General features: G+C 38.7%; 1 protein-coding gene across 1 annotated transcript; it reads right to left on the bottom strand.

Moving 5' to 3' along the window:
• Nucleotides 1–1416: 1416 nt before the first annotated feature.
• On the bottom strand, nt 1417–104729 carry dchs1b (dachsous cadherin-related 1b). The gene is made up of 20 exons (XM_055208463.2): nt 102889–104729; nt 27374–27565; nt 26666–26897; nt 24578–24814; nt 22865–23911; nt 21268–21455; nt 20976–21072; nt 20640–20797; nt 16743–17592; nt 14431–14670; nt 13419–13544; nt 13119–13328; nt 10248–11114; nt 9967–10080; nt 9660–9871; nt 9425–9576; nt 7954–8084; nt 7422–7708; nt 5434–5575; nt 1417–5344 (listed from the first exon to the last, which is right to left on the bottom strand). The coding sequence occupies exons 1-20, from the start codon at nt 104677–104679 to the stop codon at nt 2736–2738; spliced, it is 9882 nt and encodes a 3293-aa protein (XP_055064438.2). The 5' UTR covers nt 104680–104729; the 3' UTR covers nt 1417–2735.
• Nucleotides 104730–144179: the final 39450 nt, after the last annotated feature.

Here is a 144179-nt window from a genome sequence, read left to right on the forward strand (position 1 = left end):
AAAAAGAAAATAGACTAATCCTTTAACTGTGTGGTTCTTTTGCATTCAGCAGAAAAAAAGATAGGTTAAAAACAACATTAGGTTGAGTAAATGATGGCATTTTTGGGTGACCTGTTCCTTTAAACGGCTAAGGTTTAATAATTTAACTTAAAAAGTTTAAAGGAATATGTTGTTTATTTCTTTCTTTGTTTAGTTGAGAAGAAATTAAGTTTTTTTTTTTTTTAGGAAAACAGGATTTTTCTCCACATAGTGGACTTTAATATACCTCAACAGTTTAAAATTGCAGTGTCAATGCAGCTTTAAAGGACTCTTCTCATCTTGCACTAGCCATGTGATGCACCAAAGTGACCTTACGTAATATGTAACAGGTCGAAAACTCGCGCCTCAGCTTCCGTGTTTACTTGTGTGGAGAAAGAGGACCGTTCCGACATTGTTGAATGTGGAATGATACTAATTAATGTCTTTGTGTAAGTTTATTGTTTAAAATGGTCTGCAAATGTGCATTCACATATGTAATGAGTGACCTTTCGACGTGATTACGAAATACGTAAGGTCATGCTGGGGTGTCACTAGAAGACAATAAAACAGTAAACTGTTGAGGTCCACTCAAGTCAACTTTATGGGATGACATGGGGTAAGTTATCAGAATTTTTTAATTAAAGTTGAGTATTCCTTTAACTAATAATTGTCATTTATTACAGTTATGTAATGATAAAATGTTTACATTACTGCTCATTTCAGTGTTTAAAAGACACACGCTGTGCAAGTGAATGGGAATACCTCAGATGGTGGTGTAAATCAGTAGACGTGCGGAGCAGAGATGGACAGAGAGCTGAATCCTAGCCAACAGCAACCTCGCAACAGGAGAGAGAATGTACAGCAAGTCGAATGTAAGGTGTTTTGTAGCACGATATTGTATTCTGCGTCCACTGCATCTGGAGTAACATATGCTTTGTATAAATCAGAAACAGGTTGATCTAATGACTAGATGTCATGCAATACGAAGCATGATATGTGACTATTTCCTGCATGCCTTAAACATACTGTACAGTATGCAAATCTAATCACTAACAGATCTGGTTCATTCATATGATGCATGATTATCTATATATATTGCGATGAAGAAATTCAATTTGTTTGCTTGCGTTTATCCACGTCTGCAATTGATTTAGGAATGAGCACACATTGTCTTTAGATATACTAAGCCTGAGGGCCTAAGTAGCTCCAGCACAGGTCTTTGGAAACATACTGTACGCTTTCAAATTGCTTTTTAATGAAGGACAAATTTGACTCTGACCCTATCATTTTCATTTCTCCAACAAGCCGGATGATTGGCCTTTAGCTACAGTTCAGTTGCTTTTCGAATCCCTAGCCAGGTTTCAATAAGCTTGGAGGAAACACAGGAGAAGACTCAGGTTTGACCAAAGAAACCAGTAGGAATTTAATATCGGATTTAAACATACGTACAGATGATTTAAACTGTATTGCTGCCAGATTGTAAGCAGCCATCTGCAAATTGATGCTTTCCAGACTGCGAGGCAACAAAATGTCAAGTTTTAATATTAATTGACTTTGAAAATGTCAGGTGCCTCATTTCCTTGCATCTGGGTGTTAAACACGGACCGGTTACACTTGAGGCAATGGTGGTATCAGGCATGCACCAGAGGTAGCAAAATAGCGCTGGTTTCGTCCAAATGCTCAAATCCACAGAGGCAGGGCACTTTAAAAGTTTTTTCTTTCAAAGTCCAGAGCAAAGGTTCCTGATGAATCAACCTGGAAGGTAACCTGGAGTCCGGATGATGAGAAAGTTCAGTTATGCGGACAATACAGCATTGTTTTATTACCATCATTGAAAGCAGCATAAAACAGTGTGAACGAGCTGCTCTGTCTTATTGGCATTTTGAAAGAAACTCAATCACAAACAAGTCTTTCAGGTTTCAATTTCTCAAGCAACCTCCATGAGCCTGAAACAGTCTGGCCCTTTCTATAATAAATTAGGGAAGATGCCGAAAAGCGTAGTTAAAAGGGCAGGCGGCGCGAAGACTTCAAAAGGTTTATAATACAAAATTGGAAAGATTCAATACTTTCAGGCTCTCTTTTTTATAAATAATCAAATACAACATTTTTCACTCATTCACAAGTGTCACAAATTTCACAATCGCACAGTATGGTGATCCTAGACACTATACAATGATAATACACATTGTGGCTATCATACATATAAATATACATATAAAAAATGTCACCTCTTCACTCATACACTGACAAAACAAATGGCATTTCCACAATCAGAAATTAAACCTGCATAAAAAATATATAAATGAAAGTATCATCGATTAAAAAAAAAGAAAACATCTCCCAGTCATATATCAAACATACATAATTACATCAGTTCTCAATGCTGTCCATAAAGTATGAGGATAGCAGCTATCTTGAATGGATTGAACGTAACACTGGAAAGATTTCAAGCTGTCGTCGGTATAAAAAGGAGCAGATATGTTTTGCCTTCCTGAGCCAGCCAGGTTGACAAAACAAAGCGACACAACAAGTCTTCACATCAACACTACGGTGGCTCTGATGAAGGGTAACGTCATAACTAAACCGCATAACGCTTTTACCCTTTCAGTTACCAGACACCTGCGTCACCATCATGGCTGAGCGACTGGTTTTCATGCTGCCGTTTTAAGTAATATGTCTTATCAAAAGACAAAAAATGGCCTCTATAAAATGAAGCATTAAATCCTCATCTCAGCTTCGTTACTGTTTTCCAGTGAGTGTTCGGTGGTGCTGATGATGGAAGCTGAGGGACCTTGAGTGACACCAAAGGGGGAAACTGCTGGAGATCTTGCTGCAAGTGGGGACAGTGAAGGGGAGAAACTAGGAGACATGGCTGCAGAGGAGATAGAGCCTTCGTGGCTAATGGGTGAACGTTTTAGGGATGCTAAGTGGTGGAACGTCCGTGACATAGCTGGTTTAGGCGGGACAGATTTGGCTCCCGGATGAGCCACTGAGGTTATGAGGGGTGGTGGGTCGATTCTTGGCTTGGGGTCTGTTTTAATTTTGGGTTGAAAGGGTCGACGTGGGTTGTTGGGCGGTAGGGTCTCATCCTTAAGTCTGGCAATCTCTGTAAAGACACTTGCTAAAGGTTGGAACTGAGGGCACCAGTTGAGAAGGTAGTCCCAGTTGTAGCTGCCTCGCAGTTCCTCATCACTTGCCACTATGGCTGTAAGGGAGCCATCAACTGATGGCTTGCCGTCCTCAGGGAAAGCATAGTCTTTTGGATGGGATATGTTCAACCCTCTACCTACTCCAAGGTAGCCTCCACCTTCATCTCTGTAGACTGGAAGCTGACCAGAAAGTAGGGTACCACTGAGACTTCCCAGTTTCTTACTTTTGAACCACTGGCTTGCATCAAGTGGCCCAGGTTCACAAGAGATGTCCGAGAGTTGATCTGCATCCTGTTGGATGCCTGAGTCAGGACCCCGGGCGGCGATATGTTCTTGCATTGAGGACGTGATGCTGGCCACTCTTGGGTATTCGTTGATCATGCGGATTTCATCGTCTTCTGCTGCTTCGGCAGATCCTCGTCCACTGGAGTGAGAGGGATCAAGGGAACCTCCTCGCATGTAAGTGCCACCTGTTCCTTCCTCCACACCTGCGTATCCAGGAAGGGTCTGATGATAGATCCGGTCTCCCCCTGTGGGTTTAGACTCATCCAATTTCTGCAAAGCTGTGTCTGAAGACTCAGTCCTATTTCCAGTGTCCTGGCCTTTCTTCTTGCGCCTTGCTCTTACTAGATAAAGAGTCACTGCAATTATCACTAATAAGACAATGACTCCAAGAGAGGCAGCAATTATGCTTACGAGTAGAATATTAAGGTCAGTCGCAAGACCAAATGATGTGTTGGTAATGTCAATGGTTAGTTGAGCAGTAGTGACTCTTGAGTTATCAAGAGGGCTGTGGGCATTAATGTCCATAGTCATTAGGCGGGTTTCTCTCTTTAAGCGACTTCCACCGCTTGAGCTGCTGGAGCCGTCCATCTTAAGGTAGATCACACCAGTGGTCTTATTCACATCAAAGTAAGGTGAGACATTGGGAAAGGAGTAGAGTACAATCCCATCCACCCCCTTATCCACATCACTGGCCTGAACTTCACCAATGCTCTGACCTTTTTTGGCTCCCTCTGGTACTTCAAAGGAGAAGTCTGAAGAGGTAAAAACTGGGTCATATTCATCTTCTCCTGTAACGTAAACTTGCACTGTGACGGTAGCCGAATTGTTGCCTGCATCCACAGCCGAAGCGATGAAGTTAAATGAGTTCGCATTCTCAAAATCAAAGGTCTGCCTGGTACGAACTTCTCCCGAGTTCTGATCGATTATGAAAAAATCTTTCTCCAGCCTAGAGTGGTCCAAAATATAATACTTAAGCTGTCCATAAACACCAGTGTCATAATCAATGGCGTGTAACACAGTCACAACAGAGTTGGGCGGCTGGTTCTCACGGATACTGGCAGTTAAAGTAGCAATAGGAAAAAAAGGTCTGTTGTCATTGATATCCTTCACCTCCACGCTAATAGGAGCCAGAGCAAAATGACCATGGCCATCTGAGGCTTGTACTATAACCACATGGGAAGTCCGACTTTCCCTGTCCAGCGGCCTTTGAAGCCTCAACGCCCCACTCCACTGATCAACCGAGAACAATTTCATCTCATCCCCAGAGCTAATGCTATACTGGACCGCTGCGTACGGAGCTGAATCAGGATCAGTTGCAGTCACACGTAATATTTCAGTACCAGCAGCTGCCCCTTCACTCAAAGCCACTGCGTACTCAGCTCTACCAAAGACAGGAGGATTGTCATTCACATCAGTGATTGTAATGATAGCCGGTACACTCGAACTGCGTTGGGGGACGCCGCGATCCGAAACTGCGATGGTGAGGTTATAGTGTGACAACGCCTCAAAATCCAGCCCCTCCGCCAGGATCAGGGTTCCAACCGTCTGAAAACCATGACCTTCTATAAAACGAACACTACTTTCAATCTGGAAAGCATTTCCGACATTCCCACTAGCGATTGCAAAATCAAACCCAGAGTTTTCCTGAGATAGGTCTCCATCTACTGCTTCCAAGGTTAGAATTGTGGCTCCAGGAAGCTGGTCCTCGGGTACCGTGGCTCTGTACTCCAGCTGGTGAAATATGGGGGCATTATCATTGACGTCTATAAGTTGGATCTGGACTGTAGCAGAAGATGACAAAGGTGGAGTCCCGGCATCATGAGCTTCGATAACTACACTCACAGATGGCTGCTCAGGGTCAAACTCTGCTTTTTGTCTAAGGAAAAGTGTACCTGTAACAACATAAAAAGTATAATTATTCAACTATAAAGTAAATAAAGTTTCACATATGAAAAGTTTAGCTTGAACATCAGCCGCATACCATTTTTAGGATCAACGTAAAACCCCTCCCTCGTTGATGACAGCATTCGGTAAGTGACCTTTCCGTTTTCTCCTGAATCTCGATCAGTGGCTGTTACTGTGATTACCGGACTGCCTGCTGGAGAATGTTCTGGAAGTGTTACCTGGAAAACAAAAATAAACCGGATTACATTTTCTCTATCCTCACCAAAGTCTGAGAAGTAAATTAATTTACACTTTATTCTGTGAATAAATGCATACACATGTATCCAGAGATTACTTAACAGTGGCGGCCGGTGACTTCTTTTTTCGAGGGCGCTCGATGCGAAGTTCACCACGACATGTATGTAGCCCGTCATGTGTGTGGTTCCTTAATTCAAAATATGTGTTCTGTGCATCGAGTGCATGTATGTGCATCATGTGTCTTGTCAAAATAAGTGCCTGCTGCGGATAAGCGTCTAAAGGGTTTATGATAAAAGAGACGCTCGCGTTTGCCAGATACTCGCATAATCTCATGCGTAATCAGAGTTTACTGTTTTACAAGGGAGTGTCTTGCGTGTATTTTGTGAACGTGAGCGTCTCTTTTATCATAAACGGTTTTGACGTGTGTGCAGCAGGCACTTATTTTGACAAAACACGTGATGCACATGATTTACAAGATGTAACAAACACATATTTTGAAAACACAAGCAACACACATGACACTCCGAACACTTATTTTGAATTAGCGCCCCTCGGATGAGCAGTTATTTAACCAAACTTAATCCAAGGTGGTAAAATCCTTACCCACACATACGACAAATTAAAGGAATAGTCTTCTCATTTTCAATATTAAAATATGTTATTACCTTAACTAAGAATTGTTGATACATCCCTCTATCATCTGTGTGCGTGCACGTAAGCGCTGGAGCGCGCTGCGACGCTTCAATAGCATTTAGCTTAGCCCCATTCTTTCAATGCTACCATTTAGAGATAAAGTTAGAAGTGACCAAACACATCAACGTTTTTCCTATTTAAGACGAGTAGTTATACGAGCAAGTTTGGTGGTACAAAATAAAACGTAGCGCTTTTCTAAGCGGATTTAAAAGAGGAAATATATTTTATGGCGTAATAGCACTTTTGGGAGTACTTCGACTCGCCTGAAAAGTCTGCTCCCCTTCTCACTCTCATAATGGGAGAGGGAGGGTGTTACTGTGCCCAGTCGAAGTACTCCCAAAAGTGCTATTACACCATAAAATATAGTTCCTCTTTTAATTCCGCTTAGAAAAGCGCTACGTTTTATTTTGTACCACCAAACTTGCTCGTATAACTACTCGTCTTAAATAGGAAAAACGTTGATGTGTTTGGTCACTTCTAACTTTATCTCTAAATGGTAGCATTGAAATAATGGGGCTAAGCTAAATGCTATCGAAGCCTCGCAGCGCGCTCCAGCGCTTACGTGCACGCACACAGATGATAGAGGGATGTATCAACAATTTTTAGTTAAGGTAATAACATATTTTAATATTGAAAATGAGTAGACTATTCCTTCAACACAAAGTTAAACTAATAGGAATAGTTCACCAAAAAAAATCTCATCATTTACATTAATTTCTTATTTCTTTTGAGCAATTTTGAGTAATGTTTGGAAAAAAAACATGTTTGAGCACCACTGACTTCCATAGTAGTATTTTTTCCTGCTATGGAAGTAAATGGTGCCTCTGTTTCCTGCTTCATTACAAACATCTTCCTTTGTGTTCAGCAGAACACAAATGTATACAGATTTGTAACAACATTATTTAGGATGAGTAAATGTTAACAAAATTTTCATTTTTGGTTAAACTATCCCTTTTAGAGCACACTGCAACCAATAAACCTTCATCCGTCCCTTTAAAATACAACACCGATGACATCACCCCCACTTCTGCCTCAAGTTTCCAGTGTTAAAGTTATAAAATGTATCATCAAAGCATACAGATAAGAATGTTTACACAGTTTAGACAGTTACAACGCTAGAAAAGTTAAAGTCACCTGGTACAGATCTTGTGTAAAAGTAGGTGCGTTGTCATTTATATCCCCCACCAGCACGGTTAGATTGGCTTCACTCTGGTGCTTTGAATCTGAAGCTCGAATAGTCAGCGTATACCACGTCCTCTCCTCAAAGTCCAGCGGTGCTATCAAAGAAACACGGCCGTTGTAGCGGTGGATATCGAATTTTCCTTGCGATGACGCATCCAACTTCAAAGAATAGGACAGCACTGGGCCAGAATCCACATCATTTCCAGTAACCAGTGTGATTTCAGTCCCGACAAGAGAGTCTGGAAAAGAGAAGGGAAAGGGAGACACAGCATTTAGTCGGTGAACAAAACAACAAGCAGAGCAAGAAAAGTGACTGACAGCTGTTCCAGACTGGTATAATACTGGCCATGGGTTCAAATCCCAACACATACAGTACAGTATATTGATAAAATACATTGTAAGTATCTGCCGAATGTATGCATTTTTTATTTTAATACATAAATGAATACAAGACTATGAGTTAAATGTCAAGTATATCACTCACTTTCTGGCACCCTAACTTCCCGTGGTATTGGGATAGTGGGACTGTTGTCATTGAGGTCCACAATGATCACTGTGATGGTGGCAGTGCCTACTAGCTTGGGGCTTCCACGATCTGTGGCTTTTATCACCAGCCTGGTGCAAATTGAGAAAAGATCTGAGGTCATAAAGTCAACATTTTCTCACATACGGGTGATTCTTGTGAAATTAGACTTATGAGGTGTCATGAAACATTTTGCTAAAAAAGTAAATGCAAAGAGTATCAAAATAAAAGCATACAGTTACAAACATCTCTTCATGTACTATTTTGCACATGATTTCAAATGACATCATACAAACCAATTTTGTTGTTTTTCCACATTTAAGGGGAAAATTTTCATTACAGCAACGTGTCCATGACTGGATTTTGGTTCTTTGACATGGAAATATTTATAATTAAAAAATCTAAAAAATAAAACGCTTCAGTGCATGTTGTACTATAAACATTTACAGTAAAGAAACATGTGGTATTTGATGATCATTGGTAAATGTAGAGACAATAATAAGGAATATAAATGTGTCCAAGACCAATTTTATCATCCTCCGCAACAATTTTCAATCATTGTCTAAGCCCTCAAGGAACTAACATTTTCAAAAAAAATTGTTGGAAGGGACGTAATTGACTGTGACACTCAAGATGGCTACCAGGTAAGCAGTTCTTATTTGTTCTCTCCAGATAAAAGTTGAAATTTTGTTTGTCATAGTACCTAGACAACTTTTTAGTTCTCATTACCGAAACATGAGTTTGTAAATGCATATATTTAATGTAATATCATGTTGCGGTAATGATACTTTTTGATAATGATAATCTAAAAAATGTAAATAATTCTATTGGAAAAAAATGTAAATCCTCTAAAAATAATGGTTATAGTAAGTTCAGACCTTAATCTTATATGTGCAACAAATAAAAATTAAAATTTGCTTCAAGGGCTTTTTAAAATATCTGATGTTGGACACCTTCTAAGTCTGGATTTCATGAGAATCACCCATACATCATGTGAGCAATTTTACTGTTGAGTGTCTTAGCAAATATGAAATCATCGTTCACTCAGACATTCTGCTCAACATCTTTTGTGTTTCAACGAAATAAAAACAGCGAATTGGAACAACATGAGGGTTTGCAAATTAAGACAGAATGTTCATTTTTTTCTTTTGAATGAACTGTCTCTTTAACCGTATTTGGTATGGAGAGCAAAAACATGTAATTTCTGATATAAAAAATGCACTCGTACAACCCCGAAAACACATACAGTCCTAAAAATGTAGTAAATTAAAAGCACACAGCATGAGAGAGTTCAGGGGAACCTTAACAGAATGCATACACGATCAAAGTAACACTAAGTCTGGAATGAAACGTTACATTCCACAAAACAGAGGAAATAAAAGACCTGCAGTGCGATGACATCACCTCTCAATACACACAGATCAACACTCACTTTGCCTGCGTCCAGATTTCTCGGTCCATGATGGCTGCTGTGGTGATGCTGCCGGTCACGGGGTCAATCTTAAACAGGCCGCTTTGACTCGAAGACTCGATGCTGTAGGTCACCTGACCGTTCTGACCCTGGTCAACATCCTCTGCCACAACCTAACAGATACAGAAATCTTAGCATGCGGCTGCAGAATGAGCAGATTTAAGCATATGCAAAGCATTCACAGCTAAGCCCTTGCCTGAATGATGGGAAAGTCGTAGCCTTGTGCTTCGTGCATATACGCCACGTAGTTTTGCAGCTGGAATCGTGGAAGGTTGTCATTGACGTCCAGAAGGATCAGATTGACGGCCGTGAAGGAACTCGAGGACGTAGTTTCGGCTTTCACCACCAGGCGGAGTCTCGGAGTATCCTCAAAGTCCAATCCGTTGGAGCTCTGCACCCAGATTTCACCTAATATGAAAGCACAGTGATGCGGTGAAGTAGGCTTGCAATGAATGCAATTCATGCATCTTGTCAAAATCAAACCATTTGTACTGGTTTCTAACCTGTACTGGAGCTGATCCTAAAGGACTGGTATTTGTTTCCACTGAAGATGCTGTAAGTGATGCCGTCCCGGCTGCCGTCGGGATGCTGCGCCTGGGCCTGAGCAACAGCTGTGCCTGTTTGGAAAAATCCGAACATGTCAGCCACACTTACTCAAGCTGATGGATTGACTTGTGTTGAAATGAAACACAGCACTATTTAATGTACAGTTGTTTGCAGCGCTTTGAAATAAAGAAGCCACAACATTTAAAAATATGTCTTTCTTATAATTGACTATTTTTACCTTTAGCTGCATTCTCCTGGATATTAACATCTCTGGCACTTCGAGAAAACCGAATACCATTGTATTCTTGCTCCCTCACATAGATGATCACCACCCCTAGGGAAGACTGTGGAGGGCTGCCCTGGTCCATAGCCTCCACTATGAGCGTACGTTGAGTTTGGGTCAACGTCTGCAGCTTCTCCGTGGTCTGGATCTCCCCTGTTAAGGAATTAATAGCAAATCCTCGAACCGGCATAGCAAATCGGTAGAACACCGACCCGTTTGCTCCAAAGTCCTTATCTTCTGCTCTCATGGTGGCCACCACCTGATGCGTGGACACACTTCCACTGGACACGTTAATGATAAGTGGGTCTTGTATGAAGAAGGGGGCATTATCGTTGATATCCAAGATGGTAGCAGTCACCTGGGCCGTAGCGTTTCGGGGGGAAGCAGGTGAAAGGTCGATGGCATAAACGAGAAAGGTGTATGAAGATCTTTTCTCTCTGTCCAAAGGTGATGTGGTAGTGATTCGTCCGTTGTCTGGGTCTATCGCGAACGCGCCTTTGGCTTCTTGGCTTAGGAAGAACAAAATCTGACCGTTCTCTCCTTCATCCGCATCTGTGGCCGTCACATCCAGCACCACCGATCCAACAGCAGCATCCTCAGAGACGTCGATGGTGTAGCCACTGGTGCTAAATTTGGGATTGTTGTCGTTTACGTCAAGGACAGCGATCTCCACAGTGGCTGTGCTGCTTAGAGAGGGGCTACCATGATCCTGGGCTACCACCTCCAGAATATAACTGCTCTTTCTTTCACGGTCCAGAGGTCTGGAGGTAGACAAAGCTCCAGAGGAGGCATCAAGCTGGAAGTCACCGTCTGGGTCCCCAGCTATAGATGAGAAGCACATAGAGACATTATATATTTGAAAAGCTCTGCATACTAAATGCCACATATGTCAAAAATGAGATAATGATATTAACTGAATGGTCTTGGCACGTATTATACTTTTATCAAATACGTTTGATTCAAATTCGCATAATCCAGGCCTCAGGTTACTGGCCTCAGAAATACTGGTTTGTTGGCAGTAAGTGTCTGATAAAAAATTGTGAATTTACAAGCAAACATGTCAGACGCACATAGAGATTTTGCATCTGAGCTCTTCATTTGTTAATAATGAAGTGGGAAGTACAATTTCAACCAGTCATTTGGCAAAGTTAGCAGTAAACAGTAATGTGTCTCCACAACAGATATTGGAAGTTAATAACTTAACCCTTTCAACGCCATTGATGAGTTATCTCGTCAATTAAGAGAAAACATTTGCATAAAAACGTGTTCCTGATGAATTTTTATGTTAATCTGCAATACCGTGATTATCCACTAGATTATCCACTAGATTATTTACTTACCCAATTTATTAAAAAATTGAAGCCAAAACTTTATTGACTAATTTTAAACTCTGTGTATGTTTTTATAATCGTTCTTAATCTGATCTCTAACAAAATTCCTTCACAAAAATGCAATTATTTCAGCTTTTTGCTAAAAAATAATTTTTAAAGAAAAATACCCATATTTAAAGGAACAGTATGTAAGGAATTTATATCAATTAATCATAAAATGTCCGTGATATGTCACTAGACATTAAGAAATCATTTTCATTTCAAATACTTATATCACTGACAACAGTGGTTTGGCCAGGATTTTGTCATTTAAAAAGTGGAGTTGCAGCCCTCAACTGATGTTTATGTTGTCATTTTGTGTATTGGCCACCAGTTGTATGATTGCAGTACCAGTTTTAGCCACTAGTTTTGTTATTGCAATACCAGTTTTGGCCACAATCCTACATACTGTTCCTTTAAGAGTTTATAAGCAGAGAAAAAAAATATAGAAAGTAAGAAACGTTTTTTTCCCCGTTTTGTTTGTTTGTTTGTTTGTTTATTGTTTGTTTGAAAGCATAGGGTCTTTTCTTTCATTTGATATATTTGTATGTTTATATATTTTTATATAAAAATTCCTGGAAGTCATTTTTTGATACTTTTGTGAAAATCACAAAAAATGCTGGCGGGCAACTTTTCAAAAACTGGCTGGCGGGGAATGAGTTAAAACTATGTATCTTTAAACTCTGTCCCAAATCAGACAGTTAAATAGTATTTTTACATTTTATTAAATTTAAATACATTTTCACTAAATAGTTTAACAAAATTGTAAAAATTGCCAAGTGTATTTAAAGGTGCAGTGTGTAAAATGTAGCGGCATCTAGTGGTGAGGTTGTGAATTACAACCAACGCTGAATCCACTGCTCACCTCTCATTTTTAAAACACATAAAGAAACTACGGTAGCCGCCACATCACAACCATGTCATCGTCGAAGACAACTTATTAAAAAATGTTGGGCTTCTGTAGAAACTTGGCGGCACAAAATGGCGACTTCCATTTAAGGGGACCATCGTGTATGTAGAAAAAAAAGTCTCCTTCTAAGGTAATAAACACATAACGGTTTATTATGAAAGGTCTTTATACACCCCTGATAATATAGTTTTGAATATTATTTTGCATTTCTGTCAAGAGATCCTTCTTAAAATTACACACTGCACCTTTAACTAAAATAATGTGAATATTATAGTTTGTTATTATAGATTATTATGTATAGTTGAATATTTTAAATCAGGCTCTTAACTCACACTTTAGGCAAATTTACTTCTGATAAAATTTTAAGAAAGGTAAAATAGTGTTGTTTTTTTTTTGTAAAGACATCAGTCATAACTTGCACACAATAAATATTGATGCAAAAATATTAAATTCTTATAATTATCTGTTTTCAAAATGTCAAAAAATGTAAATGTTTAAACAATAAATCAATGTGGAAGAAAAAGAAAAACAGACTAATAATCCCACCAGTGATCTTATATTCCAGTCTGCCCTTTTCTCCAGTATCCTGGTCAGTGGCTTTGAGGGCGAACAGCTCCACTGGCTCCTGGTTTTCGGGCACCTCTATACTGTAATGTTCCCTTCCAAAAGCAGGAGCGTTATCATTCTCATCCTGCACTGTAATGTGCACTTTAGCCTTGGCAAAGTTAGGAGGTATCCCAGCATCCTTTGCATACACTGACAAAAGGAAAGCCAGGTTTAGTATCTATTTTGATTACCTGTATTCACATCATAGTTTTCAGCCACAATCCTGCTGTGATTCGGTACCTGTTATAGTGTAATGGTCCTGGAGTTCCCTGTCCAGGACCTGAGTGACAGATATGACACCCGTCTCTGGATTAATTGTGAATCCGTCCTCGGTCACACCACCGTAGGTCACCAAACCATTAGTGCCTGCAAGAGTAAAAATAGAGAAATAAATGAAGAGCTCAAATGCAATTTTTTGTAAATGAGCATTTTTTAATCAGACTTATGCTTCAGTGATTTTATTTTAATTGCAATGAAAAGGTTATTAGGTTATGCTAAAAAGGGTCAATATCCTAATATATTTATATTTAATATATCTTGCACGGCGATGTACGCACGCCTTCATTCAATTGTTCTTTCACTTAAAGGACTTCTTGTGGCATTTAATGGATTCTGCCAACAAACTGATATTATCTCATATTATCTCATTTTTGTTTGAGGTGTCGTTTAGCAGCTTTTGCATCTGCGCTCTTACGTACGTAGTACGTAGTGTGTTAATAGCTATTCTGAACAATCCTATTTTCTGAATACTGAAACTGGTATTTATGAACAACCTGATTTTGTTTAAAACAGAAGACATGGTGCCATAAAACGGTTAAGATTCAAATCTTTTCATCTTGGATTTAACACCTGTTTCATTGTAGGCAACTCATCCGATTCAACAGCTGAGTCATGGTTTGCACAACTGTGGACCAAGGACATGCGGATGCCAGATTGCGTGCAAAGTCAGCGAGCTTTGGCATGAGCACCTGGGAACTCAATTAATGGTTCCTGGAGAATGACTTTACAATCTCTCTCTCATACTTTCTCACTCAGCCCAAAAGGCCAAGAATGAGTCCTATAAAGGTCCCTCCACAGGAAGTGTTAAAACCCTCACCATAACACAACATCGTTGCTTTATCCAGATGGCAAGGTTTTCAGACAAAGGTCATAAACATTGCATGTTTGAAATCCCCTGAAATGTAAACTATTTTTAGCAGTAAAAACACATTTAACATGTCAACTATTACATCAAATAATCAAAATCACTCACCGTGATCGCGGTCCGTGGCTGAAACCTTGAGTATGGATGTTCCCGCTGGTTGGTTCTCCCTGATTTTGGCTTCAAACTCACTGCTTTCAAAGTGTGGAGCTTCATCATTTACATCAATCACCTGGATAGACAGCACCTGAGTGGTTGAATGTTGGGGTATCCCATGATCCTCTGCAACAATGGTGAGATTGTAACTCTCCTGTTCCTCGCGATCCAGAGGCTTCAGGATGGAAAGAGAGCCTGAAAAAACAGAAGAGAAAACATCCGCTGCATGAGGAGTTCACAGCATGACCTTGTACTCAGCTGTGGCTGAAGATGTATGGCTGGGGTCACAGAGCTGTGCTATAGGAACTGTTTAAAAGTTTAACTGTGAAAAAATAATTAAAAAAAAAATATTTTCCCCCGGCTGTCAACTTTCAGAAAGTACAGCTTTGCACATAAAGAGGTCATATTAGTAACAAACAGTGGTGGCTGGTGACTGCTCTTCCGAGGGGCGCAAATTCAAAATATGTGTTCGGAGTGACGTCTGTTCCTCGTGTTTTTAAAATATTTGTTTGTTACAATATGTGAACCATGTGCATCACGTGTCTTGTCAAAATAAGTGCCTGCTGCACACGCGTCAAAACCGTTTATAATAAAAGAGACGCTCACGTTCACAAAATACACGCAAGACACTCCCTTAACAGTAAACTCTGATTACGCATGAGATTATGCGAGTATCTGGCAACTGCGAGCGTCTCTTTTATCATAAACCCTTTAGACGCATCTGCAGCAGGCACTTATTTTGACAAGACACGTGTTGCACATATGTTCACTTGAAACGCCGAACACATATTTTGAAATGACGAACCACACACATGACGGGCTACATACATGTTGTGACGAGCTTTGCATCGTGCGCCCTCGAAAAAAGAATTCACTGGCTGCCACTGCTACCAAATGTATTGTACTAATGGTACATATCAGGACCTTTTTAAGGGCCACCAGCTCGGATAGGGGTACACATTTTGACCATGTTGTAATAAATGTAATGAGTGACCAACTGTGCTATGAGATTAAATACTGTATGAGATGCTATTATTTTCACCGTGTCTCTTCAGAAAATGTGTTTCACAGATAAACAGTGTCTCAAGATCCCAAATGAATATGCATATTTATTCAAAGACAAAACAGTGTTATGGGAGTACCATGGTCACGGTATAAAATAGTAAGTACCCAAGTTTTACATCATGTTATGTGTATGGTTTAAACATACAGTACAAGGCTAATTCAACATTAGTGGTCCCCTGTTAATATGCAACTCCAAATGTGAAGATTTAACTTGTGCAACATACAATTCCAACACATTATCCAAAGCTCATGTTGTAATTCATGTTTGTTTTATTCCTTCTGTTTTCCTCTTTAGTTTAACTCAACCATTCTTTCTAGAAGATACATTTTGTTGATTGAATGTTATGATAATCCATTTTTGAACCTTTCCAGCTATACCCCTCTGCATTGCTGTCATAAACAGGAGCCAGACCGAGGGTCTGTCAGGATAAACACACCCCTGTGGTTGATACGGCATCTCAAATGCTTGCTAACTGCGAAACGGTGTGTTTGTGAGAAGTCCAAACTGTGTGTGCGGCCCCTTTTTATTTATAGTCCACCTAACACAGTAACTTTAAACACATCATTGAGATGTTTAAGGTTGCTTCTGTTTCAGACTACAGTAGCTCTGGTTTTGTGCTTTAACTGGTTGAGAGGTCTAAAGATGGATGTTATGACTTACTTTCCAGAGTCTGGATAGTATCATCACATTGCCGCATGCTGTGACATTAACTTGCGTTTTTTACCAAACTCAAGTGATGGAGTTACAAGAGGAACCACAGGTTTTTCCAAAGGAAGCTTTGAGGTTCTCCAAATGTGATCGGAGGAAACTCAAATCGTGCCTCTCAAGTATTTATGTATTTGTACAGTGTTTGATTTAAAACAGAAATTAAATCGTTAACCTACATCATAAACCCTTCGACAGTACTGGAAGAAAAGCCGTATGCAGCTGTTCAGTCAATTAGTAGCCTTTGTCTTTTAAATCTCATTTTGGTTGAGCCATACATTGTCATATTCTTGGATAATAGGGAAATTTCACGCTAATGCCTATTTCCAGCTTCAAATCAAAGAGGTTGTGGCCAAAATTAAATGGCGCTCCCATGAATAAAACCTTCAAGGGAATCAAGCGTTCCTGCTAAATTACTTTAGGCTTTAGACGAACAGCCTATAAAGCAACGTGGTGCGAGAAGATTTTACATAAAGAGCGAAGCAATGATTCTTACCACTGCTGGGACTGAGGCTGAATCGTCCCGCGGCATTGCCTGATTGGATCCTGTAGGACACTCGTCCATTTTCGCCCTGGTCTGCATCCCGGGCCATGACGTAGAGTAGCACAAAACCCACCGGCTGGTCCTCCATCACACTAACAGCTGTGGGGGAGCTGAAGATGGGAGCGTTGTCATTCTCATCGGTAACAAACACCCGTGCCGTCACAGATCCCCAGAGCCTTTGATTCGGGTCCACGGCTGAATCCGTGGCATGCACCACCAGGAAGAGGCTGGGGGTCACTTCATGATCCAGCTCTCGGCCCAACTTCAAGACTCCAGTGATAGGGTCAAGGCGAAAAAGATCTGGGTTATCCGGCCAACGTTGTTGGATAGAATAGCGTATTTCACTATTGGGACCACTGCCATCTTTATCAGTCGCTTGGAAGGTGTAAACAGAGGAACCTGCTCGTATGTTCTCAGGAATGACGATAGTGACCGGGTCTTCTGGAAAATGCGGTGCGTGGTCGTTACTATCCTGCACGTTGATTTCCAAATTCACCATGTGACTGCTCGGAAACGCCTTTGAGAAGTCATCTACCTCGATCTGCAAACTATACCGTGACCCCTTCTCATAATCCAGCTCTCTGGCCAAGTACACATCTCCTGTGAGACGGTCAACCATAAAAGTGCTATCATGGTCTGTCCCGCCCACAACCAGGTAGGTCACCTGATCACCGACAGTTACTTCACGTTGGTCGTGGGACCTTACTGAACCAATCACAGAGCCTGGCTTGGCTCCCTCCACTGAATTGAGGGTCATAGTTAGGGTGTTGGGTTTTGGAGGGGTCCTTGTGGAGCCAATAACCTGTAGATGTATACAAAGAAAGATTTTTATATTAAAAGAACATCCAGAATTATGATAAGTTTCTAAGTTAAGAACAGGGTTCCCACACCTTAGTTAACTTCAAATTCAAGGACCTTTCAGGGACTTTCCAGGTCCAACACCCTCAAATTCAAGGACTAAATGTGGGGACCTATTTCAAATAAGAGCAAGGTTACATCGTGTTACCTTTTAAGATGCATTGTTACAATTCCCTTTCAAGGGAACTCATGCTGCGTCACTGCGGTGACACTTTGGGGACGCCCCCATGGATAAGTGCGTCTTAATGTGTATATCAAATTCAACCAATGGTGAGGCTTAACGACAAAGACAGGGTGACGTGGGAGCCAGGAAGTATATCACTATCTGGAATATTGCCAAAGACGGCGTTACAGGGACGCAGGAAGTATGGCAAGGAAGACGCAGCATCTCGTTCCCTTCTCAGGGAACAACAGTTACATACTTAACCTGAGACGTTTTTTATCTGTCAAACACAACTGTGCAAAAAAGCATTTTGGTATGAATCAACATTCGCATACAGAAGATGTAAGCATTTAAAGCGAATAGTTTAGCACGTGTGCTTAAAAAGTCTAGAATTTTTTCCACCAGATTCACAAACTTTCAAGGATTTCAAAAACCTGTGGGAACCCTGTAAGAAACTTCCTAACCAAGTTTGTGTTCAATGTTGAATCAAATGTCTACAAATTAGAGACTTTACAGCCTGGATTTACAGACACAGTCACATTTTTTAAATATTCTGAGGGGACACATGGTAAACAAATGTGCCACAAAACCCAACACCAAGTACCAAAAACAGGAAAAAGAGTAAAAACAAACAAAAACATGGAATAAATACTAGGCTAAATCATTTATTAGTATCACTAACATTACAAATGACAGAATTTGGATCAAATATAATTTCAATGTCCTTGAAGTGGAGTTTTAAAATAATTTGTATTTGTCTTTTCATAGTGAAATTCCCATTAAAACAAACAACACAACACACTCATTCCGGGGAGTAGAAATGAAAACAACAGAGGGATTGCTGTTAATCCTTTTTTTAGGTCCCTGGACTTTTAAAGTGAGGCTGTTTTTACTTATATATCATCCTGATATTGTTATGGTGTGAGACTCTCTGATGTGAGAGTATCAGTTAGTGCTACTGTGTTATGGTACTGGCTTGCAGCGTTCCTTTTGATCATAGGGAACCACAGCTGGGTCTCATCAGAACCATCTGGGAACACTTGATTCAAAGGTGCATTTTCCTGCTCTCTCTCCCTTTCTCTCTCTCATCTTTCCTTTACAAAATCGAATTGCATACAAATGCTCTACAATTAGCATCCGACTCGCTTTTTGAAATCACATCTGTGAAACCACTAAAGATATTTCACTACCAAAAAAAAATCGGGTTTGCCAAATTCATTCTGTCGAGCTCAAACCATTTGGAATCATCTGGATACTACACTGGAAGGAAAAGGGAAGAACATTAACCTGTTGTCAAAAATATTAAGTGACATGTCTGATTCACGTCACACCCTACTCTGGGCTGGGATTGATAGGTGGTATTGAGTTACAAGAACGTTCTTTTGGAGCAGGAAGTGATCCTGGAAGTTTGGAGGTGCTTTGTTTAGATAGACATGAGCTGGCCTCCGGGTCACAACTCATTTCCCCGCTTGAATACTGAGACGACAGCTCATGGGACTGTAAGCTTGGTGGTGGTTTGACAGTGAAAGGTGGATTGTTCATTTGTCTAATAGCGATTTAAAGATGTGAAACTATTTCTGCAGGACTTTTTGACTGCGGCTGATCTAAAAAGAAAAAACGTTGCAGAGACGTAAAAGATTTTTCAAGGATAACCTTCAATTTAATGGTGCTTGCCAAGATGATATTTCTGTTGCACATTTTATTGCTCATACTTGATCTAAATCCCAACCATAAGAATCAAATTTTTTCCTCCACTTTTATAGACTTGAGTAGCTCAGTTGGTAGAGCAATGCGTTAGCAGCGCAAAAGGTTGTGAGATCGATCACACATACTGATAAAAATGTTTAGCTTGTAATGCACAGTAAGTCGCAATGGATAAAAGTGTCTGCCAAGGGCATAAATGTAATGTCATGACATGAATGCAACCTTAAATTGTGATCTTAATATATGTTAATACCTTTTTTATTAGATTAGACTATTATCTGGCAGAGAGCACTTGTTGCCCTGTTGTGTTGATTTTTTTTACTTACTGGTACTATAGACACTAATGGCGCTTTTCCATTGCATAGTACCCCACGGTTTGGTCTGGGTCAGCTCACCTCACTTTGACTTGGTTAGCTTTTCAATCGAGTTTAGTATCACTTCGGAGTGGGAGGAATTATAGGCGTGTCATTATATTTGCGCTGCCTACTGCTGTGACATCATACAAGTGAGAGCGTCGTTGTACATTCCCATACATTTATTTATTTCTCAGTCCGCCACAAAAATAAAATTTACAACCACAAATAGATGTTTGCACATCGCGTTTACCACTACCTCTGTCTCACATGGCAGTTTCTGTACAAACACCCGTGGCGTCGGTCGACGTGCTCCGCTGAGCCTCATTTAAGTTGCATTTTAGCATATACGAACGTGTGCATCGCGAATGTGCCGCCACAAACTGCAAGTCTGGAAAAAACTGTTATGGTGTTCCTGATTCATAAACTGTGGATGTCTTTTATCGCTAAAAGGGAGTTTGGGAAGTTACAGCAAAGCACAGATAACAACAGGTTTACTCGAGCATGAAGGTAAAGCTAATCTTTTACATTATAGCGATGACGCTGGTTGGAATGATTTTCTTAGACCAATCAGTGATCTACAGTGTTTTCACCAAGTTACGTTTATTTTTTAAAATAAATTAAAAGTTTTTTAATTTAGAGAGAGATTTTAAACCTGTATCAACTACATGAGAATCAAAGCTCAACACTGAATGGTAACCACTAAACCACAGCTCGGACAAACTTACCTTGCTTTCTGAAAGTGATTGCGATCATTTTGGACAGTCTCACCTGTATAACCAAAGCAGTAGAAGAGCTCTGAGATGGCGCTCCGCGGTCCGTGGCAGTCACGGTGAAGCTATATTCCGCCTTTTCCGCTCGTCTCAGGGGGGAAGAGGAGCGCAGCTCTCCAGTATTCGCGTTTAAGGAGAAACGTTCTGCTCTGGAGCCTAAACATGCAAGGACAAATGGAAGCATTAAAAGAGACAGATATAGTAGTATAGTTAACCGTACAATACATCACACTGGACACTGTAATAAGGTAAGGGCATCTATCTTTTACAGTCGCAATAACATCTTGCAATAATATGACCACAAAAGACATGTCTGACACATACTCTTGCATACCTGACAATGAGTAAAAAATAGTGCCGTTCTCTCCTTCATCAGGATCTTTGGCATGCAATGTTCCTATTACAGATCCTGCAGGAAGACCTTCTTGAACCTACAAAACATCAACCATGTGTCAAACACCAAAGTCTGCTGCAAACAGAGTTATGTAATTTTTATTTTTAAAGATAATACGTACAGACTTAATGACATTTTTATTATGTGTAAACTGCGCTTTAGTAAACCTACCGTACAAGCTGCTCACGCAAATGTTATGACATACTAATTTAAAGTTTTGATTAAAACTTGCCTGAATGAGGATCTCCCTGCCGGACTGTGTGTGACTGAACGCCGGAGCATTATCGTTCTCATCAAGCACTGTGATATGAGCTGTTCCTGTGGCACTACGTGGAGGTGTACCACCATCTTGAACCACTACGATGAGTTGATAACTGGACTGGTGCTCACGGTCCAGAGGTGTCCGGGTACTGATCTCACCTACAAACACAAAAAAGTGCAAAAGACATAGTTAAACATGCACTTTAGATAGACAAAGCAAAAGTCCTTATCGCAAATATTGCTGTAAAACAAGCGCTTTTGTCAATGTTTACGTTACATGTAAAGGCGGGATGCACAATTTTTAAAATACGCTTTGGAAAAGGGAATCGGCCGGAGTAGCAAAATGCACTTGTAGCCAATCAGCATTAAGGGGCGAGTCTTCTAACCAGCATCCAGATTCTATTGGGGTAGGGGCGTGTTTGTTTAGGTGATTTTAAATGTCAACATTGGTTTGGAGAGATTGTGTACCCTGCCTTTAAGTTGGCGATAATGTATAGGCAGCAGGTTGGTATTTCGCGATACCAACCGGCTGTCTGTACATTATCCCGCTTATTACATGGCTATTTACCTCATAAGTAAGGTAAGGAACATTAAATTATTATTTGAAATATTTTATTCACTGATTTTTAACGAATGCAGACCTACCATGAGGAAAACCTGTTTACTTTTGGTTTTAAGATAAGACGAGACGTTCAAATGTCATGAACACACTATTTGGTTTAATCGTTTGTAAATATAATGTCATGTATTGTCAGTAGCCCCTTATGGAATGGCTGAAATTCCACAAGGGGGCGTATTTGTTCCTCAGACGTTGCACAATAAACGTGACATCCGAATATATTAATTATAAATCATGAATGAAAAGTGAGATTCGAACGAATGTCCATTAGTGAACTAATTGTATACACTATTTATATCGTAATTCGGTCAGAAACGTCAAGATTGTGAGATGAACAAATCGTTTTGGATTAAAAGGCTTGGATATTCCATTTCCTTGGACTTTTGGGGATTTATGAACAATTTGTTTTGGAAAATTTCACCGAAGCGGATAAAGGGAAGATTTTGAAGGTAAGTAAATATCCTAAATCGGCGCCGCCCGGTTCAGGTAACTAAAAACTAGATTACAGTTTTATGACTGCTAAAAATCATATTATGCTTTGTGTGTGCGCTTAATGGAATCTCGAAAGTCTAAGCTTTACAACGATGTCCCGCATGACGGTATATTTTGAAGATTTAATGCTTCAAAGTTACAATGACGTAATGCAGCCTCACGTGCAAGGGAGGGGGTGTACCGTGTACGGCACAGTGTTCCTTATCAGGTTAAAAGAAAAATTTTTTGTGAAATAATAAACTGTACCTGTCAAAATTGTATGCAGCATCTGGGTTAACGTGTGTTATAAGTTTTAAGTGGTTGTTTTCTTGGAATAACATACCTTGGAATTGCACGACTGGCCAATCAGAATCTAGCATTTCAGAGTGCCATGTAATAAGTTGGGTCAAACCTAACCATTGGTTTAAAAAAAACCTAAACATTGTTTAATTTGTCGAGTGTTGTAAACTAGTCTCACCGGTCTGAGAGTTGATCTGGAAGTGACGGTCCGTATGGAGTAGCCTGTATGTAAGTCGGCTGTTAAGGCCAGCATCACGGTCAGTAGCCGACACTCTCCCAAAACCGGTTCCAGCAGGCAAGTTCTCTCTCACCGCCAAGAAGACTCTCTCCTGAGAGAAACGTGGCGAGTTGTCGTTCTCATCCGTCACTGAAACTCTTACCGTGGCGCTTCCTGTTTTACTCATCTGGCCACTTCCTGAGGTAGCAAGCACGGTTAACAGGTAAATATCTTTGGCTTCCCGATCCAAAGCACTCTTAACAAACAGCCAACCACTGTCGGAGGCGATTCCAAAACCGGCTGCATCCCCATCCGGACGGAGCCGGTATGCCAGCGGGGCAGATGGTGTGGAACCCTTGGAAGAGCCTCCGTTTCCGGTGGGATCTCTATTGAGAGCGCGGACCTGCAGGAACCGAGTGTTGAGTGGCGTGTTTTCCTTAAGTTCAACACGGTAGTTCACTGTGTCAAATGCAGGACCCTGGTCGTTTTCCGCCTGAATGTGGACCACAAGGGTGAAAGTAGCACTAAGCTGTGGTGCCCCACTGTCTTTTGCGATCACCTGGAGGTCATAGCGAGATACGCTCTCATATGACAAACTCCCAATTAGTCGTATCTCCCCACTGCTCCGTTCCACCCCAAAAGTGCGCTGTCCGCCGGTCGACATCAGGTCAAAGCTAAGCTGCCCGTTGGGGCCCGAATCACGGTCTTCTGCCTGCACGCGGTACACCACGGTTCCCATCTTTGTGGCTTCTGGTAGTAGCAGAGACTCAGAGGATGATGGGGAGAATACAGGGGCGTTGTCGTTCACATCGGCAATGGTGATCCGAACACGAGCTTCTCCAAAAGCTGGAGGGGAGCCGCTGCGTGCTTGAATCTCCAAATCGAAGAAATTCCGGGTCTCGTGGTCCAGAGGAAGGCTTGTTCTTAGTGCTCCGGTCTCTGAATCAACCATGAAATAACCATCTGGATCTCCCGCAGAGATTGTGTAGGTGACATCCTTAGATACTACTAAAAGAGAGATGGGAGAAGACAATGTAGTCATTTAGCAGATGATTTCATCCAATGCAACATACAGTACATCAGTCATTAAATTGACAGTGACCATCGAGTGACTGGTTAGAGGAATAATTCAGACAAAATTGAAAATTCTGTCATTTTCCATTTAGTTTGAACTATTAAAATGACTTTGCATTGATGATAGCTCATTAATCTTTTTTTGTGTGGGTTTTAAACCTTCTTCAACCTACTTTAGCTATTGAAGTACATTGAATAAGGAGGACACATGGCAGAACAGGCAGGTGCATCCTACAGAATTTCTCAATTATTTTCATTATGCATCCTGAAGAACTGCCTCGTCTGTCAGAAAATATACATCAACAAATAATTTCTAGCAACATGAGGACTGGAATCTGTGATAGATGTGACTGTTTAATGAAGTTCACGCAGCAGCTGCTTCTCTATTTGAACAACTGGCTCAACCAGAGTAAAAATATTCCCTATCAAGCTTTTCAGCACCCCTCTCTGGCCCACAGATGCAGATATGGTTCAGAAAGCCCACTGCAGTTAGGTTAGGAAAGCTTTATGAGAAAATGCTCCAGCACATGGCTACTTTTCACTGTGTTTTAGTTTATTTTTAGACATTCCATAAAGACATGGAAAACGATGTTTACAAACCGTTCCTGCTGCTGGCCCGCACTACGCCGACCTCGGTACCCCGAAGCACGTCCTCTGACACTGTAAAGTAGTACTGCGCTTGTTCGAACACCGGGGGCGCCACTGAGCCGGCCACAATGCTGATGTTCACCCTGGCATTGACAGGCGCAGTAAGGCCACCTCCATCCTGTGCTGTGATCACCATGGTGATGACAGAGTTGGCCTTTCCATGTAGGGAGCGTGACAGGGAAATCACGCCTAAAGGAAAAAATGCAAGGTGAAAATTATAAATGAAGATACAGATGAGACTGTTTGTAATCTGACAAATGTTTGGTTATTTGCAAGTGATACACCAAAAACATTTTAGCTAAGACCATGCACTCAGGCTAAATGCACTAAGCCTTCTTCTCATTTGTTAACTACAAACTATAACTTTTAATTTTATTAAAATTATTAAAACCCGTATAATTTTACATGCACCCATTCTTTAGAGTGTGTAATATTACTGAATACAAATTTTAACTAAACATTTTATTAAAATTATTTTTTTCTGTTTTTCCGTAAAGTCGCCATGAATATAAAATTAAAAACTGTCATTTGTTTTACAATATCGTGTTTTTTTTACAAATGACTTATCTGTGAGCTTTTTTATTTAAAAAAATGTATGTGCCCTCATAATCTTTAATTAAAAACGCAAATCTCCTTCACTTCTCAAAACAATCTCTCTTTACTTCCGGTCATATGGTATGGCAGGTGTGCGGGGTCCGGGAGAAGATCGCCGCGATTAGCAATTAGCAACACGACCCAACTTCAAACGATCCAATCGGATCTCGATGGACAAATTCAAATCCAGCCCTGCCTTATTTCATTTCAGAAGCCGATTTTGCTCGGATATATGTCACCACAGGGAAAATTAAAGGATTAGTCCATTTTCTTAAAAAAAATCCAGATAATTTACTCACCACCATGTCATCCAAAATGTTGATGTCTTTCTTTGTTCAATCGAGAAGAAATTATGTTTTTGAGGAAACATTCCAGGATTTTTTTCATTTAAATGGACTTTAATGGACCCCAACACTTCACAGTTTTAATGCATTTTAAAATTATAGTTTCAAAGGTCTCTAAACGATCTCAAACTAGGCATAAGGGTCTTATCTAGCGAAACGATTGTCATTTTTGGCAAGAAAAATACAATATATCGGGCGTAGTTTCGCATACGTCATCCGTGACCTCTTGACATGATGACGTTTTACGCGAGGTCGTGCTGGCCGTCAAATAAACAGAAGAAGACAAGAAGTTGTGGTTTAAAAGTGAATTTTTTTTCTTTCCAAAAATGACAATAATTTCGCTAGATAAGACCCTTATGCCTCGTTTGAGAGTGTTTAGAGTCCTTTAAAACTGCAATTTTAAACTGCATTAAAACTGTTAAGTGTTGGGGTCCATTAAAATTAGATAAATCCTCAAAAAACATAATTTCTTCTTAACTGAACAAAGAAAGACATCAACATTTTGGATGACATGGTGGTGAGTAAATTATCTGGATTTTTTTTAAAGAAATTTGACTAATCCTTTAAGCAATCGATACTTCCATTTCATGGCGACTTTAAAAATTACAGTCTTACAGAATTACCTCTTTTCCATTTATATACTGTATTAACAATCAACTGTAATATTTTTTCAACATGTAATATGATTAGCTAAAAAATGTAAATACAAATTTAATTAGAATATTTATATCTTAATATTTTCCCTTAAATTAGTGTCTGTGAAATATTCCCATTGATATACTATATTAACCCTTAAAACACCAAACAACTAAAGGTGAACCCTGTAAACTAAAGGTTTCACCAAGTAAGATTATTAACAACAAATCTGATTAAAATTGTATTAATTTTTATACATTTCCTTAAATTAGTGTCTCTAAAAAACCTCTTTCACATTCAGATACAGTATTAACCATCCAAACACCCAACAGCCAAAGTTGAACCCATATATTTTCACATACACATCATTTTTTACAATGTAATATATTTTGATATCAAATGTTACCAAACTCCTAATTTTGATGCACTCATACTGCATTTAAAATAAATAAATGTAGTGTAATACCCGTGTCCTTGTTGAGAGTGAAGAAATTGGATCCACCACCAGAGACAGTGTGAAACGTCACTTTACCATTCGCACCAGCATCTGGGTCGTGGGCTGTTACCCTGACAACGGAGGTCCCGGGCGCGCTCTGTGTGCTCAGGCTGACGGCATAGTTCACAGGGTAGAACGTAGGTCTGTTATCATTAATGTCCACCAATGACACCTTCACATGGGCAGATGAGGTAAGACCTCCCTGTATAGGAAAACATTATTCCAATGATTCCAATAATTCCCATCTCTTCTGTCACATCTATTCCGTTCATTTCTTGTGTGTAAATATTTCACAGCGGGACATTATTGCCCTGCCAGGTTATAAAAGGCCAGTCGGCAGGGGTATATGTACAGTAGATCTACTCAACCGACACTGGAGGAGTATTATGGCTGCATTAATAATTGAAATGGGAAGCAATGCGAACCGCTGCGAGCAGCTTATCATTGGAAATAAGCGTGTGTGTGTATAACAATGTGCCCATGGGACATTGAGTTTTATTGCCTTTTCATTTGCAGAACCCGTGACTGTTATTGCAGGCAGCTGAGAGAGAAAAAACTGAAATGTTTTAGGTGCTGTGTGACAGCACTAATGGTCTTTTGTATCAAACTATATGAATATAAAGCGTCATATGAGCTGCAATGTATTAAGAAATTAATTGAGAATAGACATTTTCTCACCCCATCAGAAGCAGTGACGGTAAAGTCGAAACTGTCCGATCCTTCATCTCGGTCCAGTGTCACACCGGTACAGATCTGTCCTGTCTCCTTATTAATGGTAAACTGGCTCGGTGGAGCACTACCAGGTCCTGAACCACCAAGAGAATATGTGATGGCACCAAATGATCCACCATCTCCATCATCAGCTTTCACCTGTTAAACACAACACAGAAAATAATGTTTGTTAGGTGACATCATAAATCTCAGTTTTCCATACTGCATGTAATAAAATGATAAATAGTTTCTGTCCCTCCTGTATGAGAGATGGTGAAATATGGGCTAATGATGTCAGAGGAAACTGGCTGGAACTACTGGCCACTAGCAGCTGGTGATGAAGGACAAAAATGCTTATACAGAGAGACAGAGAGACCAGTCTGTGAAAACCAAGCTAAAGTTATATTTTTTTTCTACATAAGATCATGCTACATAATGTAAAGAACATTCTGTGAAAATATAACCTTGATATCTTTAAAGGGGGGTCTGGCGGTACCACTTTTAGCATAGCTTAGCATAATCCGTTGAATCTGATTAGACCATTTAGCATGGCGCTAAAAAATCACCAACGAGTTTCGATATTTTTCCTATTTAAAACTTGACTCTTCTGTAGGTACATCGTGTACTAATACCGATGGAAAATTAAAAGTTTTGATTTTCTAGGCAGATATGGTTAGGAACTATACTCTCATTTTATGTAATAATCAAGGACCCCGCTGCCGCAACATGGCCGCAGCAATGATATTACGCAGTGCCGAAAATAGTCCCCTGCTTTTGAAAGTTACCAAGGGGACTATTTTCGGCTGCTGCGTTAAATCATTGCAGCCTGCATCCTGGAGCTGTTATTTTTTTGCGCGATGCTAATGGTCTAATCAGATTCAATGGATTGTGCTAAGCTATGCTAAAAAGTGCTAACGCCAGACCCAGAGATCGTCTGAATGGATTCCAAAATGCTAAAAATCTAATATTTAACAATAGGTGAGCTGGAAAATGAGAATATTTTCAAAAAAAGTGGAGTGTCCCTTTAAAATGTACTTAGTAAATTAAACATTGATGCTCAAAATTAGATTATACAACAGCTTGGATTTTACAGACAGGTCAACATAAGAACAGCTTTGGTCAACTTAGGCAACCTTAAAGTGGAATGCAGAAAAGCAGATGCCTAACATACATACAAACATGTCTGCATGTGAACTATTAGCATATACAGTATACTGCAAGCATGTATTAGTTATGGACAAATGTTGATATGAGAATCCATTGTGATTTTAACAGCAGTTACTAGAAAAGGTTTGTATATAGTAAGAGTCAAGGGAAAATGTCTTGGATTGCTCTGGTGTGTTTCCACAAATCATAAAAACATTTGTTTATCTGGGCACCCTGCCTTTCTCTATGCACTGCCATCTGTACAGTACCTCAATGATATGCTAGTGGTAGGACACACTTTAGGGTCGGAAAGCGAATTGGATAATGTGTAAGAGACATCACGGATCAAGAAAAGTGAATCTTTTCTCTTCCAAAAGAAGGGGTTTCTCACAGAGTGGACCTTAGATCTGAGTCTATAGGGAACATGACCTTAAAATAAGAAGAAACATTCAAAAGCCAACTGGCAAATGTTCACTAGCTATAAAGAAACCATGTATTTTTTTGGTTTCAGGTCAGTTGGAGTTCATACTAAATAGCGTTAAATGGACGTGTCAGAACAAATTTCTTTCAATTCAGGTTATCATCCGGGTTCAAGTTTTTTGACCCAATCTGCATCAGCAGTTCATACATTCAAATTATCCCTTATTATCACTTGAATGATAAGTCAGCAGGTCATTACTGCAAAATAAACACTGACACGCAAACAGGACCCTTTAGGGGTTTACTTTGCGATAATGACCAGCTGAGTATACATTATATTCCACTTAATAATTGTATTATTATGATATGAGGGATATTTATATCATTTTACAAAACTATGACTGCATAAGGCAAATAATGACATGAATCAAGTATGTGTGAAAAGCATGGAAAATGTTTCCTTAATAACCTATCTGTGACATCCAGGCTAAAGTCGTATAATCTTTTTTTATGACTTTAGGAGCATTCAAGTTTTTGATTTCACATTGATTTCAATCTTTGACATGGTCTTACTCAGTTAATATTAAAGACATCAAGGTAATATTTTCACAGAATGATCTTTACATTATGTTGTATGATATTATGTAGTAATAAATTGTAATCAGCCATTTACACACAAGCAAACAAGAACACATGTGATATAACCACAGATAACAGTATCTTCTCATGGTCGTATAACTACAGAGACACACAGATGCACAGCTGATTTTCATTACAGTCCTGTACTGAGCTAAAAAGTCATACAAAACTCAAAAACCTCAACAGGACTCCTGCTACCAGAAAAGTTGAGGTCACAACCCCTAAACTCTTGTTTTATGTGCTGATCCCTCTCCTACCACACAGCTCTCTGTAAACAAAATTACTCGGGTGGTCCATAAACCTTCTCATTCATCAATCCCATAAAGACCTGCAGACCTTTAGTGACAGTAACACAACAAAGTTTCCCTGCAAAACTTTAGCGGGAAATGACCTTTGACCCCAACCTTATAGCAAATATTTAATATGTTTGAGTCTGCAAGAGCTTTCATAAAGTTGCTTTGGTGCCATTTATACGAGCGTTGTTAAAACTGGACTTTATTGGAAGATCAAGTGTATGCATGGCTGCATTTCATTAAAGGTACAGTGTGGGTTTTTTAGAGGCATTGCAACCAACAGCTCAGTCCACAGCTACGGTAGCTGCCACAGGACAAACATGTCATCTTCTGAGACAACATAGGGTTTGCGTTTAGGGCTACTATAGAAATATGACGCCGACTTCCATGTAAGAGGACCCGCGGTGTATGTAGATAAAAACGGCTTAATTTAAGATAATAAAAACAATACAGTTATTATGTAAGGCAAAGTATGGCAAAGACTATATGCATTATAATCCATATCTGTATATATTAGGTATTATATTAAATATAATTAAGACTTATTATAATCATGATTATGTATAAAATGTGATTATTTTGTTCTGCTTAAAGGAACACGCCCACATTTTGGGAATTGAGCTTATTCACCATACCCCACAGAGTTAGATAAGTCTATACATACCTTTTACATCCCCGTGCATGCTGTAACTCTGTCTGACGCACGTCACGCACCCACCGCTAGCTTAGCTTAGCACAAAGACTGGAAGTAAATGGCTCCAGCTAGCATACTGCTCCATATAAGTGACAAAATAATGCCCAAATTTTCCTATTTATATGTTGTGATTTGTATAGACACACCGTGTACAAATAACAAGGTCATAAGAGACACAGACATTTTTTTACACCTTATACATATAAATAGGAAAATGTTTGCGTTATTTTGTCACTTATTGGGAGCAGTATGCTAGCTGGAGCCATTTACTTCTAGTCTTTGTGCTAAGCTAAGCTAGCGGGGGCTGTGTCAGACAGATTTACGGCACCCCGCGGGGATGAAAAAGGTATGTATGGACTTATCTAACTTTGGGGGATATGGCGAATAAGCTAAATTCCCAAAATGTGGGTGTGTTCCTTTAAAAGCCCAGCTCTTAAATGGGTTTCTGCAGAGCAACAAATGGCAATAATTAATGGCTTTAATAATAATAAAAGGTTTGTGCTTAAAAACATCAGTGACAGCAGCATTTCAATGACTGTATTTTGTACAAACAGCAAGCATAAAAGCTTCCTCAATCTGCATCAGTTTGTGCAAAACACCTAAATAAATGTTTGATACGGCTTGGAAAAGCTAGTCACTTAATCCAGAATCTTTAAATCAGATATGGGTCGGTCTCGTGATGCATTTTCAAATCAAAATGCAACCACATGCTAAAAGAATGTTGTCCAGATTTCCCAATGCCTTCCCATTAGCTCTTTATGTACCATCACGGAATTCTGCAGTGGTTTGCTGTGGTGTTCCGGCATGACAAAAATGTCGTAGGTGTGCTATGATTGGTGAATTTCCTTCATAACTTTTAGGCCCAAATGCCTAATGCCGGATCCCCGTCTCAGCCCAAATGAGACCACCAGTGCAGACTGCCAGCTCTGCATCGGTCACCTTTTTACAGCTGTCTTTATCGCCTTTATTTCCTGTTGGGATTGTGTGTGGTGAAACCCAATCTTTTTGACAAATCAAGACCCCGTGTTTGTTCATGTTATTGGGATGTTTTCGTAAAGAGAGGGATTAGGCACCTGCGATAATGATTCGTTTTGGGATCTTGTGGCAGCCCAGGCTTCGTTCTCAGACCGCTGATAGAATGACAAGTGCGAAACACCTGGTAAGCATGACCCCTACGTCCCCCCTTTTTTAACAAATAGCCTCAAGATCTGCAAAAATGTAGCATTTAAAATACTACGCGATGAAAAAGGAAAAGCAACATTGCATGGGAATTCATCACTGCAGGATTTAAGAAGAGATTTTGCTTATACTGTGAATGGTTTGATCAGGTGTAGGTGTAATGGTGCATGAAGGTCCAGAATGTGAGCATTGTTGAGAAGGCAGTCACACAGCGTGAACTGACCTGAGACCAGCGTTAAACATAGTGCAGGTGAGAAACGCATTAGGGGGCCCTGGGAGTGCTGAGAGGTCCATAGGGAAACACTCACAGGGGAAAGACAAACTGGACATCTATTCTCCATATGCTCCAAAATATAAAACACATGATGCACAGAAAAGCATGCAACTACATGAAAATTACAAGTTTGCTCTCTCATATAGACTATTCTCATTGTAAATAAAACATCTTAGAGAAAAATTTTTAAATTTTGAGCACATGACTACATTGTTAGAAAAAAAATGATCAAGAAATTGTCCTAGCTTTCGCTGGGGCGGTACCCTATAAAAGGTCCTAATATGTACCATTTACAGGTACAATATGTATACATTTGGTACCAATATGTGGTACTAATATGAACTCTTAAGGTGTAAATGTGTACTTTTTGAAAGGGTACCACCCAAGTGACAACTTGGGACCATTAATTTCTAAAAAAATATTTTAGTTTTTAATAAAATAAAAAATAAAATAGAAATAAATTAAACAAATAAAAAATATAATAAAAAATAAATTAAATTAACTTAAATTAAACAAAATAATAAAATAAAAATACATTAAGATATTTTACATGTATAATGTATTTATTTATATAAATCTATTTGAATCTAAAAAAAAAAAAAATTAAGGTTACATTGACATTACAAGTATTTACAAATATTTATTTATTTATTTATACATCTATTAATGTAATAAATAACTAAAATATTAAGACTTGAGGTTAAAGATTTAACTAAAGATTATTGGCTGTCCCATATGAAATGTCGTACAATGAGAGAGGTTCAAAGATGGCCGTTTTCCCGGACTTGCATCCAAAGATAGCCTACGATAGTTCTCTGACAGTGTCAGAAATTCGGCATGATCACCGCACATTGTGTTTGCTACAACGACCCGCGTACTGGTATTTGTTTACCACGAGCGCATGCTGGTGATGACGTTGTGCTAACGTGTGACGCAGCCGCTAAAGCTTCCGTGTAATCATCGTCTACATGCCTGTCGTACCCGAGTTTTAACTATCCATGTCGTACAGTTTGATAAGGTAATGATCTTATAGGAGGGCAAAAATCCTGCAATGTATTCCGGGCTTAAATTATTATGTGAAATTTGTTAAGTTTAAAAATAAATACAAAAAAACTCCTTGGAGATAATAGTGTCTGTAGTTTAAAAAACTATAAATAATGCAAATAAAGTAAAAAGTTTGTACACTTTAAAAGAGTGGCAAGGTGGTCATCAGAACACAGGCAGCCAGAAAGCAGGGCATCAACAATTCTGCACACACATCAATTCCAATGAAGTCTATAGCTGTATAGGATTTCTGCACACTTGCAAAGATCCATCTTCCACTTTGGCATCAATCAATTTGACAGTCCTGAAGAGAGGTAGAATTCCCCTCTGTATCACTCCATCTCTTTTTATTGATAAATTAAATGACCGACTGCCCAAATGGCTCTACGAAGCAAACCACCAACTCCATTTCTCTCACTGCAGATGTTTTCTTCAGTAGATCAATACTGTCAAAATCCATTTTCATCCCACAACAAGCTACTAGCATTTTCAAACACCATTTAGTCCTTTTGGTATTGCTGAACTCTCCAGATAAATTAGAGACTTGTGAAAGTTCTGCAATGTGGATGAAGCCCTGCTCTGCCATGGAGACTCATAAATTCCTCATTCAGAGCTACTCCTGGGAAAAACATCTAGAGAAAACAAGACTTAACAATATATTTTAGCGTTTTCCTGGGCTGCAGAGCTCTCAAAGGTTTGCATATCCAACCAGATGAACTTCAATTAAAGGGGGCAAAACCATAATTAAAGGTTGCTATACTAAATTATCAGGCACAGTGTGGTAGACTATCTGTTAAAACCACTGAGAAATTGGCAAAATAAATTATGAGTCATGAATGAGCAATTGAAGAGCTCACATGCAAAACCCGCTACATTAAGTGTTTCTGACATGTTTTCTTGTAAATTAGCTTTTATATCTTTAACTCTTATTGGATTGTGTCAACAAACTGGTATTTCTGAATGGCCTGTGAAAAAATCGATCATTGAAATTTGGCTCCCCTTGTGATGTCAGAAGAGGATAATATGGCCCCTTAATCTGCACTACTATTCAACCATGGCACTGCCATTCAATGCAGAGATCAGCTCATTTGGGTGATTCTGGCGAAATTAGACTTATGGGGTGTCATGAAACATTTTGATAAAAAAGTAAATGCAAAGTAAGAGTATCAAAATAAGAAGCATACAGTTACAAACATCTCTTCATGTACTATTTTGCACATGATTTCAAATGACATCATACAAACCAATTTTGTTGTTTTTTCCACATTTAAGAGGAAATTTTTCATTACCGCAACGTGTCCATGACTGGATTCTTTGACATGTAAATATTTATAATAAAAAAATCTAAAAAAACTTCAGTGCATGTTATACTATAAACATTTACGGTAAAGAAACATGTGGTATTTGGTGATCATTTGTAAATGTACAGACAATAATAAGGAATATAAATGTGTCCAAGAAAAAATTTCTCATCCTCCGCAACAATTTTCAATCATTGTTTTTAAGCCCTCAAGGAACTAACATTTTCAAACAAAAATTGTTGGAAGGGACATAATTGACTGTGACACTCAAGATGGCTACCAGCAGTTCTTAATTTTTCTCTCCAGATAAAAGTTGAAATTTTGTTTGTCATAGTACCTAGACAACTTTTTAGTTCTCATTACCAAAACAGAAGTTTGTATATGCATATATTTAATGTAATATCATGTTGCGGCAATGATAATTTTTTAAAATGATAATCTAAAAAAATTTAATAATTTTATAGGAAATATGTTTTAAATCCTCTAAAAATAATATAGTAAGTTCAGACCTTAATCTTATATTTGCAAAAAAAAGTTTTTTTTTAATTCTGATGCTGGACACGGATTTCGTGAGAATGGACACTGGATTTCGTTAGAATCACCCATTTGCATTTAAAAGGACCCACCCAAAACATTTTTGCTCACATCTACAAAGTGGCAATTTTAACATGTTATAATAAGTGATCTATATGGTATATTTAACTAGATCTTCACATACGTACTCTGGGGACACCAAAGATTTATTTGACAACTGAGAAAAGTCTTAATAGTAAAATGTCCCCTTTAAATTATCTTAATTATTAAGATCATAACAATTATTGATTTCTCATTTCAGTCCCTAAATAATCATCCTCTTGCAAGGTTAGTAAAAAGTAAACAAAGATCTCAGTTATTTCCAAATGCTCTTATGTACAAGACATAGTTCAAATTTAATATTAGATCGTCTTAGACCAGACCACTGATGATTTTTGGATCTCAGGCCAAACAGTGGGAACTTCATTTCTGGGTCTTTATACTGTACTGTATGTGAGTTTGTGCATTTGTAAGTCCCTTACTTTTTAAAATTAAAGATCCTAAAAGGTTATTGGTCAGACTGTAGGGGTCTATAAAACGTCTTTGACATCCACAAAACCTTTATAGGTTCTTTACAGCGAAATAATGTTTACAGACTATAACAAGACTACACAGACTAATATAAAGGTCTAACAAATATCATTTCATCAATCAGATCATGCTTTGGATATGGATTAGTTCTAAAATTTAAATATTATTAGTAGACCATTCCCTTGGCAACATGAATAATGGATCCTGGATCTCCAAAGATCAATAAAAGTCATAAATCATAACTCTTCGTACTTAATATATCACTAACCACCACAGAGGAAATATAAAACTAGACCAACGATCTTCTGCCTTATTTATTAAAAGGCTTTAACTGATGAATGGTGCTATGAATAAGAGACACAGGTATGTCAGACAGACCCAGAACATCCCACATTAAATATCATTCTGCCAACTGGCAGATCAAAGATGAAGTTGGTCTGGCGTTCATATGCTATTGGTAAAATATAAAAAGTCTGTCGTCAGAAGTGAAAGTTATGATTCAGCAAAATGTGTAGATCAGCTGATGTTTGATCTGGGCAGGAGTCTGCACACTAATAATGGTTCGGGCAACATTGATGGACTTTTAAAACCGCAAATGCTGTACTGTTAATAGACTAATAATTGATTTGTGCATGTGGACTACTGAGCAAACGTTTTCTGGAAAATTGCCACTTTTTGTAGGTGTAAGCAAAAATGTGTAGTTTTGGATGTGTCATTTTGAATGCAAATGAGCTGATATCTGCACTAAATGGCAGTGGCGTGGTTGGATAGTGCAGATTAAGGGGGAGGTATTATCCCCTTCTGACATCACAAGGGGAGCCAAATTTCAATGACGTATTTTTTCACATGCTTGCACAGAGTTGTTTACCAAAACTAAGTTACTGGATTGATCTTTTTCACATTTTCTAGGTTGATAGAAGCACTGGGGACCCAGTTATAGCACTTAAACATAAAAAAGTCAGATTTTGATGATATGTCCACTTTAATTCAAATTAAAAGTATTAGTTAACTCCAACAAGTTGTATAACAATAAAAAATTGTGGTGTTATCTAATTTTTTAGGTTGAATTCAAAATTTTACTGTGATAATAGTTTGTGAAACTATAAAAAAAATTCCATTTCAAATTCACCCAAAAAAGATATTAGGACTAAAGGAAACATATTTCACTCTACCATCATTCTGCCATTCAAAATGTCTTTTCCATGGTTTAAGAAAACATTAATTAACCAAGACAGTGAAGGACGAGGGATGGTCCAGAACGTTTCCTTTGAGGTACAGTAAACTGGCAGCAGATAACAGACAAGCGTTTTTTTTTTTCTTTCTCAATGGGCCTACAGTATGTCTTCACATCTGAAAACCACATTGGCTAACTCCACTCAACAGTGTTTGTTTAGTATGCTGCAACTTAAAAAAAAAATTATGGGCAAGAGCATCTCACACTGAGGCCTTGAGCTATGCATCACAAGAGAGAATATAAAAGGGTGCAGTTTAATGGTTTTTAACATGGAGGAAGGGTATACTGTGGTTGTTTTTCTTCCCGACTGCATTTGTAAAGATGCCACGTTTTTATTTCGCTTTTACAACTTCATGCGATTTGGCCTGTGACTCGAGATTTGAAGTGTTTGCAATAGTTGTCGGTTATTGCTTCCAGTTTGTATTTAATGGCAGACGTTCGAACACATAGAGGAAAAGCACAAACATGTTATGCATAATTCATTTCATTTCTCTACTCTGGCGAGTGAGGTTTGGAGAAGCCTGCATGCTCTGTTTAGAGGGGATGTGCTCAATGGGACATCACAGAAGATATGTGGACCTATTTATTTCCAAAAGCTGTCTCTTGTGAAAGGTAATGAAGGAAACAGAGTATGTCTGGCATAGTAAGGATGGATTTGAAGACTTGATTTTTTCTTCATACATTCAGTTTCCTACGGCAAGCGACTTCAGCAGTGTGATGTCTTGAGATGTGGTTGAGTATAGGGACCAATCTAGTAAAATGATGTCTGATTAGCATCCCTGTTAGGCCTCTAATGACTGCGAGAAAGGCAAGAACCTGAAGACCTTCACATTTGGCTCGCACTCAGCTCTGATCAGTTTTGGCCAGACACAAACGCACACACCCATCATCACATTCATCACAAATCAAGTCACAACAAAGAACAATTCATAACCAAATTGTCAAATTATAGTGCTGCTTCACTAAAACAAGTTAGAAAGTTAGGTAACTAGGAAAATTCTGAATTAATCACAGAATGTGTTTTTGTCCAAATACAAAATTTTTAATCAAAACAATTAATGCCTTCAGATATGAATTTTAAGGGCTGAAACAATATTGTTTTCAACCAGTCAGGATTGAAGCCAACAAAGAATATTCATTCAGGAACATGTCCTACTTCGGTAAAATAAGTTGTACCTATAGTAAAACAAGTCACTGTAATTGGTTGCCTCAGTACACAATAACAATCCAGGTAGGAAAATTATGCAAAGATATGATTTATGCCTAAAAATGCAACAATTAAAGGGACACTCCACTCTTTTTTTTTAAATATTCATTTTATAATTTTATCAATGTTATTTTCCAGCTCCCCTAGAGTAAAACATTTGATTTTTACCGTTTTGGAATCCATTCAGCTGATCGGGGTCTGGCGGTACCACTTTTAGCATAGCTTAGCACAATCCATTGAATCTGATTAGACCATTATCATTGCGCTCAAAAATAACCAAAGAATTTCGATATTTTTCCTACATCGTGTACTAAGACAGACGGAAAATTAAAATTTGGGATTTTCTAGGCCGATAAGTTTATTAACTATACTCTCATTCTGACGTAATAATCAAGGACTTTGCTGCCGTAACATGGCTGCAGCAGGCGTAGTGATATTAAGCACTGCCCGTTACGGCAGCAAAGTCCTTGATTATTACACCATAATGAGAGTATAGTTCCTAGCCATTTCTGCGTAGAAAATTGCAACTTTTAGTTTTTCGTCGGTCTTAGTACACAATGTTACTACAGAAAAGTAAAGTTTTAAATAGGAAAAATATCAAAACTTTTTGGTAATTTTTAGCGCGATGCTAATGGTCTAATCAGATTCAATGGATTATGCTAAGCTATGCTAAGAGTGCTATCGCCAGACCTGGAGATCAGCTAAATGGATTCCAAAACAGTAAAAAAATCAATGTTTAACTCTAAGGGAGCTGGACAATTAGCATATTTTCAAAAAGTGAAGTGTCCCTTTAATATATCCAGTTTTAACGTGAGGTTACCTTTGATTAAGTGGTCACTGTAAATACGAGTGTATATTGATTGCTGCCATTGTTTCCCCTTACTGGGGACAGAGGCACTCATGCTTTTATGGCACAAAATTTCACCTTTCTGGGTTTTGTCCTTTATAAAACCCATTATAATCCATAGCGCGCTCTTCCCTCCAGTTGGGCGTTACTCTACAGATGTGATGTCACATGAAAACTATAAATATTTGTAATGTTGGTGGTAAAAGCATATTATATTATATTTAAAAATATATATAAAATAAAATTTTAGTATTTTATAAACTCATCAAATTACATTTTACTAGTTACATGAAAGCATTTCTTAAACAAATTCAGATTATTGTAGCTATACAGTACATCTACAGTTCAATGCTAAATGTATTTTAACAATAATTGTCTCCTTTTCACCTAAGCAAATTTAGGAGAAACATCTTGATACTTCAATGAAACACAACTGAAAACTCCATCAAACCTCCCAAGCTATCTAAACAATAAAATTCTCCTTTGGGTTTACTGAAACATATGGCTGCACTATATTTTTGCAGTTTCTCTCATAAAATGAGCATAAGCTAATTGATTTATTGATATTATTTCAGTGACACTGACAAAGCACTGGGCAGAAACCAGAGGAAAGCCGCCTCCTCATACGTCCCCCAAACCCCCTGACCTTGTATGGCACAAACCTCGGGACTCAAGTGATCTCTGCTTTTAGTACAAAGGGGCAAAAGATGGAGGGATAACAAGAAAAAGGGTAAAAAAGCGCCATCCTGTCTTGACTTCCCTTTCTGTCAATTGCCCTCCTCTGTGACGATGTGGTCCTGATTATGTGACTGCCTAAAACCCAAACAACATTAGAGCAACGTAAACTGCCCATAATATATTACCCACAATGCCTTTGAGTGTAGTCGCCACGGCGACCGGAGAAACTCAGTCATATGAGTCTTGACGACTCTCCTGAGTGGGGGAGGATGGATAGAGTAATAAGGGAATGGAAAAAAAGAGGGTGGGGCTTCTCCGGTTTGGGGGAGCTCTGTGGATAAGCATGATCTGTCAAAGCCCCATAAACATCTGCAGACAAATGGCCCTGTTACCCCAGAAATATGGACCTGTCCTGTGCACCACATGATAACAGTCTGGGCTACAATAAATCCACACATATTATTGAAAAGAATAGAACTTTAAATCAAATGTTATGTCGATGTTTCCATCGAAAAATCTAGAAATACTACAACCCTTTCTAAAATAAGGTCAAAACAATGAAAGCTTAAAAAAAAGAAAAAGAAAATGTTTATTGTTTACAACCCTAACCGTAACCCTAACCCAAAATAAACGAATGATGTATTACACAAGATATACCGGCAATGCTCTAGTTGTGCTACAGGAGCGCTTCAACATCATCCTTATATTGTATGGTTTTTTTACAATCCTAAATTTGAGCTGTTTTGGGTGAACTACTCCTTTACAGATTTCGAAAGTGCTCTTAAAAAATAAAGGTGCTCCACAATGCCATAAAAGAACCATTTTTCGTTGAACGGTTTCATAAATAACCTATAACATCCAAAGACAAAAAGGTTTATAGCGAAAAAGGGTTCACTAGATTATAAAAATGTGCGAAAGAAACAGTTCTCCTAAGAAACTTCGACTGAAAGGTTATTTAAGAGAGCCAAAAACGCACCTTTTAAAGAGTACCTATTGTCCGATTCATGTTTTTACATTTTCTTTGGTGTTTAACTGTGTATTAGTACATGTTAACGATATGCAAAAGGTACAAACGCCAAAGTAAACGAAGAAGGGAGTTATCGTCTCCAACGTAAATCTATTTTCTTGGACTACAACAAACACATGCATTGTAGGCAACAGTTTACTTCCTGGGATTGGTGATGTAGACAAGACCGACTTTATCATAATTCCTCCCACCTGGACTTCGTTAACTCCTGTTAGCATTGCATTGTGAGCGAATCTGTCAAACATGGTAAGGAGCGTCACGTTTCCTGCTGACGTCAGAGGTATTCAGACCTATCACAATGTACATATTAGCTGGCCAATCAGGGACACAGAGCTTTTCAAATCAGTACATTTCAGGAAGAGAGTAAAATCTGGAGCTACAAAAATGTACGGTATGTGGAAAATAATGTTTTTTTAACCATAAACCACGCAAACACATTATAATATACCAAATACACTGAAATAATGTTGTTTTAGCAATGAAATAGGTGCACTTTAAGAACCTTCATCTTAAGAGTGTAATTTTATTAGGCTTGTTCATTTTTAAAGGGTTTGAAACCAAAATCTCAAATTTCTAATCTTGCAGTTTAGATATACCTGAACTATAAGAGATAGATTTGCGATTGCCATAAACTATTTATGCCATAGTATAAATACTCTTATGTTCTTCGATATTTATAGTGTAAATATCCTCCTTCATGGTGGGAGGCACACTTACAGTATTTAAATGATCAGCCTGTACAGTATACGGTACAAATCACAAACATTACAGTATACAGGCATCCATGAATCATAACACATGCTTTTATGTTTTTATTCGGAAAAGAAGGATGCAAGCAGTCATATTTGAACAGCAGTTGACCAGCAATTGTTTAGATTAAAACGGAAAAACATGTAAAAATGTTTTGTCAGTTTAGCAAAGTTGCACACTTTTGGGTTTAACATACCATAAATCTGTTTCTAATTCACCACACATTTGGACAGGATCTGAAATTGTGTTTTCCCCGTTGTGTTTAACACTAACTCTCCACCTGCATGAGCAAAAACCCTCTTGGCATGCTACGGGTTATGGTGCATGGAGTTTCGTGAATCAAGGTCACAGGTCAGCAATATGGCCCTTTTTCAGCCCAGCGTTGACCTCTGACCCCCACCCGCCAGGCTTTGAATGCAATCCTTTCACTATAGCTAAAATGAGCTGTTCATTGCACTGAAACACATGCCACATAGCCAGACAATGAAAGACCACCTGTTATCTTTAAATAAAGCACATGCGCAAACTCACGCACCCTCCACCCTTCTCATTTCACAGAGGCTGATAATTCGATTAGCATCGGGATATCCTGAGAAATGATGTCACTTGGTTTACTCAGCGGGTCACAGGCTCGGTGTAACTGAATTATACTGCGAAAAGCTGTTACACACCGGCTCAGTGTCCGTATATACAAACACACACTCTCTATTTATAAGTTTATAGTGATAGATCAAATCAATTGCAGGTCAATGGCTGTGAACTTTAACGGGGTCTGTATGAATCACAAAGGTCATGAGATTACGCTTCATTCGAGCATTACAAATGAAGACTGTTAAAAATTTAAATCGGAGAGTGACTGTGCGGCTCACATTCATTATGGGAGGATTATAGGAGCAGAATGACCGTGACAAATGCTTAAGCGTCTGATCTGAGCACAGAGCTTAATCACATGTGTGTTTCTTGGAAGTAAATTTGATATTCCTAAAAAAGCTTGTGTTTTCTTTTCAATTGTTGAATGTAACAGCATCCCTTCCCTTATCTTTGTAAAGTTTGTACTCAACCAGTGAAGTGTAACCTCAATATATTAAACAATGTGTTATGGTACAAATGTGTATATTCTAAGACAAATGTTTTGATTAAATGACAACCGTGAAACTCCAAAAGAACTAATACTTATAAAATATCACATTTCCTCAAAAAACTAATGAAAAACTACTGGAAATGTTTATTTCCCCCAAAACCAAAAAAATGCTGGACATATTAAAAGACATTTTCAAGGATGAAAATTCAACAAAAACTATTTCCTAATTATTTATAACTAAAAAGAAAAGCTCAATGAGAAAAAGTTCAAGGCCTGAAATCAATTACCCAAACCCAGAAAGCAACAGACCAAAGCACAGCGTAAGCAGGTCGGCTCTATATCATTTTCCTATCTCACTAATGATTCAGGTCTTATCACCATACATGATGGCGGCCCATAAAAGATGGAAAACATTTAAAACCACATCTCTTAACCTCGTCCCAAAATTTTTGCAAGACAAAAAATATCCAGAGTATTGGATAGCACTTCATTCCTGAAATTCTTTTTGGTTTTGTACTTCAGTACATTGACACAACTTTAGCTTTCCAAAGTCATGTGACCACATACAGTATGAGCTGACATAAGGGGTTGGTTATTATGTTATGAGTGTGTTTCAAAGCTTTGTGGGTTGTTTCTTTGCTCTTTGACTGTGACAGAAATTGGTTTAATAGGTGCAAACATGAGTCTTGGTATAATTTGACTCATTTTTGAGATGCTGTTTGATGTGGGCTTAGAACATGGTGGTCGTGCGGACAGTCCTAATAAAAAGGAATTACAAACCAGAACATATAACATTGTTTATAGTTGCAGTATGTTTTTAGATGCTGAATGAGTTGTTTTTTTGTGAATTTTTTTTAACATTTGTATTACATTTCAATTACACATATATAAAAACATTACAAAAAACAAACAATCAACATAAACAGTCTTGGGGAAATTAACAGAATTGGAGAAAATATGAAAGTTTAGATTTCATTTTCAAAAACGAGAATTGGAAAGAAAGAATGAAAGAAAGAAAAACAGGAGGAAGAGAGAAATGATAAAAAGTAAGAAAGATAAAGAAAAAAGATGGGAAGAAGAAAGAAAGGTAAATGATAAAAAATCAAGGCAGAAAGAAAGTCAAACAGAAAAAAGAACGAAAAATAAAAATTAGGAAAAATGAAAGAAAGCAAAAAAGAAAGAAAGAAAGAAAGAAAGAAAGAAAGAAAAAGAATGAAAAAGATAAAGAGGTAGAAAAAATGAAAGAAAGAAATACAGAGAAGGAAAGAAAAAGCGGGTGGGGAAATGATAAAAAGCAAGCAAGAAAGAAGGAAGGAAAGAAAGATAGAAAGAAAGACAGAAGGGAATAAGAAATGATAAAAAAAGAAAGAACGAAAGAAATGTGGAAGAAGGAAGAAATGAAAAAGTGTTATAAATTAAGGCAGAAAGAAAGAAGAAAGTAAGTCAGACAGAAAAAAGAAAGAAAGAAAGAAAAATGCTGAAAAGTTTTAAAAAGAAAGAGAGAGAGAAGGAGAGAGAGAGAGAGAGAGAGAGAGAGAGAGAGAGAGAGAGAGAGAGAGAGAGAGAGAAAGGTGGAAGAAGGAAGAAATGAAAAATTATTAAAAATTAAGGCAGAAAGAAAGAAGAAAGTAAGTCAGACAGAAAAAAAAGAAAGAAAAAGAAGAATGCAGAAAAAGTTTAAAAAGAAAGATAGAGAGAAAGAAAGAAAGGTAGAAGAAGGAAGAAATAAAAAATAAGAAAAAAAGAAAGAAAAAGAAGAATGCAGAATTTTTAAAAAAAGAAAGACAGAGAGAGAGAGAAGGAAAGAAGAAAAGAAAGAAAGAAAGAAAGAAAGAAAGAAAGAAAGAAAGAAAGAAAGAAAGAAAGAAAGAAAGAAAAAGATACAGGCAGAAAAATGAAAGACAAAAAGGAAAAAAACAGAAAAAGAAAGAAAAATGAAAGGGGAAATGATAAAAGGAAAAAGGAAAGAAAAAAGAAAGAAGCGAGGGAAAAATAAAAAAAGAAAGATTAAGAAAGAAAGAAAGATGTGAAGAAGGAAAGAATGAGAATTTATATAAAATCAAGGCAAAAAGAAAGTCAGAACAAAGAAAGACCAAAAAAGAAAAGGGCAGAAAAATAAAAAATAAAGAAATACAGAGAAAGAAGGAAAGAAAGAAAGACTCAGAAAGAAAGAAAAAAAGGATAAAAGATAAAGAGGCAGAAAAAAATGAATGAAAGTAATACAGAAAAGAACGAAAGACAGAAAAAGTAAGAAAAAGAATAAAGAAAGAAAGAAATTTAAAAGCAAGAAAGCAGGCAAGAACAACGAAAGAAAGAGTAATTGAATTACCTTCAGAATGATAAAGAAAGTTCAAATCAGAAGACAAAATGGGGGAAGGGAAAGAAAAATTCTGTCTCCCTTGAGTGAGTCCTGCTTACTGTTAAGGGCTTGAAAACGCTCCAGCTGAAGCCCTCCAATCTGTCTAATGGAAGCCATATTGAATTAGGCCTGAGTGAACACGCACGCTACATCCCAGATGAAGACCCCTGCACGCTTTTATGACCATAGAAATCACAATAAATGCCTTCCAATTGATAGCTGACAACTGTATAAGCCATCCAAATCCAAGGTTAGGGTGACATATTGCTCTCAGTCAAACAGTAACTAGATTTTGTATCGTAAGGGCGCTGTAACGTTCGCTAAACTCGATTTACCCCGTATTGACCGATCATCAGAGACCTTTATGTGTGTGCGGGGTGTGGAAACAAAAGAGCTGTTTGTTTATTCTGAAATGATCTAGGGGGAGCGTATTGATCACTGCATACTGTACAATACCACACCACACAATCTTAAAGATTTAAAGGGTAGAAAAAATCCCAGTCAGGGTCTCTATGGAGTGCTAAAGGAACAATAACCGGGCTGTTGAACTGGAATGGGTAGACAGACAGATTACAGTGAGAGATAGATGATGATGATACAGTACGTAAGGGTTAGTGAAACATCACACAATAAAAACCTACTTACGTCATTACAGAACCTCACGGGTTTGACCAAAGAAAAGCAACAGTTCTGTTTTCATGCATTACTCTGCTAGTGGAGGAGGTCATTATTTATTTGTATTATCTTGTAGCAGAAAGAGTTATGGAATTGGAGATGGTACGGAAAGAGAACTGTAGGTGCCGTTTATTCACAGCACATTCCAAGCAGGTCAAGGCCATTACGTTGGGTTTCCATCGTATATTCGCTTTCTTGCAAGAAAGCTTGTTGACCCTTCATTGAAAATCTATGTATGATTTACTGTCAATGTCCAGAAAGGTAATAAAAACATCATCAAAGTAGTCCATGTGACATCAGTGGGTCAGTTAGAATTTGTTGAAGCATCCAAATTACATTTTGGTCCAAAAATAACAAAAATTACGACTTTATTCAGCGTTGTCTTCTTTTCCGTGTCTGTTGTGAAGCACACGTGACTGCAGTGGCGCGGATGACATACAACGCGGCTGACGTATTATCTGGTGCGCCCCAGCTGTTTTTTTTTTGTTGTAGTTTTTTTATGCACCCGGGCTTCGTTTACAGTCTGAGGGAGATGCACGCTGTAAGTATGGAAAAAAAACTTTGCAAACATGTCTGAGGATAACACGTCATCTGCGTCACTGCAGTCACATGAATTTAGTCTCGCGCATGCGTTTCACAACAGATGCGGAAGAGAAGACAATGCTGTATAAAGTCGTAATTTTTGTTATTTTTGGACCGAAATATATTTTCGATGCTTCAACACATTCTAACTGACTCACTGATGTCACATGGATTACTTTGATGATGTTTTTATTACCTTTCTGAACATGGACAGTATACCGTACGTAGATTTTAAATGAAGGGTCAACAAGCTCTCTGACGTAATATAAAACATCTTAACTGTGTTCCCAAGATGAACGGACGTCTTACGAGTTTGGAATGACATGAGGGTGAATCATTAATGACATTATTTTCATTTTTGTATGAACTATCCCTTTAAGTCGCTCTGGAGTATAAGTCGCATCAGTCAAAAATGCGTTTTGAAGAGGAAAAAACATTTAAAAGTCGCACTGGACTATACGTCAATAGCAGAGAACAGCAGGCTGAATAGGTGTCCGTAAATGTTAAAGTAACATAAACAGTTATTTACACGATACACAATAGCATACAGAACATACCTGGGAGGCTGAATAGGCCAAATTAACACGACAAGCCAAATCAAGTTCAAAAAGGTGCCGAAGTCATTCCACATCACTGAATCCTTTGAATTACATAAATACAGGAGCAGCATAGAGCAGACTCTCATGGCTGTAGACGGTAATGGTTTCTTTTGGTTCATATGAAATAATTTTGATGTATAAGTCGTACCTGACTGTAAGTTCCAGGACACGTCAAACTATGAAAAAAGTGCGACTGCTAAAAAGACTAAGAGCATTGGTCTTTCTAGGGAACCTGGTGAAATCTTGCTACATTCATATTAGTACATCAAAGGTACATATTGGTTCAAAATGTATACATATCTGCTCCTAAATGTTAGGACCTTTTGAAAGGGTACTGCCACAATGACAGCTTGGGACCATTTTTGTCCATTTCTTCCGGCCATGTAGGTGCCAAAAGCAAACCAAGGCACAAAATGTGTTTGTGAAAAGCATTGCCTGTCTTTTCAGCAGTGTGAAATTCTCATGAACAATAAAACGTGTATCTCAGCAAGGCAATTTTCTTTCTGGGTCGCTCTCTTCCCACTCTCTGTCATTTTTGGAGGTAAAATTGAACCCATTATCTCCTCGGCTAGAAATGATAATTAGATCAGCATATTTTAACCCTCACACAAGCGCACATGCGTCTCATATTATCCGTGTACTTGTAAAGCACCTGTTACCTCAAATGCTCAAGGGTGGCATGTTGTTTTTCAGAGGGAACTTCCGAGAAGCTTAGCAGGGGCACGAGAACAGAAATAAAGCTGTCAGCGAATCCCCGCTGTCCGGATATGTGTATGTAATGTTTCTGCTTTGCCGTCTTGTACACGTCAGCCCATAGACACGAATGGATGGATCAAAGCAAACCACGGTGGTTTATACCACATGCTCAGCAGATAATTAAGTTTCTCCCTTGTGGAAAGAGATCATAAATTATCAGGGTGGCACATCACTTCCCATGCATCCACATAGTCAAAACTTGCATACATAAAAGATGCACACACCCATACACACAAACATACTCCAGACAGTACAAACCAGCATGGTCCAACTTGCACTCTATTTTCTACACACGAAAGAGCCAAGAAAAACATGCTGGCTGAGTGCAAGATAGCACACGGGTCAGAGGTCTCATGGCTCCAGCTGGGACGGAGAGAGTTGGGCTGAGAGCGTCGTGACGAGACGAGACACATATGTGCACGAGCACACGTGTGTTTCCATGTGCTGAGGGAACGATAAATCAAGAGCTTGTCCTCGCATGAATCATGATCATTCAACCTCAAAGCAGGCCCGTCCTGCATGGTTGTGCCTCTATATTCCAAAGCCTAATCAAGTCTTAATAAAATGTGTAATTTTGCTGCTGTGGCAGTCTTCTTCTTTAAATGCAAATGGCTATTGGAAAGCAAGGCCAGAAGAGCCAGCTGTTATCTGACCAGCGCTTGACATCAACCTAATTGGAAGCATTCCCTCGGGGATGTGGACTTAAAATGGACCAAACCACAACGATGCTTCCACTGCCAGCACTTATTACACAACAAATGGGTGAAACACTGTAACAACCACAAGCAAATACATTTAGTATTCTGTAGTCTTAGCATTAGTTATTTATATGTAGGAATGTTAATAGGGTATTAATTGTATTAAAAGCTTTTCCGAGTAGCTAAAGTATTTTAGTAAATTTAAATCGTACCAGCCACGAAAAAATAGAGTCAAGAAAATCTTGAATTACATGACATGAGAGGATGGTTAATCTTATAAAATGATGAAATAGAAAGAAGAGTAGATGATAAGATGAGAAAAGATGAGAAGAGAAAGTTAACACAGCTGTAAACGAACTACACTATAAAAATGCACCATGAATTTTAATTATAAAGAGTTATAACTTTGCCTTGGAAATTTATTTTAAAATTTGTTATGGGAAACATATAGACGGTTTCATCGGACGCACGTGATACACGTCTGGATTCGAACCTTACTTCCGGTTTCGTTTTTTTAATGGTCGGACTAGTTGCTAAACTGATCTCTTGAACAAATGCCTTGTCGAAAATAACAAATGTTTTGGTTTCCTAGGTAATATATGTATTGTTTTTTGCTTGTTATATAAATAAACTACGTTTAAAGAACTTTGTTGTTATTTATTCTTAGCGGAGTTTACCGGAAGTTACGCGCGGTTTGCGACAGACGCTTGTTTATGTTGTTACTGCTGAAACCGTCTTTACAATTGAAACAATAGTGGACACATAGTAAGGCTATGAAGCTATAAAATAAATGTGGATAGATTAGATAATTTGGTTTTGTGATAATTTAATAACAAGTATTTCAGTTCATCGGGGTGATTTTATATTGAGGAAATACGTGGGTCTGCTGGGGTTATTACATACAACTCGTAATTTTCATTCCTATAAGAAGTGACAACATTTTCAGTAAATCAAGCAAGTTTTTTTAACACACAGAACTCCATTATCTCAGAATTAATCCTTTCCCAAAATTGATGCTTTATGAGTCCCAATATGACATAACACATCTGTTACAACACTAAAATCATTACAAATTAGACATTACAGGGAACCTCTTTGGATTCACCTCCAGAGACAGAAACCCTAACTGGGTGGATCTTCGTTTCTCACACCTGCTAGGTCCCTACAGTAACACCAAACCTGACTTAAATCAAACTTGTTAGTGTAGATCCTTCACTGACATACGTACCCAAAGGTGATGACGTATTTTTGAGGTGAGTAATGAACAAGGTTGCATGAATTGACAATCATCAACATCATCCCTTAAATAATTCCCCATACGTTGCGTGCGAACAAGAATTCAGGAATATGTTTTGGAAAGAGTAGTGAGAGTTGAGTAGTTCTGTGTGCCAATACAAGCTAAACCGGATGAGATTATCCTTGAATCACTTTGCCTCTGGGCCTTAGCATCGCCAGCAAAATGAAAGATTTTAAGATGAACTTCCAGTCAGGGTACAAAGCTCTCATCATCACATGATATGTGCAGTCAAACAAGGATAGAGTGAAGGTGATTTGCTGATCAAAGCCCTCTAAACTGGATTTGGGCTTCGGGGTGGGCTCTGGACCGGTCAGCTGGACCTTTAAGTGCAATGCACGGGTGACTGTCTTAAGGTTTAACTTTGTGTATTTGGATTAAATAACTCCTTTTTGAAGTTGCCTTACTGTAGTATTTTAAATATTCTTACTCTGCCATGCACCACTTTACTTAGTGTCCTTCTGCTTAATATTATCAGATTTTTTTAAACCCTTTCCAACTAAATTTTGTTGCTTTATAGTCCAAGGTCACTTGCAGTCATGAACTGACCTCATCGTCCGGCCAAACAAAATTGCTCAATGCTTTTGCCGCCTTTATTGTTTGAATTTCTCGCTCTGTAGTAAAAAGCATAAGTGCGCAGTTGCGTATTGTTTCTTTACAAAGTAAATACGCCAACTACTGGCCTGCCACACATAATACAGCATTTTTTGTTATTTCAGGGTTCCCACACCTTGGTTAACTTCATATTCAAGGACCTTTCTAGGACTTTCCAGGTCCAATACCCTCAAATTCAAGGACTAAATGTGGGGCACATTTCAAGTGAAAGCAAGGTTACATTTTAAGATACATTGTTACAGTTCCCTTTCGAGGGAACTCGCGCTGCGTCACTGCAGTGACACTTTGGGGACACCTCCAAGGGTAAGTGCATCTGAATGTGTATATCTAATTCAACCAATGGTGAGGCTTAACGACAAAGACAGGGTGACGCGGAAGCAAGGAAGTATATCGCTACTTGAAATATTGCCAAAGACGGCGTTACAGGGACGCAGGAAGTATGGCAAGGAAGACGCAGCGTCTCGTTCCCTTCTCAGGCAACAACAGTTACATACGTAACCCGAGGCATTTTCATTTGTCAAACACAACTATGCAAAAAGGCATTTGGGTATAAATCAACACTGGCATACAGAAGATATAAGCATTTAAAGCAAACAGTTTAGCTCGTGTGTTTAAAAGGCTAGAATTCTTATGATATTATCCTACACTACACAGGGAATAATATGGAATTGTTCCCAAAAAATTATTGCATAAAACAGATTCAAGCACTTTCAATGACCTGTATCTATGTATGTATATTTTCAAAAACTTCCAGGGCCTTGAACTTTTCCCCAGATTCACAAACTTTCAAGGATTTTAAGGACTCGTGTGAACCCTGTTATTTTTGCGAAAAAATTTACACAGGAATATTTATTGCATTAAATTTATAAAAAATGCTTTACTGCAGACATAACTTATAATCTTTAACGCCAATTTCCGTGTCAAACACAGTAAGTGGCTCTTTTGGTATTCAAAAACTACCTGTTATGACTACAGCTTTGCTAAAACACATAAAACAACTGACTCCTTCAAGAGCCTTTCCCAAAGATTTCTGTGAAGTTTTCTTCCTGTCCCAGGAAATCTGCCGGACCTTTCTGTTCCGTCTGGCCTTTCATTGACTTAGCACTCTGCACGTGTATTTCGGCCTCGGATGACCTTGTGTGAGTCTCTACGTGTGTTGGTCAACATATTCCTGTCTACATATTTACCCGAAAGCCATAAATTCCATACAGATGATCCATAATTTGATTTTATCATACAGTAATACAGTGAGTGTAGGGTCAAGCTAATATTTTGTATGATAACAAGCTCATTCTCCTCTGATTTGGACCCTCTACTTGACTTCTTCAACATGCCATTTTAAAACCAACCCACACTTTCCTAAATTCCTCTCTGGTCTGTTACACTGTAATGCAGAAACCAGTCACACCCCATCGCTCCAACATGTTTTTCTGACCTCAAACAGGACATTACTGCCCCAGACCTCTTTACATTCCCTTATCATTTCTCTTCCTTCAGATATGGTAGGATTACCTAAATAAAAGACAGAGATCCCATAATCAAGCATAGCTGGCAGTCCATTGCTGGGTCATGTTGTTCAGGTGGACTGGATGTGAGATAAAAGGCAGAAGAGAGAGTACAGTATGTGTGTGTTGATAAGGCACCCAGATGTTTTCTCATAAGTCTTCATCCTCCATTGTTTGAATCATAGCTACATGCACCAAAATCGTAACCCCATTAACATTAGATCTAAAATGCTGTGCTTATGCTAAGCATGAGACTTAAATAAAATCACTGTACATGTTTTGAAGACAGTGTCAGGATGTTTTGTGTGGCTGCAAGGGAATTGCTATACGATTGCTTAGCAGTATATAATTGTGTTAATGCATTGCTAAATGGTTTCCAGGGTATTCTCGATGGTGGCTAAAGCTTTGCTAAGTGATTGCATCATTGACGGTTGCTCACTGGCCTAATTTAAAACTATGAAAATATTCTGTGGTTTGACTTTTTGCCATATTATCTTTTCTAATAAAAACCTTAGAGTTTTGCATCATACACCTCATATTGTCATGGTTTATTCTAACCTGACTGGGCATGAAAGCAAATATTGTACAAACCCCCCCCCCAAACAAATGCAGGGATGAGTCATCTAAAAGATTTGGTTACCCAGAATAACTTTCAAACTTGAACTTTATGGTTTAAGAAACTGGAAATGCATTACCTCATACCAGCCAATTACAGGGCCTGACCTGCTAAGTAGGGTGAGGATAAAAATATGCATTAGACCAGTGGTGACCAATCCTGTTCCTGTAGATCTGTCCCCAGAATCGCATACTGTGACAGTAAGTACTGAATTATATGAATTATACTCATTGACCGTTAAAACAGTAAGTACTAAATAGTATGAATATAGATAGTATGAATTAATTCGGACATACTACATCCGCCATGTTGATACATCATGTGACATGCGTCGTGATAACAACAAGTTAAGGGCTCATAATAGTTGTGCGTACGTACGCCCGATGGTGTAACCGTGACGAGGTGGGATGCGTGTCGGTTTTAATATACTTATGCGTCGTTGTCCGCGTCAACGTGCAAACACACATGCAGACCGCTGGTAGGCAGTATCCACGCGTGTAACCACAGTAGCAGCACGACCAAGTCAATGAAGAAGCAGCTTGGCCAGTTTAACCCAAAACTGAAGAAGAAACAGCAGCTTGTTGTGTATGTTTAAGTAAATAAACAGTGACTTTTGTTGCAGTTTCAGCTAAATCACTCCACAATCGTTGTTCTCACCGCTGCAAACAGAAATATATGGTGCAGTTATTTTTACCTGACAGGAGGGGTTCTAGTAGACCAATCACAGCGCTTGCGTTCCACCTAGAACTGACCCGCTGTTAAAAATTTGCCGAGGTGCATGTCAGGCTACGCAGAAGCTGTGGATAACCTACGCTGTAGACCTTACCCCCGGATTTCCACCGACTGCGGAACGGCTGCGGATCCGCTGCGGAACGGCGGCGGATTCAATCGGTTTCCATTCAAGTCAATGTGTGTATTTCCACTGACTGCATTCCGAATCCGTCACAGCTCCGGCCATTCGCAGCCCCTGGAACAAATACGCAGAGCTTCTATTTTTGACGGATTCCGGAAAGCTCCGTAGGGCGGAGCCATGACTATATCGCGTGATCATACCTGAATTCGCGAGATCTCGTGTTGTGATCTGGGCTGGTCCAGCAAAACGTCATAATTTAATGTCATAATGGGCTAGATATCGCGCGATCATCATGTGAATTTGCGAGACCTCATGGGTCCTCGTCACTTCAGCACGCAGCCGCTCTGCAACAAATACGGAACTGGTGGGTATTGGCGGACGGTGGATTTCGGAGCCGTAACGCAACGGAGCCGATCTGCAGCCGCTTCGCAGTTGGTGGAAATCCGGGGTTACGCATATAAATTGGACTTTAGTTGTTAAATGGAATGACGTTAAACTAGCGCAATTTAAGCACAAGGGACAGCTGTATATATATGTATATGCATTTGAATAGAGCCGCATTACCGCTTTTGGACATTTTTTAATACAACAACGTATCTCCTTCTTCGTTGGATAATTCCTCTCGGGACAGAGAGGATCTTGCCAGAATTAGTAGGTCATCTAGAACTTTTCACCTACTATGAATTTAAACATACTACTCGCTTCGCCTACTGCTTTTCGCCTACTATACAGTATAGAAGTAGGCGGTTTCAGACGCAGCCCTATTTTCCTGCAGAGTTTACCTCCAATCCCAATCAAACACACCTAAACCTGCTAATCAAGCTTTTCACGGCTACCTAAAAATTAGGCAGGTGTGCTGAAGCAGGGTTGGATCTAAAGTATGCCGGAGGGTAGATCTACAGGAACAGGGTTGGTGACCACTGCATCAGACTAATGTCTCAGGAATGACAAATTACAAGCATGCTAAATATGTCACCTTCATTTTCAACACTTCAGTTGTAAAAACAGTTACGTATATCATTGATTTCCATACCCAATGCCCAAAACTGACATTTGACTGACATGTTCTCCTATTTCTCACATAGCTACAGTCAAATAAAATAAGCCTGTGGAACGAGCTGCCAACTTCACAGCTTACATTTTAGATGAGATTGAGGAGATGGTGAATGCGGAGACTGGGGCAAGAGAAGGTTAACCATCACTCTCTTGAGAGACAGGCTTGCATGACATGAAGAAACAACACAAGCCTTGTAAAAGTTACCTTAAACACTTAATTCCCCGCAGGCCTATACTAAACCACGCCGTCAGATTAGGTTAGGCACCAAATCCAGAGTGCACAATGGCTGCAGTGTATATGTGGTTAGTTAATACCCCGCCATATTCTCTCTCTAAATACATGCATGCAGCATAAACACTTATATTGCAGGACATCCAATGGCTTAGTCCATTAAGAAACTGCCTTTCTGAATAACATTCAAAGACATCTGTTTGGAACAATATGTGGATGAGTAAATGATAACAAAAATTTTATTGGATTAATTTTCTTACAATGAAACGTTATGAACCCTGCAACTACCGTTTTTTGGATGAACAGTCGAGGTATAAACAGATCAACACAGCTAGTTTGTTTAAGCTCACATCTAGCCTTCGCCAAGCAACTCACTGACCTCGACTTATCTGAAACAGAATCAGAGACTCAAGTTGTTCATCATTCTCTAGCGGTACAATAAACAAAACCATAGTCCAAGTTTTGCATGAGGCCAAAAACCTACACTTCAAATGTCACTCCAACAACTTGGAATGTTTAACTTTACAGGCTTGGCATACATCGTTGTTGATATGACATTTATCAAACTTACATTCGCTAGATACACATAACTTATAAGAGGGTTGATAGGGTTTAGACAACCACAGTTCACGTTATGCATGACACACTGGAAAAACCATTGCAGGGTCTGTAATCGCTTCAGTCCAGAAGAAATAAGCCATTAGCAGATTCACCATGAGCACATGCTGTAGTGTGCTCATCTACTCTTATACAAATAACAAAATACTCATTACTCAGTACTCATTATCTGTATAAAATTTTGTCTTGCAAAATACTGTATTTCTTAAAATTTTGGCCAACCTGTAAAAGATTGTGGAAGTAGAAGAACACATCATCACCTTATTATGCACAAATTATATAATATAGCAAATGTACATACATTAAGTTGCTGACTATGAAGTCCATTATGGATATAAAAGAGTAAACTATATAGGGATATATCAGTAGTAAGTCCTTATCAATCTAGAATCACTGTTAGTTTGAGTAATTTATAACATGCATTTGAAAGAGCAAAACTCGCAGGATATAATCATTATAAATTGTCAGGATCCTGCCTAGGTGTCTTGTGATGCATTTGTATTTAGTCATGGTGTCAGGGTTCTGGCACTCCCAGGCTTCTGGCAGCCCGAGCCGCCGACAGGGCCCTCGCTACCACAGCCGTCAGCGCACCCCGCGCAGTCGACCCGTCCCGCGCAGTCCGAGCCATCGGCCCAGCCCGCGCTGCCGGAGACTGAGCAGCCAAAGCCAGTGGGGTCTGCGTGGCCACAGCTGCGCCCTCGCCCCGCACCCCCTTGGACTGTATTGTCTTGATTTTTTTGTGGACTTATGTGTGTCTGATTTAGTTTTGTATTTATCTTGTTTTTAGCACCTTTTATTATTGTTCATTCAGATGTGTTCATAGTCATGTCTTGTTTTTTATCTGTCATGTTTTTCTTTTCTTGTGTGCTCCCTTTTGGGACGCCAGTTAGCATCCCTTGAGGGAGGGGTACTGTCAGGATCCTGCCTAGGAGTCTTGTGTTGTGTTTGTATTTAAGTCATTGTGGCAGGGTTCTGGCAGTCCCAGGCTTTATGTGGAGGCTCATGTCTTGTTTATTGAGGCATGTGCCTCTGGTGTCTTGTCTCTTGTCCCTGCCCCCTCGTTCTCCTGCTTATTAGTATCATTGGTTTTCCCTCATCACCTTTTTCCTGCTCGTTATCTTGTTTGTTTTTTTCTATTTAATGTTATTGTGTCCTTAGTTCTGTGCAGGTTCATTGTGTTCTGTTCTCGTGTTCATGCTACGTTCAAGTCTAGTTATCCAGTCAAAGTTTAGTGTTATCTGTTTTCATGTTGTGGTACACCCTCATGGGTGTTTGTTTTGTATTGTATAATAAAGTGTTTTCAGTTTTCCCCTGACATCGTTTGCATTTGGGTTCATTTGTCCTCCAGTTCCTCACAATAAATATTCTTTATTATCATAAAAATTCCAGAAAAGGTTTGATGAACAGCTGTATAAATACGCAAATAAGCATTTTGTGGAGCTGCTTGTTTAAACGGTACTACTTCTGTGGCGCATATTGAGTTTCTGCATGAGAGCACTCTTTGGCGTTTGGATGTAGCAGAATTTCATTGTAATTCATTGAAAAGCATAGCAAGCAAAATCGCACGAATTACTGTATCATCCCAGGCCTATAAATTAACCTCTGCTTGGATGTTGTTACCCAACTATGATTTGAATCAACCCAAAATTTGAGCAGAGACCACATTGCTATCTCATGGCAATTTGTACATATTTTACGAGGTATGATGTTGGGGTTTGTGGTTTTTGTGATAATCGTATGTTTTTGTACAATTTCTTTCTGTACAAATTCATACAAACTAACCAACTCATAAAATACATACAAATTCTCATCAGATCAAGCTGGAAACAACCCACAATGGTTAGTTTTGCCCATATTTCACCCAGCCATGGGTTGAAAACAACCCGGCGGCATATTACTGAGTGTACAGGATGTCCACCCAGTTGTTGACTGTGGATCATTATCACCCATGTGTCTCCGAATTTCACTTATCACTCTTGCATGTTTTACCAGGACCTGTAGAGTGTGATTGTGAGAGCCCAGGAGAAACGTGGGGCTACCAGACAACAATCTCCCTTTTCCGTCTGAGCAGAGTATATCTAACACTTCTCCACCTCTTTCTTCCTGTCTGCCCGACAGAAGGTACACATACAGTACTTGCAAACACACACACTTCCTCCAGGTAAACATAATACAGTGAACCAGACACCGCACCAAGAACTGCCCTGAGATGTTTGTCCATGCTTGGGTGTGTCAATATTAACCGATCATGATCCTCTGCCACTATACGTTAGTGTGTGTTGTTTTAGCACTTGATTTATTTAAAGGAAACATTCAAATTTATGTAAAAAACAAATTTCACCAAAAACCAAGTGCATTTTGCATGGTGCATGGTCTGTGAACAATACACAAGTTTTGAGCTAAAGTACTGCTGCTAAAGTGGCTTACTTCTAAAACATTGCTTTTATAAAACGTTATGTGGAAACTTGCAAATCCTCAAACCTGATTATTACCTGGCCTTCACAGTAATAAATAATGAGCCAGTAAAACCAAAAACCTATGGTACTTAACAAACGCTGGGAAAAGGAAAAATGCAGTCGGCAACCATGCAGGAAATTCCGTAATAAACCAGGAAAAGGCGTCTATTGTTGATGAAGAGAACGGAAGCGTGTGATACTGGCTTCATTAGTACCACTGAGGCTGTTTGCTTTACTTCAAGGTTCTTCAAAGCTTTAACCATCCTGAGAAGACATTAACCTTGCATTTATATCTCTCTAACATCTATTTTTAATAACCGGTAGATTACTGTATAATGCAATGTGCTTCCCATTTTTAATTTCTTTCCTGGCAGTGGAGAGCAGCTGCTGTTTCGTGAGAGCTAACAGTGCAGATGGTAAAATCAGTGTTGTAATGCTCTAGTTAATATAGCTTTTGGCTCACTGCAAATGTCCATTTAAAAATGAGGAAACATTGAGATCATGAGTTGCTAACACAATAAATTTTGCAGGCAGTGACGCTTTACCCGAGTTTCAAACAATCAAGCATTCTTTGCTATGCAAAAACCGTGTGTCATAAAACTGAATAATAATGCATCCATGCATCCGTTTTTCTAATAACTCAGCATTATGAGTCCCTGATAAATATAAAAAATGTTTAGTTTGATGTTATAAAAATAAATCACTACACACACCGGTATGTCTAGGATTAGCGTGTCAAAGCATCTGTTCCCCGAAAACGTCAAACAGATATTAGCTATCTTTCTTTGAAGTTTTATCCTGCTTGCTTTGAGCTAAGGTTTTCTCAAAAAGATTTTATTACGACAATACATGCTACTTTCCCCACACATATATCGAAACCAAGTAGCAAAGCTCTCAGAACAAAATTAAAGTTGTCTTAAAGTGATACTCCAGCAAAATATCAAAATTACCCCATGATTTACCCCCCCCCAAGCAATCCGAGATATACACTCACCTAAAGGATTATTAGGAACACCTGTTTAATTTCTCATTAATGCAATTATCTTATCAACCAATCACATGGCAGTCGCTTCAATGCATTTATGGGTGTGGTCCTGGTCAAGACAATCTCCTGAACTCCAAACTGAATGTCAGAATGGGAAAGAAATGTGATTTAAGCAATTTTGAGCGTGGCATGGTTGTTGGTGGCAGACGGGCCGGTCTGAGTATTTCACAATCTGCTCATTTACTGGGATTTTCACGCACAACCATTTCAAGGGTTTACAAAGAATGGTGTGAAAAACATCTAGTATGCAGCAGTCCTGTGGGCGAAAATGTCTTGTTGATGCTAGAGGTCAGAGGAGAATGGGCCGACTGATTCAAGCTTATAGAAGAGCAACTTTGACTGAAATAACCCCTCATTACAACCGAGGTATGCAGCAAAACATTTGTGAAGCCACAACACACAAAACCTTGAGGCGGATGGGCTACAACAGCAGAAGACCCCACCGGGTACCACTCATCTCCACTACAAATAGGAAAAAGAGGCTACAATTTGCACGAGCTCACCAAAATTGGAAAGATGAAGACTGGAAAAATGTTGCCTGGTCTGATGAGTCTCGATTTCTGATGAGACATTCAGATGGATCCATTGTGCCTTGTTACCACTGTGCAGGCTGGTGGTGTAATGGTGTGGGGGATGTTTTCTTGGCACACTTTAGGGGTCCTTAGTGCCAATTGGGCCCTGTTTAAATGCCACAACCTACCTGAGCATTGTTTCTGACCATGTCAATCCCTTTATGACCACTATGTACCCATCCTCTGATGGCTACTTCCGGCAGGATAATGCACCATGTCACAAAGCTCCAATAATTTCAAATTGATTTCTTGAACATGACAATGAGTTCACTGTACTAAAATGGTCCCCACAGTCACCAGATCTCAACCCAATAGAGCATCTTTGGGATGTGGTGGAACGGGAGCTTCATGCCCTGGATGTGCATCCCACAAATCTCCATCAAGTGCAAGATGCTATCCATATGGGCCAACATTTCTAAAGAATGCTTTCAGCACCGTGTTGAATCAATGCCATGTAGAATTAAGGCAGTTCTGAAGGCGAAAGGGGGTCAAACACAGTATTAGTATGGTGTTCCTTATAATCCTTTAGGTGAGTGTATCACCTTTTAGACGAGCACATTTGGAGTTATTTAGTAAATGTCCTTGCTTTTCCAAGCTTTATAATGGGAAAAACAGGGATCAGGGAACAACTTCTGACTTTAATCCCCAAAAAAGTGCATTCATCCTTCACAGAAGTAATCCACACGGCTCCAATGGGTTAATAAAGGTCTTCTGTGGGTAATCGATGCAATTTTGTAAAAAAAAAGCTTTCGGTAACGACACCATCTTGGACTTACACGATTCACAAGAGAATTTTTGCTTAGTGAGCATTCGATGCCAGGCAGTCCCAGGCAGGGATATAAAGAGGGGGGATTATCCCCCCAGCAAATCGCACCCTGGTTTTAATATTACAGAATGTGCTGTGTAATGTAATGTTGTCTTACTAGCGAGTTAAAATGATTTGAAAGCTTTGCGTTCCACCCTATACCAAATGCCATCTTGCGTGATGTGCTCGTGTTTTGGAAAAGGCATAGCCTTGGATAGAGCATTAAAGGGGAGGTGGGATCTACCCTTTTATGCTTTCAAAGCTAACTTGCTGTTGCCAGCAGCCGCAAAATATTTTTTTATACTTAATTTTACACATAAATGGATTCACATGACGTTTGCACCAAAAGCATGCAATTTTGTAATCTGCAGCTGAACCTTCAATCACTTCAGACATAAATGCATAAAAGCAATAAGTAATTGGTTAATCTACAGGGTTTTATATGTGGGTGAAGAGACGTTCTTCATGTTGCTGTTTTCCTCTGGGTTTGGAATATCAGAGTTTCTTTTATGTAACTTTTATGCTTGCTAAGGCTGGTACAGTATTACTATCAATGAGACGTCATTTCAATTGGATAAGCCACCTGAACGAATCCGCGACGACTATTGAACACCAGAAAAAAAAGAGTAATATGTGCTGTACAGTAGGAAAGCCTTGCAAATCAATGTACAGTAAGTTGTAAATGTGAAATAGAGAGGACTATGCTTTTGTGTTTATCTTGGCCAGTTTCTCTAAATGATTGACTGTAATGCTTTCAAGGACTTGTTTTGACTGTATTCATGGTGAGGAGACTTTAGATGAAAACATTGTTCTGAATGACAGCGATTCTTAACATCAAACAACAGACATGCCACCATAAATAAACAAAGTTTGTTTTGTCTGCTTCCTTTGTCTGTAAATGTTTGATAGAAAAATGTTTGGTTTTACTACCCAAACCTGACATCCACAGCGAACTTGAAATCAAAATATAATTCTCGTTCTTCTCTCAGCGTATTGATGATTGATATCCTGCTGTATTAATTATTATTTTTTTTAAATATGTCTGAAGTTAATGTAACATATGGCTGTACAGTTCACAGAGCAAGTTACAACAACACATGTTAGCTTAGAAAAACAAAAAATGTTTGCCACTGTAAATAGTGAACACATCAGAGCCTAACAGAGGATTGAATCGGAAACATTGGAAAATGTTCTTGTATGTTAAGAAGTACCAGGAAATTACAAATTTAATTTGTTTGCTTTTTTTGGATAATTGTATTGGCTATGATAATGTAAAAATTATCCGCTCTAAATGTCCCATTTCATTTCTTAATTTCATTTCTCTGTCCCACTGTCAGCAATTCATGTCATCTTTATAATCTTAATCATGTATAAATGTATTATCCCAGTAAGATGTCTAAAAGTCATCCAAACAAATCCCAGACATCTAGGCTAAAACGAGGCCAAATTTGGACTGTCAGTGAAAATTTAATAGACGTACAACCATAGCCCAAAAATAAATGAAATAAAATGAATAAATAAATGAAACCAAACACCTTGTAATCAAAGTCTGTTGACTTTGCGCACATGATGAAATATTATACATCTTTCAAGTTTTTATTTCTTTAAAATCAAGCTAATGTAGGCTAAAAGTGAGTTACTAAATAGCAAGAGTATATCGGCTCTATAGTTAAGCTAGATGGTGAAATGATGGCTATGCTTGCTTGGAATGTTGCAAACTTTGGTTCTACAATAACTTTTCAGTTGATGTAACTTAGATTATTTAGGCACACTGCAAACTTTTGGGAAAGACAACTGCATTTAAATGCAGGATTGAATCCCCTAAATCAGGGGTTTTCAAATTGGGTGAATGTGAGCCTCCCCTTAGAGTAGGTAAGGACAGCCAAGCCCCCCCTCCCCAAAATCCTGTCCGCCTGCCCTAACCCACACATTAAAAAAAAGATTTTTAAATGTTGTTTGTTTTGTTTAAGCAGTTTAGTTTAATGCTACACGTTTGTTTTAGTTTTTTTGTTCAAACACAATTGCAATGCATAATACTGACATAAATGGGTAACTCTTTGACATAACTCATCCAATGAGTTATTTTTTTTGAGTGCACACGCCTCTGCAGTAATGCCATCTTTTGTGTGTTCCAGGCTATGATGACTTTAAATATCTGATTGAAAACATTTTATTTCCACAACTTTTTCAAAAGTGCATTCATAAATGATTCTTTGCAACAGCAAATAATTTCCAACTTCATGCAGGCCTAATTAAGGCTTAAAATCACTGAGCATCAGTTGACAAGTCAACAAAACATGCTTAAAAATACAACAATACAACACGCGCCAAAAATACAACTAACGACACTCCACGGCTGCAGTCGGTGCGTGTTTCTGCGCATATTTGAAGGAGATCGTCTCAAACAAAATCAGCACAATGGACAGCTCTCTGATCAATAAAAAACAACGCTGTTTGTTCACGGAACACATAACATCTAACAGTTAACTGCATTGCAGGTATATCAGATCGAACAGATTAACATATTTTCATCACATTTTTTTTAACGATTTCAGCCACATAACACCTTAAAAAACAAACAAAATGCCATTCACATAATGTGTGCTACGAGCGGCATCAACCCCATGGCCCAACCAATTTATGCATTCAATGCCTTGGTCCGGTGACATGATCCCACAGAAGAGAATTTAAAAAAAAAAATAATAACCCCTGAAATGACGACTTCTGGTGAAAATATAAATATATTTCATACAACTTCTTAGGCCTAAATATTTAATGAATAGCAAAGTATGCCTAATAAGTATACAAGACTGAACCACATAGATGTGAAATATAAAGGCTATCATGATCATTTTGCCAGCAATGAACCATGGTTTTGTTAAGTTTATATTACGCTCTCTTCAAATACCCCACCCCTTTTTAACGCTTGAGCTATCTAAATCCATAATTATTTAATAAGAAACCCATCAGAAATGATTAACACATTATGAGACGGGAGGGAGCACTGGAGAGATGTGGATTGTTAGTCTAAACCTGTACTATCTCTTTTAATATAATCACTTTCTTATCAACTATATTTGAGTTTTAAAAATCCACATAATTACATACCATATTGCTCCATCCTGTGCCCGCAGCCTCTCGCTCCTCTTGTGATTATCTCCTCATGAGTGCTGCTTAATATCACACACTCCGGCGTGACAAACAGAAAAAAACGCGACGGCATATGATACAATTGGCCTTGTATTCATTGTCCCTCACGCATTCCAGCCACCACGGATAGTCATTTTCCCAATCAATTCTATGTTTTTGTGCTCGTTTCTTTTTCGCCGGCTGCTCGGATGCAGTCATTTTTACATTTCCCGCTGTTGTCACTTGTCGTCATCGTTGCTATGATACGTGACATCACAATGACTGAAACAACCAATTAAAAGGGCATTCCCTGATGGCGCTGCAAGATGTTAAAAACGCTACGCTGATCATAGACAAACAGAGGGAGAAATTAACGCACCGTCAGGGTTTTCTTATACAAATGACGCGGTCTTCGTTCGTGGCTGACATATTAGAAGCTATGTGTCTGTCATGTATTTGCACTAAATTAATTTTCATAAAATACGGAACAAACTGCTTCCTCTCAAAAAACTCAACTGGCTTGTTCACTAGATTTGTGTGCTTAGTTTTAATGTGACGCCTAAGTTTGCATGGTCTCATGCTATCATTCGCTAGCACCTCCTTGCAGACCACACACTGCGGCAGCGGTGCAGCCTCAGACCCCAACCAGGTACAACCTAACTTTAAGTATTCAGGATCATATTTCCTACGTTTTTTGCTGGGTCCTGTCTCCTCCCTTAATGCTGACTTCTGTTGAATTGGGACAAGGAAATGATGCATTTTAAATATAATACACGCACGCACAATTACAGATATCAATAGAGCTGCATACAGATGTGTACAGATGTGTGCCGTTGTTTTTTCTTCGCGTTTCGCGCCTCCCTTGTGGCTCTTTGGCGCCCCCCTGGGGAGGCGCGCCTCACCTATTGAAAACCTCTGCCCTAAATGATTGTTCCATGTGTGTACGGAACAAGACTGACTCCAGCAACTGCGATGATTGGCACAGAGGTAACCATAGCAACATTTTGCTGTCTTACAGCTTTGACCAAAATAATATTACAGTGTTATGTTTAGCAATAAACCACCATCTTGGCGTTGTGTTGTACGGATTTGTGAGGCTACTTCTTTCAGCGCCATCTTGCAGTGTTGCCATGTCCTCATCTTTTTTGTACTTGCATACCGTTGTGCCGCTTAACCGTTTATGGCTTTTGGCTTATGAAGCGATCAAGTTTTTGGTGTTATTAAAGTGAGAAGCTGCCCAATATTTTGATCTTTGAGGTAAGGCATTTGGATTTATATCGGTTTATAATTGGATTTTCTTGTTCGGTGTATATTTCGTGCAAGATCTGGCAACACTAGTCAGCAAACGCTTGTGCTTGTGCCTCTGTCATTTTCTGCACCACCCACACAAAAGACTTTTATCCCCTTCTAGGCATTTATTTTTTCAGAAGAGAGACCTGTCATTTCCATGATGCACGTTGAAATACTTCATTAACAAGTAGTTCAGGAATGCGTTTCCCAAAAGCATTGTTAGCCAACTATGGTCGCAAGTTCCATGATTTCAGCATAGTTTAAAGATTCGGGCTTTCCCAAACCATCATTCCAGCGGACATTCGCAAACTTGTGTGGTTGTAACTACAGCTGTTGAACTGTGGTTAGAAGCATAGTTCCTTGTTATTATGGTATATGTAGACTGGCATTGATCATGCTTTTGAACAAAATAAGCAAGCCATATGCAGTGCATTCTATATCCATCATTCTAAATATAAACAAAGTCCAATTTACATCTTTAAGTTTGTAAACAGAATTTAAGTGCTGTTTTGGAAAAGCCTGTAAGTCAGCAGGCTTTAAAGGTGACATACACTCTAAAAACAAACGGTGCTATATAGCACCAAAAGTGGTTCTTTGCTCGTAATCATAGAAGAACCGTTTTTAGTGCCATATAGCACCGGTGAAGCACCGGTGAAGCACCTGTGTAGAACCATTTAGTGCTATGTAGAACCAAATGTGGTGCTATAGTGGTGCTATATGGCACCTATATGGTTCTACACAGGTGCTTCACCGGTGCTTTATGGCACTAAAAACGGTTCTTCTATGGTTACGATTCAAATCAACAGTTTTGGTGCTATATAGCACCGTTTGTTTTTTTAGAGTGTAGAATGGTTGAACAGAGTATTTATCCTTGTTCTGTGATTAGGGTGGGGGATTTTAAACAAGTGGTTTTGCACCTATTTGGCTCCCCCTACTGGCTTAACTTGCAATCTCATTACTGATTGGCTGACTTTTTTGCCACTCAAAAAATGTAGCCAATTATTTTAAAGTGGAGGGGCAGTTAAATGCCTGTGATGTCATAAGCATCAGTTTTTCAGATTGGGCAGTTTTTTGGCTGACATTTCTAAAAGAGGAATTTCTATGAGACTGAGATGTTTAGCATGTTTAGCACTTTTTGTATGTTTGTGAATGTGGGTAGACTACCATTATTCAACAAAGACAAGGTAAAAATGTTTTTTCATTCTCTGTCCCCTTTAAGACCCTGGGGAATGCTTACTGTAGGGGGAGTGACGTAAGGGGTACTTGCGCATTAATGAAATATCTTGAAATAAAACAACAGAGGACTAAATCACGATAATAAAATTAGTATTCCGAAGCAATTTACGCTATTTACAGCAATAATCTGACATGAAATCAATTTGAACAGATTAATGAGTACTCCAAATCACACGTGACATCATCAACTATGTTGTTAAACTGACATGGTTCAAACAACCAATGTGCGACAAAGTTACTATGTTTTCGGGAAACAGTTTTGACTATAGGTAGTTCGATTCTCCACTTATGCATCGTACTTTAGGGGTTCAGCAGCTAGTTATGACGTTGTTTGGATAACGCACCCCAAAGTTTCTGCAAATGCGGTTGTCACTACCTTCATTTTGCGCAAGTTAATTCGGTTATAGAATGCGGTTGTCAGTCCCGTAAATTACTGAAGCGTGTTTGTGTACAGAACAGAATTAAGCTTTTAAAAGGTGAAGTGACAACCAAATTTAAATGCAGTGTGTACAAGCCATAGAGTATCAGGACTATAATGTTAACCAAGAGCCAAATAGCTCTATAAGAATTGTTTTAACAAACTTACACTACATAACACTGAATGCACACTGAACTTGCAAATAGGATTTCATGTTTAGGTTAACTTTGAATTTGATTTAGTTTAATAAGAGCGTTCAACTCTCAAAACCTGGAAAATCACCATTGTTTCTTCCTGGCTAATTTCCTTAAAAAGCCTTAAAGTTCCTTTCCACTTTAATTTCAGCACTTGATTCAAATCACTAAGCCGATCACTGGGCAGAGATGATTCAAAGGCGATAAATTCAGTGCTGCGTCTGAGCCAACTGGGCAGTGCTGCTAGCGCTATAAAGCAGACAGGAGAGAGAAAAAAGAAAGAAACAGCCTTTGATTCTGAGGTAATTTTAAGTAATGGCTTCCAGAATGAGAGGGTTAAGGTCAGTGGGATGTTATGGAGAGATGTTCCAGCACTAGGAAGGTGCAGTAAAGAGAGCGGCAAGGTTACATTGAAATAACCTGCGTCTCTCTTTACACAATGGTAGATGAAATGTGCTGGGTCATCAACCAGTGTAAGGCAAATAGGAAAAATAATCTATAGCGATTTACCAGTGGGGGCGATGAGAAAATGTAGCGAAAGCAAAACTGATATGCATGCGGCGTTCCAATACCTGTGGTGTCAAGATGCCTACAGAGCCGGTGGATATTTAAACGGTCGTATCTGTGAAGGATTGAATGCCATTACAAAGGAGGATCGTTTCACCAAGAGCCGAGGGTCAGCAGTATTGGATTTATCAGATGCCAGGGAGCAGAACTAATGCATACGTTAAGCCATGTCTCCTGCGGCACACTTGACCCTTTCACCCTGATCATAGCGGACCTAATCACCAACACATGTCATTCGGACACTTAAAGAAGGTTTAAGTTGAACGCGTCATGTCTGTTAATGCATCCTGATGAGAAACACACTTGTTTTCGTGTTACAAAAACTGCCAAATGAATCCAACTTTATATTTTCCGGAATTAGCTTCGGCTTCCCAAAAGAACACACAGACGAATAAATGAAAAGATGTCCAAGTCATGTTTTTCATTGTGGCATTTCCATTATAATTGGCTCATTTTCCTTTATGTTGTCATTACCGTAATCCATTCTGACAGTTTGCTAATGACTTATGAATCTGATAACTGTATTACATTAAAAAAATACAAAAGATACCAATTGTACAAGAGGTTATATTTTATTATTTGTTCTGCATGAATGAAAAATGTATTATTTTGCACTGAGGTTGAAACAATGCATTGTTGTAGGAATTAATTGGGAAGAGGGTATTTAACTGTACTTAAAGGATTAGTCAATTTTATTAAAAAAATCCAGATAATTTACTCACCACCATGTCATCCAAAATGTTGATGTCTTTCTTTGTTCAGTCGAGAAGAAATTATGTTTTTTGAGGAAAACATTCCAGGATTTTTCTCATTTTAATGGACTTTAATGGACACCAACACGTAACATTTTTAATGCAGTTTAAAAATTAGAGTCAAAGGACTCTAAACGATCCCAAACAAGGCATAAGGGTCTTATCTAGCGAAACGATTGTCATTTTAGACAAGAAAAATAAAAAATATGCACTTTTAAACCACAACTTCTCGTCTATCTCCAGTCCTGTGACGCGCCAGCACAACCTCACGTAATTGTGTAATGCCGTGGAAAGGTCAAGTGTTACATATATGAAACGCACATTTGCGGACCATTTTAAACAAAAACTGACACAAAGACATTAATTAGTATTAATTAGGTCCTCTTTCGAAACACTGGGGCGTAGTTTCGCATACGTCCTCCGTGACCTCTTGACGTGATGACGTATTGCGTGAGGCCGCGCTGGCGTGTCACAGGACCGGAGATCGACGAGAAGTTGTGGTTTAAAAGTGCATATTTTTTATTTTTCTTGTCAAAAATGACAATCTTTTCGCTAGATAAGACCCTTATGCCTTGTTGGGATCGTTTAGAGTCCTTTGAAACTTCGTTGAAACTGCAATTTTAAACTGCATTAAAACTGTTACGTGTTGGGGTCCATTAAAGTCCATTAAAATGAGAAAAATCCTGAAATGTTTTCCTCAAAAAACATAATTTCTTCTCAACTGAACAAAGAAAGACATTAACATTTTGGATGACATGGTGGTGAGTAAATTATCTGGATTTTTTAAGAAAATGCACTAAACCTTTAAGTAAAACAAATAAAAATAATCCTGCTTGTAATAAAGGCTTCATTTATTTTAAAGGGATAGTTCACCCAAAAATGAAAATTTTGTCATCATTTACTCACCCTCAAGTTGTTATAAACCTGTAAAATGTCTTTGTTCTGCTGAACACAAAGGAAGATATTTTGAGCATTGTTTGTAACCAAACCATTTTTGAGCACCATTGACTTACTATGGAAGTCAGTGGTGCTCCTGTTTCCTGATTACAAATATTTTCCAAAAATTTTGTTTTTGGGTGAACTATCCCTTTAAGCATTTAGTCTTTGGGCTACAATATAACCTGCAGGTGACAATAAAGATATCTGCAAGACGTATTGGTTTTTTGCTCTCATAATACAAATGTTCTGTCAGTTTTAAAAGTTCAAATCCCTTCATGTATCTCTGCAGAACTACAATACGTTTTTTCTTTGGATGTGCTTCCCAGTTCTTCAAAGATGTAATTTATGTCTGTCTTAGATCACAGTTAACAATAAACACACCCACTCAAGAAGTGAGGAAACATACTGATGTCATTGAGATGTGCAGTAAACCCCATCAGAGCAATTTCTTAAAGCCCATTTGAATTCTGTGACACCACACCAATGTTTCGCAGCTCAAGAACTGCGATTAATTATTCAAGCGTTTGACTGAAACCGTACCCCGGGAGACTGTTACCCCCGGACAGGTGGAGAGAGACGGTCAGCATCATTATGTGCTGCATCAGTGATGCCGAAGCCTGACTGCACTGATCGTGGACAGATAAACCTGCAGGATAAACTATAGGAGAATTTCCCAAGAGGCGAGCGAATCTATAAAAGCACTTTTCCCAACAGTTTACATATTTGCTTATCCAAGCATGATGTCAGCATGAAGATCGAAGAGATGATGCATCTCAAGGCTTCCCCGCACATAAACATTCACATGTTGATTAATATGTGCTTACAAACGAAGACACACGCGGACTTAACCGCATACCGTTCTCACCGACGGACGCGTGAGTAGACCCAGGGCCATCAGGGACGCCGTGTTGAAGAGGATAGTCTATTTGTTTAGCTTTTTTTGCTTCCAGAGAGTCTGCAGTTTCGAGTATGTTTACACTTCTGCTGATCTCATGTCCAGGCCACCCCTTATTGTGCTGCCTGTGGACACGGAGGGGATCGGGGAAATTACCTTCACAAAAACCCAAAGCTGCTTTTCTCGGGGCGAGGAGACTGAGGTCACCAGGTTTAGACTGCTGTAAGATCGAGCTACAAATGTTTAGGCCAACAAGAATACCCTAAGCGAATGGGGTGATAGAAATTGATGAGACAAAAACAAAGCCGGCACTTTGTGTGATTTTAAACGTTTAATCTACAGGTAATAGCGCAAGTCACACTGCAGCTGCAAACACATCTGGCTGCCTTCAAATGGGATTGTGGGGGTTGAAGGGTGGACGGGACGGCATTAGTGTAAAGCGGACCTTTGAAAACGAGTGATTGAATGCATGACATCAGCTTTTTACTGACCCACAATGTGGACAGTTTGTCATTTTCCCATTGGCTAACAAACGCACTGTACCACATGGATAACGTGGCTACATTTGTTTTCATTACGTTTAACGTTCTATTAAGCTGCCCCCGAATTCCTTGTCTTTATCCAAACCCCCTTTTTTTAAACACTACCAACGGAACTCCTTCAAAACAAACAACCCCCTATTGTGTTACCTTGGGTGGCTGAGCGTGAATGTGTTGTAGAAGTGCATGGGCAGCACCATAAGTACTAAAATCAATAGACTTTAGCTCAGAGCGCCTCTTCAGGTTTCTGCTGATGAGGTGCCTTCACTAAAACGGGGAAAAAAACAAAGCTTGAACCGACGAAAATGGGAGGGGGTCGTGGAGGGATCTTTCCAGGGGTGTAATCAATCAAACGCTTTTTAATTTCCACCCTTGAGCCCCCACCGCACTCACATGGGATGTCTAAGCTGTCAGCAGTCAAGGCCCCTTCTCAAGGTGAGATGCCAAAAAAGACAATGTGAGTACATTGAGCGGTTCGACTTCAAACTGTGTTGAACAGTGACAAATTGAAGCGGTATATAATGCGTCAACTCATTTTATGATCACGTTTTTCTACAGAAGTTTTTTTTATTGATGTGTAGATATTATATGTAAAGAATAAATCCATTTTGACTAATTTCGGTAAAAACTTGTTTTCTTTACCGAGAAATTGACAAGATGAAACCACTATTTTCTGTTACAAACTTTCACATAGCATCTTTAGGTTATAAAAACATAAAAAATTCTAATCCATAATTTGATTTTCAAAGACTTATTATAAAAACTGATAATTTTTTTCCGCAAAATGCAATAACTCCATGGCAAGTTTTTACTTTTAAAATGCTATAAATCTATTAAATCAATATATAAATGTGCATTCATCTTTGCCATGTTATATTCATTTAGTTGACTAGTGGTATACACTGATTAAACATTAATGGCATTAATCAAAACACTTACTTTGTCATATTAAGAACACCGTCATTGCTGCTGTCATATTTCGGACATCATCACTGAACTTTTTTGACAGCGATCAGCTGTAAAATGTTTTGGTCCTGTTCGATTTACGTTGACTTCGAGTAAAATAATGGAATCAATGGGATCAATGTGTTAGCATGACAGAAGCTTAATGCTGTCGGGAGAACAAGCAACAGCCGACATTTTTCCGTCTCCCGAGTGCCTCTTACGTAAATTATTAGATTTTGATGGCTGACGTTTCTTTCCCATCACAGTAAACCACCACAGGTTTATCAATGCCATCAATGTTTTATTTTGTTTTCGCTTGTTTACTGATCACGAAGCACAAACAAGATGAGGACAACTAGGATTCCGTGTGTATTCAACGTGCCGCCATTGTTGTTTACAGTGCGTGGAATGGTGCGCTGTGATTTGTTGAGTGGATTTATTGCACTCTGCAGAACAGGAGGAGTGGCATTTATCGCGTTTTGGGAAAAAAGGTAGAAAAGATGACAGAATAACACTGCGGGTATTGGATTTTGCATAAAATTAAGAATTTACTTTTTTAAGATTGACCCGAAACAATACTGATTTTGGCGGCAACACTTTTTTTAATGCCGTTCATCGCATTTTGGAACCAAACTCTTCAAATATACAGACATTAAATACTTGTTTGCATTTATGCAATTGGCAGACACTTTTACTTATTGCAACTTTCAGCGCATTCAAGGTAGACATTTTATCAGTGTGTGTTTGAGAATCAAACCCACAACTATTGTGCTGTGAACATAACGCTCTAACAATTGAGCTGCAGGAAGACTAGCAAATATTAATTTTATTCAGTTAAAGCTGTTTTTATTTGGGAGGGGACTAAGGAAACTGGAAAGTGACACAACACACATAAAACTAACAATTATGTAGGAAATAGGCAACAAAACAAAAACAGCGATCGACCAATCAGAGTTAAGCATTCCAGAGTGAATGTGTAATAAGTAATTTTCTACATTCCATTCCACCACATTAATAATGGCTTAAGTCTTCAGACTTCATACTTTCTTAGTTCATATGCTTAGTTAGTAAGGGGAATAATGCTAAAACCATTAGAAAGACATTTTTGATTGGTGTCACCATATATCCTATCCACATTAATTCAATTAAATCATTTCATGTGGGCCATATGAATGTCTTCATCTATTTTTTGGACTGCCTGTCTGTGCTGAATCTCACATGTTCTCCGTCTCTCTCCACATCTGTTTGTTTAATTTTCACTTTGTTCTGTTTTTCTGTTTTTTCCTCCCCACCGCTCGCTTACGGCTCAGCTGCGGTATTAGTCGCAAAGTTATGGCAGCTGAGACAGACGCTGTTTTGTGTAAGATGCGTCCAAGATTCGTGGGTTCCTGCTCAAAGCATCTCGACTGTGCCATACGGAGAATGAAAGAAACGTTGATGAGACTTGCATATCAAGAAACGACTTACAACACTGTTGAACCAATACTCAAATCTTAGGTTTCAAAACAGAGATTGATTCCAGACGCCATCTGCACATGAGCAGCCGCGGTCCGTAAACAAGCAATGAAAACAATATTATTTCAGGGCTGGTTCAAGTTCCTTCTGCCACTCTCAGTTATATGAAGCAAGTTGGTGTAAGTTAAGCCAGTAGGCTTTAGTCTCCAGACGCATAGATGCCCCACGTTCCCCATGCGGCTATTTGTATGGCATTGTGTCGAAAGATTGATGCTCATTAGGATAAGCCGTGTTAAAAGACAAGTTACCAGCAGCCAGACATTTATGAATGGCATCATTTGACCCCAAAGTGCAGCGTTAACCCCATAACTATTTGAACTTGGCAGAAATGTACAGATTTGTGACCGGTTCAGGATGTATATTATTGACACTAGACCGGCTCTTATGTCATACTTTTGCATTCCAGCGCTCACACTTTGACCTCTAACCTTTGACCTTAAATCTGTGATTGTAATTTGATCGGTAAGCAGGAACCTTGGTTGTTGTGGTATCTCTTGTCGCTTTTCTAACCAAAATGACCCCGAGAGGTGAAACACTTAACCTTAAATCATACACAAACCACAGATCATCAGTACGGCACAGCTGGAGTTATCCTTATCCACAAAGGATTCATTCTTGCATCCATTTATGCTACTTTTTAAATGTAAATCTATGTAAAAATAAGAAACACGTGAACCTTTTTGACCAAATTTTTGCGCAACCTGCAACGAGTGATGCGTTCTTTTAAATGCTATGTGGATCCTGTTGGAACACCGAAGGTTGTTTTGATTTATTTTCATTTCTTTGCAATTTCCAACTTTTTATGTTCTGCAACGTTTAAGTTATCGGTGTACTACTGTGATACCAAACATCAGGAAAGGGAGAAGGACTTGCTTTGCACTGGCAGGCTTGTTTGCAAAATCTAATTGTTGAAACCCAGGCTTGACAGATGGCCTTGGGTCTCCAATCAGCACCTTGCGTGAGGAGAGCATCAGTCACGCAGGCAGATTGATAAACCAGACATGTAAAGATATTTACACATGTCTGCCAAAAGAGACCCTCTCTGGAGAAACAAGAGAGGGGCCTTGGGGCCCCGTTCACCTCTGTCCCCAGTTCCCCTTCTGTTGAACATGCTTTCTCAAGCCCTCTCTTCTTTAAGTTGGGGAGACACAGTTAGCTAGCAATTAAAACAATTTTCTAAAATATCCCGGGGAGAACGAATTAACCAATAGACCAGACGCATAAAGAGCATATTGGGAGTGAGATCATTGTTGTTAATGATGCTCGTTTTCCCATTACTTGATGCAGCTAATAGATAAACTAATGGAAAATGTCACAAGAATAAAGACACACCAAGGACATAAATCAGCTAAAGCCTAATTTAAAAGTACTGTTGGCATCTAAGTGTTTCTGGAGCTCAACTGGTATAGCATTGCATTAACATCACAAAAAGTAATGGGTTTGTATTCCTGAACCCAAATTGTAAGTAAAGGCTCATGATTTAATGTAGGTGTCCCTAAGATCTTTAATCCTGGCTTTATAGACAGGACAGAAATCAAGCAAATTAAGGGGCTGTTCACATGTTGCACTTAAAACGCGTGGAAAATACTAGGCGTGTAGGTTCTTGTCACATGACCTGCCGTGCGCTTGCAGGATTCTGAAAAGTTGAGATGTTTTTAACTCGACATGGTGCGGACACGCCGGGAAAAAACGAGCAAGCGTGTCGCTTTCATTATCAGCGCACATAACGTACAAATAACGAACTTGAGCGTGCAAAAGATGCGATATGGGAACAGCCCCTAATACTGACTGTAAATACAGGAGATCTAGAGACAGGGATCCCCCTCCACCTGGCATTTGGGTGATGAGTTTGAGAGGGTGACAGAATTTGGGCGGGACACTGTGGCAGCTGCAATGCTTTAAACAGGGATGTAAAAAGATGAAAGGGGTTTTCCCGGACATTATGAAAACCGAAAATCACCACTGTTGTCTCAAACCTTTGTTTCAGATTAGATCATCAAGGAATGATTACCCAAAAAATTCAAGCCTAAAGTTTATATATTTTTGTCTATACTGTGCATTATATTGACGTCCAATTGAAAAAAGTTATTCGTGACATGCACTCTCTCTCTATTGGATCGACTCTGCTTGATATACTGTAACTAAGTTGATCATGTAAGGAATAATTGACGACGGGCCGTTGAATTATTAGAAAAATAATTCACATCCGAGGTGGTGATGCAGCCATGATGCGAAGTGGAGTCAATTATTCCGCTTATAATACGATTACCACACCTCAAGACATCGATCACATGATATATAAAGGGATTCATCCGGTTTTTGTACTTAAATCGCTTTTCGGTCCCTCCAGAAAAACGCGATTGTGCGATCGCGCGATATATTGCATAATCAGCCAAAGTCCGCATATTTATGCGGGGCTGCATTTTTTCCAAATACACTTTCGCCACATTAATTACATATTTCCGCGCACAAAATATGCGGGGCTTGCATGATTTCATAATCTCCGCATTTTCGTAGCAAAAAGTCACATATATATTAGCAGAAAGTTGAAAAATTTTGCATTTACTTCCCAAAAGCGCAACCGTGTCCTCTATTGCCATGGGAACGTTATGAAGTGACGTGATTATGTGACGTGAACACCATTGCAGCTTTTGCAAGTTTCCGCAGTTTTTGCAAGTTCCGCAATTTTTGCAAATTCCCGCAATTCCATCGCATAAATATCCCGCATATTCCATCACATTTTTTAAGAAAACGTGCCGCAAAATCAAGGATTTTTGCCCGCAACAATCACAAAAAAACTCGTTTTTCTGGAAGGACTGGCTTTTGTGAGCAGGACTATTTCTTCCGGGTCTCATCCAACGGCTCTTTTGCTTGTTTCAAAACGTCATTTCAAAGCTGGCAATGGAGGCTTGAGCCGTTGATAGCATTCTAATGCAGTTATTAATGAAGTTATTAGAAAGAGAGTGAGAGTGACAGAGACACAGAGAGAGAGAGAGATTAAAAGAAAGCAAAAAGAGAGAGAGAGAGAGAGGGCGCGCGAGAGAGAGATTGTGTGAACGAGGCTACCTCTGTGCGTCTCTAAACAGCGCTGTTATTGTCTCGGAAAATCGTCTGTCATGTTGTTTTTGTTAGTCCTTTATTACAGTTAACTATGCGAAGTGATATGAAACTGTAATGGTCAAAAGAGCTGATTGGAATTACGTTCGTTGTGCGTTTCCCAGAAAATAATAGACCCCTTCAAGGTTTGTAAACATTGAATGACTATCGGGTGCGCGCTCAGGATGGGGTCAAACTGTTTATACCATCCAAGCTTTATAATTTAATCTAACAGGGCCGAAAAATTATGACTTACCTCAAATGAAGTGAGCACTACAAACACAAGCCTCTTTGATATTTGCATTGTTCAGTCTGCACGTTAATTGCTTGCAGCCGCAGATGTTGTATATTTTTTTTGTTTTTGAGATTCTGCATAAATCACGAAAACTTAACGGAAAACCTCGTGCGATTTTCACAGTCCACGACGTAAGTAGGCATTTTTGACGATACCGAATAATACGCATGGGAACCGCCTGTGACGTGAACTGTGAAGGGGTCTATTGCACACCTCAGAACGTTCATCAGCCAATCAGATTCAACCATTCAAAGGACCCGTAGTATAAATGTTAATACAATTATGGACCAATAATAACTGGCTGACCGATAAAAAGCATGTTTGAGACGCAAGTATACTATACTGGGGACTCCAAAAGCAATGAACTGTATGCTGGTCTTTCAGTAGAGCTGTACATAAAAATCCTCTATATGTGTCATCCAGCTGGGCTTAATCAGCCGAAACCCAGAAATAAGAAATGTGTGTCATAAGATGCACAGCCCCCATCAAGTCAAAACAAACTGCAAGGTCAAAAACTAGCATATGCCTTGCATTACGGAAAATTCACAGATGTCTGTCAATGGTTCGGCATAATATTATACTGGAGTCCATCACACAGCTTACGAAGCAATCAGTATCAGTTCAGCTAGACATTATGAGCATAGGGTTTGAAGCTTAAAGCTGTTATAAGCTGCTTTGATTTCACTAAGTAGTCTGCTCACTTATTGGGGTGAAGATGTGGCGTGCCCCCAATCATTCATCACTCACAAATTAAACAGGAACGCTTTTAGAGATGTGAAACATTGACTGATCCACTAATGGGAAGGTGGAAAGCTGTGCCCCTGCTGTCGTTTGGGTAACTATTGCCTGAACTTAAATCAGTAACAACCAGCGACACCCCAGGTCATTGAAGACATAATGAAAAACACAAGAAATTGATCAGAGAAGCATTTCACTTATCTATTAAATGTATCTTGGCTTAAGAATTTTTAGATAGTCTATTGTTCTGCAGTGGATGACATTAATTTATGAATGCATGATTTATGCAATTTTACAAACAAACTCCTAAAAATACATTTTTGGAAGGTGCCTGCAAAGTTCAATTGGTTGAAAAACATAGAAATGCAGTTTGAAAAAGTATAAGAAGATGAGAATGCAGTTTTGAAGAGGAAATGTGTACACAGATCTCTTTATTAAAATATATATTATATTAGTTATTTTAAAGTATTAGTCCACTTTCTTAAAAAAAAAAAATCCAGATAATTTACTCACCTCCATGTCATCCAAAATGTTGATGTCTTTCTTTGTTCAGTCGAGAATAATTTTTTTTTGAGGAAAACATTCCAGGATTTTTCTCATTTTAATGGACTTTAATGGACACGTAACAGTTTTAATGCAGTTTAAAATTGCAGTTTCAAAGGACTCTAAACGATCCCAAACGAGGCATAATGGTCTTATATAGCATAACAACAAAAATAAAAATATGCACTTTTAAACCACAACTTCTCGTCATCCTCCGGTCCTGTGACGCGCCAGCGCGACCTCACGCAATAGGTCTTCATGTCAAGAGGTCACGGATGATGTATGCGAAACTACGCCCCAGTGTTTACAAGTGTTGAGAAAGAGGACCGTTTCGACATTATTGTATGTCGAATGATACTAATTAATGTCTTTGTGTCAGTTTATTGTTTAAATGGTCTGCAAATGTGCGTTTCATATATGTAACACATGACCTTTCCACAGCATTACGTGAGATCGCGCTGGCGCGTAACGAGACCGGAGATAGACGCGAAGTTGTGGTTTAAAAGTGCATATTTTTTCTTTTTCTTGTCAAAAATGACAATCTTTTCGCTAGATAAGACCCTTATGCCCTGGTTTGGGATCGTTTAGAGTCCTTTGAAACTTCAATTTTAAACTGCATTAAAACTGGTACATGTTGGGGTCCATTAAAGTCCATTAAAATGAGAAAAATCCTGGAATGTTTTCCTCAAAAAACATAATTTCTTCTCGACTGAACAAAGAAAAATATCATCATTTTGGATGACATGGTGGTGAGTAAATTATCTGGATTTTTTTTAAGAAAATGGACTAATCTTTTAACATGTTATGTAAAAAAACTGTTTTCCATGTTCCCTATCTGTAAGCGTACACCTCTGTAGCATGCCCCGATGACCAGGTCTAATAAATAGCCACCTCATTTCGTCCGACTTTGTAAATCACCGTAAAAGCTCTTTGAAATCAAACCAGATCTATACTGATGAAGCACTGAAGCATGCAGACCCTGTTTTCTTGGAATTAACTCTACTTTCGCTCTAAGGTTACATCTGGAAAAGGCCAGCAATTCATGATACTGTCTCAAGTCAGGCAGTTTGTGAGCCTCCTCTCATGTGAAGGACAAAATAACAGAAGAAAGAAGAGATAAAGACTCCCTGTGGCTACGGAAACTGACCACTCTCCCAATGCAGGATTTAGTTTAAAGAGGATAGCCCCTCTGGGAAGTAACTAGGAACAACATTTAGCCATTTCTCACCTTCACGCAGCTCTCAAATCCGAGTTTCCATGCCTGACACAGCTGCGTGACTCATTCACACTCAGAGGAATAAAGGAAAGAGGGGAGGAGTAGATGAACTGATTTTAAGAGAGCACCAGCAACGGTGTGCCAAGGAAACCCTCACGCCTGCGTTACCCTGACAGACGAAATGAGACAAATGGAGACTGTGTCGAGCAAAAAAAAAAACTAAACGTGAAGGGAAAAAAAGAGAGAGGGCCATTTAGGATAATGCTGTCAGTTGGAGTTATAATGTACTGTATGTGCGCCTGCTTAATGTCCTTTTGTTCGGGCCCCGTTTCTGCAATGTGTATTAGAGCAATGGGTACCCAGCATCTGCCCATGCGTCCAACGGCTCAATTCCCTAGATTGTTGATGCCAAACTGGACCAGTCTGACTAATTTCCATAACCTTTTGCCTGAAGAAAGGAAATGTGAGAATATTATTGCTGTTTTTGTTTCCTTTGAACTAAGCTGTGCCAATGATTGCCTCATATATCAGTTTGTATCGGAGATCTAAATCTTAAATTAATGTTGACGAAAGGAGATCAAATAAGGAGGAACTTTTTATTTTTTAAGTATAGTGAAATATCAAAATTCACATTTTAGGTGGTCCACATAAGCAAAATAGTATTAAAGTACAGGTTTATGTCAGAATTGAGTTTAGGGTTTGGGAAAAGGGATAGATATCATTAGCATGGTAGTGGAAACACGAAACGCACGTGTGAGTGAAAGAGACAAAGAGAGCATATGAAAAAGTCATTTATCTTGAGTGCAATGACATCTATTTCTCATTGTTGGCAGTGGCACTGGTGTTCACTTTCAATGTTTTACGTTTTCTTTATGTTGACTGACAAGAGAATAATGGAACACTCAGCACCCTCACCGATTTGGACCACCATGGTCTTACAAGCATGGTCATGCTTTCCATACATGGTAAGACCCATTAAAGGGGACATTTCGTGACTTTTTTAGGATGTCAAATAAATCTTTGGTGTTCCCAGAGTACATATGTGAAGTTTTAGCTCAAAATACCATATAGATCATTTATTATAACATGTTAAATTGCCACTTTGTGGGTGTCAGCAAAAATGTGCCAATTTGGGTGTGTTTTTTTATGCAAATGAGCTGATCTCTGCACTAAATGGCAGTGCCGTGGTTGGATAGTGCAAAATAGGGGGTGGTATTATCCACTTCTGACATCATAAGGGGAGTCACATTTCAATGATCCATTTTCTACATGATTGCAGAAAATTGTTTACCAAAACTAAGTTACTGGGTTGTTCTTTTCACATTTTCGAGGTTGATAGAAGCACTGGGGGATCAAATTATAGCATTTAAACATGGAAAAAGTCAGATTTTCATAATATGTCCCCTTTAAATGATAGCAAAGACTGCAAGATCCTTGCCCAAACACACCAAATTAAAGTTAACATTACTATAAAACAGCACGTTTCAAGTATAGTCATCACTAATCTATCTACACTAAAGGATTATTAGGAACACCTGTTCAATTTCTTATTAATGCAATGGTGTAATGGTTTGCGAGATGTTTTCTTGGCACACTTTAGGCCCCTTTATGACCACCATGTACCCATCCCCTGATGGCTACTTCCAGCAGGATAATGCACCAAAGCTCAAATCATTTCAAATCTGTTTCTTGAACATGACAATGAGTTCACTGTACTAAAATGGCCCCCACAGTCACCAGATCTCAACCCAATAGAGCATCTTTGGGATGTGGTGGAACGGGAGCTTCGTGCCCTGGATGGGCTTCCCACAAATCTCCATCAACTGCAAAATGCTATCCTATCAATATGGGCCAACTTTGCTTTCAGCACCTTGTTGAATCAATGCCCTGTAGAATTAAAGCAGGCGAAAGGGGGTCAAACACAGTGTTCCTAATAATCCTTTAGGTGAGTGTATCTTTTTTACTCTTAAAAAAAAATGGTCAAAATATGTACCCTAGCTGTAACTTGGGCTGTACCCTTTCACAGGCTCTCATAGCTACAAAACTCGTATCCAAAGTTCACATGGTCTTTAAAACTCCATGTGACGTGACCATAATATGACGGATTTGTAGAAATTGTCTAGGAAATTTGAGAACTTAAGAATCCCACACTTTATTTCCTCTCTGTATTTAATTTCTCCATGACTACGGGAGAGAGCGTAAATGTTTCCTCTCTTCAGACGGTACTTCGCTGTGACCTTCTGCACACAGTGCAAAACAGGTAAGCTAAACCAACAGAGCCAACAGTCTCCTAAATCAACACGGTGACCTGATAATGCCTTGCTGCCAAGCATCCCTACATCACCACAATTTGACCCTGACCCAAATCCCATGACTCTACTTTGGCAAAACATACAAACGCTGATGTACTCTAAAAATCACTGCAGCATATGTTTTAAAAAACACATTCCAAGAAAAACAAATATATTTTGTCTCTTACCGCCATGCCAAAAATAAGGCCAAATTAGATCACTAAGAGACAGGAGCCATGCATTTACAGTTGACCTGATCGACTGGAGCTGAGACGAGAGTTCGATTTGTCCCAAATTACATACTTATGTAGTACTCTATGTCATATTATAGTACAAGTAGTGTGTTCACATTGTAATTTAGTTTTTTAAGTACCTGATTGATGCACTCATTCAACTGAATAACTGAAGTGTGTAATACTGATCACTTTATGCACTCAATGGTTGCCGTTTTCAAATTGGTGTCCCCAAAGAGGGTCTGAGAAAATTTCAGGAAAAAAAGACCTCTACTGTGTAGCCAATTATTTCTTATGTCTTTAAAGTTACTATTTATTTAAAGGTGCCATGGTATGAAAATCTGACTTGTTCCATGTTTAAGTGCTATGATTGGGTCCCCAGTGCTTCTATCAACCTAGAAAATGTGAAAAAGATCAACCCTGTAACTTAGTTTTGGTAAACCATTCTCTACAAGCACATGAAAAATAGGTAGTTGAAATTTGGCTCTCCTTATGATGTCATAAGGAGCTCTTATTATATAATACCACCCCTTAATCTGCACTATCTAACCACAGCGCTGCCATTTAGTGCAGAGAAAAGCACAATTGAGTTTTAATTGCAACAAACCACCATCATTGTGATCAGTGTTTGAATTTCATCAGCTCATTTGCATTTTAAAGGACACACCCAAAATGGCACATTTTTGCACACACCTACACAGTGGCAATTTTAAAATGCTATAATAAATTATTTATATGGAATTTTGAGCTAAAACTTCACATATGTGCTCTGGGGACACCAAAGATTTATTTGACATCTTAAAAAAGTCTTGTGCCATGGCCCCTTTAATAAAGGGTATAAGTTCCTTTTTAACAAAATATGAATATATGGATATTCATTTTAGGAAAGTGGTCTTTTGCTGGTTCATCATACGTGGGGGTCATAAAGTTTGAAAACAGCTGTCCTATGCATTTGATGTCAATCTCCGTCTGCCTGTTTGACCATGGTACTGACTAATTTAGAAAGGATTTATTTTAGACACTGCTCATTTCCTCCTGTTGAAGGGCAGATATTCTGTATCCCATAATCGTTTGGGGCTTGCTGGTTTGTTCAAAACTCCTGTTTCAAAACTAGTCCTCTCACAGCCAGATGGGAAGTGGCATCTGTGTGAAGATGTAAACCAAAACTATGAAGTGCTGGAAGACATACACAGATGCCGAGAGAAAAACAGGGAAAGTATATAAATCCTCATTTTTTAAAAGCAGACCCTGTAGAAAAAGCCAAGCATGGAGCTCTTTAAAGCACATATTGTTACCACAAGACAGGGCACATAAATTAAACTGCCACACATTGAAACTCCACTTCATACATCAAGCAACAAAACTAGACCAAACTTCTTCTTGGCTTGAAAACGTTCCCCTATTCAGTTAAACATAAGACCAATTCAGCTTTACAACAAAAAGAAACCATTTTACTTAAGAGCCATTTTCGTCAGCTGAAATAAAGGGCACTTTTGTGGAGTATCTTTGTATTGGCATAGGTACTCAATCTGAACCACTGAAGCCCATGTCTAAGAGACAAATGAGGTCTCTAATGTGTAAACCGTACGATTTGCCATGGACCTGGTTGTCTGTTAGGCAAATAAATAGAAAAGACTAATTATCTTGAAACTGAGGTCGTGTGGCATTTTTCCATTTTAGGGGAACGTTTTGCTCAGTGAAGCGTCCCTCCCCTTCATATTTCAAAGCGAGTTTAGGATGAATATGACTGTGGTGGCATCTGAAGAGCTTGCAAAAGATTGTTACCATATGAAGAGGATCCTTTAAGCGTCAGTAAAGTCTTTGAGGTCTTTTACACAAAGGCTGTGATGTTTACGTAATGAAACTGTACTTATAAGTCTCACTAACAAACTTAACTTCAAGTTTTTGCATAAACAATTTCAACTTGGTCTTGCAAGTCAATTCAACTTACTATTTTAAGTTGACATAACTTATAAAAACAAGTTGAAATTGTTTAACTTAATTTGTTAAGTTAATGTAACAAAAATATATGTTGATTTGCATTTTTTAATGTAGAGTTTAGGATGAAGTGCATGTGATGTTTCAAGAGGGTACCATGTTTCTCCAGAGGACATTATATGGTCATGCTTGTAGGATGTTTCTAAAGCAAAGCAATGGAGAGAACTGATAGTTTTATTCAAAACCCTGTCTAAAATAAATCAGAGATGTGCCCTGCAACATCAAAGCGTTTCTCAGAAATCATTGCAGGCGACTCGGTAGTCCTGAATTGTTTATGCCAAAGAGGGGAAAAGTTTGAACATCAGAAGGGTTGATGATAGCAGCTGGGATAAGTCTTGATTGTTTTGGGCATAACTAGTGATCCAAGGAGATGGAGAAGGTCAAGAGTCACGTCTTTGAAGAGTTGAATCCCTAGTTGACTAATCGTAACCACTGTGGTAGGAAATGTCATGCTACGTAGATGTGAATACTGTACTTGGCTATGGCTCATAAAGCTATTTTTCCTTTATCCGCATTGTGGGTTAGTTTATGTCCAAGTAGAACTGCTTTAGGACCTACAGGCAACTAAGCACAAGGTGAGATAGTGTACACACTCCGGGGATCCGAGCCATTGTGTTACACTTTAATATTTCCTTAGCTCCACCACCCCCAATCCATCACTTTGCTAATGCTTGATGCTTTTTATTACATCAAATGTCACTGTATAATACTACTACTTAAAAGCTGAAAAATCAGCCCCGGCTAAGTCCGGTGGCCTTTCTGTGTGGAGTTTGCGGATTCTCTGTGTCAGCGTTGGTCTGGGTACTTTGGTTTCCTCCCACAGGCCAAAAACATGCATGTTGGAATTGGAGATACCAAACTGCCCCTCCCCAACCTGTGTATAGATTAACCAGTTCTTGACACAAATATAGCCATAGATGCTGGAATGGCGTGAAGAATAAAAGAAAGAAAGAGGCACTAATGCCCTCTGCTCGTCATGTATTAAGAACTTCAGACTAAATGCAGAGATCTAGTTTGGGTTTCAGGGGTTAAAGGTCTAAGAGAGGTCAGGGTTAAACCTATTCTAATGATTCTAGATGCTCCTGTCATCACATTTGTAAGTCCATCAAGAAATTGCTGGATAAACAATTCTGGATGTCTTTATCTTGTAGACTCTTTCCACATAAACATGACCTTGGTCTGGGTGGATCTCAGTACTTTCAGTCTTCTGGCACTTTTCCATGGCATAGTACCCCAGGGCTCCAGACTAACTTTTTTCACTAGGAGCACAGTGGCCCCCAACTGAAAATTTTAGGGGCGCAACCAGAAAATTTAGGAGCACACACCGTAAATCAACATGCTAACCAAATATTCACATTTCTAAAAATTTCCACTGTATTACTAATAAATACTTTCATGATAGATGCAGAAAGTACAATGTGCTGTTTCAAATTCAGTGTCACATCACAAAATAAAATAATTTAATGGTCGCGTATGTGCGACTGGATGTAAAATTCAGTGGCACTCTCTCAAATTTTGGTGGCAAAATGCCACCATTTGGTGGCAGTCTGGAGTCCTATACCCCAAGGTTTAGATCGGGTGAGCTTACCTCACTTTGGCTTGGTTAGCTTTTCCATTGAGTTAGTAACACTTCGGAGTGGAAGGGATTATAGGCGTATCATTATATTTGCACTGCCTACTGCTGTGACATCATACAAGTTAGAGCGTTGTTGTAATGCTATACATACATTCATTTATTTCTTAGTCCGCCACACAATTAAAATTGACCACCACAAATAGATGTTTGCACATCAGGTTTATCACTACCTTTGTTTCACATGACAGTTTCTGTACAAACACCTGTGACGTCAGTCGACGCGCTCCGCTGGGCCTCATTAAAGTTGCATTTAAGCATATATGCGGACGTGTGCGTTGCGAATGTGCCGCCACAAACTGCAAGTGTGTAAAAAACTGGTATGGTTTTCCTGATTCTCAATCTGTGGATGTTTTTCATCGCTAAAAGGGAGTTTGGGAACTTACAGCAAAGCACAGATGACAACAGGTTTACTCGAGACAGCGCAAGCTAGCATGAAGGTAAAGCTAATCTTTTACATTATAGCAATGACGCTAGTAGTGACGATTCTCTTAGACCAATCAGTGATCTACAATGTTTTCACGTCACGTTTTGGTATCAGCTCGGGTCGCTTGGAACCCCAACCATGGTGGTACTACAAAAAATGATTGGGTACTACGTACTGCCCCCAGTGCAAAAGCCCCCAAAATTAAACTGACCGACCCAAACTGTGGGGTACTATGCTATGGAAAGGACCATTAGTCTGATAATGCAGTCTTGGTTTGAATCACAAATTGTAAAGCCTGGGTCTGGTATTGATCTAATAGGTCCAAAATCTAAAGGGGTCTGATTTCTAGGTCTGGAATTCATCTGTTTCTTGAAGAGCATGGTCTTAACTACTAGCCTGGTCCAACCAGACTCTCGTACATTCATTTCATTTGTACAGAGAGTCTGGCTACGCTCCATTGCAAAGCGTTACTTCCGTTAAGGAGGGTCCTCTGTTGAAGTTTAAAACTATTGGATCTGCCCAGAGTCACTCAGGATCTGCCATAGGCGATCGCTAATGTGTGGTTGTGACGTATATCATGCGCTGAAACCGGCCGGAAACAACAAGTACGAATAATCAGACCAACAAAACTTAGCAAACATTGCTCTTGCTCCGGCTTTAACTTCTGTATATTCGGCAGTTTTGCAACAACGGACCGAATAGCTTTTCTCACGTCTTTCTCCGCTGCCATTACTGAACTACAACACAAACTGATGCATGACCTCAATGTCATCGTAGCCACCAGCTGCCACCTCCCTCTGTTCGCTGATTGGACCTGCAGATTTTTGCAGGAGAAAACGAAACTCTACACAGCAGTCCCAGACGTAGTACTGAAGCGGAGCCAGGCTACTTAACTACAACTTTAGATGCATTATATACAAATTGGTGAATTACACCTTTGTGCACTTTAGGTTAGAAACAACAAATGCAAATGAACAATTTCTTTATGGTTTCCCCAATTCTTTTATCTTTTATCAAAACTGACATAATAGAGACCGACTGATACTCTTTAAAAAAAATACTATAATTATCTGCAGGTTTCTGTTTTAGGATAGACTGGGAAAAAATTAATTCACTCTTAATATAAAATTTCAAACAGCTACAAAAATATTTTCCCAATAAATGCGCTCCAGATGGCAGTGAGCTTCAAGCTTCCCCTCTGGTTTCCATATTATTTTGTTTGTGGTATAACAATGCGTGTACCTATTAGGAATGCAATTTTTTTTGATGGCTGATAAGGATCAAAACAACACTGTGGTCCAAACTGCATATCTCTCATCAGTACGAAGTGTTACCTTCCTGCCGTATGATAACCAGAGGAAGGAAATCATTTTTTTAACAGATGACGTAATCCAGTTCTCAAATCTGACTACAGTCTACAGCAATGCCCCATTTAAAACCAGTCTTGCTTTGATAACACCCTTTCATAGATTAGAAAGAGCGAAAAGTCTGCAACCATTGTGCAGAGGTTGATAAAAACATCAAAGTCTTATGTAACTTTTCCTATCTGTGTCGGGTATTTGTTAGCAATCAACAGAAGTTTACGTTCACTTATTTTGTGAATTTCAGCTTTGCTTGCCAATTTTTTTTTTTCAATGACCTTTCGCAAATCTGCTATCCTCTAAAGAGCCTTGTCTCGCTTCCAGTTACACTTTTGTTACCAAGCAATGAATCCTAAAAAAAAACCAAATGTACCAGAAGAACTATCATTTGGATTTATTGGATATGGTCGCCAGAATCATTAAAATGCAAAGGGTGTTTGGCTTACCAAACCCTTGCCTAGACAGAGTTGGCAAGATTTCCACTCGAAAGAAAAGGTCAAGAGCTAAACTTAGATTTAATGTGGTCAGCACAGATCCAACTTTCGTTTGAAGAACGAAAAACGCAAGCGAAGAAGCAGCATGCTCTGTCTGTTTAAATTGGGTCAAGAGCAAAAATACAACATCAACCAATCCTGTAGAATCCCCATTTGATCATTACAGGCAAAGACAAAAAGCTTTGCATAGCTCTGAAAAAAAGGTAGGGCATGGGAGAAGTGAATTGCTTTGCTATAAGAATGATTGACAACTAAAATTTCTTTAACTATGGAGAAAAAAGGGACTTAGTGCCACTTAGAAAGTTTCTGCAAGCCCTCACATTGTTTTACAGTTCTGGTGAAGTGATTTGTTCTTCAGCTAAATATAATGGTTTGCATCTGTGTGGCAGGAGGTACAGTACAGTACAGTACAGTACAGTGAGCCCTACACAATGGAAAAATAAGCTCAGGGTTAAGACCAATTTCCGTTGTGGTAAATAAAAATGGGCTTCATGGGTTTGCTTAGTTTGTCAAACAATTCCTACAGATCTTAATATTGCACCACAAGGAGGATCACAGTGTTAGGTGACAGGCACAGTTGCTGTTATAGTATATGAATATCTGAAACTTTTAAACCGACAACAATTCAGATTGGAAATGGCAAGCGATATGATGATTTACACATACTGAATACCTTACTGGTTGGTGCATGCATATGTGCACCAACAAACAAAATACCGTACATCCACCAAGCACACCTTGAAATAACCAAGTACTGTATTTTTACGAACGATAAGTCGCTCCGGAGTATAAGTCGCATCAGTCAAAAATGCACCATGAAGAGGAAACAACATATATATGTCGGACAGGACTGTAAGTCGCATTTATTTAGAAAATTATTTCACAAAATCCAAGCCCAAGAACACACATTTAATCTTGTAGGGCAAGTTATTCAAATAAACAATAGCACACAGAACAACAGGCTGAATAGGTGTCCGTACATGTTAACGTAACATTACACAAATGCATACAGAACATACCTGGGAGGCAGAATAGGCTACATTAACATAAAAAGCCAACGAGAATCAAGTTCTCCGAGCTCCCAAACTCATTCCACATCACTGAATCCATTGAATTACATACCGTATTTTTCGGACTATAAGCCGCGTTTTATTTCATAACTTGGCTGGTGCTGCGTCTTATAGTCAGGTGCGCCTTGTAAGTCAGTATGAATTAATTTTGACATTTATGAGGCAAGAGACAACATAATCGTCTACAGCCCCAATAGTCCTCTATATGCTGCTCCTGTAATTATGTAATTCAATAGATTCAGTGATGCGGAATGACGAGTCTGTGAACTTCACGCTAGTTGGCTTGTTCGGTTAATTTAGACTATTCAACCTTCCAGGTAAGTTCATGCTATGGTTTATCGTTTAAATAACTGATAATATGACTTTAACGTACAGACATCTATTCAGCCTGCTGTTCTGTCTGCTATTGTTTAGTTGAATAACTCGCCTTTCCAGATTAAATGTCTGTTCTACGGCTTGGATTTTGTGAAATAATTTTCTAAATAAACGCAATGTATAGTCCACTGCGACTATACGCGACTTATATATGTTATTTCGTCTTAATGTAGCAATTTTAAATGATGCGGCTTATACTTCGGTGCGGCTTATAGTCTGGAAAATACGGTAAATACAGGAACAGCATAGTGGACTCTCATAGCTGTAGATGTAATGTTGTCTCTTAGTTCATGTCAGTCAGTATGAATTAATTTTGACAAATAAGTCGCACCTGACTATAAGTCGCATGACCAGCCAAACTATGAAAAAAAGTGTGACTTATAGAAAATATGGTACACAAATGCAGTATTAGCCGTTTCACACCACTTCAAATAAAAAAATGTAAAAAGGTGCAAAAATATTATATCATACAGAGGATACTCTAGATAAGGGACAATGTCAGGTTTTCAATTTCAAGAAGAAAAAACTCAATAGCATTTATCCTACATTTGCATCACCTATCGGTTCCACTACACCTGTCATACCATGGGTGCCGGTAACCATGGTAACCTAGTTGCCAAACCTAGCTAATGGCCCTGTTTTTTTTTGTGTTTCTCTTCATTTCCTTCTCTCAACTACTTATTCATAACCGGTAGGTAGACGACAGATGTCCCGCCCCAGACGTTACGCTTCACTGCACCGTCATATCCAAAGTCAATGAGATGCACCAAAAACCAGACATCTCACTGCTACGACCAACAACAATAACGAATGAAGTCATTAATATACTCAGTGGAATTAACATAAAGAAATGATATCCAATAACTGAATCGTGGTCACAAATGTGATAACACATTAGCCGCCTGTGGATGGCCTATTTTAATATGACCTTGATACAGTGAAAATAAATAAATGCAGACTGGTAATGACTCTAGGGGAGTCTGTGGCTTTTGACTGATGACCTGCAAAAACTATGAAGACATTTCTAGAAATATAGATATATTTAATGAAGGTGAAATATTTTACTCTGAAAAATGACCAAACAATCCAGAAGAGGAAATACATTGGCAGATGATGGGTAGTGGAAGGGCTGATAGCGTTTATTGGGGGAGTTCTGGAGGAAGGGACGGCTCTTTGTTCTACTAGATCGAGGATCTCTAGGGAAAGCTGGTGTTATTCTCTACCAGTGTGTTACCAGCATGGCTCACTGCCCATAGACTGTCTGCTTTCATTTTACTGTCTGTTGTCGAGTAATTTCTTTGGCTTGGACAGTTTGATAAGACATATGTGTGTGTGTAGTTAGAGATAGCAGGGTGCCCTGTATGATAGGGAGTGGGAGTGGTCTTGTTTTCACAATGACAGGTTATTTATCGTACTGTATGTGTGTGCACCAAAAAATTACAAACGGGTCACTCTTGTGATTTATTAGCCCACTTCTTATGCCCTTGCGGGGAACCCAGCTAGACATTAACCAGACAAACCTGATCAGGAGCCACGTGCGCACTTTGTAAAAAGCATGAAATATAGAAATGTCTAAAAAAGGACAAAAGGGAACGCTTCCAACCGGGCTATCAGTCGAACGCACATTACTATCCCCCACACAAAAACCTTTTAGAGGACACAAACGCAATCACACCACAGACGTACACATTACCACCTCCCTCAGTCTCTCTGTTGGATTGTCATGGTAACCATGACTACTGGCACAATTCCTTGCTAATAACTCACACCACATGCAGACATCCCTCTCTCCCATACACACATAGCAGACACCTACAGTACCACGGAGAGCTGTTTGAATGCTTTAACAGAAGCGAGTATGCAAATGGGATGACATGTTGAAAAATGGATTTAATTTTTTTATAGAACCTTATAGATTAGTGAGTAATATAGCAACAGAGATAAAATGTAACCTATAATAGGGCTCATGTATGAGTATAACCAAAAACAGCCAACACAAGCAGAATTCCCAAATTGGCTTCTATCCTAAAGAGATCCCTTAACTGGGACAGTCATATCGAGACTTTCATTCATAAGAATAGCATGCTCTTAAACAGCCCAGACACAAGCATCTGGCAGACGGCAAAGATTCAGGGTTTATCCGGGGACATGCGGCAAACAATGCGCTGCTATTTTTTCAGCACCTGGAACTGAATGATCTGTGTTTGATTTCAGGATTTAGGTTTTATATGAATTGATTGGCTGGGAGTGCTCCAAAAAGAGTACAGAAAGAGCTTTCCTCTAAACGTTTAAAAGAGTCCAGAGATCTTATCAGGCATAGTTTGTTTGATCAGAGCTCGCCCATCTGCCCGATCTTCTGAAGACCATGTGCAGGAAAAAAATTAAGCTTTATTACACAGAAAAAAAACATCTCCATCACATTATTGAGGAGCGCATGGCCTTTACTAGAAGCCAATGATATGTGATTATAGAACTTGTGAGATGGCTTTAGCAGCCAATCTGATCAAGATATGTGAGTCGCCTCACATGTTTTCCCATTTAAACACTAAAAGACCGTACCAAAAACATCAGCTGAAGAAAGGAAGTCATACAACATTATACATCTGGGATGGCATGGGTAAAACATATGTGACCATGCATGTGAAAACCCAGCTAAAGTAATTTTTTGTGATTTACTGCTTTTAATGTAATATCATCTTACATAATGTAAAGAACATTCTGTAAGGAATTCCTGAAGACGGGCCGTTGAATTCTTCGAAAATAAGTCACACCCAAGGTGTTAATATGGCACGTTGTGAAGCAAATAATTACCACGGTTACCACAGACCTTGCTTTGAGACATTTGACAGGTCAGGTGTGCAAAATTTTAATGTCTTTCTTTGTTCAGTCGAGAAGAAATTATGTTTTTTGAGGAAAACATTCCAGGATTGTTCTAATTTTAATGGACCCCAACACTTAAAGGTGCAGTGTGTAATTTTTAGAAAGATCTCTTGACAGAAATGCAAAATAATAAACAAAACTATATTATCAGGGGTGTACAAAGACCTTTTTTAATTAACCGTTATGTGTTTATTGCCTTAGAATGAGATGTTTTTATCTACACACAAAGATGGTCCCCTTATATGGAAGTTGCCATTTTGTGCCGCCATTTTTCTACAGAAGCCCTTAACGGACAATTTTTTTACTAAGTTGTCTCCGAAGATGACATGTTTGTCTGGTGGCAGCTACAGTAGCTTCTCTATGTGTTTCAAAAGCAAGGGGTGAGCAGTGGACTACGCCGTTGGTTGCAATTTGCAACCTCACCACTAGATGCCGCTAAAATGTACACACTGCACCTTTAACAGTTTTAATGCATTTTAAATTGCAGTTTCAAAGGACTCTAAATGATCCCAAACAAGGCATAAGGGTCTTATCTAGCGAAATGATTGTCATTTTTTGCAAGAAAAATAAAAAATATGCATATTTAAACCACAACTTCCTGCGGTCCTGTGACACGCCAGCGCGACCTCACGTGATACTTCAACACGTCAAGAGGTCAAGGATGACGTATTGAAACTACGCCCCAGTGTTTACAAGTGTGGAGAAAGAGGACCGTTCCAACGTTGGTGTATGTCGAAGGATACTAATTAATGCCTTTGTGTCAGTTCATTGTTTAAAATGGTCCGCAAATGTGCGTTTCATATATGTAACACGTGACCTTTCCACGGCTTTACGCAAATACGTGAGGTGTCGCTGGGGCATCACAGGACCGGAAGAAGACGAGAAGTTGGGGTTTAAAAGTGCATATTTTTTATTTTCTTGCCAAAAATAACAATTGTTTCGCTAGATAAGACCCTTATGCCTCATTTGAGATCGTTTAGAGTCCTTTGAAACTGCAATTTTAAACTGCATTAAAACTGTTAGATGCTGGGGTCCATCAAAATGAGAAAAATCCTGGAATGTTTTCCTCTAAAAACATAATTTCTTCTCGACTGAACAAAGAAAGACATCAACATTTTGGATGACATGGTGGTAAGTAAATTATCTGGATTTTTTTTTTTAAATGGACTAATCCTTTAAGAAAGCTGGTAGGGAAAAAAGCTTCTATAACCTGTACGCTATTTCTAAACTTCCAGACAGAACAGATTACAGTTCAAGTCAATTGTAAAGTCTTGTCCAAATTACAAACTTTCACAGGCTGCATTCGCTTTGTGTGTGTACGTTCTGGCTTTGCACATTGCACTACTCCAGATGTCAAATTTTTCCAGCAATGCATGGCTTTATTAGCTTGGAGCAAACCAAAAAAGGCAGACCAAAGGCTGCCCATAAGTATCGAGGGCTCGATTTTAGACCATGATGAGAATTCAATAAACGTTTTGTTTTTAAGGCCAGTGAGTGACGGCTGAAATTAAGCCAGGCGAGCGAAGTCCTAATGCAGCTACTGGAAACCTCTCTTTTCTTCTTTCTTTCCAAGTATCCCACACAAGCTTGATCAGCCTGACGGAGGGATGGGGTCAATAATCGCTTTGTAGCGCAAGGTATTTTCAATAGGTCTACAGAGGACGTCCATTCTTCCTCTGAAATACAAGCGGTTTGGAAAAGAAAAGGGCCTGCCAACTGAAATGGCTCTGAACAGTGGGACAAGAATCACAATGTAACATTTGTGTCACATTTCTGAGAGAGAAAGTAAAGTTAATTCGGCGCACACAAACCAGGACAGCTGCACAGTGCACCAAATCCTTTCCTGGCCACAAAGGGAGTAAAAAAGCCATTGTGGTGAGAGTAAAAATATTCTGAACATGCTTCTGTTGTCCCTGCTGAAAAATAAGAGATGGCACACAAAAGACTTTTTCCAATATATTACATTCAATATATTGTCCAATATGTTCAAAAAATAGGTTGGTTTGCTGGTCTATTCTGGTTTTAAGACTGCTATTCATAGCTATTACAAATGTTTCCTCTATAATGTAAACACTTGAGTTGATCTGGCTTGCATAAAAGACAGAAAGCACTTGATTGTAAGTTATTATAACTCGCATGACAACTCAAAAGAAAAAAACAGACACAACGTGAGAATTTTGAGTAGAAGCACCATTGTATCTTCTCTGAGGCAGGCGAGGGTTTGTTCCACCGAATTAAATATTGCACAGCCACGCTCGTGTGCCAACTCAAACAAGTTTACCCGAACGCTGCCAAGGGTAGATGAATTAACTCAGTGTGAGGTTTGGAAAAATGTGGTAAGCTCCCCTTCCCATCAAACAGAAACCTCCAGCTAATGTAAAGGCTCTTAAACGTAATGCAAACAAACCTTAAAAATACTGACAGGGCATTATGTAATGGTAGCATATAAAGAAAAATGCGAGTTTTTGAATGTGAACGTGAAGGCCATTGCTGGATGCCAGAGCTGATGGAGCATCAACCGAGCGATGGAGGTCAGAGAAAAGACCACCGGGACGAGATTACTGGGTGTGTTGGACAGGGCAAGGTAAGAAAACTCTGGGTGCCTGACAGTCTGACGAGACTAGGGATGGGTAAAGCCGAAGGTATACTAGGGACGTCCAAGTACGTGCGGCACATCATTTTCGTCATCTGGAGGGTCCGCGGTCGTCCGTGCACTGTCCGCGTGTGCCCCAAAATTGGGGCCAGCGCGCAAGAAAATATTGAGACAGGAAACTCCACTACGAACAATTACACTAGACAATAGAAAGCGTTTGCACAAACACTATCGTTTTTTTTTTCACTTCTTCCAAGAACAGAAAGCTGTGGAGCATTTTAGTCATCATAATGTTTGATTCCTGTTCTTTGTTTTCTTGTTGTTTGTTCTAAACTTTGTTTGCAATGGTGGATCGGCTACTTTTCTTCATCTATCCTAAATTTTTTAATGTACTGTAAATGTCGCTAATCAGTGTTGCACTAACGGCCTGGTAGAGTAATAATTTGAATAAGAAATAATTTGTTTTGCGTACGTGTCGAACACGGCCATCCACGCGTAGCCGCAGTAAATGAAGAGTTTCGTTGAAAAACGAGATAACCACCGTTTTTTTAATTGTTCAGAAATCTCGTTTATTGGTTGTGCATTCCAATTAATTTCAATGCAACTGCAGTTGGTTTGTTTTGATTTAAACCTTCATAACTTAAAAAATACAGCTAAGTAGCACCATAAAACAAAATAATAACATGATAACATAATAAAAATCATGTTTTGACAAAAATGTTAAAAAATGGATTTATCTCGTTTTGCAACGAAACTCTTCAAATATACTTGGAAAGCTGTGCCGATGCTTCTACCCAGTCTCACAAAATTATGTACCTATAGTCACGTAATATTTTGATTCTTTTTCGTGATACTGTCACGAATTTCCGCATTTTGTTTGTGATCGTATCACGAATTTCTGTTTATGTGTCATGTCACATATTGGTTACTCAACACCTTTTTCTTATTTTCAAAACATTTTCGTTTCAGTTTAGGGTTTAGGAAAGTATCTGATAAAATTCCGAAAGCATTTGGTCAATATAATAATATCATTGTTGGCAAAGGTGGTGTTAAGTGGTTTTTGCATATAAGCTCTTCATTTTTGTTTTGTAAAACTAATAAACAACAAAAAAATACTGGTCACAATACTTTAAAGGAATAGTCTATCGTAAGCGCTGTGGCGCGCGGCGACACTTTGATAGCATCTTTTAAATCCACTTAGAAAAACACTACATTTTATTTTGTGCCACCACACTTGCTCTTATAACTACTCGTCTTAAATAGGAAAAACGTTGATGTGTTTGGTCACTTCTAACTTTATCTCTGTTTGGTACCATTGAATGAATGGGGCTAAGCTAAATGCTATCAAAGTGTTGCCGCACGCAAGATGGTAGAGGTATGTATCAACTCTTCTTGGTTAAGGTAATAACATATGGAAAATGGATAGACTATTCCTTTAAAATAGTTAATTTCCCCATGAGTTAACAGAATTACTGCATATGTGCCTCTGCACTTTGTAAAAGTGAAATTCTAATAAAGGGTAATTGTTCGTAACTGTAAGGTGGAGCGAGTGAACGCAGAAGAGATTACCGCTGCCACACTGCGGTTCACGGTTTAATCCAACCCAAGCTTTCGTCCGCTGCTCCGCAAGATTTAATGGACTGTTTGTCTCAACCTGTTCATTAAATCAATACAGCAGATATTATTACTGGCTATGGCTCTGATGTGCCAGTAGCCTAGTAATTAAATTTCATTCAGCCGCACACTTTTAAAAGAGGAAGGGATCTGCTTATTTTGGAGACTGCAGATTAAAAGGAAAATATAGAAAATGATATAGAGAAAGAGCGATACATGAGGAAAAGTGAAAGATTTAATTAAATGTATGTGTGAGGTAATGTATGTGTGAGCACTGCTATCTGCAAAGTGAACTGAACTGAGGATGCTGACAGAGAGGAAAGGGGTTGTGCAAAAAATAAAAACACTAAACCACGTTCACATATGCAGTAAATTTGCCTATTATGATTTAGGGTCACTTTTAATTAAATGTAATAGAATATTTCATTTTTGTTTTTGCTTGTTCAATTTTTATTACCGCTCTCCGTGCTTCTGCTGATATCCTTTGGGATGTTAACCGTTGCAATGAAAACTCTTTCTGACCACAGAAAATATACATGCGATAAACAATGAGGCCGAGACAAAACATTGGAAAATTGTGGTTGTTCAGATTTCAGTTACTGGAACTTTTCAAGAGAAGATAAATGAAACATGGAAAATATAAAAGTGTGTACGCGCACGAGTTTACATTATGCTAAGCAAACAAGATAGCTTGTGTATCCTGTTACTGCCGTATTTGTTTGTGCTGACAGTTGATGTCTCAACCTACACTTCTGGGACTCCCAGCAATGGCACAAAACTGTAGAAATCATAGCTCAAGATCTCCGGAGAGTCTTGGGGTTCTTTCTAACCTTCCCCAAATAAATACCAGATGGCTTTCATGTACCTACAGTACGGTTATAATGGGCCACCTCTGTTTCTCATCCTCATCTGTTATCATATACACCAAATATGACACTCTGGGAATATTAGCACTAAAGCTGACCCCACAACCCAAAGGAATAATCGACTCAGAACCCATCAACCACCTGCTGTCCCGCAGCAAAGTTTTGAACCCCAAAGATTCAACTAATTCACAGTAATCTCCACACATCATGAAATTCGATTAGCGTGATCCTAAACGCCACTGCCGTCCCATGAAGCCTTGGTGCTCATCAGTCTCGCCACAAAGATCGGCAAGGCAGCTGTGGTTGTATCTAGTGACACTGAAACAACAGCGGTATAGATCAAAGACACAAGTCACAGTAGTAGTAAATGCTATGTCTGAGATATGCAAAGAAATGAAGGAATAGTGGTAAAATATAATAATAGTAAAGGAGGAGTGCGGAAGATTAAAATGATAAAAAAGCTGACTGGTCCCAGTATACTGAAATTTTTTTTTCATTCAATTTACTAAATTTTTTTAAGGTAAGTGGTTGCAATCAATTTATTTAAGCTACATTTAAATAAAAGTTTTTTGTTTTGTGTTGTATTACAATTTTTTTTTTGTTTAAATGTAGCTTAATTAAATTGACTGCAACCACTTACCTCAAAAAATTTTTGTAAATTGAATGAATTATTTTTTTCAGTAGGTCATAAACCCCGCCTCCCCCATGTTATTCAATAGGACTTGAGACCAACCAAACAACTTAATTTCACTTTAATTATCTTTTTTCCGAAGCTGGTTTCTGTCATTTACTGTAGTTTTTATCACGCTGATGTAAATTCAAGCGTTTGTTTTTGAAATAAGTTTGTTTTTAGTTAGTTATTTACTGCTATAAAAACGGTGGTGTCACGTCATGATGTCCAGCTGTGATATGCGCATTCTGCGAAAGCGAGGGCGGGGCCTTGATTTCGCGGCTTTACTTCCTGCTCACTACTGCGCAGGACTGGTCCCGAAATCGCTACTGCGCAGACTCAAGACCCAGGATGTCAGCGCCGTATCGGGACACTGGCGGCTTCACTTTTCACTAATGGAAGAGAGCGAACGGGCGTCGTCCATCTTTTTTTACGGTGTAGCCATATAACGGCAATACAATGTATAGTAGGGCTGTCACTTTTTATTCGATATTCGAATATGCATTCGAACATGACGTGAAATATCCGTATTCGAACTATAAATAAACCATCCGTTTTTTAAAATGCCATGTGTAGTGCATTTTTTACAATAACACTTCGTAATAGGAAGGAGGCTGAGAGTGCGACCCACGATGACAACTGTGCGCAAGAGAGGAAATCAAATTGGACCAACATTAACCTAATGTGCATGTCAAGATATAATTATAGTTTGTATATAAAATGACATATTGTTAAATATTATAGCAGAATAAAAAGCTTGTGTTAATAGTTCGCATTATGAAATTAGCATGTATGAAGATAATTTCATCATTTTTACAACGCGATGTAAACTTAATATTAAACAACAACAGCATTTGTCTTGATTTGAAATGATCATGTGCTGACTGTTGCGCGTCACATAGATGACAGAGTCAAGTGAGATCTGCGGTAAGTTTAATTTCATCTCAAGTCTCAAATGGTTTGTGCTCTCTATCATTAAAAACGATCAAGCAAACAGCACGCGCAGGGTTAATTTACTTGTCACAAATAGGGTGGCCATTCGTGCCAGTTCCACCGGACACGTCCGGAACATGTTTTCGGGTTCGTTCTCCGGAAGTCGCGTTGCTCGACCGCATAGGTCATGAAGGTTTTTACATTTCAGTTAAAATACATTATAAAAATAAGATTTATTTATTTTAAGACATACAATCATTTTAGTTTCATTCTTACCTTGAAATGTAACGGTTGCTTTTCTGAAATTAAACCCGAAATATTTAACCTTGATGACGTATGCGGTCAACCAACGCGACTTCCGGAGAACAAACCCGAAAACATGTTCGGGACGTGTCCGGCGGAACTAGCACGGATGGCCACCCTACTCACAAACGCGCGGGATAGGCTATGTATGTATGTATGCTTGTTGTCAATGAGATTACTTCTCACAAACACGCTCAAGCGGGATATGTGTGCTTGTCAATGACGGGCATCAAATCTGCGTAATTCCGCTGAGTTTTCTGCCGAAATCTGCGGGCGTGAATTCCGTTTGGGATCCCTATGCCTTGCTCCTGCTGCTGTTTAAGTTGTCACGTTATTGTTTGTAACTGTTCTGAATCGTTTATATATATATAATTTATATTTATACATATAAGTTTGTTATTCTTAAGTTGATAACCTGCAGTTTCAAACATTAAGTAAAAAAATTTAATGTAGGGGGCACCTAGATATTCGAATATATTCGGATACATTGCATGATATTCGAAATCCGTTCGATTTTGATTTTTCTCAAAAGTGACAGCCCTAATGTATAGCTGTGTAGTGGTAGAGCATTGCATTAGCTGTGCAAATGCCCATGAGTTCGAAGCCATGGAACATGCATGCTGGAAAAAATGTATACCTTGCAATGCACCATAAGGCACTTTGGATAAAAGTCCCTACGAAAAACGCATGATTCTGGTTGGTCAATCACACAGTTTTATTTTTGTATAAAGACTACTAAATTCCAACAAATGTTTTGCATGGCAGTGCTGGGTTTTACAACATATCTTAAATTATAGGGTGAAAGGAACAAACATACTGGAAAATACAATGATGGGAAGAACAAGACGAACCTCATACCATATGGGGTGGGAAATCTAACTAATGAGGCATACTGGCACCCCCATCCACACACAGTACTGACATTTCTACCAGTATTTCAGATTAAAGGGATAGTACACACAAAAATGAAAATTCTGTCATCAATTACTCACCCTCATTTTAGTCTAAACGTATATGAGTTACTTTATTCTGTTGAATAAAAAACAGATATTTTGATAAATAATGAAATCTACACCATTAACGGTACCCAGTGGATACTATGAAAGTCAATGGGTACCGCCTACGTGTGCTTACCATCATTTATCAAAATATCTTCCTTTGTGTTCTACAGATTAATAGACTCTTTGTTGAGGGTGAGTAAATGATAACAGATTTTTTTTTGGGGGGGGGGGTAAACTATGCCTTTAAGAACATTTAAACAAAACATAAGCCAACAGCTTTGATAATGAGATGTTTATTTAGAGAATCAAGCCACTGTATTCCCTAGACCATAAGGGGTTAACCCCAAAAAAAAGAAACAATTGTGTGCAAAAGAAAGAAATATGGAGGCGGATGTATCAAATTCAGGTACTGACATCCATACAACCTAAAACAGTCACTGTATACCCAACTGTATTTTCCTGTTCAAATTCTCCACAAAATGTTTACGAAATGATTTGTGAGCTTTAAAGCAAAATGGTACAGGCCGTGAGAGTAGCCAGTCACAGTCTGGATCCTGTTTCCGGTGGGGCGCTTTTTAATGTGACCCCACCGGGGGGCCGGTCTTGTGTTACAGGAAGCTGTTCCCCAGGTAGCTTCCCCTACAACCAGTCCAGATGTGCTCCAACGACCAGTTTATTAAATGTGATTAGTCTTTCGGTTAGATTCAGGAACGAATATTACTCAACACCATGGCGTGCGCAATAGCTATGACAGGTGAATTAAAGCACTTATTTAAAACAGAGATCAGTATCCGCACCTGCCGAATACCACCATGTCAAAAAAAAAACTACCAGATCAATTCCAAATGTTTTTCATAGGCACAAATGAGACATAAAGGAGTGGTTTCCCAGACAGGGCTTATCCTAGTCCCAGACTAAAATGCATGTTTGAGCTGCCATAAAGGGGACTTTTTTTAAGATGTCAAATAAATCTTTGGTGTCCCCGGAGTACATATGTGAAGTTTTAACTCAAAATACCATATAGATCATTTATTATGGCATGTTAAAATTGTCACTTTGTAGGTGTGTGCAAAAATGTGTCGTTTTAGGTGTGTCATTTAACATGCAAATGAGCTGATCTCTTCACTAAAAGGCAGAGCTGTGATTGGATAGTGCAGATTAGAGGAGGGTATTATCCCCTTCTGACATCACAAGGGGAGCCACATTTCAATGAGCTATTCTTTCACATGCTTGTGGAGAATGGTTTACCAAAACTAAGTTACTGGGTTGATCTTTTTCACATTTTCTAAGTTGATAAAATCACTGGGGACCCAATTATAGCACTTATATAGAAAAATTACATAGAAAAAGTCAGATTTTCATGATATGTCTCCTTTATTTTAAACACCTTGGCCTGCCATATCTTAATATATGTCAGTGCCATTGTTTTGTCTCAATATGCATACCAGTATTGCTTTTTTGTAAGGTAAAAAAACTACGCCAACGTCCTTATATAACTAAGGCCTAGTCCTGGATTAATTTAAACCCTGTCCGGGAAAAGCGCTGGTTTAACCTGACTCCATGGCACAAGCCGAATAAAGAAACAGAATAAAGATTACACTTTGTAGTTTGAATGTGAATCAAAACACATTGTGAAAAATGAAATGTTCTTGGATGAATTGAAGACACTAATGGTTTGTTTGTCTATAGTCTGTCTTGAGAGGGTGTGAGACCATTTATCTCTTTGTTCTGAATTAAACTTATATGGTGGTCTGGAACCAATAGCGGAGATATTAAACACATCAGGCCAAACAGTTAAGAGACTTACTGTCAGATGTGGACAGTTGGGGAATAACCTTGGGTCTTATTAATAAAAAACAGGCTGGACGGACAATGAAAACTAGTTCAGGGTCAGTTTCTTTAAAACAGAATCTACACTTAGGAATTGTGGGATTAAAACAAATATTGAACTCAGATCTGTGTGAAGGAGACAGTTACTAATGGAAATGTTACTAATGGTTGATACATGACTGTATTTGGGTGGGAAGACTTTCCTATACATACAGAAAAGACATGCTAAAATGGGGATTGCCCCGGATTGGGCTTGGTTGGTTCACCCTACACACAAAATCTGTACCAGAACAATGAACAGAAAACTAAAGCAAACTGCTTCCATGAGAAATCACTCCTGGGAGAAGAGAGGAAACCGAAATATAAATAAAAAGCAGTTTTGTCTTTCAGTAGTGTGTAAATAATGCAACCTGCTACTCTATGGATCCATTAACTGACAGGTTTTTTGAGGAAATGACCGAAGGGCTTGGTGTTTGTGTTGGGGCAGTGGTTGAAACCTAAACTAATAAAAAGAAACATTTATCACTCCAATCTCTTATTCAAAACGACAATAATCAATGTCTCCGAAGCCCTGGAGACAAATGTGTGATTATTCTACAAACGTCCCACAAAGTCGAGGTTTGTTGTTTTTAGTCCGTGTATATTAGCTTTGCAAGTCATTTCTTAAACGTTGGCCAAATTCAACATTAGCTGATAAAATCACGTATCAACAATATCAATGACTCATACTGTCCAATCAGATTCACTCTAGAATGAAAACGACCGCTTGTCCCCAAATGCAACCTGCAGACTACAAGCGAGAATTTATGGTTCATGGATGTGACATAACTATGATTCAGTCAGGAAATTGATTCATAAAAAGTCTACGTCTGTTTCTAAATCAAGGGTAGAGAGAATGCGCCAAGTCCGTCTCAGTGGATCAGAACCAAGAACCACAGCCGGTTTGGTGGTACGCATGCCAGTGTGTGCGGCCTGGTGCCACAAGGGCTGCTGCTACTGAGCTCAGAAAAACTTAAATCTAACTCAGTGTCCTGTTTCTGTTTCTATTTCTGTCACTTTTGTTAAATTCCAAAAATACAAGCAATACCAAAATGAAGCTACCTTGCTACAAACTATAATGGTTATAAGAGAGCATTCAGTCTTTTTGGAACAGTTGTTGTATCAGGTGCTCCCCATAAACTTTGCCCCTAAAAGCAACACACTAAAATAGAGCTTTCATGCTTTTAAAGGCCAATTTATACTGATCCAACAAACACCAACAAATGTGTTTGTTGGGTCAGTATGAAACCCTTGTTGGTAGTTGTTGGATCAAAGTAAATGAGACTTTAGAATGTTGCCATTTGTTGGAGTTGATTGTTGTTGGATCAGTGTGAATTGGCCTTTGCAACTCGTATAGGCTGGCATATATTGTTTTTTATACTCAATACAATAGCCACATTTCTCAATGATCATGGATCTATGTTTATTTTTTACTTCTCCACCTTATAAAGAACCCCCCTAACAAAGTCTTCCAAATGCTGACCAGTTCCACTTTCCAAATGTAGGTTAAATGAACCAGCAACAATGTGAGATTCCAGTATTTATCTAAGATGTTTGTTCTGGAGGGCATTTTTTTTTAGCAGATGCTTCTGTTGGAAACGGACATTAGAGGGGATGTTTGAAGTCTGAAACTGCTTGTTTTTGGGACGAAAAAAATGAAAAGAGAAAACATGCTCCCAATTTTCATTTCTTTTCCACAGGGGCAACAACAGCTTGAGAAAACAGTTGGCCAAACTGACACATGGTGGCAACAATTATCATAGCATAGCGACGTACAGTAAACCAACATTTCTAAAGAAAAACAAAGACAAAATTGACCATCTGCCGAGCAACCCTTTTCTGCAATTCTTCATGAGATCACATCTGTTAATCATGTGTCATAATTACAAATTGTCTTGGCGAGTGAAAATACAAACACACAAGTTACTGCATAGTTTCCAGGACTGCACGGTATTGAAAGAAAATGCAACATGCAATAAATTGCTAAATAACAGGGCTCTAGACTAACTTCTTTAATAGGAGCACTGTAGCCCCTGACTGAAAATTTTAGAAGCAGAAAATTTAGGGGCACACCTTGCAATCTACTTTGTCTTTTAACATAAAATAACAACTAGGAGAAATTCCAAATTTGCAGTACGCATATGCGCAAGAACTTGTAAAAAATGCTCTAACCTAATCCCTAACCCTATCCTAACCCTAACCTAACCCTATATTTAAATGCCTATAGCTCCGCCCCTGAAAGTGGGCACATTTATTGTGCCGAAAACTGAGAAACTTGTAAAAAATGTAAATGTAAAAGTGATCCCTTACCTCAAGGAAGCAGGTCCCGGCAGCAGTGTTCTCCTTGATAGAGATATTGTAGGAGCTGCTTTCAAAGACTGGTGCATTATCATTACTATCCTGCAGATCAATTTCCACAAGAGCGGTGGAAGATAGCGGAGGCTTTCCTCCATCAGTGGCCACTACTTTGATTCTTGGTTTAGGGTCTGTCTCATAATCCAGCTGGGTCGCCGTGGTTATGATACCTGTTACGGAGTCAATGGTGAACCAACTGGCATGTGTCTTCTTGTCTGGCAGGATGCTGTAGCGGACATCACCATTGGGACCTTGGTCTTTGTCCCTTGCTGTCACCTGCAACACAAAGCTACCCGGATAGACAACTTCTGATATGGTCTGCTTGTAAGCCTGTTGGTCAAAGAGAGGCGGGTTGTCGTTTACATCAGTGACGTGAATAGTAAACGAGGACTCGGCTCGTAGTGGTGGAGTTCCTGCATCGGTAGCCATGACACGAAGCTCATAGGAATCCCTTTCTTCTCGGTCCAGTAACTGGTCTACGTAGATGAGGTAGATGATACTGTCTTTAGTGGTCAGAGCAAATTTCCCATCACCTCCTTCAAGAGACACATTGACATTAGAGTACTCTCCGTAATCGGGGTCGGATACGGAGATTCGAGCGACGTATTGACCCTGCTGAGCACCTTCTGAGATTTGGGGTGAACCATCCTCACTGAGGAAGATAATGGTCATGGTTGGTTGATTATCGTTGTAGTCCCGTACATGGATTGTTACAAAGGCGTTGGTGATCTCTGGATGGCTTGCATTATCTCTGGCTTGCACTACGAGCTCGTGAACCTTCCTCACCTCATAGTCCAGAGGCTTACTGAGTGTAATGACCCCAGAGCGAGAGTCAATGGCAAAGTAGCGATCTGGATCACTCTGGCGTCGGTTTATCTCGTACAGCACAAGGCCGTTATCTCCGTCATCAGCATCTGTTGCAAAAACTTGTAGTATGTTGCTACCCTGGGGTAAGCTCTCGGAGATAATGGCATGGTACCGACTCTGGTTAAAAACAGGAGCGTGGTCGTTGATGTCCTGCACATGCACATCAACCGTCATTTGACCAGTCTTCCTTGGAGCACCACCATCGAAAGCCTCCAACACCAAAGAATAGGAAGACCTCTTCTCCCTATCCAGGACACCACTGACCACCAAGTCAAGGTAAAGTACTTTGTTAGCTGCCCTTTTGGTCTCAAGCCGGAACACTTGTCCCACATTGCCGTCTTTGATCTGATATCCTTGTACTGTAAGCTGATCCTTATCCGCATCAGTGGCTGGATCGAGAGAGAACTTTGTTCCCACCGCTGTTTGCTCTGGGATCTTCAAAGTAACTTTCTTTTTAGGGAATGCGGGGGCGTGGTCATTGATATCATTCACAGTAATGGAGACCTTGATCGTGAGACCCGTCATAGTGACCGCTATGAAACTGTAATGGTCCCTTTTCTCTCGATCAAGCCGTCTGGCAGTCTTGATGATTCCAGTGGTTTCATCGATGTGAAGATCACCGATGCCGGTGCCCTCATGATCAGAGATGAAGTATAGAGAAGCCGTAACTCCGGGTGGTAGGCCTGCGCTAATATCACCCACTATTGTCCCCGCGGGCTGCTCCTCATCCAACTGGAGCTCCAAAACACCCGGCGTCCCCTCTCCTCCGACCATTGCCATTAACAGTTCCAATATTATGCAAATCACCAAAAGCATCCTTAGCCTTGAGAACACCCGCATATGAAACGGTCCACATCTGTCATTAAACAACGTCATCATGACAAGATTTCTCTTCACACCTGCGAAAAAAACAAGACAGAGCAGATTGTCACAAAGTGCACACACTACATTAGAAAGCAGTAAAATATCTTACTGTATGACAAGGATAACAATGCAGACTTATGACAGACTCCTCACTACCGCACACAAACAGCTGGAATGCATAAGAAAGGGATGAGTATGCTTTAGGTAGGAGAGGCTTTCTCCAGTCAAGGCAATAAAATCATATGTTGCTTCCACATGTTGTACAAGCACTTTTCCACACACTTTCCAAAACATAATATGATCCACACGCATATCATTCCTAAAGTTCCTCCATATCTAATCGGTGATGCTGTCAGACAGTCCTAACTGCTTCAGTAACTTAAGCTAAAATACGAATGTATGACTTAATGATTTCCAGAAATAATCCTTGGCTTCAAACAGGTATTCTAGATGCTCCCCCCATGTGCTGTTGGTCAGAAAACAAGACAGACACACCAAATTCACACTATTGGTTGAGCTTACGTTAGGGTATTGTGGACACTCCCCATCTACCCTTGATCAGTCACACCCCAATCTCATACCACTAGTTAAGATACTGTTTCCTATTTGAAACGCATAGATGTCTCTGTATATTAAGCTGGAATATGAAAATATATTTTAACATAAAAATATTTGCTGTCTAACATTATCAAAAAATCTATCTATTACAATCAAGTGGTCTCTTTAAAATCATTTTTATATAAAACTGCAATAGATCTTTATTTAGATATACACCAAAGATGATTTCTATTTTCTGGAAAACATATTTCCTTCCCAGCAATATTCAGCTAAGTGGGTATCATCATTCATGAGAGAACTGGCACGTAGCATGGAATTTTTCATCTTCTAAGGGCTTGGCATCAGGTGTCTGGAAAAGCCACACTTTCAGTCACCAAGTGATTGTTTCTTTGGGGTGTTAACACAAATAATGTTAAGCAAGAACAATTTAAAACCAGCAATAAAGGAAAAAGTATCAAAAAATCAGGGATCTCTCAATGCTCTCACATAATGCAGATTCATATTTAAAATGTACATGGTAGAGCCAAAGGTAATGGATATAAGACTAAGCACTGCTATAGGGGGACAATGCATTGCTCAATATAGCGGCACTGGCAATGGAGATCTTGCCTTCCAGTTTAAAGAACCAATTATCAATCAATACTGATGATTCAATCGATCAAAGACTAAAGAGGTAAGGGTTTATACAGTGTCGCATGAGGCACTTAGACTACATCAAAACATGTGTCTCTGGCAGAAGGTTGAACTATGCGCTCAAAAGGCAGAGTCTGTGAGCGGTCATTGGGTGTGGCGTAATCAATGTGACATCCCATTGATAGGGGATCCCCAACAGCCTGTTTTGTATGATTGTTGCAGTTTAAAGAGACACTACACTTTTTATGAAAATATGCTAATTTTTCAGCTCTCCTAGAGTTAAACATTTGATTTTTACTGTTTTGGAATCCATTCAGCCAATTTCTGGCGCTACCACTTTTAGCATAGCTTAGCATAATCCATTGAATCTAATTAGACCATTTAGCATCGCGCTTAAAAATAACCAAAGAGTTTTGATATTATTACGCAGTGCCCGAAAAGAGTCCCCTTAGAAACTTTCAACTTTCATGGTATGGCAGCAAAGTCCTTGATTATTACGCCAGAATGCAAGTATAGTTCCTAGCCATATCAGCCTAGAAAATCACAACTTTTAATTTTCGGTCGTTCTTAGTACACGATGTAACTACAGAAGAGTCAAGTTTTAAAAAGGAAAAATATCGAAACTCTTTGGTCCTTTTTGAGCGCGATGCTAATGGTCTAATCAGATTCAATGGATTATGCTAAGCTATGCTAAAAGTGATAGCGCCCGACCCGGAGATCGGCTGAATGGATTCCAAAACGGTAAATATCAAATGTTTAACTCTAGGGGAGCTGGACAAATTAGGATATTTAAAGGAACACGCCCACATTTTGGGAATTTAGCTTATTCACCGTATCCCCCAGAGTTAGATAAGTCCATACATACCTCTCTCATCTCCGTGCGTGCTGTAACTCTGTCTGACGCAGCCCCCGCTAGCTTAGCTTAGCACAAAGACTGGAAATGCATGGCTCCAGCTAGTATACTGCTCCCAATAAGTGACAAAATAACGCGATCATTTTCCTATTTATGTGTTGTGATTTGTATAGTCAAACCGTGCACAAACAACAAGGTGACATGAGACACAGCGATCTTTTAACTGAAGACGAAGCACTGCCGCATGGGCGGAGTGATCTGCTCGCAGCACACGAGAAGCCTCTGGTGAGGAGCAGAGAGTTCGGTCAGAGTTGTGCAAATCACTCCGCCCATGCGGCAGTGCTTCGTCTTCAGAGAATATAGTTCTCAGTATGTATACTGTTAAAAGATCGCTGTGTCTCATATCACCTTGTTATTTGTACACGGTTTGACTATACAAATCACAACACATAAATAGGAAAATGATCGCGTTATTTTGTCACTTATTGGGAGCAGTATACTAGCTGGAGCCATGCATTTCCAGTCTTTGTGCTAAGCTAAGCGCTTTAAACAAGTAAACTTAACTAAAATTCTAAATTAGATTTTACTCTTCCATCTACTTCAAAAACTACATTAAAGAGGAAACCATGAACAAAACATAATTTTGAGAAGGGATGGAGAAGGATGTTACCCTGAAAAACAGACAGGAGTTTGGCGTGCGTGTTTGGAAAGCATCCCTTCTCTTGTCATATTTGTGAGGGCTGAATACCTCGTGAAGCAATTTGCTACAGATGGTCAGACTCAAGTTGATATTTTATACGCCACCGAAGAAGCGCACTTGCACAATTAGGAAATGATACCGTTTTGGCTGGAACTTGCAGCAAGCCTCAAGAGTCACTGCACGTCTTTTGAATAGCGGAGTTGTTGGTAAAATCTGTATTATCCAAACCTCAGTTTATAATGATGGCAGATCATCACCGGGCTGTGGTCTCTATATGTAAGCGGATTACAATTGCAATTTGTCTTTGTCAGCTCCGTTTTCAAACAGTTCTCCTTTGAGACACGCAGTTCGCACTGAAGGAGAAAAAGAAATATTGAATTTGGACTTCATTGTAATTTTTAAACAGAAAGAGAGACCCTTCCTATAAAACCACATGAGTTTGGGTTTGATTCACTGTGGGCTTTTCGACCAAGCTCCCTCTAGTGGCAACAATGAAATTGGAGTCAAAAGTTTTTGATGGCAAAGACATAAATGTTTAAATATAATTGTGCACCTAGTTTAAAATATATGTTAAAAGAATACAGACAGATTTGTATTGTCTAAACCTATTTTGCTGTGTGTGTTACAATCTGATCCCCATACTGTCTGCTCTAATAAGCAAAGGTCACACAGGGACAGTTTCCACCCTTTAACCCCTTATCAGTGGTTTTCAAACTGGGGGCCGCGAGATGGTGCCAGGGGGGCCCCAGTTTTATGACATTTTATGAAATACATTAATTTATCATGAATTCTGGGTAGTTAAAAAATATTTTTTTAATAAATGTTGAGTTTTAGAACAGTTTTTTGTCACAAATTTTCTTTAGGGGGCCGTGAAGGAATGTACTGTACACAAGGGGGGCCGCACGCTGAAAAAGTTTGGGAACCACTGCCTTAAATTACACAATCAAGGGTCTTTAGGACTGCAAAGACTGCAGTGAGCAGTAGTCTGTATCTAATGAGTGATAGTTTTACAGATCTGAAATCACAGCTCTGGAGTCCCATTTATTTAAACAATGAGAAAAGAAAGTTCAATGAATAACAATGAATCATCTATAAGGATCCACAAAAAGCAAAAAGTAAATAAACAGAGACTTCCTTTCTTAATATTTTTTTTTACATTTCCAGGATTTGAAGACCTCCAGCATATGTTTGTGTGAAGCGTGGTGACCACAATGCTCAGTTCATCGAATGTGGCAGAAATTATGGGGTACCTGGGAGCCACTTCAAGCCAAATTAAACGGATTCGGAGGCCCACAATGCATTGCCACACAGCCTCAACAATGCATTTCATATGTAACGGCTTATTAAAACACAAAGCATAAAAAAGGCTCTCAAGGCGAGCTGACGGTTTCTCCATCAAGACAGAATAAACAGAGGCCAGACTGAGAGATTGACAGAGGCGTCTGGGGAAACCTGTAGGGGGTCCTATTCACCACAAAGGATTTCTGAAGCACTTTGGATCAAAAGCTCACCATCATGTTGGAGGACTAGAGCGGGGTTTGAGGTTCTTCCCATAATAGTGACTTTCCACTTTTATGGAAACATTGCATCCTATCAGTTTTATCAATTTTATATTCGACCAGTTTTGCAGGTGCAGATGGTGGCGCTGAATGGAGAATAGTCATTCAGACCATTGCACAGCATACTTGGCTCACATCAAGAAATCTTTCAACGAAACCCATGCTTACGGCGGGTCTAAAATGACTGAATACGAACGAACAGTTGCCACAGTTTCCGCAGTCTAAATGTGTGCGGAATTCACTCCCGCTCGGTTTTCAGTATTTGGACAACCATGATTGCCAGACCTCCTCTGGATTTCTGCTTTTAGCCGTCCAGCTGTCGTCGAGAGGCTGCAGTCGGTTAATTCAACAGCGAAGGTGGCAGGCGGCTCGCAGCAAGAGATCCCAACTGATATGAAACCGGCTTGGTTGTTGTTTTATGACAGTTGAGCTTGGTGCTGATCGGACACCTGCTTCTTCGATTTTAGCAAAGACGGATTACTTCAGTCTGGACTATTTGTTAAACGCTTCTAACACTCACTTACTAGCGAACGTGCAATGTAAATAAAATGCACTATGATATCACATGAGAAATGTGTGTATTTGTACTGGCATCGTATGGATGTTAACGTTTCGTAATATTTTCAAAAAGGTTACGGGCAGAAAAATATAGTAGGCCTACTAGTTTAGATTTTTATTTTTTTTACCGAGAACTGTTTTTGATCGCAGCGTGCCCTGCGATTAACACCGACTTTATGTCTCTGTGTATCTTTACAAAGGAAACACACTTCTGTACAAAGATAGCAGTTTGCTCTGTTGCAACATATCAATCTAAAGACATGAGGTTCAATAAAAATCCTTATCGGCATGCTTTACCACTGACTCATTCACATGGTAGCCCATGTGTGCGTGTTTTTAGTTATCATCTGAACTGCTTTTAAATAACCAAGATTACACTTTTGTCGACTATTACTACTAATTTCTTCAGCGTGTTTAGACGCCCATGCACTTTAGCAAAACAACTTAAGACATTACGAGTAAATTCAAGTTCAAAGGAGCAAAAACATATCTCTGTGTGCAATGGAAATATACTGCTTTTGGTTCATGGGAGGTTTACCAGCCCCAGTGCGTTATTCAGGAAAAAGATAAAACCCTCAGCTAACACCGTAAACTGGGGTGAAGAAAGATTATATAAAAAATAACTTCAGTCATAGCCGAGTGAACAAAAATGTCTGTCCTCCCAGCAAGCATTTCAATGACGTAACCGTGAGGAAGCCGGTTTAATATAGATTCTCCGGACATTTCTGTCCACACTGGCACAAGCTGTTTTTTATGGTCTCTCTGTGGCAGAGGTTTAATAGGATGTGAGGTTTCTCAAAAAAGTAAGAAGCGTGGACAGTTGCAAAACAGCAAGGAAGAAAACATTATAAATTTTCCTTCTGAAACTAGAGACAAGTCCAGAAAAAACAAAGCTTGAGCTACGGCGGTAAGTCGGTGACCCCACAAGTTCAGGTAAGCACTGCACTTAATGAAACCTCTGCTCTTCTATACATTTACTCAGATGATTTTATCCAAAGTGACTACATTTTATAATTGCATGCCTGTACCAATGACCTTGACATTGCAAGCACTCTACCAGCTGAGCAAAAGGAAAGCCTTTGAGGGAGATCAGACCATCTCAGATGTCCGCAGACCAATTCACACCCACAACTAAAGACAAAACATAGAGTTGTTAACCAAAACAGTGTTAATCAACTCTAATTTCTTGAAACAAATGTTTACATTTCAAATTTATTTTCAAGTCAAATAAAATCTGATTCAAACTATTTTCTTCACTATGTACTCTGCCAGGTTTAAATTTAATCAAATTTGGTGGAGAATGTTTTTTCCTATTGCCTAAATTCATGCACAACTGTGTACATGAAGACAGAAAAGGGTAGCTCCAGCCAATATATGTGGTCTCCCTATGATCAGTGTTGGTGTACAGCGGGCTCTTTCTCAAGGAATGGGATGTAGTAGGAAAAGGGAGATGGTGAGGCAGACAAGTTCTCTGAATTATTAATAAGTAGTCACGCACTGTTTAACAAACCCTGAACACAGAGATGTTACATATCAGGTTACCATGTCTCCCGGTTACGACAGTGGTCCACTACACAAAACAAAATTTGTAAAGAAAAAGTGATTAAGGTATGATCGGCATTAGCTTTCCCACATAAGTGTCTCTATGTATCTTTAAATATTATTTTTGGAGCTTTCACAAAGAAAGAAAAATGAGAAAGAAAGAAACTAAGAAAAAAAAACAAAGAAATAAAGGTTGTAATTTAACCGTTGCTGGGTTGTTTTAAACCATTGTTGGGTTAATGTAACCCAATGGCTGAAAAAAGCATCTGATAAGCAATTTATATTGATTTGTAATTCAGTTCTTCTTTTCTTCTTCTTTCGGTTTAATGGCGGCTTACACCTACAGGCGCATACCGCCACTAATTCAGTAACATACTAAAAACCTTTTTTTATTAATGCAAACAATACAAATACAAAATGTTTTTTTTCGGCAAAAACTGCATGTTCCTGTATCTCAGTTCAACCCTAATATGTATATTTTAATCTAAATATTAATTATATCCTTACCCAAAAGATTTACGTTACATTTATTTACTACAAATGCAATGCTCTGCCAAATGAGCAACCCAATATCACGAAATTACGTACCTATAGGCACGTATGGACCAACGTGACAATGTCACGTTTTGTCGCGTTTGAGCGTGTCACGCTTTTCTGTTTGTGTCACTGTCACGTATTGGTTACTCAACTTTTTTGTCCTATTTTCAAACCATTGTCACTTCGGTTTAGGTGCTTGCGTTATATGTCACTTTAAGTATTGGTTTATAAAAAAAGATACATGACTTATTATTTTATATTTTCTAAACTTTAACCAATTGTCGCCTGACGTTGGGGTTAGAGTTGGGTTTGGGTAGGGATGTCATTTTATGTAAATCTAACCCTAAAGCGAAGCGACAATGTTAAGAAATTAGGACAAAAAAGTTGAGTAACCAATACGTGACAGTGACACAAACAGAAAAGCGTGACATGCTCACTGCTCAAACGCGGCAAAACGTGACATTGTCACGTTTTCCATACGTGCCTATAGGTACGTAATTTCGTGATATTGGGTTGCTCATTTGGCAGAGCATTGCATTTGTAGTAAATAAATGTAAAGTAAATGTTTTGGGTAAGGATATAATTAATATTTAGATTAAAATATACATATTTAGGAACAATATTTATAAACCGGTTAAAGGGTAAAATAGACATATTAAGATGTTAAAATGTTTATAACAGATGCTCATCTAAATTACTATTACAGAGAGCCAGCCTTCAGCAGCTGCGAGTAGCTTTCTCTTAGGAAAAAGGAACTGTGCTTCAGCAGAATTTTACACTGGCTTGTACAAACTCAGACGTTATCTACAAACATGCATGTTTCCAGCCCATTTGACAGTACTGATGCTTAAGAATGATTATCATTTCCAGCCCAAAAAACACAACAGTGCCACCACACATGCCACACTGTAAAAAAAATAGACTTTTAAGAGCTGTTAAGAGCCATTAACACACAATCTGAATGAAGCTCTCGATTATTCAACAATATTATAATCGAGAGAATGAGAGACTCAGGTATAAGAGTCAAGTACAACATTCAATGCTCTTGTCTTTCATGCTCAATGACTGCTCTCTATGTTTTGTGCGTCTCATTAGGCCATTCAGTTTTCAAGCTTTCCTCTCCACATAAATATTGACATAATGGTGGATTTTAACAAAATTAAAGGCATCATGGGCAAAAATTTGATCTTTAGAAACTTATATATGGGGAATTTAGTCAAGAGACCAGAGCTATGTGACCAGAGAACACATTTCATGGATGGAAAAGAAAAACTTGGTTTCCAGGAGCACTTAGATATAATAGCTTGGCTCTGATTATAAAGCCATGGATCCGATTCCAAAATCTAACAATAGAGACTGTTAAGTAAACTAAAAAGAACAGAATGTTTTGCTAACAAATTGTCTTGAGCAACTTTTCTACCTTATATTTGGTACTGAACACAGATCTTGAATAGTAAATCAAAACAAAGAAAGATACAGACTAACATTGACATTTTATGCAGCACTTTAATACAAAGTGACTTGCAGTGCATTACAAGCTATGCATGTTTACCAGTATGTCTGTTTCCTGGGCTCAACCCTACAACCTTTTGAGCTGCTAATGGATATCTCTACCACTGAGCTATACAGGAACACACAAGACTTTTACATACAGTGTTGGGGAAAGTTACTTTTAAAAGTAATCCATTACAATATTAAGTTACTCCCCAAAAAAGTAACTAATTGCGTTAGTTACTTTTTATGAAAAGTAATGCTTACGTTATTTTTGCGTTATTTTTGCATTACTTTTTCTTACTTTGCAGGTGTTTTTTATGATTGAGAAGTTCTGCATTCAGAAATTGCATATTTCCATCGCAAAAATGCCAAGCTCTGGTCTGCCATCTCCATTTCTGAATGAAACTGTTCACGCATAGAGTGTGTAATTCTACGTTAATACGTTCAGTTTAATGAAGTACATTGTTTTTTTTACATCTAATTAATTAAACTGAAAAGTAACTTGCATTACTTTTTTAAAAATGTAACTGAAATATTAATGTGTACATTTATAATGCGTTACTTTACTCGTTACTTCCGAAAAGTAATATTATTACGTATTAATGCACGCTACTTGTAATGTGTTACCCCCAACACTGCATATACTGTACTGTACTGTACTGTACATCTATTCAAACAAGGAGAGAGAGAGAGAGAGAGAGAGAGAGAGAGAGAGAGAGAGAAAGAGAGAGAGAGAGTCTGGCATCCATTTGTGCATCACATCAGAATTTAAATCTAAGTTTTTTGTTATAATCTGGAATTCTAAAAATCACTCCCAATCTGCTTCCTCTGAAAAACAATTCTGGAATGATTATACGACTTCAATCAGGAGCACGAGAAAACTGGAAACAGTGGCTTGAGATCTCACATCATATCTAGCCAGGGAAATCACTCAGTAAGTGTGCTATTCCTCTGCTTCCGACTTCTGTGTTTGCAGGAAGCAGATTAATTTTAGTTTTCCTTAGACCAACAAAGAGTTCAGAGTACTGAACAACCTCACGTCCAATCTCATATTTTTGCTTTCCAAGCCTGTGAAAAACGGTGGCAACAAGGACATTCCTCTGTTGAGAATGCGTATTAAATATAGGGATCATTCAACAAAACGTGCACGTGCTCCCATCTCTGCCCAGATATGATCATCAGGCGCTGTGTGGGAGATCTATTCAAAACCCCCTCCTACTGAAACACACAACCTATTCTCTTGGATTTTCCTAATTAAATGAAACAGCCCCACTCCCCCCGCCAAGCGTTCCCTCTGATCGGCATCCAAGTGTTGATGGGCAGCAGTATGATACGACTCCCCCTCACTGAGTACGTCTCTGTTTTACTGCCTTATAACGCGTCTCACACCGAGGCTGCATATGTGCTCTGAGCTCCAGACTTCAACCATGCTCAGATCCAGGCGACAGGGTTTTAAAACAGCTGGTATTTGGGCACTAACATTGCTCCTGTTCTCAGATCAGTTATGCACTTTGGAATTATAAGGGATTGTTTTAAGGCTTAGAACAACAGAACATAAACAATCTGTGAAAGGGGACAACTGATAAGTTAAAAAGCAATATCAGTGCATTTAAGGGAACAGATGTGCTTAACAAAGTTCCTCTTAGACTTAACAAAGAACATTTTATGAACCTTTATTTTCAAAGGTGGGTCAATTGGTAGAGCATTGTGTTAGCAGCACAAAGTTCATGGGTTCGATTCGGGAAACACATAGTTACATAGTGTAGCCTGTAAGTAGCTTTGGATAAATGCATCTGCCAAATGTGCAAGTGTAATAAATGTTGTAATAAATGTCTTGCCTCTGTCATCCTCGTTACATGCCAATATCCCCACGTCTGTTCTGTCCACCACAATGTCACACATGCATGGATCTCTTTAAATACAATTTCGTGATGTTTAATTACAGCCTATGAATGAAACAGGAATGATTTTAATAATGGGTCTCCCGTGATCAGTGATGCCACAGTTACTTTAAAAAAGTAATCTGATTACTGATTACTGATTACTCCTTTAAAAAGTAACTAAGTTACTTTACAGATTACTTGATTTTAAAAGTAACTAAGTTAGATTACAAGTTACTTTGTTAGTTACATTCCAGTAGCTGCCAACACCCCCACTGCCTCAACATTAAAAATGACAACCGGTTTTGCCAACACTCACTTTATTGGAAGTGCATTTTTAACAGTAACGTCAACAATGTATCTCCTGACATTTTAAGTTGAACTGTTGTGTTTTAAAAAACTAAAATATATATATATGAGTCTTTCTTGACTTCACTTAACATAAATAGGGGTGAGCAGGGGCCATTTTCAGAAAAACTTAATTTTAAAAGTTAATGTTTTAGACAGAGATATATTTTTGTTGTGGTCAATAACTCACAAGTGTGGTCTATCAAAACCAGCTGGAATTTTGAACAAATGTAAAACGACTTCTGTATAATTTCACTTTAAACAAGAGTACTGAATTGTTACTTTTGACCTTGACAGCAGGGATGAAAGTAACACACAGGTGGGTCAAAAGTAACACAACAAAACATGATAGATTTTTGTGTTACACTTGTTTTTATTAAATATATATTACTATGACCTCTTTAATATGTAACTGCAAACTTATTTTGTCATTTATCTTTGTAAAAAATAATTAAATTACATTTTTATTTTAAATTTCAGTTTTATCAAATGTTTCAAAAGCAACCAACAGTACAAACTTAAATTGCTGAGACTAAAAAAATTCAATAGTTTAAACACTATGAAAATAAAATTAAATCAAATTAGAATAATATCAATTTTTTACCATATTATACACAGTATTAGCAGCTGGACAAAACTAACAAGTGTTACTTTTGACCCGACAGGATCTACTTACTCTATAAACTCGACTTACTTTTATTTTGAAAAACGGAGAAGTCTTCAGGATGTTATATACTAAATACCTTGTAGATTTATCAGTATTGTAACACATGAAACGAGAAACACAACGCGTTGTAAGAAAAAAAGACCGCTTTTGGAATGTACTTATCATGGTTGAAAACACAGTTCTGGATCTACACGTGGAAATCGGTGAGTAAATAACGCGATATTTGTTAACTCTTTCAGAGGTTATGTGCTAATACGCTGTCATAGTGAGATTTAGATGTTATCAGGGCTCGGAGAAAATCGCTTTGTTACTTTCGTTCTTCAACTCTCCCACACTTACTGGTTTTGCACTGAAGTCCAGCTTTTGTTGTTTGGGTAGTGGATGAACTCCTGCTCACTGCTTCGCATCACCGGGTGGGACTATGTGGGACTTGCTCTTAGTTTGACTGTCTGCGCCGTGCTGCGACTCCAAAGGTTTTTTTTTTTAATTTGACGTAGTGTTTTTGTAGCTGCAACTCTCTTCTCTCTTCATTGTACGTTGTTTACGTCTGTGTCGCTTACACGTGACCTGAATTGTCCTCGTGCTTAAAACGTGACTTGTCGCACACCTGACTTCACTTCCCGAGACGCAAGAAGAAATATACAAGAAAATATATATTTTACTAAGGAAAATTTCAAAAATAGTAACGCACAGTGACTTGGATAAGTAACTTTAATCTGATTACTGGTTTGGAAATATTAACGCGTTAGATTACTCGTTACTAAAAAAAGTGGTAAAATTAGAGTAACGCGTTACTAAGTAACGCGTTACCGGCATCACTGCCCGTGATGCACTGAGGTGCGTGCAGTTGCGCGTTGCATGCAAGCACGATGTAGCCGGAGTCAATAAAAAAGAACAAAAATATGTCAATCCGGCAAAAACGCAAACATATGTGTCTCGTAAAAAACGCTAGTCGGTTTCTAGTAGTGCACGCCTAGCCGAGGAAACCGATCCATTTACTAACGGTCAAGAGAGAGTGACAGTCCCAATTCACGCCGTGGCTTTCAGTTAAACATCCCGTACACAAGCTTGGACGCGACCGAAGCAGAATTCGCTTTATGGAAAAGAGCGCGTCGATCAAATCAATGCGCACGGATAGAACATGCGCAGTGCAATTTTACTTAATAAAGCGTATTTTGGACAGGAATGTTGCCAAGAAATTAATAGGCCTATAACAGCCCGCATCCCTCTTATAATTTACCTAAAGCACCTGCTGGGAATCACCTGGGCTAAAGGTGAATTTAGTCAAATAAATAAATAGTTGGTTAATAAAACAATAAAGAGGTCTATGGAAATGTTAGCCACACATTTGCATTAATTTCTTTAAATTGATTCAATAGAAATTCATGGTTCTTAAAGAAAAATAGATAGTCTATTTGGCAAAGCACATGTGTCGTGTTAACTAATCAATACGATTAAAATACGCATCTTTAACCAAACTGTGAAACGGGCAGATGAGCATTTGTAACTTAACCAGGCATTGAAACATTAATAAATGAATGAAACTGGCAACGAACCAACACACAAAGAAGCGCTTGGATTTGCTTACTTGCATAGATATGAATGGGAACAAGGCTCCAATGTTTCTCTCTATAGGTTTTAACGTAGCCTATTTATTAAACAGACCTCAGCTCGAGGCTAGTATGGTCTACTACAGCATCCTACTGTATATAACCATACTGTATGACTTACATTCATCTAAACGCGCTCCGCCGCTGTCTGTGAGCATCCGTTGTTCACTTAAATCCAATTTGTATGCAGATGTATCCTGCTCGTTTCCAACAGCAAGGGGATCCCGAAAATACGGTTTGCTTTAAATCAAGTGAATTAGCATTAAATCCATAAGAAAAGAGATTAAATTCTCATTCCCCTTGATTGCAGATTCCTTTCATTCACCGGCAAAACCGCCTACCCGTCGGCTGCAGCGCGTCAGGTGTGAGCGAGTCCGTTACGCACTGTATATCATCCAAAGCGATCCGTATCTTACGATCTTCCCTGTGCTTTAATAGTAAAGCGCATCTCTGTATAACGGACCCCTCAGCATCCAATTCTGCATGGACTGGACGCTCAGCGGACACACCGCACCTCTGCAAATGAAATCTGACACCCAGATAAGACCCGGCCTCTCCTCGTTTGGGTTGCTAATATATTCGACACGTGGGGAGCGGTACAAAAGGGGGAGCAGTGAAAAAGAGAGAAGGACGGAGGAAAGGACTGAATTTGTTCCTGTAGACTGTACTGTAGTGCCACCATGCTCCACCTTGGAGAAGTGGTTTTTAGACAAAGGAACTGATAAATGCTGTTTTGAAGTTTAAGCAGGTTAACTTCAATTTGTGGTCTGTATAATCATTTATGTACTAAAATTCAGATTATTTAAAAATGCATGATTCTTTCATGTCATGGTTGGGTAAAATATGCACACTCCTAGAACATGGCAAAATTTGACCCAATCATGGGTTGAAAGCCAGCTTTTTTGTGTAATAATTTAAAATAAATAATCAAAGATTACTTATTTTTGGTAAATAAACCCTGCTAAAAAACAATAGACACCATTACAGAAATTCTATTGGTTTTATTGGGAATTTTATTGGTTAGAATATGGCCCAAAACACTCTACAGTGTATTGGTCTTTGTTGGTCTCTAATGGTATGTATTGGTTCTATGTATTGGTTCTAATGGAATATGGCCCAAAACACACTACAGTGTAGGGGTTTTAATGGAAAATGCTAATGGTTCCTATTGGTGTTTTAATGGAAACCATTAGAATTTTCTTTAATGGTTTTATTGTTTTTTTTCAGCAGGGAACATAAAATTGTCATGCCTCGCGGTGTATTTTTGTAGTCATGGGGTTGTGGGCGTACACCCCACAGACCGATGGAGTCTAAGTGTAAAGCAGAACCAGGAGAATGAGTCTGATGGGAAGGTCATTTATCAACCTGACTTTCAGGTCAACCCCCTCCGCCTGCATCCAAGCGTTAAGTGGAAAGAAGCTTCGGCGCCTGAATATAAACCTGCACAACTGTACTTAATAGTGCATCTCTACTTAAAGGAACACTCCACTTTTTTTGAAAATAAGAACAGTTTAAATCCATTCGCGCGTGTAGAGCGGAGTAGACGCGTGGAAAAAGCAAGCATTTGACGCGCTTCAGAGGCAAAATCCGCTTCTTGTGGGAGGGGCAAGTGCTATGCGGTTGTCTGTTTGCAAGATGACTGATGTCTGAAGAACTTGTGTCGTAAAGCTCCGGGTGACTGCTTACGGACAATATCAAGCGTTGGTTGAGTGACTCCGGGCAGGGCTGCCACCACAGCAGCACGCAGGCTCCTGATTGGTTAACGCGGCGTGAAATTCCGCCAAAGTTAAAATTTTTCAACTAGGGCGTCAGCTGCAAACTCGCATGAACTGCAAAATGCACAAAAAGCACCATTTGCGCGTACCGCACACAACGCTCAATTCGCGCGAGCTTCACACGCGAATGAGGCAGAAACGCCTCTTCCACGCCGTGGGACCTCATGACGCGTGTCAACGCGTCTTCATATTGACTTACATTGAAATCACACGCGCTTCACGCCTCTACCGCGGTTGGTGTAAACGCAGCACAAGGCAGCAAAGTGCTTGATTATTACGCCAGAATGAGAGTATAGTTCCTAGCCATATCCGCCTAAAAATCGCAACTTTAAATTTTTTAAAGTACACAATATAACTACAGAAGAGTCAAGTTTTAAATAGGAAAAATATCTAAACTCTTTGGTTATATTTTAGCGTGATGCTAATGGTCTAATCAGATTTAATGAATTATGCTAAGCTATGCTAAAAGTGGTACCACCAGACCCGGACAGATCAGCTGAATGGATTCCAAAACGTTAACGATCAAATGCTTAACATGGGAGCTTGAAAATGAGCATATTTGTGTCCCTTCAACCATTAAACCCTCAAATTTACAAAATGTGTACTTATACAGTACATAAGGCTTTAATGTCAAATTCAATGGTAGATGCATTCAAAGGAATTGAGCATTTCTCAAAGTAAGAATTTTAATATCGAGCATAAATATTAAGATCGTTTATAAACCTTGAAAAGAAATCAGCACTATATCATATTCAACAAGCATATGTTCATTAGACTTCACAGTGCCATTCACTGAAAAAAAGGCTTTACCGCAGAACTTACGATACACGCTCCTAAGTGTTAGCAGATGGTAGCGTTGCGTTTCTTGTGTATGAACGTTCAGAGACATGCTGCCCACAAGGTTTCAAATTTATTCCCTGAGAGGTGGAGGACACAACTGGCTTCTTTTCGTACCATTTAGCTATCAGCATTTCTATATCTCAGATTTTAAGACTAGATAAACTGAAATCTAATCAATGGATGCTCAAGGATATACAAATCAGTCCACCACGCACTACCCACATTTCACTTTTCTTTCACTGAGTTAAATCTTTACCTGTGGGGAATTACTTTATACGTTTTTCCAATGCTGCAGTTGGTAAAGCACAGGTACTGACTGCGACTTTAAATGGCTATTTGTGAAAGGATAATTTCGCAAACTGTCTTATTCTGTGATCTGATTGCCTTTGGGATATCCACTCACTGTAAGGACATTTAGTTATAGATCATGGTCTACAATGCCAGCACAATTTCTGTAGCGAGTTTGGCTTTTACTATATAGACTTTCAAATGGCATGGACAGTTTCAATATCTTTCATTGCATTGTCAGACTGATCATCAATAAAACTGCGGACATTTATACATTTTACATAGTATTTTACAGATTATGCAGTGCCCAAAAATAGTCCCATGCTATTGAAAGTTACCAAGGGGACTATTTCAGATGCTGCGTAATATCATTGCGCCTGCTGCAGCCATGTTAGGGCAGCAAAGTCTTTAATTATTACGCCAGAATGAGAGTATAGTCCATATCGGCCTAGAAAATCGCAACTTTTTTAACGGTCTTAGTACACGATGTAACTACAGAAGAGTCAAGTTTTAAATAGGAAAAATATTGAAACTCTTTGGATATTTTTGACTGTGATACTAATGGTCTAAACAGTATCAATGGATTGTGCTAAGCTATGCTAAAAGTGATACCACCAGACCCGAAGATCAGCTGAATGGATTCCAAAACGGTAAGAATCAAATGTTTAACTCTAGGGGAGCTTTAAAAATGAGCATATTTTCAAAAAAAGTGAGCCTTTATTAAAATATTCATTCAAACTCTTCCACTATGGCCTATGCATAATTCTTCATACGTTTTTTCATCAGCTGACTATAAAGTGTAAATATAGTCTTATACTCTTTTTTTGATGAGGTCACCTATCAAAATGCTCAGATGGAAAATGATCAAGAGTGTAAAAAGTGTCATATTTACAGAAAAAACAAGAAATATATGCTTTTCCTATCATCAAGCTAAGAACAAATCGAAAAACATTATAGAAAAATAATTTTAGTGCAGTAAAATAGAATTAAAAATGAAAACATTTTAGCTGAATACATTGGTGCTCAAATACACTGTATCGGATTGTCCTTGACAGTTAATTTTCATTGAATCAAGGCAAATATTAACACAATGTCGAAGTTATATCTATACAGCAGAAATTAAATTTGGCATAACATACTCTGAAGGTTTGATTTGGAGTTAGGAGAAAGACCTTGAGAGCACAAACAGTAGATGAAGGACATGCCATAGAAGAGGTCCACTCCTAATGTGGCCAGTCATAATAGCAGCTATGTAACTTAATAGACTTTATGTTTGTTCCATTGTGTAGATCAGACTGAATTCATTAGGCACCTGCTTAAGAAGCTTTCAAATATTTTCAAATTACAGAGCCCTTGAAAAGTAACTCAGGGGAGGTTGTGTCGGTCCAAGATACACTACACTGCGGATATTTACACTGTTCCCTGTTTGGACTGTGAGCATTGACTTTGGATTACATTCGTTTCTCACCCCCGTACAGAAGTATTGATGGATTAAGTAGTTAACTGCTGTATGGTTGCGATTATATCCGCACATATTTTTGTTGGGTTGAGGTATAAAGGGTGTCAGATTTTTCATGTAGGCATAGTTAAAGTTTCACTTTAGTTTTGTTTAAAGTTGTATTGAAACAAATATGTTACATCTATCTAAGACGCATGGATTTATAATATAAAAATGTTAAACATTTCTGACGCTTCTCACTATCAAGAGTCATTGAAATCACTGCACTGCCCTGTATTGTCCGTCAAAATGGTCCTTTTGAAAACAGGAAGTGCAAAATCCTGAGAACTTCCTATGAGTTATTTTATGTACAGCGCTGTGCTTGGGGGCCGTCCCTGCCAAGGCAACAAAGCTCACCGTCAGCTTCCTTTCCTGCGGTGCCCTGACTGTGAAAAGCATCGTGGGAAAGACAAAAACTCTGGACAACACTGGGCTTCTCATCTGGACTGCCTAGTCACTCAGCATCCCCCCCAAACAAAGCAGGATCATTTTTGACAAGAGGCAAGGGTTATTTTGTATGTATGTATGCCTGAGTGTGTATATTTGTGCATGTAGTTTAATGGGTGTGAAAGAAACTTCTGTGTACTGATGGTGATAGATGATTATAGATTTGTGAGTAATTGTTTGTGAGCAAGGCAAAGGAAGCATGTTTGTGAGTGTGTGTAACATGCAGACAAAAAACTCTTTGGCATCATACACTAAAAGTTCACCCTTCCAGCATTGTATTGCCTTATCTGGGTTATCACTTGTCAGACAATAAAAAGGCAACAGAATTCAGTATTAAATCCAAGGTCCTGCAAGGTCACACGCGGGGACCACATGGAAGGACAATTTTTATGGGACCATTCTTGTCATTAATGGGATTGTATAGTCTAATGGAAAGATCCTGGAAAAGTTATTCACCTTTATCATTCTCTCTCCTTAGACGGGGTGAACTGTCAACAAAATGACACAAGGGAAAGACGTCAAATAAGGATTCTTCCACTTTTGCTTTAGAAACGACGTCAATTGATTTCTCACCTGCTTCCTGTTTATTGTTTTGAAACTCTTGTGAATTGATGATAAAGATGCAGGTCCCTTCACCTCAAGGCTGGTGGACATCATTCTGCTACAGCTTCCGTCCACGCAGGAGGCCGGATCATTCAGCTCATCCATTTCCGACAGTAGTGACTGGCCTCTGAACTTCAGGAAGGAAGTATGAGCCGTGAGAAGGTCTCAGGGAGAATATCAGTTTGACAGGAAGACTTGAAAGACAGAGACGGACAACACTTGGATATGACACGTTTTTCTAGATTGACAAGTTCACATCCTAAAAGTGAAATATTTAAAAATGATTGAAAAAAATACAGCAATAACCGCAATTATAAAATTAACTACAGGATAGTTTTAAGCAGTTCAAAAATCATTCAGCAACTCTGATAACAGAGCAACAGATTTAAGAGGTCATTCTGTGCAGGTTAGTTCATCTAAATGTTTGCAACAACTTACCCAAATAACAGTGCATCCGATTTTTTGACACAGAAGTTTGAGGGTAACGTTTACTATCGCCCCTTAAGTTTCAAGGTTTACCGCCAGATCAACACAGATGTCAGTCTGCAGACTGCAAGAGAGGGGCGTAATTTGAGGTTGTCCAAATCATAGGATCAAAAAGCATGTTCCGACTTCATGCGGCGCTGCAAGAACCGACAGCCTGATGACGTCAAAGTACCGCGGGAATGATCCGAGAAATCATGTGAAGTGTAATTTCGTCTCGCTCTCGCGGCACTTTGACGTCATCCGTTTGTCAGTTCTAGCGGCGCCACACAAAGTCGAACAAGCCCAATGACTTTCCGTTAAATAGGTATAATCTATCCAGGGACCCACCAACATATTTTCAAATGGAAATATGAGGAAACACTTTTTGTGTAGTTTTTCCTTGTCATTTTATTAATGAAATGTAAGTTTAACTGCAATATCATAATACCTTATGGTAGACTATCATCAGAATCATGTCATTGCTTGTCATTAGTTGGACTTACCGTAAAGGGCATGCGCACAAGGAATCGTCCCTGGAGTCCGGCGGAGAAGTCGCGGTATCAAACTTCCGCCCAAACGCTCGATCGCAATTCAGCCACGACCCTTGAACGTCTCATTTGACTGGCTTGCTAAAATAAGGTAGGCTAAGTTTTCTCGTTGTGAAATAAAACAAAAATTAATAGTTAGATATTATCTTCAATCATCCCTTGATGCTCCGACAGTCCGCTCAGAGAAGCTGTCAATCACAAATGTCAATCATAACAACACGCCCCCGTTTCTATGTTTGCAAATTACTAGCCAAAATGAAACTTATTACAAAAAAAATGAACATTTGAACATATATCAGCGTGATAACAACTACCTTAAATGAACAAAACCAACATTTATTTTTTATTTTGATCCGAGTCCCTTCGTTTGCATGGAGAGGGCGGGGTTTATGACAGCCAACAGTTTTGTGAGATTTAGCGTAGCCTATCTTTTTATTTGATCTTTACAAATCTTAATCTGAAAAAAATGCAAGTGATTGTTTTGCACTTGTAAGGGAACAAATTTCACCCAGTAAATAGTCATTACTTTGCTCGACATTGCCAAACAGCCATATTAGATTTTCACTTCAGCAAAAGTCCCATGATGTGCTATGGCTTGTGTAATAGACATACCACTTCTGTTCAGAAAACCCACATTTAGTATTTTGGGAAAGGTAATATCGTCAGAACAATCAGAAATGCATTAAAGAGAACCGCATGCCTTTTAAAACAACATTATGGTAAATTGTTGCTAGATTTTGGTCAAAAACAGCTTTAAAACACTGATAACTCCACTACTTGGTGACTTGGCTCTCACACAGATCCACTTGGATTACGTGTCACTATACATTTATGAGATTGAGATATTTTATCTGTTTTTGAGAATAAGAATGGATGAAGTAATTCCTCTTAGAGTCAAGAATTTATTTGAACAATGTTTAGAAATCTGGCAACCTGACAAGCCATACTTTCCAATGTCAGCATGTTTACAGTAAACCAGTTTTAAAAGCTTTTCACACGGAAGAAAAAGTCTCCATAAAAATAAAATGACACAACTCGTGACAGAAATTTATGATCAAAATATCATGTAATGCATGGTACGTTTACAGTAAAACAGGTGCAAGCAGCCGAATAAGACTAAAACAACATACTTGTTCTCCTCTGCGCAGTGTTTCACAGATTCAGTTAAAGTGCTCAGACTTCAACAGATGTTTACTTTTGTTTAATCATTCAAGTATGCACTTGACAGGGTAGATTTGTTACACAGTACATCAGGATGGACGATGGGGAATGTAAATAGGCCATTCATTGTAGATAGGATCTCAGTATGATCTCAGTTACTGTATCTAGTCATTCTGGACCATTGCTCATACCCTTCCAAATATTTAGACAAATACATCTGCAATATAAACATGTTCTTGATTTCACATTTGTTAAATCAAACTACATTTCATAAAGGAAAAAATGGAAATAATGAAACACCAAGAAATCCTTGTATGCCCATGAATATGAGATATATATTAGCTTCGAAGCTCAGGGTGTACATTTGCCATTTAGCTCTCTTGTGGGTGTTATCAACACCACAAGTGGCTAAGCGTGATGCTCTTAAAAGTCAAGTTAAACAGATAAAACTATGCTTGACCTTTAACATCAAAGTGTATATGGTTCTCAATGCGTTTTATTATGCTACTTGCTACCGATGGATTGGCCTTCTGTTTTTAGCTTTCTGTTTCACAAAAGGTTTTTGTAGTGGAAAAAGTTTCTTTATATTTAGGAAATAATGTTTGTTTGCCACTCTATTTCACCATGAGCAGCCAGGAGTGAGTCAACAATTACATTGATACACTGCGTTTCCCATCACAGGACACAGATAGCTCTGAATGGAAAAGCAAGGTAGTTGTTTAATATTTAGGAGATCTGCTGTAGCACTTAGAGGTTGGCTTGCCGTCCACATCACAGGGACCTCTGATTTGCAAGCTCTGTAATTATCATACAGTGGGCTATTTCAGTGATAGTCTACTATGTATTAGCCCATAAACCGCGTAAGACCGGGTTTCCATGGCAAAGCTGGAAGTCCCTGGCAAAAAATAACAAACAAAGAGAGCTCGATTAAGATTTAACGGGACTGGTGGAGAACCAGAGGCTCACAGGGTTTAGGTGAGGTCAAGCAATGCATTGATGTGGCACTGATGTAGTGCGCTGGAGTATATTATTCACAAACGTGAATAAAAGTGTTCACGTGTGAAAGTGGTCCAGATTGGATTTGAAAATGTCAAATTCGATTCATTTGTGTCTGTTCACACTGTCGTCCAATTTTAGGTGGAAAATCAGATTTGGTATACTTTCAGCTTTGAATGTAGCAGCCATTAAACTTCTGGGTTGATATCCATCAAGGCACATGTACAGGGTTTCAATAAAGATTTCGGATATAACAAGATTAAGCACTCCTGTTACTATAAATAGTGGATAATGCAACGCTCAACATGGCTGATCTGGCAACGGAAGTTCCACATTTCAGTTTAAAGAAAAAAACAACAATCAATAAAGACTGATGATTATCTGGGGGAGGGGCTCTACACAGGTTCACACCAAGCGTGCCGCACAAGCCCTAAAAAGTGAAGCCAAAACGTCTCGATCGCCCCCCAGTGACTGGTCCCAGTATAGGTCATAAAGCCCGCCTCCCCATTTTATTCAATGGGACTTGAGACCAACTAAAAAATTTAATTACATTTCAATTATATTTTTTCCGAAGCTGGTTTCTGTCATTTACTGTAGTTTTTATCACGCTGATGTAAATTCAAATGTTTGTTTTAAAATAAGTTTGTGTTTAGTTAGTTATTTAATGATATAAAAATGGTGGTGTCACGTCATGATTGACAGCTGTTATATCGTGTGATATGCACATTCTGCGAGGACGAGGGCGGGGTCTTGATTTACTTCCTGCTCACTACTGTGCAGGACTGGTCCCGAAATCGCTACTGCGCAGACTCAGGACCCAAGATATCAGAGCCATTTCGGGACAGTGGCGGCTTCAATTTTTACCAGTGGAAGAGAGCGAACAGGCGTCGTCCATCTTTTTTTACAGTCTATGGAGTCTATGGTTCACACGGGTGCTTGCCAACTGTGCTCATTAGCAGTAACTGAAATCTACCTCGAGAAAAGATGTTTTTAGTGCAATTTTCAGCTTGAGAGACAAACATTATGGTACAGTTCATGTCACGTCTACTGTTATTGTTGGTAATTGTTTAGTAACTGTAATTGTCTAGAGATGTCTGTCTTTCCCCATTCAAGTAGCTATAGAACTTTAAAGGGACACTCCACTTTTTAAAAAAAAAAATATATATATAAATGCTCATTTTCCGGCTCCCCCAGAGTTAAACATTTGGTTTTTGCCGTTTTGGAATCCATTCAGCTTATCTCCGGGTCTGGCGGTACCACTTTTGGCATGGCTTAGCACAATCCATTAAATCTGATTAGACCATTAGCATTGCGCTAAAAAGCAACCAAAGAGTTTCAATATTTTCTTATTTAAAACTTGACTCTTCTGTAGTTACATTGTGTACTAAGACCGACGGAAAATTAAACGTTGCAAATTTCTAGGCTGATATAGCTAGGAACTATACTCTCATTCTGGCGCAATAACCAAGGACGTCGCCGCCGCAACATGGCTGCAGGAGGCACAACGACATTATGCAGTGCCTAAAAATAGTCCCCTTGGTAACTTTCAATAGCATGGGACTATTTTCGGGCACTGCGTAATATCATTGCGCCTGCTGCAGCCATGGTACAGCAGCAAAGTCCTTGATTATAATGCCAGAATGAGAGTGAATATGTGAAGTTTTAGCTCAAAATACCATATAGATAATTTATTTATTATAACATGTTAAAATTGCCACTTTGTAGGTGTGAGCATAAATGTACTGTTTTGGGTGTGTCCTTTTAAATGCAAATGAGTTGATCTCTGCACTAAATGGCAGTGTTGTGGTTGGATAGTCCAGATTAAGGGGCGGTATTATCCCCTTCTGACATCACAAGGTGAGCCAAATTTCAATTTGCCTACAATCCGTGTGTTTGTTGTAGTCCAAGAAAAGAGATTTACGTTGGAGACGATAACCGTGTTATCGTTCACTTTGGGGTTTGTACCTTTTGCATATCATTAACATGTACTAACACACACTTACACAAGGAAATGTAAAATAGTGAATCGGACAATAGGTGCTATTTAATACTGAGTTGTGCATCTGATCCAGCTACCAGCTGAAGTTGTAGATGCAAACACTTCTGTGCAGGCACTTTAGATTTATCATCAGTTATTAGTTCATCAAAGTGAGGTGTGATGGTCTTTGATCACATGTTAAAGTTGTGTTGGAGTAATGATGTGAGAATCAGAGAGACTTACCTGTAGCAGCTCTTCATTTCCTGTCTGTCAAAGAAAAGGTGGAACATAAAACAAAAGACAGGAAATTGTTTGAAACGTGGCAGCTAACGAGGAACGAGTTGTAAATTCACACTCTGTGTAATTAAATATGGGCCACATATGGACGGACTGAATTGTGGACCCACATTTGCTAAACCTTCTTGTTTCAGCTGGTATTCAGCTTAAACATCAGCAAATACTGTTTGCGTTGATTTTTGGGGAAAATCTGAGGAATGGATTGAAATGTGGTAATATCTGAGGACTAGAGATCTTATTTGTAGTGGAAAACATAATCAAATTAGGCATCTCAAAGGACGTTTGGTTCAATTCTGCAGAAATCTGAGATAAATTGTTTCTGTAAAAGCAGATACTGTAATCTTGTTATTATAATAAGATATGGGCATCTTATAAAATCTGACTTATGAACATGAAAATATTCCCTGAAAATCATTTTGACATGTAGGGCTTGAATGTGATTGTTTGTGGCTTGAGAATAAAAGGAATGTAAAACTTGGATCTTACGATCACATTTTTTGTTCTTAAAATATAAACTAAAGCCACAAAACCAGCATGAAACTTTCATTCATGTGAAATGATACACAGATAATTATTTCCTCCGTACCCAGTCATTTATCTTGATTTGTGTTTTTTTGAATACATTTTATACCAACCCCAGATGTTACAAAAAAAAAAACTTTTTATATTTTCTGCTGTCACACACTGGCAGTCAGTGTGCTTGCATGCTTTTGGTGGCTTTCACCACACAACAACCCATAAAGGTGGCCGTTTACAAGTCCCACATTTTTATTCTGCTTCTCCCCCTAAATCAAAGTGAATTGTTTCCAGTTTCAGTTTCACACTTTGGGCTCTTCTGATGTAGGGTCTCTGTTTCAGGGGTAATTATGTTTTTTTCTTTTTGTGAAAGGGAACATGTTGGATTCTTGCCTGTCAAATTATTGAGCATGATGGCACATTAAACAAAGGTACCGCTGGTAGACACTCTACCTAATGATCACTAACACTGAGCAACTGTGTTGTGCCAGGACGTCTTGTGATGTTGTTGCAATATAAAGCACACACATTTGCACACCTGCTCTTTTATCCCCATGTTGCACTGTATTTGACAACCAAGGCAGAAATAAAGACCAACACACACTGTAAAGCTAAGTTAAAATAACTTGGTTTTGCAAGTCAATTCAACCTACTATTTTAAGTTTTGACCTGTGATAAGTTGACATAACTTATAAAAACAAGTTGAAATTGTTTAAATGAATTTGTTAAGTTAAAGTAACAAAAATATATATGTTGATTTGACAAAAATGCTGCATTTTTACAGTGCACAATATTACAAAACTGTACATTTAATGCTTTATATACTGTTACAGACATACATTTTGCACTGTTAGAAAAATGTTCAAAATATATACTCCAGCTGTTACTGCACTTTATAAAGGTGTCAATGCTTCATTGTAAAAAACTTTTGTTGGTTCAACCTGAAAAGGTTAGTTACCTGCCTTACAATTTTGATTTATTCAGCTTAAATATATTAGGTAACTCAAAAAGGTTCTGTAAAAATTGCTGCGTCACACTGCAAAAAAATGTCTTTCTTACTTGGTGTTTTTGTCTTGTTTTCAATTCTTAAATTATTAGATTATTTTCTTGATAAGCAAAATGACATAGGAAAATACATTTAGTTTTTAGACAAAAAATATAAACTTTAAGTAAATTAGTGCTTAAAACAAACAAAAACTCTGCCAATGGAATAAGAAGAAACATTTTCTTGAAATAAGTTTACTTTTTTTCATAAACACTTAAAGGAACAGTATGTAAGAAATTTATATCAATTAATCATAAAATGGCCCTGATATGTCACTAGACATTTAGAAATCATTTTCATTTCAAATACTTATATCACTCACAACAGTGGTCTGGCCAGGATATTGTCATTTAAAAAGTGGAGTTGCAGCCCTCAACTTATGTTTATGTTGTCATTTTGTGTATTGGCCACCAGTTGGGTGATTGCAGTACCAGTTTTAGCCACAAGTTTTGTTATTGCAATACCAGTTTTGGCCACAATCCTACATACTGTTCCTTTAATTCAAGAATTTTTTTCTTATTCCATTGGCAGATTTTTTGCACAAATTTGCTTAAATTTTATATTTTTGTCTAAAAACTAAACTTATTTTCCTAGGTCATTTTGCTCATCAAAAAAAAACATCTTAATTTAAGATTTTTTTATTTTTAAACTGAAAGACAAAAATACTAAGTAAGGGGCCAGTCACACCAAAAGTGTTTATGGCAGTTGCAGGCGCCATTTTTGAATGATATTCTATGTGCAGGGCGCGTTTGCGCGCTGTTTATGCGCGCCGAGCGCCTTGCGTTTTTTTGCCGCCTGCAGCACACGCGTTTTTGAAGGAGCGGAGAAGCGCCCGACGTCATTCACGTCTTTGCATTGTCCAATCGAATGAGGGGAGAGGCGGGCCTTACGTTGTGGTGAGGGAAGTTTACAGTTGCTTTGAAGAACCGGACTCCACTCGCTCACTCTATCCTGCGTGTTTGTGCACCTCTCACCCTCAAACAAGCTCAGAGCAAGCGCCCTTATTTTAAATTTTTTGCTAATGTGACAGTTAACAGCAAAAGAGCGCTCACGCTTCAATATTTGATTGACAAGACAGCTGACTCGGTGGTTGCTTATAGCGATATGAAAAGCCGCGTCGCATTGCTCTTTTTTTAAAAAGGCAGTGCGTCGCGCCTTGCGTTTGCAAGCGTTTAAAACGCTTTTGGTGTGACTGGCCCCTAAGAAAGTCTTTTTTGCAGTGCAACTAATATTGGTTGAATTAAGTTGAATTAACTCAAGATTTAAAGGCAACCAGTAAACTTAATTTTTAAGTTGAACCAACTTTTTTGCAGTGTACAAACATACATTTGTTACTAATATGTACCTTTGAGATAATATGTTACTAATATGAACCCTTTAGGTGCAAAGCTGTGGCAAAGGGTGACAGCTGGGGTATATATTTTGACATTTTTTTCTGACAGTGTGTGATATGGGTTTAAAAAATTCTGTATTGCATATTATCAGTTACAAAAATCTATTTCATCCCTCAGTATACCAAATTACCAAGACCCTATCCAGAAGTGCAGATTAGACAATGTCACAGCACAAAAATATAGTTTTGTTATAAAAAGGTTTAAACATTTTTAAACATTTTAACCCTTAGACACCCATTATGTAACTGCATATAAAATGGGTTCTGTTTCGTTTTCTAAAAAAGGAATTTGTCAAAATTGTTGTCTATGTTAACAGCTAGATCTCAGAGCATCCTTTAACTTATCAAGTACATAACATATACTGTATATCTTGTAAATATGTAAGTGTTTCTAAATGGGAGTAACTACTTTAAACTAAAAGCCTGTAGCTCTGTGGTTTATTATTTGTGGTGGGGGTGCAGTTTCTAAAGAGGGAGGGGCAGGAAAATGAATTGATGGTGGAAGCCAAAAAGAGTTCAAATGTCGAGCCAAAAGCTTGAGAATAATCTCTCTGGCTCTACTAAAAAGTGTCTGTGGTTAAAGCTCTTAATTTTCGAGATCATTTTAGGTTGAAAAATAAAATACCCCAAGGATTGTAAGTTCAGAGGGGCAGTTTAAATAATCAATCCCATGTTTCATCTCAGTGTGCTGTGAGGAAAATTACCACAGCGACAAGCAGGTGGTTCCCATTTTAGTGCCTAGATCATCGACTCCATCGACTCTCCGTGGTCTCTTCTGCTCCTTTTATCAGTCTAATTCTCCTCAGTTGCCATCACTTTTTTTCCTGAGAGCAATAGAAATTATGTTAAGTGAAGTGCTGTCAGTAAAGTAGCATTAATAGAACAGTATATAGACAGCCAAATGCCTTGTCTCACATACATTTGGGGGCTTGTCTTACTAAGCCTTGTAGGTATTTTTCTTTCTCATATATTTGACCCTAAATTGCATTTAGTTTCTAGTTAAACACACCACTTTTTAAAATGTGATTTTTTTTGTTCTGTGCCAGTAGCTGCACCAAATATAATAAATAAAATAAAAAATACAATTACGAGTCACTCCCTCTGCCAACGGTTTTATCAAATCATATTTACACTGACACACATGTTGATACTAAGTTCTACACCTGCAATATTACGTTTTTTTTTATTTCTAATAAAGAGACGTGAATAAGCCGATGTACTATTGTGATTAGCTCCTCCCTAAAATCAGAGCCACCTTTGTTGCCCCCCCCCCCCCAATTCGCCCCATAAACAAAAAGAGGAGAAAGTATGGCCACCAGGACTCACAAATAGAGGTCGGCATGGGACTGCTTTTTTGTTCTGCTCCGCACCCACCCGCTACTGTTTAAAATTGACTCTGTGTATTCTGTGACCCAATCTGTCTGTCTGTGCTCTGTGTATGAAATTTAGGAGGGATAATATAGACCAAAATCATTTAATTCATTTTTTTCACACAGGGCTTGAATTTGTTTTTGTCTCAAAGACCTTAAATATGTCTCCAACTTTCTGTTTCAAACAATGTAAAGTCTATTTGTGACTCTTGGTACTGGAATATCATGAACGATCATAAACCGTTACAGTTTAGTGGTCAATAAGCATAATGGCAAACAAACCATCCAAGATGTACAACAGTACTGAACAACAAAACAATATCTGTCATCGCCGAAATTTTTTTCGCAGCACACCAACTAATTTACTGCTTGATCAAATGTCTAAACAATTTGAATGAGCTCACAACATGTGGAGAAGTGCAATTACTCAACAAAAGGGATAAAGTTTTAACGGCATTCAGAGTGTTGTATGATGTGTTTGTTAGCTGGCTCTGACTAAGAAATGACCTGGCCCTGTACACTGTATAGTGAGAGAGAGAGAGAGAGAGAGAGAGAGAGAGAGAGAGAGAGGGGTTGTAAAGGACACCAGCATGAGAAGAGAGGAGAATCTTGGCGGGACTCTGAGTGTTTTGTTTAAGGGTTGCCAGAAAACCTGCAAAGAAATCCAGCTCTCAATGACTCCTGCTCTGTTCTTTCTCCCATACCTCTTACTCTTTCTCTGACTCTCTCCGATGGCGGGACTCCAGGCGGAGTTTTGATTGATGCCTGTCTTCGTCTTGAGAGAGAGAGAGAGAGAGCTCCAAAAAACCAGCACACAGTAGGCAGTGCTTTCGCCTCGCCAAACCGAAGTCTTTGAATCTGATGAATGAGCGCAGTATAGTTTGACAGAATTTGCTTTTAAAACACCAGCAAATGAGATCTCACACACTGAAAGAATATAAAGCATACCTATAGGCCCTGGAAAAATACCAATAATGGACAGCATGACCCTAATTTACGCAACTCTAAAAAATAAATATATATTTTCTGGCCTCATTACAGTACTTTCTTTGCATGCACAACTTGTATTTTAATGTAAGGCAGCTTATGTAATTAACATTAAGAAGTTTTTGCATTGTGAAAACCATGCAGCATCTATGTACTTATATATCTATAGTCAGAGCAGGTGCGATTGAGTGGAGGGAGGGACTGATTTGCATTTTTATATCTATGGTCCAAGCTAATGTGGTTGAGTAGAGGCGGGGACTAATTTGCATATTTATAGATCCGCAAATACTAAGTTAAAGGTGTAGCATTACGTTCAAGCTATTTTAAGCCATTTTAACCCAAAAATGAAAATTCTGTCATCATTTACTCAGCCTCATGTTGTTACAAACCTGTATATGTTTCTTTGTTCTAATGAACAAAAAGGAAAATATTTTCAGGAATGTTTGTAACCAAGCCGACCAGAAGCCCCATTGGCTTCCATAGCATTATTTTTCCTACTAAGGTTCTCAGTGGGACTTCTGATCAGTTTGGTTACAAACATTCCTCAAAATATCTTCTTGTGTGTTCATCAGAACAAATAAATTCATACATGTTTAAGGGTGAGTAAATGATGACAGATTTTTTTTTTTAATGAGCTATCCTTCTAAGGCATAAAGAAATTATAATCACAGGAAAATAACTTACACCTGCTGTTTTGATGTGAAAGATGAGTTTAACGCCCGGGATACACTGCACAATTTTAGGCTGTCCCAGACGAAAGATTACCATTGTGAAACAATCATGGCTATTTTTGTGATCATGGCTCTTCATCTGTGGTCGTATGTTGTACAGTTAGAGGTTCAAAGACGGCTGTTTTCCCGGTCTTGCGATCAAAGATAGCCTACGATAGTTTTCTGACGGTGTCAGAAATTTAGCATGATCAACGTACAGTGTGTTTGCTGCTATGACCTGCATACCAGTATTTGTTAACCAGTAGTGCATTCTGGTGACGTTGCGCAGCCCTTCAAAGCCTCCAACTCAATAGGTGTCATTATCATACAGTCTACATGTTTTACAAGACTGATCTTATGACAAGTCGTGTTATAGTCACAAAAAAAAATTATAATTCATTTATTTTTGTCCATAAGGGCTGTCACAGTGATTAAATAATCATCTTATCACGATTGTTTGACCTTATCGCAATGATTTCAGATCACCGCAATGATTGCACATCTCTCCAAAAAGCACAAGGGGGAGCTGCAGCGCTTGTATAAACGAGACAGTATCAGATTACTTTAAATATGTGTTGTGAATTTATATTTAATGCCAGGTAAACCTTGCAAAAGATTTAATTTAAATAATCACAACAATGTGTGAAAATTATTTCATAAACAAAAAATTTATGAGAATTAAATATCAAAGCAATAAAACAAGCAATTAATCGTCATAATCGTCACAATTTATTAGGCAGTTAACCGTCAGCCAAATGTCATAATCGTGACAGCCCTAATGTCCATGGCACGAAATTCAGCTTTTTCATGCCTTGAGCACGAATGTATTTTTCGTGTCAGTCGCACAAATTTCTATAAATAATTTTTGTGTCCGTGGCACGACTTTATTTTTAATGTCATTTTATGTATTGTTTTCTCTTAGTTTTTTCATATTTTCTTACCATTATCGCTTGGGGTTGGGGTTAGAATCACTTTGTTACATTTTTAGGCATCCTAACCCATACCCCAAGTCTAACCCCAATTCCAGGCGAGAATAGTTTTAAAAGAGAAAGAAAAAAAATGGGAAAACAATACATAAAATGACACAAAAGAAAATTGTGCCATGGACACGAAAAACTATTTTTATAAATTCGTGCTGAATGACAATTAATAGACATTCATGCTCAAGGCACGTAAAAAAAGCACAATTTCATGTCATCGACACAAATAAATTAATCAAATTATTCGTGAACACAAATTTCCGTGAGATCATGTTGTGTTTTTCTTACCCAAAAAGCATTATACAAATATATATTATGATGGTATATGACTCAAGCACTGTAATTTAAGTTTTGTGAAGCTAATAATTACATACAATACAACAATAACCAATAGTTTTTATCAGCATTTCTATATGCGGATGTTCTTACCACATTGATCTTGGTCATCTTATATCTGCTACCAGGAAAACAATACATTCTCTTATAGAACAACAGCAAAACTGAAAGAAAAAACAGCTTGTTATAGTTTTGTTTGCATACATGTTAAAAGAAAAATGCAATCCCAAAGCCATTTGAGAGAGATGATACTTATGTTGTGCTCCTTCCAAGTTAACTCATTCTGCGGTAACGTTTCGTATTCCCCCAAAGTAGCTGTTAATTGACATAAAATATATATGAGTTCCAGCAGCTGAGCATTTAAACTGATTAACACTACAGTGTGGGTGGAAAATGTTCAGAATTTCATATCAATGTCTTTCATGGTCTGGCCTAACTCCAGATCCAAGAATATATCCACATCCTTCAGTTGCAGCCGAGATAGAAATCAAAAACATTTCAGTCATAACTGATGTATAACGGGTTGGTGTACGAACGGCGTATGCATTCATCAAATGTAATTTGGGTTCATTCATGGCTTTGCATGTGCGCCACGTGTTTGTACACGAATCTGCCACATTGGTCTGTTTTCGTTTAACAGCACCAGAGTCCAATTGAGAGTTTAAAAGGCCAGGGCATAGCACAGGCTCTAATTTGCACTGGGGACAGTGTGTGATGATCTGGTAAAACGCTGCATGGTGTTTTCACTCTAAATACTACGGCAGGCCGTGCACACATCACAAGCTGACCGCTCCTGGCTTACACACTCTCACCAACAGACTAAAAATATCTCCTGGGAATATTTTGGGAGACAGTGGGCATCATAAACTTTGCTTTTAATTGACAGATTTTACTGTAAAACCCATTTTGATGAAATATGTTTCAAATACAAAGACATGGCCAACAGAAAATAAATAGCCAACAAATTGCTTTAGGCATTTCAATGCATAGCAATGTGATTTAAAACAAGAAGAAACCACTTTAGTATAAAAAACTTGAAAATGTCAAACTTTAGGCATGATTTTGTGGTAATAAGTGAGGTCAAATGCTTTTCTCTTTAAAGTGAAAAGAGAAAATTGTTGTCCAGTGGAGTTTTCTTTGTCTCTACTTTCAAAACCCACCAGTCCACTTATCCTTTACACACTATTTGCCAGAGTTGGCAGAGATACACAATGATAAACACATACGGTTTCCCTTGTGAGTTTAAGACTTGTTAAAAAGATTTGACTTTTTTGTAGTGCTGCCAGTTCGCTGTCAAGAACTGGTACAAGTTGCTGGAACATTTCAGGTTCTTCTTATTTGAATTTTTTTTATGAGTTTTGCCCATTCATTGGTGCAGAATTATTAGCAAGACATTAGCAATATTTTGCAATATTTTCTGTTCTACTTTCACAATTTACATGCAATATATGCAAAAACAGTGCAGGTAATACATTCTGGGTAACTTCCCCTTATGAATCAATTAGCCAATGTTGAAATTAGCCAATGTGCACAAATACTCTTAAAGAAATAACAGCCTGATAATTTCAGAATTAATGACTTATAGATATCACCAGTGGCGGCCGGTGACTTCTTTATTCGAGGGCGCTCAATGTGAAGTTCATCACAACATGTATGTAGCCCGTTGTGTGTGGTCCCTTATTTTGAAGGATGATGTTTTCTGCGCGTCGAGTGCGTGTATGTGCAGCATCATGTGTCTTGTAAAAATAAGTGCCTGCTGCAGACGCGTCTAAAGGGTTTATGATTAAAGAGACGCTCGCGGTTGCCAGATACTCGCATAATCTCATGCGTAATCTACAAATTTACAAATGTAGAAAATAAAATACATCTAATCTGGTATAAGGCAAAAAACCTTAAAACGTAACCACAGGTTGTATAACCTGCTGGCCGCCAGAGGGCACTGATCATTTATACGTACCTTGATGTCGTATTATGGTGCTTGCACAAACAAACTATTAGGTCGTAATTTTTGGAGGACAGTCTCCAATAATTACTTATCAGGTGCATACCATCATTTACTGTATCAGGTGCATGGCATGAGGGCACATATACACATGTCACACAGCGGATGCCGTGAACCTCTCTTTGTACAGCGGTGATCCATGCTCATCATCTCCCCTTGTCTTAAAGGACAAGTTCGGTATTTTACACTTAAAGCCCTGTTTTCAGATTGTTTATGATGAAATAGAATGGTTTTGACTGAAATTTCGACATATGCGGCTGCCCTGAGAATTTTCGGGTGTTTGTGTTTCACCTCACACCTCTACAATGGGTTTAATGGTGCACTGGAACAATCCTTCCTAAAATGCATTAAACTTTCATTTACAAAGACGTGAAACTCACCGAGTGGTCAGGGGTGTTCACTGATATGCTCACACAAAAATCGCTGCAAAAGATGCTTTTCAACAGCTGTTTTAGTATTCGTAAACCTGTGGACCTATTTTTCCAAACGCCTCACACCCGTACATTCTTCCGCTTAGAGCTTGAATAATAGACACTCCAGCCCAGGTGGTGGCGATAATCCGCCTTTGCCAATTGCAAAAATACAAACAACGTTCCCGGCACGGAGTAATACCGTACCTCACAGGACATCTCATACAAGTCAATGGAGTTGGCAAAAACTACGATAAAACCTGTTGGAATGCGTATTTTGCGGCGATTTTTGTGTGAGCATACCAGTGAACATCCCTGACCACTCGGTGAGTTCCACGTCTTTGTGAACGGAAGTTTGGTGCATTTTGGGAAGGATTGTTCCGGTGCGCCATTGGACCCATTGTGGAGGTGGGAGGTGAAACACAAACACACGAAAATTCTCGGGGCAGCCGCATATGTCGAAATTTCAGTCAAAAACGTTCTATTTCATCATAAACAATCTAAAAACAGGGCTTTAAGTGTAAAATACCGAACTTGTCCTTTAAGGAAATCAAAACATGTTTATTTTTGACAAGGTGTTTATTCCAGAGGTCAGTTTAGCCCCTAACAACCACAGACCGAAAGTTAATGTGAAGCTTTATAAATCATTGACTTTGAAGTAAAAACTTTGTGCATTAAATATGTATGCCACAAAAGATTTCATTAGAAATTAATCATTTGTTTCTCTTATACATTACAACACTTATGAAAGCCGTGGAATTCATAAGCGTCAATATTTATTCACTTCTCTATTAGGATGATTTTCCAAAACAAAGAGAGGGTTTTGGCATAATGGAGATATGAAAAACTCCCATCTGCCCTTGATAAGATCCTTGGACTGAGTTTTTATTAAACCCTGACATAGATTTACACCAAGACCAATAAAAACATCACAGTGCAGAGATTTGATCAGCCACATGACCCAAACGGATCAGCACCTGTGTACCGGCCGTTGGCTCCTTTCAATTATATAAAACAGTCCTGTTGAGCGTGTCAGTGCAGCGCTGCTCCAGGTGCATCAAAGAAGGGAAATGCTGAATTTGTTGTTATTGCACTCCTGGAAGAACACCACAGACAGAGACAAGAGGAAAAGTGGGAGGGGGAGATTTTGAAGTCTTGGAAAGGAGGAAATGTGTTTGGAAACATGTTCATCTCGCTCCTCTGTCACCAGGAAAATGGGTAACAAAGTTATTAATATCTTCATGTGTGTGTGTTTGGGAAGCTACGGAAAGAGGGAGGCATTTCCGGAAGTGCGGCAGTGTGCGCTGGGGTGGTTCCCATGATGCCTGCCGTACTGTGTTGTTTGGGTCACTTCAGGGTGCGGTTGCTAGTTTTCCACTTTGGGTGGATCCAGGAACTGTATCAGGAACAGAGGTCCATCAGAAACCACAGCAGTTTGACTACAAACTGAATACGTTTCGGTCAAAAGCCCACAGTGCTTTTTAACCGAACGGCAAGCAGGCATCCATGATGTGGCTTCGGTTGATCTGCCGTAACAGGAAACATATCCAGTGCCCTGCTGCGGCGCAGGGATTTTCTAAGCAGGGTGCATTATTTGGTTTACGTCTATGAGACAGTCATTTAGGCCACAGGACTGATTGTCAGGCAATGAAAACACATCTGACGGAGAAAAGCACATATGAACGAATCACGTGTAAGGGGTCCAAATATGACCCCATCCATCCGTTTGGCCCAACGACGGAATCCAAACGAAGGGTAATAGCGCGTTCGGTCTTTTCCGGCGCTTGCAGGTGACGTTTTGGCATTTATGTAATTTTGTATAATTATCTCTTATCTGACTCCAAAGATAAAGATTTTGTTTATATTATATTACAAATCAGATTGATTATTACTTTTAAAACTTACAGAATTTAGATGGATGTTTGTTTGTTTATTCTGATAAAGCTCTGGTATTACACTCGTTCATTCGGTTCTCACAGTCGCACATGATCCTAGTACGGGCCTCATAATTAATATACTGGTCAACGCTCATAAGCGAATCAGTATTGGTCGCTGCCAGAGGTTGGACTATCCGCTTAAGCGGCCGCTCTCTGCATGCTCAACTTTAAACATACTTTATTTAGTCCCCTTAGAGGTGACATTTAATTATTACAATAATTATTTCTAATCAAAATGAATGAATAGAATAATATTGAAATAAACAGAGGTTGAGACTTACCCTATTTAGAGTAATCAGAGATGTTACTCTAAACGGAAACACAGCCTCCACGCTTCTAAGTACACTTAAACTAACGCCAATTTGCTAGTCGTATCTCACAAATCCTCAGCTGATGTATTATTCACTATCTAACTGGGATTTGGGCCGATCCTAGCCTGATTTCTGTCCTTACGGTAACTACGGATACGACGGTATTACTTGCAGTGTCAACATTTACCGAGCAACACAGAATAAAATCAAACATAACAATTTATTAACCAGGTAAGGAAAAACATAATTCAGAAGCCAATTTACATTCCAATTCAAATACGAAACAAACGAAAAACCATTTCATACCTGGTAAGGAGATGAAGATCTGGTTACAGATTCCTCAAAATAAAATAAAAATACATGATGCTATATCAAAGATACAGCAGCATGGGGGTGCATTTCTAGATATTGAAAGTCCCGCCTAAATCTTGTACACATCTCCTTAAATAACCAGAGAACAAAGCATATAGGAATTTGGTACTGATTGGTTGTTGTAAAACTAAGGGCTGTCCTTAATCTGTATACAGTGGGTGATTGGTTTATGCTTGGAATGGGAGGTGTCTATTAACATTGAATGAAGTTTCACATATACTTTAACATTGTATTCTGTTGTTATATGGGTGAGACCATTGTAACCACTTGCAATGAGATATTTCAATGAAAAACAAATAAGATACAGATTTTAGATTCTTTGTGCATGTAGCATTTCATATACAGTTTGCTTTGAGACAATAAGAATACAAATGTATGACACCCTAAAGGTGTGTCTTTGAAACCCAAATGTTTCTCAGTGGGAAGTCCACTGTGAATCGTAGAGAGTTGCTTTCCCGAGCACTCACGTTGCCCCCATGCAGGATCCTTTGGGGAGGTGCTATATTTATTCAGGAAATTGTCTTACAGCTCCGCCGCTTGATCATATCGGAGAACATAACAGTCCCGATGGGATCAACATACAGTAAGATGTTAGCTCTTGGTGGTGTCCAATCTCTGTAGTGTTCGTAGTTTTCAAGTTCAGTGTGTCAACCAAGACCCGTGTGCTTTGTTCAATGAATGTCCCATTCTTTTGCGAAAAACCACCTGTTCTTAGACGTTCTATCCATTTGAAGAAAGTTGTCACCTCTGAACGGTGATCATCTCTGATTTCAGACATCGTCAGGTGGGGATCATGTCATTGACAATACATCACTGTGTGAAACACCTGCACATTCTTAAGGACCATTCATTGATTGAACATTGATCAATACTGATAGACTCAGCAACATTATCAAGAGATTCATAGGGCAAACCATAAATAAAATAAATAAAAACATAACACATGATACCTTGATGTTAAAAGTGCAAGTGGTACGGTCTCACCAGGTCAAAGATATTTGATCTATAAAATTACCAATGTTCTTTCCCACTGTTGTATTTGGAGTTTAGTTGAATTTAAACGTACTTGGTCTCTGGATATTGAAGAAGAAGATGCAAAAGATCAGGTTAAAACAAGGCATAACATTGAGGTATGCATATTACACAAATAAAACCCAGAAAATGAAATGTTAAAATAACCTTGAGGTATGCATGTTACAGATTGTATGAAGATAAAACCCAGAAATTGTTAAAATGATCTTCAGGTATGCATATTATAGATTGTATAAAATAAAACCCAGAAAATGTAAAAATAACCTTCTTCAGGTATGCATATATTGGGGTCATGTGGAAAAATAAAAGCCAGAAGGTGTTAAAATAACATTCAGGTATGCATATTGGGTCATGTGGAAAAATAAAAACCAGAAGGTGTTAGAATAACATACAGGTATGCATAGTGTGTCATGTGAAAATAAAAAATAAAATAAAAAACCAGAAGGTGTTGAAATAAAATTTTGGTTATGCATACTATAGGGTGTATCAATTAACGTGATAGTAAAATATTGCTATAATAGATTTAGGTATGGGCATGGTAGCCCATATATAATAATAATAATAATAACAATAATAATAGGCACATAATTGTGTAATCGTTCCATACACACATCTGTAATGAATGTTTCGAGGGAATTCTGAATTCTCTTAATATAAGCACCTTGTAAGCCTAAGATTATCTTAAGAATATGTTCAGGACATGTTGAGTCCATGAGCACAATTGAAGATTCAGAATCTCGCGTTAGATTTCTATGTGTGCAGGTATGTGCCTATGTGTATGTGTATATATGTGTGTGTGTGTGTGTGTGTATAGGCATGTTTATGAGTATGTGTAGTCCATACACTTTTGTGTGTATAGGTAGGTGTGTGAGTGTAGAGGTAGATGGCTCTGTTGGTGTAACAGGAGAATGTTGGTTTTAAGTGTAGTGTTCAGTTTGGAATATGTTGTGTGGTGCGTGGTGATAAACATGATAGTTTTAAATGTCTTACATACAGAGCAAATCAAATGTCAAAAATAATAGTATTAAACTTAGAAAATTGCTCTTTATCAAGATTTCAGTAGACATTAAACTGATCAAACTTCTGAAAAGAAAACCCAAAACAGATGCTTAAATTCAGACAGTTTGAAATAATGACTAATTCTTGGTAAGTGAGTGTTTGCTATGCGATTTAATTTAACTGAGGCTATGTGTGAATACCATGCTGCAACAAAGGTGAGGAGGATAAATTGTGATGCAAATTTAGTCCTGTTGTTAAAACAGGGAGCCAGTTCGATATTATCGGTATGAGGTTGTAATCTGGCTCAATAAGTCTTCCAACACCAGTGTTTTTAGTTAGGAAACATGGTAAAAGTGCTACTGGATCCTGTTGTGAGGTAAAACATTTTCATTAATGCAATTAACACATTGTAGCCACATGGCATTTTTGTGCTCCTCTTTAGGGTCTGACTGCAGCTATACAAGGAATAGCAGAGTTTACCACATAGGAGACAAATCCTTCAACATAGAAACACATACGAAACAAACAACTAGAATGTGTTCTATAGAAATATCAATGCCTTACGATCAATTACAAATCAGAAAATGTAAACGGATCACTGCAATGAGAATGTTAAACACATGCTAACTGGCTGTTAAGCCACACAAGCATGTGCCCAATCTGTATTGGATTAAAATTGGGTTAGTGATTTCCAGTTAAATGGGTTTGGTTTACTATCACAAGTGTCATGTAATATTTAAGTGTTAAAACATGGCAACATGTGACAGCACATTCCGCCCTTTTGACACTGCATAGTGGACCAATTCTGTGGGTTTGGCCTGTGCAAGTTATTCCATAGTACATTTAATGCACCACCTTTTACCATCTGAGGCCTGTTTGGCCATTATAATATAATGTATATTGCAACTTGATCACAATATAGATTATATTACATTAAAATAGTATAAATTAAAAATACTTTCATTACTGATCTCTTTTAAGGAACACCAGGCTGGTGTTTGTAATTTGCAAGATGTTACTGTATCAATGTATTTGAATGTGAAAAGGTGTCAGCCCTGGACAGACTGGTGTGAGGCACAGACGTTTATTGGTTCATGCTAATGTATTCCTACAACAGTTTCAAGACTAAGAATTGTGTGGCCTTTCACATCTCTATAAAGCTGTATAAAACTGTCTTTAAACAATATTCACAGACTCATAGGGAAAGACTAAGCCAAGAACTTTTAACAGTCCTGGTGTTTATCAAGTTCTTAAAGAACACTGAGATTGATTAACAGAAG

This window comes from Misgurnus anguillicaudatus, chromosome 12 (assembly GCF_027580225.2).
Source record: "Misgurnus anguillicaudatus chromosome 12, ASM2758022v2, whole genome shotgun sequence".
Taxonomy (NCBI): Eukaryota; Metazoa; Chordata; class Actinopteri; order Cypriniformes; family Cobitidae; genus Misgurnus; species Misgurnus anguillicaudatus.

Coding starts and splice junctions, on each gene's coding strand:
- dchs1b (XM_055208463.2), bottom strand. CDS start 104,679: ATGATGACGTTGTTTAATGACAGATGTGGACCGTTTCATATGCGGGTG. Junction 10,081..10,247: donor CCAGGAGAATGCAGCTAAAG/GTAAAAATAGTC, acceptor TTTTCCAAACAG/GCACAGCTGTTGCTCAGGCC. Junction 5,576..7,421: donor TTACACAAGATCTGTACCAG/GTGACTTTAACT, acceptor TTTGTTTTCCAG/GTAACACTTCCAGAACATTC.